This window comes from Nesoenas mayeri, assembly GCF_963082525.1.
Source record: "Nesoenas mayeri genome assembly, chromosome: 1".
Classification (NCBI taxonomy): Eukaryota; Metazoa; Chordata; class Aves; order Columbiformes; family Columbidae; genus Nesoenas; species Nesoenas mayeri.
Genome location: NC_137541.1, coordinates 124,047,663 through 124,191,841, shown reverse-complemented (window position 1 = coordinate 124,191,841; position 144,179 = coordinate 124,047,663). Strand labels below are relative to the sequence as shown.

The following is a 144,179-nucleotide window of genomic DNA, read 5'->3' as shown; positions in this document are numbered from 1 at the left end:
TCACGTAGCTTGCACTACCCTATCAAGCTTCCCAGCTCAGTTTTGAACAGCTGCCCCTCTGAAGTGCAGTGGAAAGAGCCAGTTAAGCTGTCTCCCAAGCATCCCATCTCTAGGCGATGCTATCAAAAAGACAACTTGCACAATCAAAGGGTCTGTTGATTCCCCTCCCGAGAAGCACAGGAAAGATGGAACCTGTGTCACGCTCGTAAGGATCTGGGTGGCTTCAGAAGTGAAGACAGTACGAGTCTAACAAGGGCAAAGAGCCTGTCTACAGCAGAGTAGTTGAAGGGGAGAACAAAATGAGGGGAAAGGACAAGAAACATGGACATGTGCGTGAATAGAAAAACCCACCTTCTACAATTCAGTGACTTGCCCTAAAATTTGGGGCTGGGGTGTTGAGGTAAAACCACACCAGCTGGCAGGGGGAAACCTGCCGTTCTGCTCTCTTCAGGCTCCGATCCCCAAAGCCCTCACATACGTCCTTACCCCGCGGCACTGTCCGCTGCCCATGGCCCTTCCCATGCCCAACATATGCCAACTCACTGCTTCTGTCAGCAAACTGAGCCACCATCGAGCTGCCGCCAGGTCTCAGCAACACGCCCACTTCTTGCATAAAAGCAATTAAGAGCTAAAACACTTCTGTTTCATTCATTCCAAGTGCACTATTCCTACAGGCCAATCCTCCACGATACATACATATACATTTCCTGAATCATCATTTCCTACCTCAAATATCGAATCTCCGTTTTAATGCTGTTTTGCCATTCACCTGCCAGGGATAGCCTTTTTCTTTCACCACAGTACTTGCTTCTGTGGTCTTGCCCAAGACCTGTCTTTTACCTCATCCCATTTTTTTCCTCATATCACGCCTCCAACACATTCTTGACAACTCATAGTTTAGTCACCATTGGCAAGTCTAAACCCCGGCTGCATAGCATTTGCCAGCAAGACGGCCCTATCTCCGTGAGAACATCAGCCCGGCTTTCTAAATACACAGCTCTCAGCAGGTCTGACATTGCAGCCCAGAGACAGCCCACGAAGCAGGCAGTGCTCTCGAGAAACATGCCCTTTATTTACATGTATTAGTGCAATAGTGGCACTTACAGATGCTTTTGACTCATCTTGCAGCAGCTCTGCTAGAGGAGCACTAACTGGAACATAAACTGAGAGGAAAGGAAGTATTAAGACAAATGGGACCTGCAAAGACGCTTTGTCTGTGCTGATCACCTCACCAACTAAATATTAACAGTAATACTAAAACTGAATGGAAGGAGATGTCACTCAGGGTATACTTTCACTATTAGTTCAAACCAAGACCATAAAAGGGACAGCATGACCCAGGGCTGCACATTAGGGGTGGACATGCTGGAAAGCAGCACTGCAGAGAAGGACTTGGAAGTTCTGGTTGACAACAGGTTGACTGTGAGTCAACAATGTGCCCTTGTGGCCAAGAAGGCCAATGGTATCCTGGGGTGCATTAAGAAGAGTGTGACCAGCAGGTTGAAGGAGGTTCTCCTTCCCCTCTACTCTGCCCTAGGGAGGCTGCATCTGGAGAACTGTGTCCAGTCCTGGGCTCCCCAGTTTAAGAAGGACAGGGAATTACTGGAAGGAGTCCAGCAGCAGCTACGGAGATGATTTGAGGCCTGGAGCATCTTTCTTAGGAGGAGAGACTGAGAGAGCTGGGTCTGTTCAGCCTGGAGAAGAGAAGGCTGAGAGGGGATCTCATCAATGTTTACAAATATCTCAAGGGTGGATGTCAAGAGGATGGGACCAGACTCCTTTCAGTGGTGCTTAATGATAGGATGAGGGGCAACAGGCACAGACTGAAGCACAGGAGGTTCCATCTAAACATGAGGAGAAATTTCTTTACTTTGAGGGTGCCAGAGCACTGGAACAGGCTGCCCAGAGAGGTTGTGGAGTCTCCTTCTCTGGAGACATTCAAAACCCGCCTGGACACGTTCCTGTGTGATTTGCTGTGGGTGAACCTGCTTTAGCAGGTGGGTTGGACTAGATGATCTCCAGAGGTCCCTTCCAACCCCAACCATTCTGTGATTCCCACTGACTACTTTATGCCATCCAAGCATGGCTGCCATCTGAGCATGTCAGTCAAATCAAGCTACCCAAAAATACACCTGATGAAACCAGGTAATTTTTCAGCCACGTGGCCTGTCTGGGAGTGCTGGTACTGACACAAGCAAGGCAACAGGAACACAGGGCCCAGCAAAGGAAGACGTGGAATAACACTGTGCTCTTCATGAGCAACTCAGTCTTGGAGCACTAAAAGTAAATAAAAAAAAACCACTCATATGCTCAATAAATTATTTTTTTCCTAAAATGTAAGCTCAGAGACACATGGAGCAAGCTGTAGTCAGCCTGAGCCATGGTCCCTCAAAACCACCAATGCTTCTCCAAACAGTCCCGTGTTCTTCCCAAGGATCTTCTAAGGCAGATTGGATTGCTAGTTTGGCTTCAGCACTTGTGAGGAACATCCAAATCTTGTCCTATGAGCGCAGCATCTCATCCCACAACAAGCCATTTCCATTAACCAAGCCCGAGTTCCACTAACAACATTGCCCTACTGAAACTTTAGTTTAAGTTAAAAAGAAAAAAAAAAGGAAAAATAAAAGCTACAAGGTGCCTAGGAATAATCCCAGCCTGTTCTGCTGAGCTGCATCTTCTCTCCACCCTTGCAGCATCACGAACTCTTTTAACCGCGCTGTCTGCTCTGCCCCATGAGCCGAACCCCGAGGTGCACGTTTCAGAGCCCCTCACCCCTGACCCACTGCTTCCAGCACCCGTTCCTCATCCTCTTCCTCTCTCTCTCTTTTCTGGCTCATTTCCACCAGCCCACAAACCCAGTCTTTGTCTTCTCCTCCGAGCAGCACTGATCCCCATGCCCTCTCCCACCCCTACTCCCCCTGGTCACCCAGGGCTATTAACTGCACCGTGGTATTCAAACACTCTAAAGCTTAGGAACATAAAAAAGCCCCAGAAGGGAAGCAAAAAATAGCCATTGCGTGTGTGCCAAGCGCTTTTATTTAAAACACAGCTTATACCTGAATCCAGACACCGGCGACTGCAGACGCAGCCCTCCTCCCCTCGCCTGGCTGCCGGCCACACGCCACGGCTGTGTCTGCTTTCCTTCTGCCCTCCCCCTGCATCTCCCCAAGGTGACTGTTCTTCACCTTCTCCTTTACCCACGGCCCAGCTCGTCCCTGGTGGCCTCTGTCTCACAGCTCACACCAGCCATGGCCCTTCCCGGCCTCATTCCTCCAGCAGCCACGTGCCTGCACGGCCCCGACTCCGAGAGGGCCTCTGGGCAGCACCCCAGCACAGGCGTTGGGCAATGAGACAGCGACAGCAGCAGCCACAAACCCTTTCATCAGATTCCTGCCTTGTTACCACATCGAAATGGCAGCTCCGGTGTTACCACAGGCACGCCAGACCCAGGACATATTTCCAGCACAGGAGTAATGTGGTGCTGGAGGGTCTCACCTAGGGGCACAGCAGACCCTCATCAAACAGGGCCACGGCAAAAGGAGATGAACAACTGAAGAAACATGCTGCGACTTGAACTGAAGCACTGCAGGCCTGGAGGAGAAGGTATGTGGTGCATCATGATTGCTGACATGCAGAAGACCAGACTGGATCAGGGTCTTTGGCTTTGGTTTCTGTTCTGCAAGCGATTCTCCGGTGCAACAGCAGCCCTTGCAGAAATGCCTCTGGGCTGAACAAGCTTGTCTATGCTCTCAGCAACATGAATTTGCTTTCACAGGTAACTCCAGCAGATCCTCTCTCAAAGGAGATTCCCAAGGATTCCTGGACAGAGAGCTGCAGGTGCACACGATCGTCACCAAGTGCAGATGACAACCACCAGTGATCTGTCCTCATGGTCCTATGAATCTACATATCACATAGATCAAAGAGGGCAACTTCTGCAGCAAATGCTGTTTCCATTTCTAGCTTTGCCTTCAAATCAGCGTCTCTGATAGTACTGCTTCTTTTTCATTACTGCTCCTTTGGTCTCCTGGTTCTGTCCATGGCCCTGGCATTCTACTGCGCTCTTGGCTACATTGCCAATATTATTTTCTCTGTGCCCACCCAGCCCTTCTCTTCCTTCAAACTCACTTTTTGCATCCGTTTCTCCAAAGACACCTTCTTTCAGTTCATGTTATTGCTTTCTCTACCACAGAGATGCAAGATCTGAGTTTGCACAAGACTAAGCACGTCACTTTCAGACCCATGCGGCAAAAATATCCTCTCAGAACACTCGCAACAGCAAACGACAGCAATATGCATGATGCTCCTGCATCAGACTACTGTTTACGCATACATACACAAAAAAATGCTTGTTAATGCTTTTTGAAAGGGAGGTGGGACCAGAGAGCTCTTCTAACCTAAACAATTCTACAATTCTGTCATCTTTTGCAAACAAAATAATGAAGACTAGAACTGGAAACAGCACTGCTCACTTGACAGCATACAGCAGAGCTGTAGTGCCACAGTGTGACCTTTGCTAAGACATTTCGCGTCTCAAAAAATCACCTTTCATTCCCATTAAAGCAGATATGACATCAATGGTCTTCTTTTGCAACGCACCTAGTAATCTACCAATGAGAACTGTGATGTAAATAAGTAGATAACTGTGACTGTGCTTTGGACTGACAAACAACTATAGTACAATGTATAATTATTGTGTCACCAGAAAAAAACTTGTAAATATAAAACAACAGCAAAAGTCCTCAACACTCAGAAAATATTTCATACTTTTCCCTTTCCTCAGTCCTCTTTGATAGGGTAAGTAGGACTGACTTACATAAACATGCTATTTACATGAGGTATTTCTGACAGTCATTAGGTCTCCTGAAGAGACCGGAGCTGCCATGGCCAGGGGTGCACAAACCTGTAGAAAGCAAATTTTACCATGGTAGGGAATGGCAGGCTCTGTCCTGTTTCAGGTACCTGTGCCTTCCACCGGCATTTTCCAAGGGGATAATTTTGCCCCTAGAGAGTGAGGAGTTAGTCAGTTAGCACCAGTAAGAGATGTTTAGTTTGATAATGCGACTGTCAGTGGGATTTTGAAATGTCACTCCCACACCTAGCAGATGCGGTTGGCTCATTCCTCGTTTTAGAAAAATGTACTGAAGTTCCTTTTGTAATTGATGCAAAACGTTTCACAAGGCTGGAGCTTTATTTTGGGAAAAAAAAAAAAGAAGCCCTCATTCCCTTTCAATTGAAAGGCATTTTAATTAATTATCTTGAACATACTTAAATTGTTCTATCCTTTTTAAAGATGCTTTTGCAAGGACAAGCTATCTCCTTAAGTAAAACCCATATGGCACTGAGCTGAACTAAAAATGCCCAAAACCAACATAGAAGAGCAAGCTGATGGTTTGAGAAGGTGGATCCTCCACCTATCATCATTCTTGGCCCTGACTTTGCCAAAGCTTACATCTGTGAATAACTCTGGAAGGATGACCAAGAAAAATGTTTGTATACTGAGAGCCTGAAAATGTAACTTGTTTTCAAACAAGCATGTAAGACAAATCACAACTGGGATAACAGTAATAAAACAATGAGAAGAGACACCAAAAACCTGTGGGAGAAATACGACATGAGTTCCAATTAGTTTTACTGCCGCTCACCTAATAATTTGAGTACCAAAACTAATCTATTAGATGAGCTTTTCTATAGTATCAATTTTCAATCCATATGAAAATTGTCCCAAAAAGCCTTAAACACCACAAACCCACCCACACACTTCACATCCTCTTTACCACTTCAAACGTCTCCTCTTTGGACCAATGCAACTGGGAAGAGGAGGAAAGCCCTAGAAAACAGCCCCAAATTTACAATATCTTGAACCCATGTGGATATGAAAAGCTGAAAGTGAAAATGTGGATATGGAAAGCGAATTTATTCCTGAATTAACATTGCACTTGGAAATAAATGTTTGATTTTTATCTTGTGGCGACTAAATCTCCTTTCCCTGCAAGTCCCAACATTGAACTTCATGGAAATTGGACCACGTTGCTAGGAAAACTGCAGTGACATTTTCTAAGGGCCCAGATCTATATACCCAAATGCTGATCTTTAACTTTATAATCTAAACATATTGGATTATTTTCTTAAGGCTGGAAAAACACTGTTTACCCTCTGTTCCATCATGCAAAGTTTAAAAGTGAACTCAATTGGTTTTGTTATTTGTCCTAAAGCTAAGGCAACAACCACTTTATCATCAGCAATAAATTCAGCTTGTTCTTAAAACTCATCACAGTTCTCCAAATAGCTCTTCTGTTTTCACAGGAGGGTTGGTTGAATTTTCTTCTTTGAGGAAACTGTCTATATACAAATATATCTGCCCATGAAAGGGTTGCCAACATTTGGTAGAGAAAGAAAGACAAGCATACTCTGGTACCAGCTTCTGTGCAGTTGCAAATGCTCCATCACATAGACACTTGGCAGGCTTCCATTATAAAATTTATACAGTAAAATTAGCTCTCACAATTGCAATCAATTGCAACAATCAAGTGTAAGTAATTTTTTTTTAAAAAAAAAAAAAAAAAAAGGTGAGCATGGAAAATAATGTTACAGCACTACAGTGGTTCCTCTGTTTCTTTATAATTATGTCCAATACAGTCTTTCTATCCATAATTTCTAAGTCTGCAAGCACACAACCCATAGGCAGCGTAATTTCTCATCAAGAAGCTTCCTTTTGCAGTGCCCCAGCATGTTTCCTTGTCATTTCATTTTTGAAATGTCATTTCCCATCTTGGGGAAGGAGGCTGGGAGGGGACAGAGAAGGGACCCTACAAACTCTCCAGTGCAGAAGATGCCCACCCTCCATCTCCTCACAGCCCAGCTTTAATCCAGCACCTCTTGGGCTGCTCCACGTAATGCGTGCATGCACCCCCTGTTCCTGCAGAGCGGTGACCGTGGCACCACTACCCTCTCTGCCCTTCTCGCCCAGGACCCGGCCGTGTGGTGCTCAGGGAGGGGACAGTGCAGCTCTGCATGACCTGAGGGACCACCAAGAGGGGTCTATAGATTCTTTCCAGGGCTGAATCCCATCCCCAGCACTGGCTATGGAGCAGCAGAACACAGGGGCTTTTTCCAGGAGGGGTGCTGGGGCCAGGTCCCCAAGGCAGCACCGAAGCTGCCTCTCACCATAACAACTTGCAGAGCAGGGACATGCACATCACCACTTTGAAAACAAGAGCCTCATTTTCTCCCTACAGTATGGAGAGGTGTTAAGGGTTAAAAGCCATCTTACTGACCAACAACAAAGCATCAGGAACACTCCTCAAAAAGATTTTCAGGATTGTAAATGACTTTAAGACAAGTACACAGCAACTTGGTTGATATGCCTTTTTGTTTTAAATCATCCTCTTTGATGCAGATGGTATACGCTGCGTATGGTATGGTGCCAGAGCAGAACTCAAAGTTACAGGCAGCTTTGTACAGATTTTTTCCCCCTTGAAACAACAACTCATGAAACTAGTAATAAATGTTACATTGTTTGGAATGAAAAGCAGATAATGTATATAAACGTCTGGAAATGAAACACATATGGCAAGAATACACTAGGGAATATAGAATACTCTAGAGCATACAAATAATTAAACCCTCTCTGTGTAATTCAGTGTAAATATTACATCTGATTATTGTCTTTTCCTCTCCCACATACATACAAGCAAATCAATGCCTGGCACCCCACTTTAATCTGAGCAGTCCTCCATCTTCTCAACTAACAATCTACATAACTTCTGGCCCCCAGGAACCTACATCTTGCATGTAAACACACATTCAAAATGGATTACCTGCCACTGTTTTAATTGACTTTTGGGGTTGGGTTTTTGTTGTTTTTTGTTTTGCTTTGTATTTTTAAACAGGTTAAAGCTGTATTTTAAAGGAATACAGATCGATTAATAAGCATATGGTATGAAAGGAACATTTTAGTTTTGCAGAGAGGAGTAAGAAAAGATTGCACGGTACAGCTTGATCAAATCAGAAGCAAAGCTCTCATGTACTACGCATTTGTCTCCCTCAATTCCTAACAGCAGATGCTCTTCTGACCCAGACCTATCGCACTGAATAAAAAAATGAGCATAAACTCATCATTCTTTCTATCTTCTAAAAGCTATTTAACAGTGGTAACCGTGAAACAAATTAAGCTCTTTTGGACACAACAGAGACCCACCAACGTAACTTCAAGAATTTTCCATGGATGTCCCTTGGCTTTGGTCCAAGCCCATAATGTCACTTCTCACTGTCATCCTTTTGCACCATGAAATTCACATTCATAATTCATATCAGATAAAGCCGAAGAGGCCTCTCAGCAAAACGTCCAGAGAACCAGCTGACTCTTCAGTGAAGTCTACCATAAAAAAAAAACCAACAAAGCATATGGGCATGATAAAAAATGGATTTGGTATAATACTCATTCATATGACACTAAAAAGAAGCCAGTATTTAGCACATCTTGCCTTTATTTTGTTTTTTTCATTGAACACACCTGTTCTTCTCATTCAAGATGAGGGGTAAGCTGTTTAAAACAGCCATGTTACTTTGTCAGCTATTTACCTTAGCACACAAGCAAGCCCAGGCAAGAGAAACCACTGCTCCAAAACACGGCTGCCCCTCGGAGACAGGGCAGGGGGACATCTGTGGAGTAAATAAGCTCTGTGACTGCAGAACAAGCCTCACACTCCAGCATTTCAGCACAGTGTATTCCATGATTGCTTTTCCTCCCTGCTCTCTGAAATGCACGTTGCAATTGGTTGCACCATTATACTCATCAATTCAGCTTTTTTGCTCACAGACAGAGCCACATGGACTGAACCTGGAGGTTCAAGTTGCTGCGCCCCTCCAGGCAAAGCAGCGGGTGACTGTCAAAAAATGTACCAGAAAACAAGAGGTAGATTTTTTTTTTTATTTTAATATATGAAAAGTCTTTCAATTGAGGGATAGATGTTTCTTTTCAAAGGAGAAGAGAAATCCCAGAAGACCCATCCATCCCATGGCTATTCAACTGGGATGAGACATGTCTTGGGAAGAGCAGGAACCTGAACCTGGGTTCCCACTTTCCAGCCAAGTCCTCTGATTACTGCCAACGCTCCTTATTCGAGTCCATAGTAGCTCCTTTAGTCCTTCTCTAATTCAGATCCAGTTTTAAACCCAAGCATAGCGAGAACACTTCTGATTTCTTCAAGTTTTATAAGAGAGCATTTACATTTTCAATGCAACTTCAATTAAAGTTATGCATAAAACGCAGGGGTGACGTCAAGTTATTTAAAATTCCGCATTTTGAGTTCGCATTAAGAGGAAAAACATCTAGGGAAAGATTTTTCTAAAAAATATATGAGCTGTAAGGGATAGCTTTAAATATAGCAAAAAGGAGATGGCTAGAGGAAAGGATTTGGAGGATAACTGAAGCAGATAATCAGAAAAGGGGAACATAACAACATGCCAGACTGCAGAATGCCCTCCAAAAGCAATGAAAAGATAACCACTGCAAAAAGCACTGCCACAGCAGAAGATGATGGGCAGCTGAACACATCTCTCTAAATTCTCATGCTCCTGCAGTGCTACAGAAATGCAATGGTAACCCAAATACTGGAAATTTCTTAGAATGGAGAGACAGGGAAATGAAAATGGCCACACTCTGAAAAAAAATTCCTTAAAAAATTTCCTGCATCAACTACCACAAAAAACCAAATAGCAGCAGAGCCCTATATACCCATGTTCCCAGCAGGGAAAGATCTCGTTAACCAGCCATCCCACTCTTCAGCCTAGGAGGCTGCTGCCAAGCTGCTCCAGGTACCAGGGGCCAAAGGCCCAAGAGCAGCCACTTAAGTTGATAGCTTCAAACCTGGTATGGCCAACCCAGGCACTGCACGTCTTTCAAGATCAGGTGCTCACTGAGCAGATGACTGTTCAGATAACAAGCTGTAAACAAAATCATACACATGGATACACAGAAGAAATACCTTGGCTTCAAAGGCATTTTTCTTCAGCACGTAAACATTGCAGGAATTTCTCTCATGTCTCAAATAGCATTTACTCGGTGCACAGAGTCAAGTCCACTCACCGCACAGTTTATTTTTGTCCGACCATTAGAAACAAAACAACAGCCTTTAATCTCTCTAAGAGACTGCAGTACAACATCCTGAGGTTCAGAGATACTCTACGACAATGGAATAAGCTATTTTTGGAAATTTATCTGGTTGCTAGGGCAAATTCTTGTAACGATATGCACCATCCACTAAGCAGAATCTGGCTTGCAAGTCAGAAGAGGAGAAAAAATTAAGATGAGAGATGACTAACCAGGGTAACGTGCGAAGCCAAGTGAAATGCCATGCTATACAGAAACATGGTTAGGACTTCTATCAAGACTCAGCTGAACTCCTACATGAAACACGTCTGGTTGTTTTGAGCCAGCGGAGCCTAGATCACAGGCTTGAAAGAAATTTCAAAAGGTTGTAGAAGGCACCTTGCTGCCCCCAAGGCAGAATTAACGATATCTAAACAGTACCTTACGCAGGTCACACCACTGCTGAATCACAAGCGTTTGTTCATACAACTCTCTTGTATCAATATTATTTGTCTTTTACACAAGGGAGTAAATTAGGCAGACAGAAATGAGGCAGTTAGCCCTCAATTGCACACTAAGTCTACTGCAAAATTAGGAAATCATTCCAGATGCTCAAAACCCCACAAAAAACTGATGGATCAGTTTTCTAGGAGCTGCACACATGGATATCTTCTCATTTTCAAAATTACTGGAGCCTCGGTTCACATCAACCTGTTACACATCTGGATAGTCTCACGTATATTATAAAAGACGACAACAGTTTTGTATCGAAATTCTAAGCTTTCAGCTCAATAAATGTCTTTTGAAAGTTAACAGGGCAAAGATGGTAAAGAAAGGACAAAGGGAGGGGGGAAGAAGTTTATAAACTATTTTCCATTCTCTCCACGAACAGTGAAGAACGGAAACTTGCGTGCTAATTCTCAAAAACACCAGCTCTGGATGACGCAAACTGGAAAAGACTGTATAATTTATACCTTACTGCCGTATCTTCTGGTCGGCTTTGCACTGAAACTGAGATCTTAAGAAAGCGTGCAGATCAAGTTTAGAAAACTGCCATACTCTTCTTAGTGGCTGAGTGCTTTGCATGTCAGAAGAAGGCTTCCGTAATTAAAAGAGTATCTCCCTTAGAATAGAGAACATTTAATTAGGTTTCAAACTGCTGAGGAGAGGCTTGTATAATAATCTCACTTAGGCCTCATAGGCAAATGAAAAGTGCCTTTCAGGACTTAGTCGAATTTAAGCATCCCTCGCTGGTAACCGAGAGTACTCCCAACACAGCCAGGCACTGAAAGTGAATTAGCATGCTCTTTTCCTCCATTTTGATTTCTGAAATAAAAAGGTTCAAATCTATGAGAGATCTAAACAGCACAGAGAACACGAATTAAGTGAAATTCACAGAGCCACCAGGCTTAAAGATTACTGCTGTAACCTGTAGGAGTGACACCAAGAGCCAAATGACCACCGAGCCTGAAGAAGAAACTTCTGCCACAGGCCACTGACGGACATCCAGCTGGACAGACGCTTCCACCACAGTTCTGGGCACATTTCACAGGCCTCTGGTCAGCAGGGCTTGCAACTCTCTTTGGTGGAGCAACCACGAACCAGGCAACACGCGAGACACCAGTTTGTTCTTCTGTGCCAATACAGTGCCCAGCTCCCTGCCTTTGTGAAAGAACAGTTTTCAGATGAAGGCCCAGGTCCATCTGACTCATTTACCGCTGGGCTGCAGATTCCTCACGTACGTGTGTGTGACACAGGGACCCCCTGCACAGATCACCCCTGCCCATAGGGTGGCATGGCCCTGGCAGAAGATGTAGACATGGGGCTCCAAGGGACAGGCCAGCATACCAAACCAGGCAGCAAGCTCTTCACATCTCTGCTGAACACACAGAGCTTCAGTGCTGTTCAGAGCTGAAACCCCAGCTCTCCTGTTGCTCCTGTGCTCTGGAAACAAAACAACTCTTACTCGATGAAGCATTTGGGCAAGCAAAAATAAGGACCTAGCTGAACTATTCAGAGCTCCAACTGCAGCTGCCTTAAAAATCTTAACCACAGCACCAAACACAGGGTTTTGTGCTCTGCCAGCTGCCTCCCAAAGACCTCTTCAAGGGGACTGTCTCAGAAGCGGGATTTCCCTGGCCAGTCACAAAAACCTGGCAGTCCTCCATATCCACAGCGTGTTCTGCTGTGTGAGCTCTAGCCGAGTCACCTGCACTACTTGGAGGCAAAGCACAAAGGTGCTCCCAAGCTTCTGCAGCGATACAGAGATGCTCCTTGGGCCCTGTAAGGATGGTACTGTGCACATGGTTATACACATGCAGCAATTTATGAAACAGTCTTGTTCACTTTAGGTAATGTTAAAGAGGCTAATGCTTCTAAATAACTCAATTTTGAAAAATGGAGCTTAAATGCCATTGAAACCTAAGATCATGAAGAGAAAAACACATGTGCACATGCTTCTAAGAAACCAAACAGCTTTTCAAAACAGTATTTCTCTGACATGCTCCTAAAGCAAGGTTTTTTTACTTAAACCATCATCAACTGAAGGGCAGAAAAAAGACTTCAAGAAATTTGTCAGTAAATATTCCATTCTACACAAGTAAAAACATTTGAACAAAGCAATCTAGCAACTTCCTAAGCTGATAAGATGCCATTATACAAAATATAAATTATAATATATATGTATGTGTGATATTCGCATATGAACAGATACATGTATTATAATGCATACCTCCTTAAAAACAACTTCAGGAGAGAGCTTGGCCATAAGATGACCTGCTTCAGGGAAGCAGTACAGAGAAGGCTAAAGGGGAAGTGAAATCCTTAGCAGTCAAGAGACCCATCCTATTGACAAAGATGAGATAGGGAATGAGATGACTCAGCTTTTATTTCCCATAGCATTGCTTCCTTCTGGGAAGCCCTGCTATGTCTTTCCAAGCCCCTGCTGCTCCTGATCTGTGGAAAGGGCTGATGCGTGTGTGTGAGAGCATTCACCTGCACTAAGGTGCCCAGCTCCCTCCAAAGGGCCCTGCAGACAGATAAGCTGGCTTCCCTGCTTCCCGCTGAAGGCAATATAGTTTAGTATCTATTGGGATGGAGGCTGGCTGTAGCTTTACTAGACTGCAGAAATGGTTAAAATTTTCCTAGAGCAGCAGGGAGCTTGTGGGGGGACACAAAATGCACAGCTGCACAAACGTAAAGTTATGGAAGGAAGATGGAAGGTACCAGGAGGTCTGAAATATTTTCAGTGAGATACATACATAGGCCCACCCAGCCTCCAGAAAAGTACTCCAATTTTAAAAGGCGCTTTAATCTGCCATAGATCTGTATAAACAAAGATCATAGAAACAATTGTATATAGCAGCCTGGGAAAGAGGAATACTGGTATCATCTTTCACTTCGTAGCTTTATGCTGGAGAGGAGGGAGGAGAAGAGGGAAGTAAAGTAACCACACTCACCATCACAGCTTGACATGAACAGGCCCGTTTCTTTTGTTACTTTGGGTCATCAGGATAATTAAATTATTTATAATAGCTACCGATCCGCGTCAGACAGCGCGTGTAACTGCGAGCCAACTTCTGTAAGTTGCACAAAAGACCAGCTACCTATTGCAGAAGAGCCTCTGCACCTTGCACAGCACTTTCAGGACAGATTCTAGCACCGCTCCTTCAGCAACGCCGTGCCATGCTGACCGGCCAGACTGAGACAGCCTCAGCCCACCCTGGGGAGGGGCAGTGCCATTTGGGAAGCAAGGTGGTATCTCAGTGCCCGAGGTACAGCCTACCCTGTGCCACCTGGGGATCCCAGGCTTTGACCGTGGCTCGGACGCCACACGTGTTTTTGGAAGCGCGGTGGAGTTGATGGAAAGGTCAGTCTGAGTCGCTGCACTTCTGTTTCCACCCCTCCTCCCACAACTGCAGAGTTTCTAAATTAATCTGGGTCTTTAAGCTTGTGGGCTTTTATTGCTGCTTCTTATAGAAAAGCCCAGCTTTCACGCTACAAACTACAGGGCTGAAATCCCCAGACAAGTTTAGTAAGTGCTTTTTGCAATTTGCCTTTGCCCTTATTCATCCAAGTGTACTCCCTTAAGTGTCTCCTAAAAATCTAAGATAGGAAAAGCGCTTAGTTTCTTCCTTATTTTCCCCTCCCTGTAACGTTTTAATCAAAACGCGCCAGCCAGCTACATCCAGCAGACGATGCAGGGCGGGTGGGGAACAGCACTGCTTTGTACAGATTGCGCTTGACAAGTCACATCAGCGGGATGCCGCCTGAAACAATAACCCCCCCTCCCTCCCCAGATCCTGACCTCTGCTACTCAGAGGTCTCTGACTTTGGGATGCCAGAGGGCAAGAAATCCCACTTCTGTGCAACAACACATTGTTAAAGGGAAAATTCCTCTTCTTTTTTTTTTTTTTTTCGTAAATCCTTGACAAGGAGATCTGTGTGTGTATGGCCTTCAGCAAAAATAATCCTATGCCTACCAAAATCAAACAGGAATTTACTGACCAGCTCTCACGTGCTGCAGAGACCAAGCCAAAACCTAGAAAGTTGCACTGGCTGTCCTGTGACAACATAGCACCTTTTCTATTTTAGTTTTGCTTAAGTATAGAAGGGGGGAAAAAAATAGTAAAAACATGTTTAACTAGTAACTGGAAACTTTCTGTTAAACTAATTAGAGTGGTATATTGGGGTAGGGGTGCACTACAGCTTCCCAGGACATGGTAACCAAACATTACCCACCACTGGCTCCTGGCAGGATCCGCTGCAACAGCACACATCTGTTAGCGCTGGCAATTTACAACTGGAAAGTATTAGGGAGGGCTGATTAATTGCTACAATATGAAATTTCCATGCCTTCATTTTACATTAGTGGCTTCATGGTTAGCAAAAACCTGAGGGAAAAGGAGAAAAAAACAGGGCGGTGGTGGGGAGAAGGAAGCAGCCCCTCTCAGACATGTCCATGGCCAGGAGCATCCTCAGAGGATGCTCCATCTTCAGCAAGGCTTCAGCTTTCATAAGAAGCAAACGAGGCCTCCACGCTTTCAGGCTGTGCAGAAAGCGCCATGGGTGGGAGCTGACACAGCGATGTTGTCCAGAGCCCCCAGACAGCCCCACTGCCCCTCTGCGCTGTGTGGGGAGGCTGGCAGGGCTGCTGCCCAAGGGCATGCGGCACAGTGGATGGAACACAACAGCCATAGGATGGATGAAGGCAACACCATCGATCCTCATTCCCCACCTCCCTCCTCTTCTTCCCCCAAAAAAGGAGAGGGGAGGGTTACACAGTGACTCGAAGGCTGCAAACCCCCTCCCCACCCAGCCCCTGGTGCCACGCATAGGGACCAGTCACCCTAAAGAGCGGGGACCATCAAAAGCCACCTTCACCTTACCAGAGTGCAGTAACGGGCCAAAGCACACGGACCTGAACAGGCATGGGGGCCAGTGACAGCCATGGGAAAACCCCAAATCCTCTCTCAGAGGGCAAGCTCACCACTGGCCCAAAGCACAGAGATGCACAGCACCGAGGCACCAGTGTCGCAGGCTTCCCACCGAGATGCTCATGTCCAGCCCATGAGCATAGGGACAACTTGCACCTACTGCCAAAGTGAGAAGTAAGAAACCCCACCACGTCTTGCTGCCCGGATAGAGCAAAGCAAGATGACGGCTTTGTTGTCACCTTCCCTGCATCCCTTCCTCTTCCCTCCACACGCAGGCAGCGGGCTTATTTCCAATACGAACTCAGACGAACAAAAGAACAAAAACTCTCGCCCCCTCCCTCCGGAGGAGAGAGGAAAATTCAGAACTCGGTCTGCCACCCCGCTGCTAGCTGGCACTGCCGGTGCCACACGGGCCACCAAGCGCCGGGTAATTTCACACACCATATGTGCAGCAATCGGGAAGCATCGAGAGCACAGTGCTGGAGAAGCAGCCACTGCCTGCAAATCAGCGGTGATACAGTGAGGGAGAAGCAGCAAAACAACATCCACAAGTCAGATGTCACATGCAGTTTTTCCAAGGTGACATAAACACCCCTGGACATGGTCTCAGTCCAACGCAAAAGGCGCAGAGACACAGGGAATGCTTCAGCATCACCCACCTGTTTGTGCAGCATTGCTTGACCCAGAACGCAGCATCCACCCCCACCACCACGTGGCCCACAGGCAGGGATTTGGGGGGGCTAGCGTGCCATGCAGTGACAGGAAGGGTCAAGGCAGCAGACTCAAGGCCACTGCACACATGGCTGGTTCCATGTCATGCACCCAGCTGAGCCCTGCAACTCTGCCCTGTCCCAGCAGCCTACAGCCGTACCTCTGCCATCTCTGCCTCCGGCTGGGAAACCCACTGGCACGTTTCTGGCATTGCCACTGACAGGGACACACACCGGGCAGGACAGCAGGGTGCAGGAGAACAGCCCTCAGCAGGGACTCGTGATGCACATACCAAGTGCAAGACATGGGTATCCACTTGCCTGGGAGAAGCCCCCTCCTTGCATGGAGCTTCACCAGTCAAAATACAGCATTGCCAAACTTCAGGCATCAAAACATTGAGGTCTACTTCACACCAAGGGTTTTCCAAGGATTTTTTTGGCGGTGGTGGTGGTTTTTGTTTTTGTTTTTGTTTTTTTTAACTGCTGCTTGGTCCATGTGACAAATTTTAAGCAAGCAAGACTCAAATTGTCATAAATAAAAACACTTGGGAATGGGGAGGGGGATACCACAACATGACAGACACCCACATACTTAGATTGTAAAAACCTAAGAGGTATAACAGCACCAAAGTTCTTGTCTCAGAAGTAGTAAAGCTTTGTTTTTTTCTTTATTGAAAATACCTCAGTCACTGAAGAAAAAAAAGAGGGGGGGAGGGGAATGAAGTTTTAAAAACATTGTCTGACATATCATTTATACTCACCTTAGCAAGATCTCTTGTCTTCCAAAGGTCTAACAGCTTCTAGATGGACGTAGCAGCACTGGAAAGAGCGAGCTTAACAGCACTATCTGCAGAGAGATACCTTTAAAGCAGAGGGTATGAGTTTTTCTCTGTGTAGTCCCATCAACAGATTTTGGTCTTCATGGTTCCTCCAGCTGGCTTCTCCTAAGCAGAAGGGTCTGGAGACAAGTTACACAGTGGCTCTTGGACGAATGCGAGAAGCCTCTCCGGAAAGCTGCGGTCCGGCAATCGAGGTTGCAGGACTGATGCGCCAAACAGCTGTGCCCCGTGTCGAGCCCCGCGGTCAGGTACCAGCACGCTCCCCTGTGCAAAGAGCAAACAGAGAGCTGACAAGTGGAGCCTTCAGCTATGGTGCGGCATTTTGCTTGTGTTTTATGTAACCATTTATGACTGTTATTCAATTATGAAGAAGAGTTTACCATGGAAACTGCAAGGAAGTGTTTTGTTTAAGATACAGAACACACTTTTAAAGTAAGAGCTGTTCATCTCTATGCAAACATCTGAACTGCATTTAAGGTTTCACATTTAGATGTGTTTCTCAGAAGATGGCCAGTCCTACCTGGAGGCTATGCACTGCACAGCACACTTTAAACCAAAGAATTTTTAATTTTTTTCTCCCTAAAGCTAAAAAGCCAGGTGAAACGAAGGAATGGATCCATTCCTTCATGCAGCCACTGCAGGGTGTGGCAGGGAAAGCCATTTTCTGCTGAGGCCCCACAGGACTGTAGCGGCTTAGCAGGCTGCCAGCCTACATGAGCCCCCGAAACTGCTAAGCATCAGGGACCAGACCCAATCCTGTAGGGCCCACAGTCAGCCAGTAAGTGACTTAGTAATCCAATTAGGCAGTAACACAGGCTGCCTGAAGAAATAAAACAAAGGGAAACAGAAGAAAAAAAGTAACAGGAAAGAAATTATGCCTGAAGCAAAGCGTATCCTCATTACACCCCTTAACCTGCAGCTGCAAGCTGGAGCTTAACTGGGTACACCCAGTGCCTGGGAGAAGGGGGCAACAACCTACAGAAAGCCCAGCGTGCACCCCAGCCTGGAAATCCCATCACCAAACACAAGAGCTGCTCACTGGGTCTGTGGAAGACCGAGCAGCAAAGAGTAAAGCTTGGCATATCTCCAACCTGTTTGAGCTATTTCAAGTGCTTTTCACAGAACCATAGAATCATTCTGGTTGGAACAGACTCTTGAGATCATCAAGTCCAACCATAACCTAATCCTAGCACTAAACCATGTCCCTAAAGAACCTCATCCACATGTCTTTTAAACACCTCCAGGGATGGTGACTCCACCACTTCCCTGGGTAGCCTGTTCCAATGCCTGACAACCCTTTACGTGAAAATTCTTTTCCTAATATCTAATCTGAACCTTCCCTGGTGCAACTTGAGGCCATTTTCTCTCATCCTATCACTTGCTACTTGGGAGAAGAGACCAACACCCTCCATGCTACAACCTAATTTTGTCATAACACGTTCAGCCACTGCCAGGTATTCTGAGTGTGTTATCCAGAAAGCCACATAGCTGGAAAGCGACAGGGGAGGGACACCGATAATATTTTTTCTGAACATGGCTAGGAGACAGAGGCTGCTCCCGTGAGCACTCCCTTGGGGCGCCCATCCCCAGTTGCCCAACCTACCAGGTGCCCAACTCCAAAGAGTATCCCCTGCTTTTCAGAGAATGCCCCACGTCTAGCACAAATGCTAACAAGTACACGAGCAACCACCTGTTCAGCTTTAAAGGTCAGAAGCCCTGGGAGAGAAGGGAAACACAATTTTGGGGGGCACTGTGAAAGACAGTCCAACTGCAAAGGGGGAATTGTCTGGTTTAAACAAATGTTTAAATTGCCAGTGGTTTCCACACACCTAAGAAATGAGCACAGCCAAAGTTTTAAATACATTTTTTAAGTAACTTCCTAGTTGAGCTCTAGCTTCTGCTGGGCTGTAAGATAATTACAGACTCAAACACAGAGCAAGAGATCTCAGCCACTGATGGATTTGTTAGGGGATACGAAAACTCAAAAGCACAAAAAATATCACATCAGCTTCCATGCTTGAGGCCCAAGCAAACAGCATTATCTGGGTTTTTGGAAAACAATAAAATTAAACAAAAAAAAAGCCTTATAAATGCCATTGCTCTGGAAAAAAATAGCATTTTTAATAGGAAAATAAACATAAGGCTTGTTTTATGTGATGATAACTATCAGCATGTCTGGGGGTTTTTATGGTTTCTCCATTATCATAACAAAAGCATGCTGAGCATCTTGCTTGAAGTGCAGGAGTTAAAAATGCATAACATCCTGACTTAGACATAATTTTACAAACAAGAAGTGATGAGGATGCACTTCTCCTACCACTGAGTTCTTTTTATGAATAACTTCAACAGCACTTTAAGTCTGCAGAGAGATCCAGTTGTTTTATCAAGATGGACCTGCAATACAAGATGAAAGCTGGAAAGCAAGATAAGTTAAGGAGCTCAGCATTCACCTCTGGCTTTGAAAAATCCTTCTCCTGAGTAGTATCAGAAGAGACTCGCTTTTGCTCTGAGCTCTGTGACACGACACTGCACAGCACCATCAATGAATGACGCGATGCCTCTTGGTAGCCATTCACCATGCTACCAAAACCTTGGCTGAGTGTGGCCAGGCCCCCTTTTAAGACAGAGCGGCTCCTGCACTGCTCCAGCTTCTATGCCAAGGTCTGCTCTGGAGCAGAGGGGCAGCCAAATTGCCCTCCCTGGCCAAGGCCAGACATGGAGCAGCTGAAACCTGGCCTGTCCAGCCACTGACAGGTTTTTCCACCCTGAGGGTGCCCTTGGGGCCTCCTCCGTGCAGCACAGGGGGTTGCCCAGCAGCAGCAAAGGCAGCCCCAGCCTCCCACACATCAGGAAGCACGGGCTCCATCACACGTACACAGAATCACAGAATGGTTGGGGTTGGAAGGGATGTCTGGAGATCAGCTAGTCCAACGCACCTCCTAAAGCAGGTTCACCCAGAGCAGATCACACAGGAATGTGTCCAGGCGGGTTTTGAATGTCTCCAGAGAAGGAGACTCCACAACCTCTCTGGGCAGCCTGTTCCAGTGCTCTGGCACCCTCAAAGTAAAGAAGTTTCTCCTCATGTTTAGATGGAACCTCCTGTGCTTCAGTTTGTGCCCATTGCTCATCATCCTATTGTTGGGCACCACTGAAAGGAGTCTGGTCCCATCCTCTTGACATGCACCCTTGAGATATTTGTAAACACTGATGAGATCCCCTCTCAGCCTTCTCTTCTCCAGGCTGAACAGACCCAGCTCTCTCAGTTTCTCCTCATAACGAAGGTGCTCCAGGCCCCTAATCATCTTCGTAGCCGCTGCTGGACTCCCTCCAGTAATTCCCTGTCCTTCTTAAACTGGGGAGCCCAGAACTGGACACAGTTCTCCAGATGTGGCCTCAGCAGGGCGGAGTAGAGGAAGAGGAGAACCTTCCTCAACCTGCTGGTCATATGGTGACCCCAAAACATGCTCTCACATGTCCCCTGCTGTGGGCAGGGACAGATGAGCAGCTCGGGACCTGACCAAGCAAATCTTGAACAATGCAGGTTCGCTCCGAGCGGCTGGGCGGTGTTCATGCCACTGGCTACACAGGTCTAGGGAGCGACCAGTTTTGCCTTGAAAAAAAATATTTTTCTACCCTCTCCTCAGACAATTAGCAACGCAAGCCTGAAACGTCAAAAAACGATTCTTAATTACCAAAGTCAGCACTTAATGACTCCAATTATATTTCCACTGATTTCTGAAAATTGGATTCTCCACTACACTTGCTGTGTTTAAATTAGTTTCTTACCTCATTCACGGTAATTATACTTTGACAAATCAAATTAAAATAGAGTTGAGATTTCTAAAATCCTCCTTAAAAGTAGTAGGGATTTAAGAACAAAATATGTCTTAAGGCTACCGCCATCCCCATTTTTCATCGCACTCCCTTCAGGGCACAGGAATGCAGGGGGTTAAAAGAGGTGAGAGATGCAAAGGACAGTGGTTTTTTTAAATGGTGTAGAAACAGTGTTTCAGTAGTAGGAAACTATTTTAGTTCTGTGATAGAAACTCACTGTCCATGTATCACACAAATTAGCTTCTCCTTTCATCCTGAAAACCAACAGAAGTTATTCTTCAGGTTCACCACCACCAGTACCACAGAGGACTCCAACAGTGAGGAGATTCAGATGTGCATTATTTGAGAGGGAATACATTTCTCACTTAGAACTAACAGCTCTCTGTATCTACTCTGCATGCTGAGACCCTAATATCTAGACTTATCATCAAAATATGCCTATGGGGTAAGCATGGCTTCTGCAGGATGCAGTTGTACCCATTTGGGGATGCCTACCCTTTATTAGGGAATTATTTTCAAGTTCCTGTTTGTAATGGGTATTAGAAATGGAAAAGGACTGGAGAGTAGACAGCATGTTTCAAGAAACTAAGCAACCAATGGAAAAAAATGCATTAAAACACAGTATTTTAGGGAATGCCTCTACAGGCATTTATTTCATACAATACAGAAAGAACAGTGATTTCTCCACAGAGGATGCCCCCTTCCATAATTTTTTCTCCCAAAAGATGAAGTATTAAACACTACCAGCCCTTAATCTCTTTTCCAGTCTTAAAACCAAATCCTCTGAAGCACATGGGTATGTTTTACATTGCAGCAGCCTGGCAATAGCTACGGGAAGTTGTCAAGTATCCACAGTATCTACAGTGAAGCCAAGGTGCCTGGCAATACAGTCACAGGAGTGTGTCTCAGCACCTGGACAAATTAATCCTAACCCCTGCAGGACCAGAGCTGTTTCAGGAGCCAGATGCCTGGCACTGTACCTCAAAGGACAGGCAGTCAGTACTGTGGCTGGGAGGTTAATACACTGAGCAACCAAGCCAGCACTGAAGTTCACTGATGGTAAATTTAAAAGAGGTTTCAGGTTTCTCAGGGATGACAACTGCCCTAAAGGAGCAATGACAAGTCTGAAACAGTCTGGAGCGACATGGTGTGCCACCCGGCAGCTCCTTACAGCAAAGCACTAAGACACTGCAAAGCCCCCAGCAGCTCACTACAACTAAGAGGAATACAAAGCAAACCATCTGCACATGTTCAATGTGTATATTATTAATTGAAAAGGCAAGAGGATACAGATTTACAGGGTCACATTTTCACTTCAGTATAGGGATATAATATGCTGCTGTCACAGCCACTTCTTGCAGTAATACCTTTTCATTATGTTTTTTTCTGCTTTATTTTTATTCTCGTCTTTCACAGATACTCATTACTCAGCAGTGGTTGTTGGATTTTATGTTCACATATGGTTTAAAGAGGTGGCTGTTTAATGTTCCCTATATGTAAATAACTACATGCTGTTTCAGTCCCTGCTGTGCAAGTGAAAGAATGATTAGATTATAAATCTCAAATACAGAAATATGTCAAGTTGGTTTTCATCTACACATCTATTAGAGCTTACTCTGGGTTACATTTTGTATCTTCCCTTTCGCCCACAAATTCCCACTGCTTTTAATGAGTGCATAAAGCAACCAGCAACGGGCTAAAACAGCCCAAAAATTAGGACTCCTGAGGAGCAGCCCTCTCGTAGGCATCCCTCTGCCTGGAAGCAGGGCTTTCACCATCACTGGTGCAAAGCCCAATCCGAGGTGGCAACACCAAGGATGTCCCCCTGCTGCGGATGCCAGGGGAACCCCCCACAGCACAGTGACCAGGGAAAGGCCACGCGGGACAACATGACAACCCCTGCTGCCACCCATGCTGGTGCGCCAGCGAGCGGGAACCACCACACAGGGAGCTGGTGTCACCACGAGCAAAGCGCAGCCATGGGACAACACATGCAAACAGCAGTGCAGCACAGCATGGCAAGAGCCAGAAGGGGCAAACACCTGCGTTTCAAATGATTCTGCTTTTACTCTGTTTGTGGCATAACCCTAGTGCTGCTACTTGAACACATGTTTTTCAGTGTAATTTATCATCTTTTTAATAAGGCTGACAGCCTTCATTTCAAATCAAAGCTCCTATGTTGAGCACATTAAACCCATTTTTATCTTTCAGAAGTGAATGCCATGAGAGCCAGGAGCAACGTTAACATAACCACTAACATTTCCAGCTTGTTCAGTATCAGAAACCAGCACATAGAATAATCTTTTGAACCTTCCAAGGCAGAGAAGCACTCGTTGAGTAACTAAAGAGATACATAATTTGTTGTTCAGCCAGTCTCCCTTCCTCACCAAGCAATGAGAGACTGCAGGAAATGCTCCTGCTCCCTGCCATCCCCAGCCCTGATGCTCCCAGGCCTGTACAAACAAAACTGGGCCTGTACTGCAGAGGATGCAAAGCCTTCATGAGTATGATGCACCAATGCAAGCAAGCAGGAAGCATGGCAGGCAGCAGCAGCATCCAAATTCTTTCCAATGAAGAGGGAATTTGTTTGGTTAAAACTCCCATCTCATCCTGGGGGGGTGAGCACACAACCAGCTGCTGTGCACGGGTGTGGGGCAGTAAGCAGTGGTCGCTGCCAACTTAATCCAGGAGCAAAATCAAGTGTATCAGTACCACTGTGAACAGGCACAAGCACTCCTCATGGAACCACCTGCCTCAGGTACATGGGTGTAGAAACCAGTCTCTGGTGGCAAACAAAAAAGCAAAACCAGGAAAAGCCTCAGAAGCAGAAATTAAGACACTAATCAAGAAACCAGGAAGGAAGGAAAAATTGTTGGCCTGTGGAAGCAGGCAGTAAATAGCCTGAAACTGGGTATTAATTCAATTTATACAAATGTAGTCCAGACTATCAAGTTTGGGCATAGTCCTTCTGTAGTCAAAAGTCAGAGTGACTGCAAGAGCTACAAGATTCAAAAGATGCTCCAAATCAACACTGCAGTACAAGGACAGGAGGAACACACAGCTGGTCAGGTTTGCCTTCTTCCATCCCCATCCCACCCCCACACTCCTTGAGTATATTAATGAGGAATCCTTGCCCAAATCCAGTTCCAGTAACTGATTTCTGCTGACCTAAAGTTATCCTGCAGCTCTAACAACAGATGATGGATCTCATTTCCTACCCTAGCAGCCTCTTTTCTGTGGCATTGTTCTGCACATTAATGATCCTTAATGAGATCTAAAAGCATCTGCAAAGTCTAAGGTATGGATTTTACCACTTAACTCCCAGCTGACGATGGTAAAGTATGTTTAATGATCAAAACCAAGAAAGGAAAGCATTCATTAAGACATCCTCTTACTCTTCTGGAAAGGGCAATAAGATGCCACCTCAACCAGTGGTGGAAGGTGACTAAGGTGATAAGTAATATCAGTCTGAAAAGAATTTTTTAAAAATAAATATGGGGGGTTTTTTTCAGTTGGCAGGGAATAAGGCTATTCAGTGGAAGCAGGGGGAAAAAAAAAGGTCAAGGGAGTAAAGGAAAAGAGCTGCCCACTTGCCCGTGACACTGTCAGCTTTGGACAATAATGAAAGATTAGGCCTTATGAATACAAACCACCTCCAGTTGGGGTTCCTGGAATTCAGTGCTTCCCCTAACTGCTGAAGAGGTGCTTGTCAGCTGATCCTTATTTCTCAAGTTTCAGATGATGACTAGGGTGGAATAAGGCAGAAAAGAAGGGTTAAACAAACAAAGAAGCAAATAGGCAAGAGCTTTAGAAATTGATTAGACAATGAAAGTAAATGACTTGGCAAAACAACCTTGATTTCACTGCCAGAGTTATAAAACATTTAAGAGATGGAATGCTGTTTTAATGATTGATACTCTCACTGTACATTCCTGCAGAAATGATAAGTACTTATTGGGGACAATGAAATCACAACCAAGCCACCTCCTCTTCTACTCTCTGAAAGGAGAAAAAACTGCCAAGGATCTCTTCATCTAGAAACCAAAGCACCATCAAGGACTCAGGAAAATGATCATGTTGTCAAAATCAAGCTCAGAAAAATAAACTCATCAAGCTTGTGTGGCATTTGTTGTTTCCTTCCTTGGAGGAACAATGCATCAACACTCAGGTAAGTGACCAAAACCAGAAACCCACCTTCCCTCTGCATTCCTGCTCTATAGCTAGACTCTGCATTTTCCACTCTCACATGTAGATCTGTTTCTGTTTGTTTGGGAAGTCATATAGGCTGGGGAAGGTCCACAGCCTTGGGAAAAAAATATGCATAAAACATAGACCATGCCTACGTTACTCATGCAATGGTTATTTAATGCTTTTTTGTAATATACTGGTAAAGAAAAGATACTTCAGACCAATTTCATAACACCGAAGTCTTGAATCATCATGTTCATGAGGTCAGAACTATAACTAGTATAAATTTACTTACCACGACCATAAATCTCAGCATCGTAATGCTGAAATATTCCAGCCGTCAGAGCAGCGATGTTGCAGACTGACCCGCATTTTTAACCTCGACTGTACATAATTGTTAATCACTGACCCATTCTCCGGCAGCCCTTGGCTGGAGCAGGTTGCTAAGCGACCCATTTTTGCTCCAGATATTTTTTAAACCTAGTTTCAAAAGGGCCAAAAGTCAAAGTGAGGACTATTGCAGACAGATCCAAGGTGGAGGTGCAGGCATAAGAAGCGAGACCAACCCACACCTCTATCAAAAGCTTAATAATATTCAGTGCCACTTTGCTACATATGAAAACCCTTTACAGAAGCCTTGCTGCAGCTCTGACACAGCTCACACGCCTCCTGACCTGCAATATGAGTTGCCTCCTGCTTCTGAATAAGTTCTCGTGCAATCGCCAGCACTAGAAGACAGAAATGAGGAGCCAGATCTCCATGTTCCCACGTCTGGGAGGCAGAAGGGCTGCAGCCCAGCAGGGCTGAGAGCAGACACTTGGCTGTGCCCATCTGCCAGCCCCGCAGGGGTGGGAAGCCCAAATGCTCATAGAGCCCAGGGGTGACAGGCAACATCCTCCAGACCAGCACTTGCAGGCACCCAAAGGACTGCGCCGAGTAAGAACAGCCTTCAGAAACACACACAGGGTTTTATTAAAAAATCACACTGCTCTTTGAAAGCTAATGGGAATATAATTACTCACCCAGCAAGGAGTGCAGGGACTTTCTACAGAGTGATGATTAGAAATAATCAGGTAAAATTAATCAAGCAGAGGGTAGAAATTGTCCAGCCTGTGTTTCTGTGCCTGCATTGCCCCACAGCTGTCCCTTCCCACCTCCCATATCAGCAGGGACACGAAGACACAGGCCCTCCTGGCACCCAGACACAGGACCAATGACCAGCACATCAGGCAACCAAATTATTTCTGCATCTCCCTTCAACGCACAGGAGCCTGGGGCTCTTGCACCCATGGGGCTGCCACACTCCTCAGGACTTGCAGGGAGGGACCTCATCACTCCAGGACTTCTATCCTTCTGCCAAACTAGCTTGGGTGGGACATGGATGGCCAGGGAGGGCTGTGAACACTGCCCTACCTCTCAGTCATGCAAGACTCAGGTCTATTTTTTCTCCTTTTTTCTTCTTCTCCCTTTTTTTCTTCACGAAAAAGCATGCTGAAGAAGAGGAGAAACACCACGTTATGTTGTCTCAGAGAAACATCCTTCTCATTCTGGTATTTTACTCATGTATCACCATCTCATTAACAAACACTATGGTACGTCATTAGTTGTAGAAACGTAATTTCTGTTCTGTAGAAACCAGTGGTAGAAATGCTACAGATTTAAACAGAACCAAAACTGAGCAACCACACTACTTGTCAAGAAGGAAGTAGAAAAGTTACAGGATTCAGGAGGAACATGCAGACAGGAAAGCTCTGAAGTTCTGCTTTTTTCTGCTTACTCTCCCCCCTCCCCTTTTTTAAAATATAACCTACTAGTGTAGGTTACAGTAGGAACTATAGTTACTAGTACAACTAGTGTAAATTAGACCTTTATGATCAAGTTTACAAAGCAGCTGAGCAATTCAATTCAGTAAGACAAGCTGTGGCTATACACCAGAGTGGATACTCAAGTAGCTGAACATGTCTTGTTTTCTTATTTTCAGAAGAGTTTGTGTATCAGTACAATACACTTATGTAAACATGCCTTTTTTTTTTCATTTAAAACTTCAAGTAAACTTAAACAGCCTAGCCCAACAAGTACTGGGGTAAATACACACAAAACCAGTAGAGGCTTCCAGCTTGTGTATCTCTTACCATCAGGAATCTTCTTTTCACCAAAAGTAGCCTAGGCTACAATACCAAGGTTTTAGGAGTATCACAGTATGTTTGGGACTGGAAGGGACCTCAAAAGATCATCTAGTCCAATCCCCCTGCTGGAGCAGGAACGCCTACGTGAGGTCGCACGGGAACATGTCCAGGTGGGTTTTGAATGTCTCCAGAGAAGGAGACTCCACAACCCCCCTGGGCAGCCTGTTCCAGTGTCTGTCACCCTCACTGAGAAGTTTTTTCTCAAATTTAAGTGGAACCTCTTGTGTTCCAGCTTGATCCCATTACCCCTTGTCCTATCATTGTTTGCCACCAAGAAGAGCCTGGCTCCATCCTCATGGCACTCACCCTTTATATATTTATAAACATTAATAAGGTCACTCCTCAGTCTCCTCTTCTCCAAACTAAAGAGACCCAGCTCCCTCAGCCTTTCCTCATAAGGGAGATGCTCCACTCCCTTAATCATCTTTGTTGCCCTACACTGGACCCTCTCCAGCAGTTCCCTGTCCTTCTGGAACTGAGAGGCCCAGAACTGGACACAATATTCCAGATGGGGTCTCACCAGGGCGGAGTAGAGGGGAAGGAGAACCTCTCTCGATCTACTAACCACCCCCCTTCTAATACACCCCAGGATGCCATTGGCCTTCCTGGCCACAAGGGCACAGTGCTGGCTCATGGTCATCCTGTTGTCCACCAGGACCCCCAGGTCCCTTTCCCCTACACTGCTCTCTAATATGTAATTTCCCAACCTATACTGGAACCTGGGGTTGTTCCTGCCCAGATGCAGGACTCTACACTTTCCCTTGTTAGATTTCATCAGATTTTCCCCCACCCAACTCTCCAGCCTGTCCAGGTCCCGCTGGATGGCAGCACAGCCTTCTGGCATGTCAGTCACTCCTCCCAGCTTAGTGTCATCAGCAAACTTGCTGATAGTACACTCTATTCCCTTGTCTAAATCGTTAATGAATATATTGAATAATATTGGCCCCAGCACTGACCCCTGAGGCACTCCACTAGATACTGGCCTCCAACTAGACTCTGCACCATTGACTACCACTCTCTGGCTTCTCTCCTTATGCCAGTTTGCAACCCACCTCACTACTCTGTTGTCCAGACCACACCTCCTCAACTTAGCAACTAGGATGCTGTGGGAGACTGTGTCAAAGGCTTTACTGAAGTCAAGGTAGACCACATCCACCACTCTGCCATCATCCATCCACCTTGTTACATTCTCATAAAAGGCTATGAGGTTGGTCAAGCATGACTTACCCTTGGTAAAGCCATGCTGACTGCCCCTAATAACCCTCTTATCCTTGATATGCCTTGAGATGGCACCAAGGACAAGCTGTTCCATTACTTTCCCAGGGACGGAGGTGAGGCTGACCGGTCTATAATTACCCGGGTCCTCCTTCTTGCCCTTTTTGAAGACTGGAGTGACATTTGCTTTCCTCCAGTCCTCGGGCACCTCTCCCGTTTCCCAAGACTTGGCAAAGATGATGGAGATGATGGAGAGCGGTCTAGCAATGACTTCAGCCAGCTCCCTCAGCACCTGAGTAATAGAGATGGGTTAAAAAACAATGTAAGCTGTATTTTGTAAAGAGGCAGAGAAGGATTTAGGCAACCAGATGATAGCTAGGGACAACATGTACAAAAAAGGCAGAGAGCTAAGAGGATGGAGAGGTCAAAGTAAAACAGAGAGGGGCCCTGAGCAGAGCACCCACCCAATGGAGCCAACGGGCATTGCCCAGTGTGGCCCTGGCCAAAGGGACTCCCCATCCCTGAGTCCTCCCCTTGACCAGCATCTCCCCTCCTGCTGGGTGGGCCAGGGTAATGGGGAGACCAATGGCAAAGTCCTATGACTAGGCTCCATCTTCACCATAGGTGAATTTTCAGCCTCCTGAGCAGCAGCTGAGGCCTACAGGCAGGGACGTACAGAACATCAACCTACGCCACCACGTTTACCTACGTGCTCTGCAAACACTTGGCGTTTGTATCGCTTAGTCTCTGTTTTACAACCTTGTGAAAGAAATGCCATGGAATTATTAGCTTGGAAAAGAAATGATTAAGCATGAAGAAATCATACGAATCCAGGGGGCCCCATGAGTAATTTGACTGCATCTGTTTAGACTATTTTTTTGATAGTTTGTTATAAAGGACTTAAAATCTTAACCCAGCTTGCCTTCACTGCTACTCTCAAGGTCTGAGCGAGCTGTTTATCACACTCAGTGATACTAAAATGAGTTATGCAGCATAAAGCTTTGTCACTGCCTTGTCAGTCAGTCCAAGCAACAGGATACCATCACCTCCAGCTGACCCCTGGAAGTTAAGTATTGTTTCATGAAAAAAAATACTGAAGCTTGTTGATGGCAATCTGCCCTCCAGACAGACAGACCTTGCGCAACACCCAACCTGCATCCCAAGCCAAGGCATCGCCCAGCAGGACTGCTAACGGGAGATGAATAACCACGGCACATGGGAAGGTGACGAGACTGAAACACAAAACCAGTGACTTCGGGAAGGCTGTTGGGATTAAACAATGACTTTCCACTGCTTCTGAAGAGGAAGAGCAAGAGATGACCCAGAGTAGGAAACTTGGCCAAATAAAACTGCTAGGAGCTGGATTGCTCACTGTTCCCTTTTGCAAGCAAAGCTTCTAGGAAAAGAAAATAAACCCTTTTCAGTCCTAGAAGCGCCTGGAGTACAAAACCTGGACTCAGCTTTGTACACTGCCTGTCCCTGAGAACAAAAAAGACCAGGAAGAGAGAGAGAAGAAAGGTGCAATATGTGTGTGCACACAGGTATCAAAGAGGCACTGCTACTCGGAAGCCAGGACACAGACGGCAGAAGTAATTCAGGCCCACTCGTCTCTGCAGAACACTAACAAAAGAATAGAGGAACTGTAAAGAGCTCCAAACAACAAAACTCTTCCTGGAGAAAGAGAACTATTCAAGTAGCACCTGATAAATATTGCAAGTGTTAAATGATTGATGCCCACAGGAATCAAGCAACCAGTCTCCTACCAAAGGCACAGGTGACTGCTGAGATCACTGAAAGTTTTGCCTGTACAGAGACCTGAGGACCAAGCCTAAAAGTCTCAGTGAACATCCTGATCCCTAAAGAAAGGAAGCAAATAAATAAATAAATAAATAAATAAAAATATTAAGGGAAAAAAAAGGAGAGAAGAAAAAAAGCACAAGAAGAGACAACCAGAGCTAATCTTCACAGTGGTCTGCTCCCTTGGACAGGAAGCAAATCTGACCATGCATAAAACATGACAACATGGATTTGGAACCAAATTCCTACTTCATCAGGCCTACTAAAACCAGCCATCAAAGGGAGCCTCAACCTGCTTGACACAAGCAAGCACCAGGTGATTGTGTCTGCCTGGGGGCTTGGGGCAGCAGAGAAGGCAGGCAGGAGCACACACGAGAGAACAGAAAACAAAGAGGAGTGCACGAGGCCACTTCCACAGCACGTTGGAGACGGAGATGCATGTTACTCCAGGTGTCTCAGGCAGTCAAAACCCACGCTGTTGCCAGAGATGACAACTCCATCTTCCATCTGTACCCTGCGTGCCTGACCTTGCCTTCTGCAGTCCTGGATGCTCCTGCGCCCACACAATGCAAGGTGTGCAGGTAGAAGTGAACCCTTGGTGAAAATCTACCCTACCAAAAGCGGTTTCAAGTGGACTGGCTCCCTGAACACCTCACCACATGGTCACTAGCATTTTCCTTGTCCTTTCCCTTGTGCCAGCCTCCCCAGGATGCCAGGGGACGGAAATCCACCTCCTCCCACCTGACGGTGCATGGAAGCACATGGGGCAGAACGGGGCAGAGCTGGCACAGCCGCTCCTGTGCTGAATCCTTTCTAGTAAAGCAGCCTCACGTTTCCAGAGAGCCATTAATCTACCACCTTTCAGCTCTAAAATTCATATAAATTATTTTATTCATAATTAATTAAGGTCTCTAAATGTGGAAATTAAATTACCATTTACAGTGTAAAAGGAGATAGCACAGAAAAACCTAGATAGCACCAACAGTTCTCTCCTCTGCATGAATCAGGACATGCGGGGGTGGGGGCTATCAGGTAGTAGCTTTATATTATAATACAGATCTCAGCATCTTTGAAAAGCTGCTCAGGCCCAGTCACAAGAGACCTCTATGTCTACGGTGTCAAATTAATCCCAAAACTCAGATGCCCCTCAACTCTGCTCCCAGTAATCCCCTGAACTCTTGCATTAGAAGCACATTTGCAGGACAGCTAAAAAAGCAGTGTTTCTTCTATCACTTGGCTCCTCTGCTGGAAAACAAACTGAAGCACAAAAGAGCTGCTCCTCATCACATGTATTTAGACTCACCTTTCCATTCAAATCAGGCTGCAGCAAAAGAGAGAACATACAGGGAAACAGATGGCCCTGCACTGAACACAAGGCGTAATTCACTTGAGGGGCTGAGAGACAGGGAGGGAGATGGGATGAACAAGCTGCAGATCAACGCCACCATTGAATTCAGCCTTGTATTTATAGCAGAGCCTAGCTGTAAATACTGTTACACATACTACAGCCATTAACATTTTCTCATTAACTCAGAAGGGAAAGATTCTGGAAAGCTTTTTTGCTGCTTGTTTCAAAGGCAAAGCAGCATCTGAATCAGTGATGGGGATGATGATGACTGTTTCAAAGGCAACTTCCTCCCATCCCTCATAGCCCACCAATGTAGTTTGACCCTTTTACTCTCATAATGGATTCTGATACTTTATCCACTATATTCAGCTACTGGTTTTCCCAATTGCAAAGGGATGTTTAGGCTGAGAGGACAATAGGAAGATAGGAATCTGATGAGGAGCACCTGAGGGAACTGGGGCTGTTTAGCCTGGAGAAAAGGAGGCTGAGGGGAGACCTTATCACTGTCTACAACTGCCTGAAAGGAGGTTGTAGCATGAAGGGCGTTGGTCTCTTCTTCCAAGTAGCAAGTGACAGGACAAGACGGAATGGCCTCAAGTTGTGCCAGGACAGTTGTGTCTGTGTTCAGACTGGGTATTAGAAAAAAATTCTTCATGGAAAGGGTTGTGAAGCACTGGAACAGGCTGCCCAGGGAAGTGGTGGAGTCACCATCCCTGGAGGTGTTTAAAAGGCATTTAGAGGAGGTTCTTAGGGACATGGTTTAGTGCTAGAGTGAGGTTACGGTTGGACTTGTTGGTCCTGAGAGTCTCTTCCAACTGAAATTACTCTAAGATGGCCTGTATACAGTTACCCAAAGAGACCAGGAAACACGTATCCTGAGACATTAGCATACTCAGCCAGGCAGCCAGATTGCAGAAGGGTAATAGCCATGTTGAAATTAAGCAAAGAAGAAAAGGTTAATATATGTGACCTTTCCAGTTCTGTGCAGCCAAAAATAACGATGCACAAACTACAGAAAAGTTTTAAGGCTAGATTTCCTCCCCTCAAGCACCCTCATGTCTCACCAAAGTCAGCGGGGGATGAGTTGATGCCTGCGCAAACAGCATACACAACTTTTCCTTACAGAGGGAACAGGGGAAAGCTCCTTGCAGTACCCCACAGGAGCCTTTCAGGATCAGTTCTTCACTTGGCAAGACAAAAACCACCAAGCCAAGTAACAGCACAGTCATGTTTGTTGCTGAAAAAGCAGGCTCTGAAAAGATTGAGAATGTGGATAGCAGGAACAAGAAGAACCGCTCCGTCTGGTCTCTCTTCCTCATGCGCCCATCTCTGTGAACCCGCTGTCTTTGTGAATCCAACCAACTGGTAAGTCCCCTTCTGCTGCTGACACACAAAGGATGCGAAACCTCAATTAAGGATCCATGTCTCGCAGGCTGTCGTAATTCATGCCTTTAGCTCTGTAGGACCCCAGGTCACTTCCTGATGGGTAGCTGCTCCACAAACACAGTTCAGAGGCTAGTACTTCCAAAATGCCTACAGATACACATGCAGAGGTCTATAATTGAGCGCCAAAGGAAATGCAACTGTTGTTCAATAGCCAGTTTTTAAAACCCATAATTGGTTCCTTGTAACATATCCATTAGATAAAAGAACACATAGTTACTTTTTCCATTTCAGTTCAGGCTATTCTACATTGCATTTGATGGCTTAAGTCTTGCAGAGTCCAAGGCATGTGCTTGGCTTTATACCTCTATGCCCGGTCTATATTTACACAGCACGAGAGTAGAGTTAAGCAGATACTCAGATCTCAGCATGAGTGCAGTTGGTATTTTAGTGCCATACCTGAAGGAGCTCTGTATCTCTGTATTTTCAATGTGACGTGGCTCCAGCTTAATGAAGCTCTTGGTTTTCAGTTGAACTATGTAATTTTACACGAGAGGCGGCTCAAATTGATGCTAGCATCAAGATGCTATCAAATAAGGAGACAGATGTGAAAAGTGAACAACTGAGGTGTACCTCAAAAGGTGTACCACATAGAAACACCACTGCAACAGTGAGGAAAGCAAAAAGCCCCTCCAAAAGGCAGCTCTATTATTACCTGTAGACATAACTCCTCTTGAAGACCCCAACAGTTGCAGCCACGTCCCAGGTGCCCATATTGCACAAACACAGAACCCAGCCCCTGTCTCCAGAAAGCTACATCAGGGCCAAGGCAAGCCTCCCAAGCAGTCTCTTGCAAAGACTGCTTTAGCTCCTTCTTCAGCCTCTTCCTCAGGCAGAGACACCAAATCCACCTGTTTGCTGGGGTATCTGCACACTCCCAGGAGGCAGCAGGGAAGAAAGGAGATGTTTCCACACTCCCTTGCCAACGCAGCTCTTTCTGCAAAATGCTGTTTTGTGAAGCCTGGTTTAAATCAGACCCCACGTCTGCAAAACACATCCTCACCTCCCATTCCCAGTGCACAAACCTCACAACCTAATGGGACTGCTTACAAACACAGCCACACATGGATGTGCCATACCATCTTCAGACCTCGCACGGCACAGCATAAGCCTTTGGGATGTGCAAGTAGTAAGCGACACACAGAAGACCCAGATTTTGTTTGCACAGTTGTCGTTTCATCTAACGCCAGATAACCCCAGCCACGTGGGCTCCCATTTGCTCAGAGACCCACTGAGCTCCTTGTTTGGTCTGAACACAGGAACAGCGCTGCCACCCTCATTTCTGACCCCCAGGGTCAGGTCCTCCAGAAGGAAGGGGGTTGCTGCAGAGCCACGTGCCTTCCAACTTGGAAAGCCAACACCCGAGACAGTCCACCCACTTCCAAGCAGCTTGTACACAAACAGCTCAAGCGTGGTTGACAGGAAAAAAAAAAGGCAATTTCCTCATCAGTACCACTTTTGTTAGCGACACGACCCAAAGCAGCAAAAACACCTTCTGCTAAACCACCCTCACCAAACCAAGAGCACATAACACATCGTAAATACCACTCTTCAGCTGGGGATGAAGTGCTTTTCTTCTTAATGAGCCTTTCCCAACCAGAGCAGACGATGACCACAAAACAATTACAAAGAATAATATTGGAAATTGCCAATTAGGTACAGTATATAAAAAAGCTTCAAAGAAGAAAAAGAGTTTCAAAGGCACTACTTACTTTTACTCAGCTACAGACAGTACTTATTTAAGAGAAAACATTTTGCTGGAAAACATGTTTGTTTTAATTATATAACTCTGACTTCACACACAAACAAATCCAAGCTATGGAAAACACCATGCCTAGGCTTTTAAAACAGCAAGAGTCAAGCCAAATGGAAGAATATGGTACAATAATCAATATTTCTTTGCAATCTAAAAGGTATTTACCATTTGGTTTTGCCCCTGGGAAATAAACGCTGTTGCAAAGTGATATAAAACACTGTTCCAGAGCAAAATCTGCCTTTGACGCGTCCTTGTTATTCACCGGGAAAAAAAGAATAAATAAAATTGTGCGTGCATGTGCACAGAAAGAACTGGGTAACCCCACACAGGCAGAGACACTGCTCCTTCTCCCATTCCCAGGCTGAGCACCACATGTCTCCAGGAGCACCTACAGGGGCCACGCTGGGAGCTCCTTGTGGGAGTGCTGCTGCCTCACTTTGTGCTGGGGCACCCAGTGGGGTGGCTGGGGACAACAGCAGTGCTGCTGGCCAGCCTGTGCTGCCTATCACAGAGGTACCCAGGGCTGCTCTGGATGGCTTTGGGACACCTGGTGTGAGTCCACAGCCCATTCCCACAGGGACCAGCAGCAACACCAACACGGCTGCTCGTGATGTGGCAGCATGCAACCAAAAGTCACACCAACGCACCAGGAAAGACTGGAAATCACTGTTACCTCCAGCGCAGAAAACTGTCTTGAGTATAAAATCTTTTTATTTCGGCTCCATTTCTATATAGTAGAAGCATCCCAAACTGCCCCAGGTTATCAGCACAAACATCAAACGTACAGAGCCATATTAAATGCGTCAGCAGCTGGCCCCACCAGATCTCTAAAAGCAATGCCTGTGCTGGCAGAGTAAGTTACTAACCCAACTACAAGCATCAGGGTCCAAGGGAACTGGATGCAAAGAAGAAAAAAGAAAAATTAGATAGATATATGGATAGTTAAGAAGAAAGCTCACTGCACAATTAAAAAGAAAAGAAGAATATAAAACTTCTTCACATCAGAAGAGAAATCATCATCCAGGCTATTTCATGCCATTAATTTTTTAGCAGTACTACCCATTCAAGTCAAATATCAGATAGAGAATTTATACTTTTAGTCTTTTGAAGCAAACCTTGTTCCATAAAAAGGAAAACTGACCTGATAGCAGTTCATTGGCAGTGGGGGAAAAAAAAAAGGCAATTCCCTCTCAGGCACAGCAAATTCAGCGGCAAAACTCCATAAATATTGCAAAGCAGTTTCAGCAATATATCCAATTTGAAAGGAGCTCAGAAGCCAAGGCTTAAAACAAGCCATTAAAGTAAAACACTTTCCCAGTGAAGTGTTTAGAGGTACGGTTTGGAGGCTTTTACTTTTTTTTTTCTCTCCCCAGTTTGTGACACTGTTGTATTAAAAGCTTGATCTAAACCCCAAAGGGTAAAATACCTGGAAGAGGTCTGTTTAAGCCACAGAAGGAGTCTTTTGGTCCCCTCCATCACGCGGCAGTCCCAGCCACAGAGCCAGGCTGCTTCCCAGTGAAGAAGCCAAAAGCTTCTTTTCTCAGCAAGACGCTCAAACAAGCCCCTCTTGCTTTACGACTTAGGGGTTAGCACTGATCTCCCTGCTCATAGCATTTAACAGTTAAAAGGACAACTTCCTCTCTAGCCCAACCAAGAAGATTTGACAGTTAGGACAGGACCAGCAATTGCTAGGAAGATGAAGCACCGCCTGGGTTCCCCGAGCATCTGCATCATTTCTCCAGGGAATTCCCACGGCCAAGGAAAGGAGAGAAACAGCAACTCCGTAAAGCCACAAGAGAGATCCAAAACAGAGCAACAACCACCACCCGCCGAAGATATGTCCTGCTATTTTTCCACAAACTACTTTTACAAAGAAAAAGGAAAAAAAGGAAACTGCTGCTTAAAATATTCTTTGGAGGTTACATAGGGTGTGCTTAAAAAAATAATCTATTAATTCTTTGCTAAAAGGAAACATCCTGAACGAAGATCCTATGAAGAAAACAAATAAACTCATTACACAATTGCATATCATTTACTTAAGACTGCTGTGAAGAATGCACACAAGCAGTTTTCAGGCAGGGTTTCCCTTGAACTTCCGAGTGTTCAACTCTTCTGCTCTCAACACTGAATAAAACAAATAAATAAAATTTAATACTGCATGCATGAGTAGCTCCTGACTTAAAATATTTATGAAAGACTATTATCATTACCCCCCCGACGCGGGTCATCTGCAGTGCAAAGACATTCAAATCCACAGCACAAGCAGCAAGGACAAGTAAGAATGAGCAACAGAAATGTTCTTTGCTACCTGAGCCATAACTGCTGGCAGGTCCCAAAGCTACCGGCCATGAAAGAAGGGTTCAAATAGTCACAATGGTTTGGTTTGACTGTGGTTTTCAGAGAGAAGTCTGCCCCTAAATGTAACCCTGCATTAAAGTATGCACACAATCAAAGCATCAGCACAATTAAAACGAGCTGGAACAAACCTATTACAGCTAGGCTGGCTAGTTTCTCACACAGACAAGCTTAAATTCATATTTAATTAACTATTTTAAGGAAGCTCAGTAGTCTTTTCCCAAGACCAGCTCTCCAGAACTGAATGGATCACCAGCTGCATTTTAAAAATACAGTGAGGAAAAAAGAACAAAAACCATTTCCTTCTGTAGAAGAAACAGGGAGTCTTGTCTGCAGCAAACCCCCTCAACAGCCATGGGGCATCATGCAAGCCCACACCAAATGCAGGTGAGTCAAGAGGCTGCCTCTGGTCTCCTGCACCCTGGCTGGGGCTGGCTGCAACACCTCCAGCAACAGCCGCATTCCAGGCACCACTAGAAGTTTCACTCACCCTGGCAGATAACAGAAGTACCCAGTGTAAGCAGCTGACTCCCTTATCCTCATTATACAGTACAACAGTGATCTTGCAGCCCTGTCAGAGTCCTCGCCCAGTACCACACGCAGTAAAACTGAACCATGGGGCAGCAGCATGTTGTGATCCTCACAACCTCGTGGTTATGCTTTGATTTATTTTATTTATTGGCGTTTTCTTTATAAGACAGGCTATTTTATGTGAAATGCTGAAGCACACTGTGCCTTTGGGTCATTAGCCTGACACCACTTTAACACAAATAAATACTGAGAGTATGCCAGGTTATATTCACCTCCAAAAAAACAACTGAAGAGAATACTTGAGCAAAAGCAGCAGCAGGTTTACTTTAGGCATCTGGAGTGGAAGCAGGTATTACAACCCAAGTACAAAGAGAGCTGTAAGTGGCCGTAAGACTCTGACAATGAGACAGGGAGACTAAAACAGACCCAAACATCAGAACCTTTGAGGAATCTGAATGGAGAAATACAGGGTCTGACAATCACTTTGACATCAATGCAGCTTTAGCTATATAGATGGATGGATAGGTAACAGTGTTTAAATTCCCTGAAGGATTTCTACAAGTTTTATACTGTAAAAAGAAGTTACACAAGACAACTACGTTTTTGAATGTTTTCTCTGCAACAAAGGCTACAGGTACTTCAGTCTCTTCTGGCAATGCCACACACTTTCAGCCCCACAAATTTAGAATGTCTTTAATTTAAATGACAATGGGAAATTTAACATTTTAATCTCAGCTAGGAGAAATAGTATTTCAAATACATAAAACATTGGCTTGGGTTAACAAAAGACAAATTAATTCAATCTCTTCCAAAGCTTAGAAGGGTAGAAATTATCTTCTTCCACCAAGCACTACAGAAGCAATTTTAAAGGAAAGCATCCACTGATGAGTGGAGTTTTGTTGGCAAGCCTGAGGAACTCCATTGATATCAACTGTCCTACCCTCTTATGTGAAGCCAGGACTTGTTTTATACCATTGCACAATGTGACCTCAGTTTTGAGCTTGTATTACCTAGGAACAGTGTGTCTCACTGAAGCATTAAAGTCTATGGACTCAGCCAAATCTTCCATCTCAATATGCCACTAAGTCAAACCAGCAACAATTATCATCTCGGTCTTGAAATATGCAATAGCGCATGCAAGAAATATGCTCCACTTGATCTGGAAGACAGATCAGATCCCAGCACTTTTTAATTCCTTCAGAAATGCAGTCACCTTTAATGACTCAAAAAAAAGAGGTAATTCCAACAGCATTTAGCTGTTAGTGCTTGGTGAGAGAGAAGAAAAAGTATTAATTTTTTTCAACAACTATCTAATGATAGAGAGGGAAGGGAACACGCACGGTGCTGCACTCATGCTCCTCAGACACCCCTGGGCATCCCCCAGCCTTAACTCATAGGATGGGAGAGTGAGAAGCAAGTGACATTTCTCAACACACATTATCTTCAAATTTCATGTTGGTTAAAATTCCTCAAGGCAAGCATTTAGTGGCCAGATAACTGCCACAGATCAGAGATTCATTCACTTGCCACAGTCAGCTGTGGAAAAGAAGAAAACAACAGTCCCCTCCCATACACAATTGCCTCTCCTTTCCTGTATTTCTGGTGTCTTCCTATTTCGTGTGGCTTGTGACACCACCAAGCAAAGGGAAAGCCTAGCATCCCACAAACAAAAGAAGAAAAGCTGGTCTTTCATGGGGATAGAAGAATTCAGTATAGTACCTGCCCTTGAAGTACAAACAGGTTCAGACAACTTCTCTTAGAAAGATAAAGAGTGTTTCACATACAGTTCCTCCTACCATCCCAAGAAGGCTTTAAAGCACTTGGGGAAGGATGTGCCAAGAGAAGACTGTGCATTTGCATCAGACACTTTGATGGTATAAACACTCCTGCGTACCCACATTTATTAAAGAGATCATTATGGTTGCCATGTATGAGTGAAAACAGTCACCAGGCTTCACCAAACAGAATGTGCAACACGTGTGCGTGTGGTGGAGGAGGACTCAGGACTCCGGAGCTCCTGGGTGAGGGAAGGTCTTCTACAGCTTCACACATGTACCACTCTAACGCCGGCAGGTCCATGACCATGGCAAATCAAGGAGGAAGAAGAAGGAAGCTGGAAATGGAAAGCTGGCACACAGAAATATGGTGAAATATTCCTCTCGGGTATTATTCAGGTTAAGACTACACTTCCGTAAATATCTAGGTAACATGATGAAGTACACAGAGGTACTAGAAATGAAAAAAACTTAAGTTTTTCTTATTTTCTGTCAAACTTGTGACTCAGTGACTTGGCACAATTTGCTCTTTCTGTCCACAATCAGGAGTAATCCAGAGTTGCCAGCCCAAGCTTGGTGAAGACGCTTCTTGTCTCCCCAAGAGCTTATATATATTCGTAATCACTTCAGAAACACTTGTGTTTCTTAACATCTGAGCACCTGACTAACAATATATTTAAAGCTAAGACTAAAGTAAAAGTCACTGAATTATTCCTTTTCATAAAGGCCAAAGCAGGCCTAGAAATAAAACAAGTCGAGCACAGAGTTTCTCCCCACCATAGAAACACGCATACGCTCACATTGAGACCTGCTGATGCTGCCTGATTTCATGCAGTCAGGTCTTACCAACCTTACTCTTCTGTTGTTTTTTGCTTGCCGTAACTGTATGATTAAGGTATCAGTCTTCTCTCGCTATCTCCTACAGATATAGCCAGTCCTCTCTTACTGCAGATTGAGGTCCAAGAGATTTTTGGCACAGCTCTCTGAAGGAAGCAGTTTGAACACTGAGGTACAACTGACAGCAAAGATCAAGAAAACAATTTAGTGACATGAAGAGAGGTGCTTAGCTTAGCAGATCAGCTAATGAGCACACTAGTGCTGGAAAAGCCATATGCAGATTTCAGGCAGGACAGCACTCTGGCATAACTTTCAAAATGTTTGACAACTCTTATTGCTCCCTTGGAAACCCTTGAAAAGTATAAAATATAAAGCAATTTCCAGCTTCTGCTTGAGAAAAGCTATGCACGCTTTTAAAGACAGCCACCAGCCCTAAAGAGACTTCTGTCTGTCACAGATTGAATCCTCATCATTTGCTGAATGCTCAGTTTCCATTTTTTTCTTCCCCTCATATCAACCCAGGGCATGCTCAAAACAGCTACAGTAGATAGCATTCTTGCAGTCAAGAATCATGTCTGTGTACAAATACGGTCAGATAATAACAATGCTTTCAGAGGGTCTCCACTCAGCAACAACACCATGACTCCCCATGTTTGCAGCTGGATGCTGAAATACATCTTCAAATAAGCCTTTCCTGTTCAAGAGAGGAACTGAAACACAGCAGGAGGCTTTCCAGCCCCAAAACCCAAAGATTATCAGTGGCCCAGAGATAAACAGGACCCCCTCTATTGTGTGCATGCAGTGTGTGCTGGAGCAGAGAAGTCATGAGGCAAGAAACCTTCACATTCCTTCTGTCAACAAGGATTTGAGCAGATCTAAGAGAGCAACATTTACTACTATCAGTCACGAGTGAAAACCTCTGAAGATGTTTATGTCAGCAGAGTCCAATAGACAAGTCAGCTCTTGGCCCGCGGGCTGCATCGCTCAGAGACCACGCATCCCTCTGACCTCCCACCCCCCCACCCCAGCTCTGCCTGCACCAGCAGCCCCAGCTTGCTGTCAGCCTCTTTTATCTGCTTGCTTGGCAGGGTTGGGGAACCTTGTCCTAAAGCAGATCTGTGCGCTTCCTCAAGCAGCCTCCTTCCCCCTTGCACATGCTGTTACCCTGCCGGGCGTTACAGGGGTACACCTGCTTCTCGTTGTTGGCTGCAGCTCCCCAGCATCAAACCGAAGCCTCAGGAGCTCCCCCTGGGCTGCTGCTCTTGCTGGCTGTCACAGACCAAGGCTCTTGGGCTGTGCAAGTTACCGAGCAGGATCCCCAGCCCGAGATGCTCATGCTACTGCTACCATCCTGCTAGGGGTCTTCAGCAAAGACAAGACTTGTGGTTCCAGAGGCAAATAAACGGGTTTTGTTTTTAATGTAATACAGAACATGGAGACTTCTCTTACTGATTATAAAGAGTCAGTGGGGAAAATAACCAAAAAGCCTTGCAAGTAATCTCATTATTACTATGAACATTAGTAGTATAGAATTTGTGTTAATTATAGTCTGTTATCCTTAGTAAATATTGTACAATAGATAAGCTTTATATGTCTCCTTCGCTGGAGACATTTAAAACCTGCCTGGACATGTTCCTGTGCAACCTCACCTAGGCATTCCTGCTTCAGCAAGGGGATTGGACTAGATGATCTTTTGAGGTCCCTTCCAATCCCAAACATACTGTGATACTGTGATACTGTGATGATGCTGCTGCTTACTCCTTGCACATGGCAAGAGGCACCCATGATCTCTTCACTCTCCTGTCCATCAAAAGAAGGAATAAATTACCTCACGGTGGACTGAGACTCGGTTATTCACTGAGTCTGGGGACCTCAAGCATATGCAGCAGGCAAATGTCCCGAGGCATTTCGTATGCTGCCATTCCCAATCCTGCCACACGATTATTCCCATTAGGGTGCCCCCAGCTCCTCCACAGACCTCAGTCAGCTGGCATGGATCCTGAGGGCTCTCTCCACCAGCAGCAAAACTATGCTTTCACTGCTGCTGCTGACCCTTACAGCATGCCAACAGGGCACAGCTCAAATCGTCCCAGAAAAACAGCCTTTTCTGTTTCTGGAACAGAGCTCCATCAATATTCTTGGTTTTTTTTTTCCCCCACCCCAAGATGGAGCAACTAACACAGGCAAGACCCACATCCAGGGACAACCTTCCATATTTCCAGCACAAGGTGGGGAACAGAGCAAACTGAAGTATAATTTCTCTTCCTCTCTTCACGTATTTCAAGATGATTTGGGCTGTCCGCAGAACAATTATATGGATTTGCTTCAGCCACACCAAACAGAAAGTTTCGGGTTAGAGCATAGGATTCAGTCATCTTTGCTGCTGCTGCCTCTTCTGCTCACACGGCAGGAGAAAAGGAGGCAACAGGCAAACTGCTGACCAAAAAAAAAAGTCATTAACCTTGTAAGACTACTCCATTTGAATGGAACAAACCTAGGCAAAGAGAGAGTAGATGTTACCCCAGCAAGCCCGTATTTCAAATCTGAGCTCCACAAAAACAGAAGGCCAGATCAAGAAAACAAACTAGAGGGGCCATGGCCAGAAACAGCCACAGGAGCTCAGCAACAATAAACAAGAGCACAAGCTCACCCAGCTGGTCTTTCAGGTGTCTAGCAAGAAGGCAGCATTTGCAGAGGACTTGCTTCTCCTTCCAGCAGTCCTCTGTGCTTGTCCTGACACACCTGCCCTACACAGACCTGTGCAAAGCCGAGGAAGAAAGCAGAAGCCCTCCAGCATTTTGGGATCCCACCTACAGCACCCCCAGCCATATCCATCCACCTGAGAAGGCTTCTTGGGACTTGACCAATTGTTTATTTCTCTCTCAAACTGTCAGTAAAACTAGGAAGCACTGGGGCTCCGATGGGGAATAGGTAAGGGCCTACGTGGGGTAGAGGCTAAGGGAATGAGACCTCTCTTGACCACAAAAATGCAGACAGCTTATCTATCATACCCTGGAGGGTCCCTTCTGAAGGCTGTTTTTCTTCTTCTTTTATGGGAAGGGAAATGATGGGGGAGTGACTTTTGGCACTCTTAGTTTAAAACAAAACAAAACAAAAAGAGAGCTACTCTCTCTTGGTCAAGTTTACAAATGCTTTTTCTGCCCTCTCTCAATCTGTCACATTCTCTAGATGTCTCCTTACAGTCCTCTAGCTTCTTTCACCCCACGGGAGGACATTAGGGCAGCTCTCATCCCACAACGGAGAAAAGGCAAGGGAAGGGGATGACATGTGTGATCCCTCAGTTAAGTCAAGCATTTGGCTTCACGGCACCAAATGGCCACATTTTCTTCTTGGTTTAATTCAATGGCACCCATACTCAGACCTTTTAGTTGTAATAAGGTCTGCTTTGTTAAAAACAGAGTGCTTTCTAATTTAACACAGACAGGAACCAAGGCAGAACAAGTTATGTTTCTGTCATCTCAGAAGACCTTATTTATATAATATACATCCCCAGCTTCCAAGAAACTCACCTACCACATACAGACTGTCCCCAGATGCCACTAACTGCACTTGCTCAGGGCCATTTTTACCAGAGGGCTCCCATGGCAGCTTTCCCATGGTTTTTTTGCTGGATTTTGTGCCCTATCCTTCAATCTCTCCACTTTTCCATAACTGTGCGGGGCCAGGCACATTTGCACGCGAGACAGAATGACTGCCTGCTGCAGATAAATACCGAAAAGATATCAAGTTTCCTCACTAAAACACTTGTCTTTGTCTGAAGTTTTAACACTTCGTAAGCATTTTGCAATTTTTTTTTCATCGCTGGCTTCTTTCTACAAGCTTAGAGCACCCGATGTTTGGAGAATTGTCCCCGCACTTCTCTGTCAGAGGGTGTCTATTTGTAGGGGCCAGGCAGACAGCTGAAGCCCAGCTCGTCTTCTGAGCATTGCTATGGGAGAACTGAGCAACCTCTACAGCCATAAGACCTTAACACAGTGCTGCAGAGCCAGCAGCACATTAATCACAGATGGCCCAAGCAAGCTGAAGTAACCAATGTAATTAGTGAACCACTAAGTACCTCCATGGTTACCTGCTTCAGTGACTGTCTTCAGAAGACTGTCAACAGCCCACTGCAGCTATGCCCAAGCTTTTAACATTGAAATTAATTCGTCCTTGACCCGAGGCACCAAAAAAACCCACCACCACTCACATCATGGATTTGGTCATCAACTAAACTGGTGGCTGCTTGACTGCTGGTCAGTACCATCCAGGCCTTTCAAGCCATTTCAAGCCTCGCACATAACATATACCCAACATGGCTGATGCATACAATGACGATGCTGCCAAATTTCAAGTTCAGATTACTCAGGGAGAAATGCATGCAATCATCCCAAAAACTGGTGCAGACCATCAGAAATTAAGTAAGAGAGGACAATCAGCATTTCAGTATTTCTGAATTGGAGCATGTGGTCTCTGATGTCCTGAAATACGCTCACAAGGATATGAAATCCCTTACACTTGAGTGCCCACAATGAGGTGTATGCCTTGTTGTGGATGCTCCAGCGTAAAGGATTTCATGTCAACGCCGCCACAAGCTGCTATGCAGAAGTCGAACCCAAGCAAGACTTCTCACACAACTAGTTGAAACATTAAAGCCCAAGGTAACACCAAAGTAAACCTTCACTCATTATTAAAACGAGCTTTTTTTTTCCCCATTTTTCAGTTGTAGTTACACTGCAGATGGATAGCAGCAGCCAGGTGGCAACCAGTTGAAGGTCCACCAAGGTGAGTTCCATGGCCATGCCAGTCGGAGCCACCTTTGGGACTTGCACCACCCAAGTCTCACAGTCACTGTCACTCATAAGAAGAGCAAAATAGCACATTGCTTGGTTCCTTCTTGAAAAAGCTGCTAAACAGAGGCTGCTGCCGGCCTGAGAAATCCTCAAATTGCACGGTGCTCAGAGACCACTCCAAAGAAGTGACAGTAGCATCTGCCCTGGGTCTTATACTAATCCCTAGGACAGAAGAGTCTGGCACTATTTAGTAGCCTTCCACAGATGTATTTCATGGAAGAAGGAAAAAAAATTAATACAATGTGAGAATGTGTTCAGAAGGCTCCGTGGGAAAAGAAGGCTGCATGAAGAACAGCCTCATGCATCCAGTTTGAGCCTACCTTCAAGTCATGCCACAGCAGGTACCTCCAGACACAAGTGACCAAAGGAAAACTGTTTCATCATTCTCACAAGCTTCTTAAGCCTTCCTGTGATGCGAAAAGAACATTACCCTGAAATCATATTTTCCAACAAATAATTTTCACATGCAGAAGTAAAATTTCAGACCAGTTCAAAGTTGAAAGCTAAATGGTCTCAATTTGGGAAGCACGGATGAAAATGTGAATTGCCAACAAATAATTCTCCAAAGTAACACAACACACACACCCCCTCGTCAGCAAGCCCCAGACACAACACTTTCAGAGAGGATACATGCCTTATGTCTATGCACATTAGGAGGGTTCTAGTGGAATAATTACAATTAATCCATTACTTAATCCCCTAATCACTTCTGAGCATTCCAGGACATTTGTTAATAACACATTCATTTTCATACCATCCTACTCATGAAAATTTAACCAAGAAAATAAATTGAAAAATGCCTCAGTAACACCAGTTACCAAACTCAAAGCTACAAACCAGAAAGATCTGCAGCCAAGGCTTCATCCACAGCAGCAATTCACCATCGTCACCCGTGTGGGCACAGAGAGCTCCCCGACACAGGGGATCTCATGGGTGACCCCCCCCCCCCCCCACAGCAGCTACCCTCTGCTTCCAGCTGCTCTGACTGGGTTCTAAGTGGCTTGTGGTCCAGGAGCTGCCTCGGTAACTGGATACACAGAGTCCCCCAACAATTCCCCTCTTACTCAATATATTCCACCTAACATGTATATTGCAGGTTTAAACATGCAGTGAACAAGTTTAACCGCCCCACGGGATGCGATAACCAGATGTTATCAGGAAAGTCTGAGAGCAGACAAGAGCAAGAATAGAAATTTAAGCAGTCTTTGCAACACTTCAGTTCTGTGTCTTGCCTGGGAGGTTTAGGAAAGACCTCTAACACTGAGTTGGGTTTTTTTGGTGGGGTTGGTTTTTTTTTTTTGGTTTATTACCAAAGGAAAGAGAATATTCCAGCATGGGAGCCCTGAAGCTAAAATTAAAAACCTATAATTTGGGTTCAGTAGCAGTTGGTATAATTCAGATCCCAGCCACAAGGAGAGGTCTCCAACATCATCAACTGTCAACAATTATTACTGGCTAGGCACACAAAACAGCTTTGTTCTGAACTGGAAGCCACAACTGCAAGCAGCAGTAATTGCTACCAAAGGCAAAACACACAAAAAAAACCCTCACAGCCTTTCCACACAAAATACTCTCCAAAGAGGAATATAGGAATGGACACAAAAGTCTTATTATCTCCACTTACATCTTAAAAAGAAAAAACAGAAAAAAATCCAAGACTATATACCCAGTTAAGGAGGGGGCCAGCAAGGAAAAGGGATCCCAAAAACACACTTGTTAACTATTCTGAGCTGAACACACATTTAATGAAACATCTTGTTCATTAGTTATCGAACTTTCATTAGCAGTTTAAGGGAAAGCTACACATGGAAGAGATGAAATGCAATCAATTTCTCCTGAAATTGCATACATTTCCACACTAATCCTCACCAAGTTCATCCCAACCGATATTAAAAAGCAAATCAATTAATACTAATTGCCCACCTTATTTTCACAGAGGCATCTTCACACTTCAGCAAGCCTCGGAGAAAAAAAAAAAAGAAGAGAAGAAAAAAGGCTATTTGTACAAAAGCAATTTACTTGTCTGGTCTTTTTATATTAATTTAGCTATGCACTTAATTATTTTGGCAGGTAATTCTGTCAGCTCAAGTTTCCTTCTTCACAACTACCCTTCTGCAAACTGACAGCATGAAGCAATCACGTTTTTATAACCCCACAACCTATAGCAACAGAATAAACAATGTCTTCTGAGTCATGGGGCAATATCCCGAATTCAGTGACTTCATTAGCAGATTTGCCACTAGGTTAATATGTATAACTGGTGCAACTTTCCCAGGAGACGATGATCAAGTGAGGAAATGTATTTTGCTAGCAACAAGCAAATGCAGCAGGATTTACGTCCAATTTTTCTTACACACAACACATAAATTTTTAACACATGCCATACAGATAAGCACAGGGTAAATGGAAGCTACATCTGTACTCCTCTGCTGTAGGAGTGCAATAGGTTTTCTCACTATCACATTCTGAGTCTTCAAAGGAGGTTTTTCTCTTCCAGCCCTCCATATAACCACACTGTATTTCAACACCACCCTCCCATTAACATGTCTTGACACATTTTGGTTTGGTTTTTGGTTTTTTTCAAACATAGGTCCATTAATGTCTACAAGCAAAACAAGCCAAATATCTTTAAAAAAAAAAAAAAAAGTCACTTAACGCTGACAGTCTTTCCTCCCACTTAGTGTTAAGGAGGCAGTCCTGCCAAAATGGCTCTCCAAAATGCTAAGTAACTTGGAACTGCATGGCCCCAGTTAAACAGCATGTCCCTAAAGCATCCTGTACCCCTCACTCTGGGTACTAGCGGGTGTTGGTACCTGTCAGGCTCCTGGAGTGGCTTTCCCAGGGACTAAACAACAAGCACAACATCTGCCCAGCCTCGACTTCTCCTGGGGTTTCCTCCTGCCTCCAAAATCATCACAGCTAGCTCACCTGTCCAAGCTCCCACAGACACAGAAGATGCACAATAATATAAGACAGCGCCAGGCTGAAAACCTTTGCTTCATCTGAAAGGAGACAGCTCACAACCAGAGGTAGTAACGGTGGTAGAGATCCTTTTGGGGGTCTTTTTCTTCAGCTGTATCTGAGCAGCCAAGAAGTGACTTAAGCAGATCCAGTAACAAGGTGGGGATACAAAAGCCTCCACTCAAAATGTTTCTTGCATCATCCAGTTTCTGCACTTTCTGCATTGTTTTGCATTTCTCCTCCCTCACTTGGTCTTGGCTAATACTGCAGGGAAGCCAAGTCTCTTTAGGGAAGATGCTGAACCTTTTTTTGCTCCCAAGTTAGCACAAGTTAAGTATCCCTAGCTGTCATGCTGCTTCATCACAACAATGGCTCTCGGTCTCCCAGCACAGCAGATATCAAACCCTCTGGATCAAAACCCACTGTCATCTCTTAAAAGCATGATGATAAATGAACACGATATTAAATGGAAAAATTAACTGGTCACCCCTGTCTGCATTTTTACTGTGGTTTTGTAGATCACCTGTCACAGTCAGTGGAGAATGGTTTTAAAAGTGCCTCTCCAATCATGTCACACAGGCACCTACCCAAACTCTAAGAAAGGTCCATGATGAAGGAACAAGTTGCAAATGGAGACCTCCTACAAGTTATGCAGGTGTGGACAGAAATACAGATAAGGCACGAATTAAGGATTTCACAGAAGTTTTAAACAGCACCAAAACTCTGCAGGAATCTGTTGGGTGGTTAGGAAGCAGTCCTCTTCAGGTTTTAAGACATGCTTTTGATAAGCAAGCTAAGCTGAGGAGCTGATGCAGCTGAACAGAGCCCTACTGGAGTGCTGGCTGGGACATGGAGGGAGATGCCTTTTGCTCAAGGCTTCACTGGTGACCGACGACAGCAAGTCACAGGGAAAGCACCAGCACAGAGGAGAGCAGTGGGGCACAGCACAGATAGCCTGGCCCCTTCACTAGGCCATTCATTGGGAAGGAATGATCTGCAGCAGGACAGTAAATTTTCAAAGCTCAAGGGGTTTCCACAACCCAGGAGATCAAAGCAATGCTGGAGCAAAAGGAGGTGACAAACCAGAGAGAGGACAGGCTTTGAAATCAGGATGGCAAGAGCTCAAGTCAGATGGGAAGCAGTCAGAAAGCCTGCCGGGGGTTAATGAGAAAACCCACATCTCTCCCCAAACCCTGACAAGAGACAAAGGCAAGCATGGCATTTGCTTTAGAAGACGCAAAGGGAACTAACCATGATGGACTAGGGAGAAAAATAATTCGATACAACAAAACCTGCTGGCTGCTACAATAATGGATGGGTCCAACGAACAAGCAATAACTGGATCAAAGCAGGAATTGCCCTGGCTTGCTGAAAGCCTGGTGCCTGCCTGAGCGCTGCTTATCAGGAAGGGTGGAAAGCCAGACGGAGGGCTAATGGCATGACAAATGCAGAGGGTCAGACAAGTTACTGTGCAAAAAAACAGGGGGAGGAAATCAAAATGCAAAGAGAAACTTTCGTAACATCACAAGTTTTCTCCATGTTTTCCTCTGGGAATAAAGACAAGATAGAGGTGATCCAGGTATTCTGTTCTTGCAGAGTAGTGCTGGTACAGCAGCAAATCACAAGCAAAGTATTAGGCCAGAGCTTTCTGGCATGATGTTTTAAATCTCTAGATGTAAGATGTTTTGAGTGAGAGATGAGAGATGTTTTCCAGCTGTGGTTTAACTTTAGCCTAGAGATATGCAGCTGCTCTGTAAAGGTAGTTCCTAAGAGTATTTTTTACAACAAAGGGAAAGGAAACTCCAGTCATCCAAGAGTGCTATTGTCAGCCAGTCTGAGATGAAATGGCACAGCGCTGACTGATAACCATGCAGGATGAGATGGGTCTCACATTAGGAAAAAAGACTCCTTTTCTTAGGTAGTCAGTTTGCAGTTCTCCAGAGGCAGCTATGGAGCACATATGGCTTTACCTGGGGAGAGCAGGAGAGCTGTTCCTCTTTGGAAAGACATTTTGGGGAAAAAAAATAACAGAAAGGACCTTTTTCCAAATAGGGAAGCACTGCTATGGCTCCTCCAGCCTCCCCGGCAATGGGCACATCTGCCCCAACCAGCACAGGGGTTTTGCGTGAGCCCTCAGATGAGCCCAGAGCATCAGGAAAAGCGACAGCAGAGAGGGAACTTGACAGCTCCTTGTTCCTAAACCTCTCTGACAGCTCTCTTCACACGAGCACCGACTGCTGCCACCCCTAAGCAGCTGCTCCTGGCACCACTGAGCCGAGCCCAGACCTTCTGAAGCAGCCCCCACAAGCCCTGCCACCGCTGCTGCAGGGTGGCACCGCACTTGGCCCAAAGGACCCCGGCATCTTCCCATGACACGCCAGGAAAGGGGCACGTTTCAGGTAATACACAATCAAATCCAACCTTGGAGGTTGCCTCAAACCTTCTGCAGTCAACTTGGTCTTCACAAAACACCTTCCAACGGAGCAATGTAGTTACCACACAACACAGACCCACTTTGCATTGACGTCTTTGTCATCATTTTGCACCTTTGCCATCATTCTATGTGTTTGCCCTCCAGTAAGTCATACAATTAAGCAAAGTAAATGAGTTGTCAATAAACCCTTGATTGTTCAATGAGACGTCACTAATGGGAAGGCAAATGTACACTGCCAGAATCCATGACATAACAGCAATAATTTTCAAGTTATGCTTCTTGATGTTTCTGTGATGAAGCTATTTTCAGGTGCTTTGAATCTTCTTCAGAAAAGTCAGTCTTTGAAAAAAAAAAAAAGGTCGTGATTGTTCTGAGCTCAGATGCATGCATTTAATCAGTCCAGGTGTTTAAATTATTTATCCATGAGGAAGAAAACTGTACTAATCTTAGGAACAGACCATATGAAGGGGAAAAACAAGTAGACATAAGGACTTGCTGAATAATGTGAAGCAGTAGAGAATTCTCTCATGCATAAGATAACTGTGACCAAGGGTGTTCCAAGTATTTATGTTATTGTAACCTGGGCTGCAAAACTCAAAATCCAGAGATTTGCTGCTACTATTGAAGAAAAGTTTCCCAAACGTAACGCAAAAATTACTGTTTTCAACAAGCACAAAACCCCAGTCAAAAGCTAGTACTTTATCTAGTTTGAAAGACCAGAACTTTTAAAATGTTTTTCCAAAAATAAAACCAGTATCTGAGGAAAAACAGAATATTTCATGAACTATTCTTCCATAAGTTAGCATGACATCCAATGCTCTGGACCAGAGGGTCTCTCTTCATCAGTTAGGCATAGACAATAACTTCTTGTTTTTCTTCTTTCATATTAACTTTCTCCTCCTCTGTCCCACTTTTCAAAACCACAGGTCTACCCAAGCTGCAAGGGAGACCTCCCAGGTGGAAATAGGGTGGGAACGACTCTCCAGCCCACTGTACCCTTGTTATATTGCTCCCCCCGCAATGGTCACCACAGAAGCAGGTGGTTAGGCATTGCAGCTGCAGGTCTCCAGGTCGATTGAAGGGCTCTGGTGATGCACCAGGATACCTGGTTAAGAACATGAGGCCTTCTCACTACCCTCACATACTGCCTGCTCTTTCAAGGGAAGAAATTCTTAAAACAAGTCCACGTTAATGGATCCAATATCTTGTTCCAATTCTCAAATGCCTTGTTCCTCACAAGACTTGGCCTTATCCACTGAAATTAATGGAGAAGGTCAAGAAAAAGGTGTATTTATACTGCGTGCTGGAGGAAAGTAAAACAAGGTGTCCTGCTGCCAAGAAAGATGCATTTACACAACACTGAGCCACAGCATCGGTACCCTTACCTAGAAAGACTTAGCCAATTAAGTTGACAGCATGACACACACACTGGCACTTTCTGAGCATGCAGGAAAATAAACAGGTGGTTCTTCTTCCAGCAAAGAATGTGGCTCTTCTCCCTGCTTGTTACCAGCTTGCCCTGCCTCACCACCCAACAAGCAACATCGCCTGCCATGGAGGTGGGTTATGGCTACCAAGAAACAGCCTGCTCCTCTGCGAACAAGCTAAAATCCTTTCTTGGTCTGTGCTGTATCACAAAGATTGGGCTGTCTGCAGAGAAAACAAAATCCCTATCTTTGAGCAAAGAGACCCAGTGAGAACTTCAAGGTATTTCAACTCGCTTCAAGCCACTGCCAGCTGCTGTTTCAATCACTTTGTTTCTATAATCTGGGCAGCACACCAAAGATCACAAGGTTTGGGTTTAAATTTCATTTAAAAACCATCTCATAGAAGAAGAATCGTGCCTCCATTTTATTACACAAAAACCATAGGCTGCTGACAATGCTATTATGGGCAGCAACTTCAATGGAACATTATATGTACATAAAATATATAAAAAGAAAAACATTGAGCTGGAAGGTTACTAACAAAAATAGAAAAGAAGACGCCTGAGATATTTTCTTTGTAATTCCTTTATACACAAGCCAACACTTAAAGCCTCCTGGCTGAGATTCCCCAGGTAACCTACAAACATTTTATAGCATCATTGCTCAAACGAATCTGAGTATTCAGTAGGGCAATTTATAAGGGAATGACACGTCTATTATTTACAAAATTCTTCACAGAGCAAGGAGAAAACCTACAATGCAGATACATCAACTTTTTTGAAAGTAATATGGGCCCAAATTGAGTTATAATAGGAAAGTGACCTCTTTTGATGCCAAAGGTCCTTGGCATTACTGCTCAGAGGGAAAGCATCTGTGAAACACTGCAAGAGGGACCCATCTTCACAAGCAGCAGCAGCCAGAGGAGAGGGGAAGAAGGAAAGCAGGGGTAAAAAACAGGGGGAGGGGGAAATCAGAGCAGCCTCCAGCATCACAGCCTGCCCAAACACTCCCAGGTACAAGACATCCTGAGTCCCTTCTTAGGATAGGTTCTCCAGCCATGGGAGTCCTTCATTTGATATTTGCTTTCAGCGAACATCAGCCTTTCTACTGAGTCTTGCCAGATTGCACTTTTGTCATTAGTTCTGGTTAGAGATACAGATGAGATGGCTCTTCCATTTTACTCATTTTTAAATAGCGCTTTATGCGGTAATTCTAAGCATAATTACTTCAGGGGCTGAAATTTCTCGTTCTTGTTCTCTTCACAGAGGTACATATCTGAAGAAGATCTGCTTGGTCATTTAATGTTTTTAAACGTGCTCTCAAATAAGCCCAGCAGCATTTTTAACAGTAGCTGAAATTACAGAATTTAAGAAAGGAAAATTTGATGTGATGTTTCATGTTTTAGTTAATAGTCTTCCAAGATACAAAGCTCCAGTTGCTCTGGAAACTGTAACTTGGACACAACCATGTAGATACCTCAGCTCTCCTGGCTATAAATGAAAACACTTCAGCAACAACGCACATTTGCGTGACAAACATTTTTAAAAACAAGCATTGCGTCCTGATCTTCATATAGGGAGGGCACATCCCACAGCCCTCAGCACAGGGCATAATTCTCTACATTTCCTTTAAGCCTCAAGAGAAATGACTGAGCAGGAGCCAGAAGAGTGTGTCGACCTACCATCGAGACAACAGCCTTCCAGATAACGGAGAGATGGAAAACACAGGTGGGAATTTGAGGGATATGCGAGGGATTCAAAGCAGGGCTGTTTCTCCCTGCATTTGCATGGTGCCTATCACACCGCAGGCACGGCTGGAAGCAAAGGCTGGTACCAAAAGGAGGACTTAGAAGACTTTGACCATGGTGGACGAGCCGGGATCTGGATCTGGTACATAGTGCTCTAACCAGCTGGCCCAGGAGAAGGCAGCGGGAAGGATGGAGCTGGAAATGGAGCAAGATGAAGGCGATCAGGAGGAGGAAAGCCGAGGTGGATGCTCAGCAGAGAAGGAAGAATGGGGACGGGGTGTTTGCAGAGGAGGATTGGACACAGCACAACACCAGAAGCCAGATACTTTTTTTTTTTTTTTTTCAGAAAGGGGGAAATATTACGTATGTAAACGATGGCCTGAGTGCTGGTTGCTGTGGAAACCACAACTTTCAATTCAGTGGCTAAGACCTAGCATTGCTATTTATACCATGCTCCTCACTACAGCACAAGAACTTCATCTGAGAAACAGAGAGCTCTGGTACCAGACAAATGTGCTTTTTCCCCCCATTACAAGCAGTGATCCTTTCAAATGATGCCTCACAAGGTTTTTCCAATGTTCCTGGCCATTGAATGACTACACAGAATAATCACCTCAAAAAAAATAAAAAATAAAAAAACAAACCCACAACAACAACACCAAAACAAAACATCATCACTGTCTTTCCACTTCCAAGCAAGACCAGATGAATCACTGGACATACATCAGGTAGGATTCACCTAATTCTACTTCGATCAAGAGCGACCAGAGCAGCCAAAAAGGCAAATTAAAACAGCAGTATATCTTGTTTCCCTTAAGGCAAGTTACAGTCAGCATAGCATGAGATTATAGAGAGCCAGATCCCAAAGTTAGTTATCATTAAAGATGACGGGCATTTGTTTAAAGGCTCCAGAATATTGCCTTTAATACACTGGAAAACATAACTGGATCATAAATGCAAGAACAACAGAACAAAAAGGTTACAGACTAAACTCCTGCTGGGGAGAATCCCCTTAAAAAAAATGTAATTTTCAAGTTGCTCTGCTGTTTATGAAGGAGACAGCTTCTTCCTCCATGGGAAACATGATTCTGGGGCAGCAAGTGTTCCCACAGCCTAAGGACAGTTCCCACAGGACTAATCTGGCTGTAACCAAAGCAGAGGTGAGCCAAGTCCCCATGGGTATGTCACATTCCTGTTCCACCTCCACCACTCCAGGGCCTGGAAAGGAATAAAAAGTCCCATTCCTCACCCACACCTAAATCATGTTTTTCTTCAAGTATTATGGAGGTGCTAGCACAGCACGTACATTGCCACCACAACACACACACACAGTAACTACCATGGGCTGATGATCAGGTTTTAAGACACTTATCAGGACCTGTGCACACATCAGCCCCCAAATCAAAGAGCCTGTGGTATACAAGGGCAATTAAGGCAAAAGCTGAGAGAGAAAACCACCGTGTTTTCCAAGGTCACTCACACCTTCAAAATCCCACAGGACCGTCCCATCCATGTGGGCTCATCAAGAAGCAGCAAGGACAACCGTTAGTGTAACCCGATAAGCAATACGCTGCCTGAACAAGGCAGCTTTTGCCAGGGGAAGGGCAGCCGGGGATTGCACAGGGTCAGGAGCAAGGATTCAGCAGAGGAGCTCCAACAGCTGCCGAACCAAGAAGGGTAGAAGGATGTTGCTCTCCACGGGATGGGGCCCTTACAGCTAAGGTGCAGGAGGTCTCCTTTGCCCTTGTTCAATAATTTATATCACAGCATTGATGTGCCATTGAAATTGACAGCAGCGTTTCAGTAATAAAGGAAGGGGAAAAGATGCTCTAATCACAGATTAGGCACCCAAGTAATCACTCCATAGATCTCAGCCTCTCCTAATTTATTCCAATACATTTTTAAATCAGAACTTCATACAAAGCAAAATTATTAACAAGTCATGAGTACTAGCTGCTTTCTAGCTCCAGCTCGCTTTCACTAGCCCAGAGTCCTCTGGCTGCCGCAGAGAGGGGAAACTGGGAACGAAAGCCCAGTGAGCCCAAAGTCGATTTCTCCCAGCACTTCCCACCCCAACGAGGTAGTACTGAGCTGTGCGCTGGGATTACGCGCCCATTCCTCCAACTCTGTTTAAAACCACATTTTACCAGGGCTTCCCGTGAAGCAGAGGACGGAGAGCATCACCCAGGAGTCCCCAACTTCAGCAAGGGCAGCGCAGGCCGGCCATGCCCTGCACTCAGTGACCCGCGGCCGAAAACACACGGCCCCGACCCGCTACGGGCACATGAAGTGGCTTCTCCCCAAATGACGCCCCCGGCTACGTTCCCCGCACCGTGGCCGCTACGGCTCCCGCACGGCAGCAGCATCACCCGGCGGGGAAGGGACCCGGCCAGCACCGCGCAGCGCCGGCTGCTGGGGGTCTCCGAAGGGGACCGCAGCCGCCGCACGGACCCCGCGCGGGGGGGCGGCGGTGACATTGTAGGCGCAAGACCGGCGCTCCCGGAGGCCGGCTACCGCAGGGCCGGCTCCCGGAGCAGCGCAGCGGCGGGGAACGGACCCTGGCGAAGCCCCGGGCATCCCGGCGGGGCCGCCCCCGCGCCGCCGCACCGGCGGGGGGAGCGGCACCAGCTGACGGCGGCCCACACCGCGAACAATAAAGCGGGCCACGGTGGGCCGGGAGCCCACCCGCCCGCAGCGAGGCAGCGCGGCCGTGCCCCCCCGCCCCCTTGCCGGGCCGCTCGGTGCGGGCGGCGGCGGAGGGGCTGCGAGCCGGGCCGCGGCCGCGGTGCCGCGCAACGCCCCTGGCACGGGGCGCTCCGCCAGAGCGCATCGGCGTGAGGGAGGATGCTGGGCGCAGGGGACGGGAGCGCGATCCGCCGCCACTCACCTGGCGCGGCGGAGCCGGGCACCGAGGATCGCCACTGCCGCCCGCCCAGGGAGCTGCTCCTCGTCACCGCCGCCGGGCGCCCGCGGCTGCCGCCGCTCAGAGCGCGCCGCCACCAATAGGCGCCGCTGCCATATTGTTACTGCCGGCGCTGCGAGGGGCGGCACTGGCGGCCGCCTTGGAAACCGGCAGCTATTGGCTGCCCCACGAGTCAATCCGGGCCGGGCGAGCCAATGCGTGGCGGCGGCGGCGAACAGCGGGGCGTTCGGAGTTGGAATGTTGTGTGACAATGGCCCACGCGGCTCTCAGGCGGGAGGGGAGGGGCCGCTCCCCGGGGGGCGGCGGGGGCGGGCGACGCCGCGTGCGGACCACCCCTCCACACCCCTCCGCACTGGGGCGGGGGGGGACCCGCAACAAAAGCGGCCAATGGGGCATGCGGACCCCCCGCCGCGCGGGGGAGCCCCGGCCAATCGGGGGCGGAGGGGGGGCGCGCGGGGCGAAGTTGGCGCGTGCGGCGCCGGCGAACGGGATTCGCTGCGAGCGGGGCGAGCTGGACTTCGAAGTCAAGCCGACTTCTGAGGCGGTTACGAGTCGCCCGTCTCCACACGGCTTCTCGGTCCCCCTGCACCCCGTCTCTGCCGCAGCGCCCCGTGTCTCCTGACCGCTGCGAGGGGAGTGTAAGGTGCCCGACCACCTCAGAAGTCCGTTCGACTTGGAGGGGGTCGGGAGCCGTGAGTGCAAAGGTGCCCGACCACCAAAGGCAAGCCCACTCATGGCTCCCGACCCCTTCGAAGTCGTACCCCCCGTGCCAGCCTCCTGCGCTGTTCCTGCAGTTAAACATCTTGAGGGAATTTAAGCCGGCGCTTTAGCACGTCACACATACAGACTCCGTTCAGTGGGACGCAGAGAGCACCTTGTCACAAGCCTGCCAAAACGCTGAGGGTTTTTTTTAAGTCATGACTCAGCTCAAATCCAGGTAAGTACATTTTTAAATGCGTTAATAAATAAACATGAGCTTTGCCTTAACTGAAAGCACTTTACGAACCTACCAAATGATACAAGTTGATTTTTAAGCATGAAAAGGTGAAAGCACCTCCCCATCCACCTTGAAAGTCAAGATGGGGAAATCCACATCAATTGTCATTGTTAAAACTTGGATGTGCATCGAATAAATATTTATTTCCAAATACTGTGTTTTAGTTCTGCCTTCTAAAATCAAATAGAAAATCTCAACTATCTACTCATTAATCACTATGTTACTTGCAAATCAAATCCAAATACAAAACATCAGCTTTCTTAATCAAGCCATTGATTAATTAATGGCAGGTTTTAAACGGTATTACCATGCCAAGCACTTTAGTTAAAGCATTTAAAATCAGCAAGATTAAATGCAGGTCCTTTCCTAACATTGATTTTTAGGTAAAATTCCCCACTCATTCAGCCAAGAGGTCTTATTAAAATTTGATAGTGTGCTACAGCTCTGGATTAGGAAAGTTCAGCTAGTCAAGTGGCCACTCGGAATAATCATACAAACCCAAGTAAGTGATGGCTACCTCAGATGAGCAATTTGTTTTATAGCTCACAGTCAGTGGCATAACTTGCAACCAGATCTTTGAGGTGTCCATCAGCTTATAAACAAATGTATCTCATCAGACTGAGGGCCACACAGGTACAAAGGAGACCAAGAGACCAGGACTAGGAGGACAGCCCTCGCCCTTGGCCACCTCAGCCCTTCAGTCACAACTAGGACCACAAAGGGAAGTCATGCTTGATCAACCTGATAACCTTGTAAAATCATAGAATCAGAGAATCCTTAAGGTTGGAAAAGACCCCTAAGATCATTGAGTTCAACCGTAACAAAATGCCTGGTTTGGTAGATAAAAGGAGACCAATGGGTATTGTCTACTCTGGCCTCATTGTGGCTTTTGACACCATTTCCCATATGATCCTCATAGACAAGATGATGAAGTATGGACTGGATGAGCAGAGAGGTGGAATGAAAACTGGCTGAACAGCCAGGCCCAGAGGGTGGTGATCAGTCGTACAAAGTCTAGTTGGAGGCCAGTAACTAATACTGTTCCCCAGAGGTCAATACTGGGTCCAGTCCTGTTCAACATCTTCATTAATGATCTGGATGATGTGGCAGAGTGTACCCTCAGCAAGTTTGTAGATGACACAAAAATGAGAAGAAGGACACAAAACAGAGCCATGCTGCCATCCAGAGGGACCTACACAGGCTGGAGAAATGGGCTGACAGGAACCTGATGAAGTCCAGCAAGTGGAAGTGCAAAGTCCTGCACCTGGGGAAAAAGAACCCCATGCACCAATATATGCTGGGGGCCACCTAGCTGAAAAGCAGTTTGGCAGAAAAGGACCTTGTGCCCTTGTAGCAAAAGCAGCAAAGGCTATCCTGGGCTGCATTAGGCAAAGCATTGCTAGCAGGCAAATGGAGGTGATCCTTACCCTTTATTCAGCACTCATGAGGCCACACCTGGAGTGTTGTGTCCAGTTCTGGGCTCCCCAGTACAAGAGAGACATGAACACACTGGAGAGAGTCCAGTGACGGGTCATGAAGATTGTGAAGGGACTGAAGTGTGTCTCCTGTGAAATGAAAGTCTGGGAGAGCTGGGACTGTTCAGCCTAGAGAAGGCTCGGGGGGGATCTAATAAATGTGTATAAATACTTGAAGGGGGGTGCAAAGAGGACAGAGCCAGGCTTTTCTCAGTGGTGTCCAGTGACAGGACCAGAGGCACAAACTGAAATACAGGAGGTTCCCTCTGAACATCAGGAAACACTTTTTCTCTGTGAGGGTGACCAAGCACTGGCACAAGTTACCCAGAGAGGCCATGGAGTGCCTCACCTTGGAGAAATTCAAAAGCCACCTGGGCAACCAGCTCTTGGTGGCCCTCCTTGGGCAAGGAGTTGGACCAGATGCCCTCCAAAGCCAAGTGGAAAGAGGCAATGCTGCTGCGTCATCTGGTGACCTGCTGTCCCACCAGGCAGTCATGCCTGGCACAACACTGCTTTATTTCTGCAGGTCCTGCAGCTCAGGATCAACTTTTTCCACATTGCAGGTAGCTCCACACAGCACAGGGAAAATCTGCCCTGCTGGTTAGCACGCTGTGCTTGTCTCCTCAGCCAATGCTTGGGCATACTTAATACATACGTTCCTTTATAACGATGACTTGTGAGTCTTCATAGTCTCACAGCCTGGCTATTAGTTGTATGGTTAATGAGATTGTAACTCTGATCGGATTTGCCATTTTGGAAAACTTGCAGCAAAAGGAAAAGAGATAGTAAAAAAGTGGGGGAAAACATAACTTCAGCTCTCAGCCAAGGCAAAGCTATAAAAGATGGCAGAAGATCCCCCGTGCAGCATGGATGCTCTGCCCACGCAGTGGTTGAGGAAGGTTGTATCACTTCCTGGGTTTGGCCAACACCATCCAACAGGAGAGTGCTTTGACGATGTGCTGTCCTCACAGAGAAAAATCAGGATAAGGAGACAAATGCTCCCCCTTCATGCGATTCCTCAAAGAAAAGCCAGAAGGACTGGATTAAGCCGAGCATGCTGAATTGTCTGTGACCTACAGATGGCACTACCAAGCTGCTACCACCCCACAGGGTAAGCAAAATAATTCAGAGACAGCTTAATTGAAGTGAGTCAGGGGAAGGGAGAGGAGACTTGAGGTATTTTAGGGAGAGCTGAGGAAGTCAATATGGTGCAGAAGATCTTCCTTATTCCATGGAGCACAGGTGGCATCAGTGGGACTGTAAATCACAGGAAAATTAAGTCAGAAGGAACCTCTGGGAGCCTCTGGACCAATTTCCTACTCAAAGCAAGGCAAATTTCAGTCAGGGAAGTTGAGCATGGACTTGCCTCATCAAAGTTTGAGTATTTTCAAGGCTGGAGGTTTCACAGCTCATGGGCAGCCTTTGCTCCTTGCACACCATGAGCTCCAAGCCCTGACTCTATGTCCATCCACACTCCAGCCTTCCAGTGTACCCCTGGTATAGGGGCAAAACTGCTCACGGTGCTCCAGACTTTCATAGGTGTCCAAAGGAGAAACCCCACATCTGTTAGCATGCTTTGAGACAAACACGAGGCAATAAATCAGGTAGTCATCCAGCAGGTCCTGTTGCACCTTGTATCTTCCACTTCATAGCCTATGGCTCCCACAGAACACTGTATAACAGAGCACCATATGGCAGAGCACTGTATAACCACCCAGGCTATCCTCACACCCAGTATCCACTCCCTCCCGTAAGTCCTCTGCAGTATGTGGAGAAGAACCGTAAGGAAGAGCTAAAGGTGAAGAAAGCCCAGGACATTTTCTAGCAGCTTGTAAAGCAAAATGGTAGCAAGACACATTCAGTGGTGCATGAGAGTCCAACGCCAGAGGTCTGAAAGGAGGTTGTAGCATGAATGGTGTTGGTCTCTTCTGCCAAGTAGGAAGTGATAGGACAAGAGAAAATGGCCTAAAGTTGTGCCAGGGAATGTTCAGATTGGATATTAGGAAGCATTTCTTCCCCGAAAGGGTTGTCAGGCACGCGAACAGGCTGCCCAGGGAAGTGGTGGAGTCACCATCCCTGGAGGTGTTTAAAAGGCATTTAGATGAGGTTCTTAGGGACATGGTTTAGTGCCAGAGTTAGGTTATGGTTGGACTTGATGATCTTAAGGGTCTCTTCCAACCAAAATGGTTCTGTGATTCTATGAGTGTTGTCACCTCCTGCCACCACAGTGCACAGCACTGGCATGGTCCTGTTTAAACACTGACGTGCTTTTCAGAAGCCACCCCAGCACGGGGGCAAACCAAAAGGGTCAGGGATATCAACCTGTAGGTGATGTATATCATCAGACCTGATCGGGGAATGTTTTTATTCCTGTGGAAAGCTCCAGGTGTCTGAGGGAGGAGCAGGCTCCCCGCCGCCCAGACCAGCTCCTGCATCCCATCCACCACTACGCTCTACAGATACTCATGTCAGCACAAGGTGGGGAAAAAAAGGGCAAGAGGCTGAAACCCCTGCAGGGATGGTTTTTCTCTGCTTCAGTGCAGGCTTGCGTGCACATCAAACAGCAGCGCAGGAGAAACGTCCCCCCCTTTCTCAGTGCTGCTGCCCTGCTCCCCTGCTGCAGCCCCGCAAACGTCAGACGCAGCTCCCGCAGTCGGACATGTGTGGGCAGGCAGCTGCACCTCAGCAGACCTGACTGCAAAACTGGGGCTTATGCCAGCTAATATAGACATATTTTAAAGTAATCCCACTTCATTAGCCACTTTTTGAGGGCCTTGGCATATAATGAGTGAATTCATTAGTCATCTGACAGTTCCAGTTATTCTGCATATCAAGTCCTATCTCTTCATTTATACATCCAGACTGTTATGGCAAGCTTGTGTGCTAGTTGTACCCTTCCACCTACTCAGTGCTAATTTAAGAGGTGTTATTTTTGGCTCACAGTGTGCATAAAAAGTTCAGTTTCCTCCAAAAAATTTTGAAAGGAAGCAGAATGCGGGACTGAGCAGAAAACTCCCCTCGCTAAACACCATTTGCCCTACATCAGTAAAACTTGTTTTCAGGTAACGTAGCAGAAGTAAAGCATCTTCCTATGGAGATTCTGTCTGACTTTACGAATTATTGAGTTGCAAAAAACATAGTCATTTTTGACAGGATCATGCAGGAGTAGCTCACTTAGAAAAAAAAAACAACTTGGCTATTCACAATGAACACAGTATAACTCATTGCAAGGACAGTCATTCTGTGATTGAAAACATGAAGTAGCATTTGCTTATCAAAAAATATGTATGGATGAGGAAAGGTCAAAAGGAAAGTTCTCTCTCTATTCCAGACATTCCTTGTCTATTTGTAAAATTAATTATCTGTAAATAAAGCATTTTTCTATTTGTAGTGCATGTTTTGACATTTCTCCTCTACACAAAAGTGTGCTCTTATTCCAGAGCAGTGCACTCGTGTACCTGAGATACAGGAATGGCAGAACATATTTCAAGTTGAAAAATTGAAAAAGGGTTTAAAAAAATCAGGGAAATTGTTATTTGAAAAATAGTTGTAGGGTTTTACCAGTACATCCTTTCAAGGATGTGCTGCTGCGTGCATGTAAGCTGACATTTCATGTCCTGCACACAGTTAACAGAAGGATCACTTACCATTGAATTCCTAACCAGGCTGTCGAAATTGGATTGAATTAGGACTTGTTCTGTACCAGTGAACTTCATGCCTTCTAGTTATTTTCCTGTCAGTTTTGCCTGTAGCTTAAAAAAGATGTTCACCACCACCCAGACATTGTTGCCTTCTTTTTAATTTGAAAACAAGAACAACAATGTAATAATTGAGGGTTTTTTTCTGGCTTTTAAGTAAAAGTAACTCAGGCTGGTTCTAAGACCCTGAAGTCCATATCCAGAAAGTAACTATCCCAGATTGGTATCCCTTTTAGTAGGGATGGTTTGCTTCTGTGAGTGTAAAATATCTATTACTCCATCTATTACTCCCTGAAGAAGCACTCCGAGGCCTTTGCCTGCTTCAAAAGTTATAATGCTGCCTTCCCTGTTTTTTTCAGTCAGTATTTGTCTGAATAATTTTCAGGCTGCTGCAAGGCTTACAGTAGGATCGCATCCTTGTGCATCTAGGATTATGTAAAAGAGGAGATGCATTTGATGAATTATTCATAGAATCACAGAATGGTTTGGGTTTGAAGACCTTAAAGATCATCTAGTTCCAACCCCCTGCCATGGGCAGGGACATTTTCCACAAGACCAGGTTTCTCAAATTCCCATCCAGCCTGGTCTTGAACATTTCCAGGGATGGGGCATCCACATCTTCTCTGGGCAACCTGTTCTAGTGCCTCACCACCCTCAGGGTAAATAATTTCTTCTTTATATCTGATCTAAATCCACCCTCTTCCAACTTGAAGCCATTACCACTTGTCCTATCACTACATGCCCTTGTAAAAAGTCCCTCTTCATCTTTCTCATAGGCTCTCTTTAGGTACTGGAAGGCTGCTATAAGGTCTCCCAGGAGCCTTCTCTTCTCCAGGCTGAACAACCTCAACTCTCTCAGCCTGTCTTCAGAGGAAAGTTGCTCCAGCCCTCTGATCATATTCATGGCCTCCTCTGGACTCACTCCAACAAGTCCATGTCCTTCTTAGGTTGGGGGCCCCAGAGCTGAACACAGTACTCCAGGTGGGATCTCATGAGAGCAGAGTAGAAGGGCAGAATCACCTCCCTCAACCTGCTGGTCACGCTTCTTTTGATGCAGCCCAGGATACGATACGGTCGGTGCACATTGCCAGATCATGTGGAGCTTCTCATCAACCAACACCGCCAAGTCCTTTTCCTCTGGGCTGCTCTCAATCCATTCTCCACCCAGCCTGTGTTTGTGCTTGGGATTGCCCCAATCCGTGTGCAGGACCTTGCACTTCACCTTGTGGAACTTCATGCGGTTACACACAGGCCCACCTCTCAAGCCTGTCAGGGTCCCTCAGGATGGCATCCTCTCCCTCCAGTGTGTCAACCGCACCACACAGGTTGATGTTGTTGGCAGACTTGCTGAGAGTGTACTCCGTCCCACTGTCCATGTTGCTGACAAAGATGTCAATGGCCCCAATACCAACCCCTGAGGAATGCCACTTGTCACTGGTCTCCACTTGGACATCGAGTTGCTGACTGCAACTCTTTGAGTGTGACCATTCAGCTGATTCCTTATCCACCAAGTAGTCCATCCACCAAATCCATATCTCTTCAATTTAGAGACTAGAATGTCATGTGGCACAGTGTCAAATGCTGTGCACAAATCCAGGTAGATGACATCAATTGCTCTTCCCTTATCCACCAATGCTGCAACCCTGTTGTAGGTGGCCACCAAGTTTGTTAAGGGACAATTTGCCCTTAGTGAAGTTGCACTGGCTGTCACCAATCACCTCCTTATCTTTCATGTGCCTTAGTGTAGTTTCCAGGAGAATCTGCTCCATGATCTTGCTGTGCACAAGGATGAGACTGACTGGCCTGTAGTTCCCTGGGTCTTTCTTTTATCCCTTTTTAAACATGAGGGCTCTGTTTCCCCTTTTCCAGTCAGTGGGATCTTGAATGAACTGCCACAACTTCTCAAATATGATGGATAGTGGCTTAGCAACATCACTTGCCAGTTCCCTCAGGACCTGTAGATGCATCTCATCAGGTCCCATGGACATGTGAGCCTTCAAGTTCCTTAGATGGTCTCAAACCTGACCTTCTCGTACAGTGGGTGATTCTTCATTCTCCCAGTCCCTTGTTTTGCCTTCTTTGACTTGTGTGGTGTGGCTGCAGCACTTGCCGGTGAAGACTGAGGCAAAAAAAGTCACTGAACACTTCAGCCTTCCCTACACCTCAGGTAACCAGGTCTCCCATTTCCTTCTGGAGAGGACCCTCATTTTCCCTAGTTTTCCTTTTATCACTGACATACCTATAGAAACTTTTATTGTTGCCCTTGATGTCCCTGGCCAGATTTAATTCTATCAGGACTTTAGCTTTTCTAACCTGATACCTGGCTGCTAGGACAATTTCTCTGTATTCCTCCCAGGCTACCTGTCCTTGCTTCCACCCTCTGTAGGTTTCTTTTTCATGTTTGAGTTTGTTCAGGAGTTCCTGGTTTATCCATGCAGGTCTCCTGGCTTTTTTGCCTGGCTTCCTCTTTTTTTGGGATGCATGACTCCTGAGCTTGGAGGAGGTGATCCTTGAATATTAACCGGCTTTATTGGGCCACTCTTCCCTCCAGGGCTTTATCCCATGGTACTCTACCAACCAGATCCCTGAAGAGGCCAAAGTCTGCTCTCCTGAAGTCCAAGGCGGTGAGCTTGCTGTGTGCCCTCCTCACTGCCCTAAGGATCCTGAACTCCACCATTTCATGGTCAATGCAGCCAAGGCTGCCCTTGAGCTTCACATTCCCTACCAGCCCCTCCTTGTTGGTGAGAACTTGGTCCTGCATAGCAGCTCTCCTCTTTGACTGCTGTATCAGTTGGAGAAGTCATCATCAACACATTCCTGAAACCTCCTGCATCTCTTATGCCCTGCTGTGTTTTCCCTCCAACAGATATCGGGGTGGTTGAAGTCCCCCATGAGGACAAGGGCTTGTGAAAGTGAGGCTGCTCCTATCTGTCTACAGAGAGCCTCATCCGTTCAGTTTTCCCGGCTGCATGGCATGTAGGAGACTCCACTATAATGTCAACTGTTCCTGCCCTCCCTTTAATCCTGACCCATAAGCTCTCTGTCAGCTCTTCATCCGTACCCATACAGACCCTCATGCACTCCAGCTGAGCACTGACACAGAGGGCAATACCACCTCCTCATCTTCCCTGCTTGTCCTTCCTAAAGAGCCTGTATCCTTCCATTCCAAAACTCCATTCATAGCAGCCATCCCACCACCTCTCCGTGATGGCAATAAGATCACAGCCATGCAGGTGTGCGCACATCTTTAACTCTTCTTGTTTATTCCCCATGCAACCTGTGTTTTCACAGAGACATCTAAGTTGGGCCCTCAGTGATGCTGACATAGTGGCTGGGGTGGCTGGAATTCCTTTGTGCTGCTCTTCAGGTACTCTCCTGCTGACCCATGATCCTTCTTTGTGATTACTGACCACCTTAGCCTCTCTTTTGAAAAATGCTCTTATCTCTGTTCACTGCCGGTTGCGAGTGAAGTGATATGTAAAATCAGAGTACTTTGGATAATGGCAAAGTCTGAGCTTTCCTGGGGGTATGATTGTTCATGCCAGAAGGACACATATGTGGAAGGCAATAGCTCTTGCTTTCAATCCCCATTTTGTTGTCAGTTTATAGTATTAAAGGGTTTCTTTCAATGTCGTTGCTAATTTATGGATAAAGAATGCATTACTGAAAAGCCCATATGAGGAGTAGAAAAAAAAAAAAGAACCATCATTGAAAATATTTGTCTTTTGCTGGATTAGCTTAACCCACACATGTAAACCTAAGCAAAATCTGTGTTATCTTATTAGCCTTTTACTACTGGAAACCTGGCCTCAGCCCCGATGTAGGTCACAGACAGAAAATTATTTATTGTCCTTAACTAAATCCCAAAGGGAACATTTACCCTTGTGACCACCTCACTAAAACCTCATCAGGCTTTGGTCTGGCTTTTGTCTTTGTGAAAGGAACCACAAGGAACCCACAAAGGTCGGCAGAGGAGAGGACAGGGGTGGCACACTTTGTGGTGGCATTTTCCTCTTACACCCTTCTGTTTGCAAACACATTAACACAGAGGTGTGGGATAAAACAGCAAGAGACTGGTGTGTTGAGTGCATAACAGTTTCATAGGGAACACCAGTGCTCTCTGAAACATCAAGGATGTACTCTAAGAGGATAGAAATAACCACAATTTTGCAAGCTAGATGCGAGGGGAGTGCATACATGAAAAGACCCCCCCCTTATAAATGGCTGAGCAAGACAGACAAGCCTACCAGACAGACAGACAGCTTTGCCATCAGCAGACATAGGCTGAGAACACTGATTTCTGTGGCACCTCTAGGCAGGTTAACCAATCTCACTTCTTTTGGGATGCAGCTTCATATCACATTTAAGCCACACTTGACAGCAAATTACAGTGCAAAGCAGCAGTGTTGGTCCTGCTCCCTCACTGCTTGACTTGTGCAATCTGACCCTGCAACAAGGAAGCTCAGTCACCCAAAAATTAACTCTCCAGCTCCAATACATCGGTTTTCTCTTGGTCTAGCTCCCTGAGCAAGCTGGAAGGATGGAAAGGTGGGTGCTGGTGCCAGAGAAAAGGAAAGCAGGCCCTTCCCTTAGCAGATAGCTATTGTACTGGTTCAGTTATCATGTAAAAAGTACAGCAAGTGGCACCATGAAGGGTGGTGTCAATGCAGAAAAAGGAGACGGTGGAGGTAGGGCTGGGTGGGGAAAGTAGAGAGGAGCCAGAAAACACTCAAGGTGCCATTGCCATTGGGAAAAGCAATGCCTAAGCACGAGATGTTTTAAGAAGAGGCCGTTTGGTTTGGTGTTGGGTGAGTGTTGGGTTTTCTCACTAAATCCATTGATACTGTTGAGAAACAGCAGCTTTCAGGCACACAAATCCTTCTTCCCTTCTGCAATAGAAGCAGCAATTTTCATGTTAAGAATAGATTGAGATGAGTTGTTCTGGGTTTAATTGAATTATGTTAATCAACTGGACAATTTGAGAGCAAGTTTAGTCAGTACTTGTGAAGTGCTCACAAGGGAGAGGTGGTAGGAGAGGTAAGTAGTACTGCTTGTAGTGCTAGTAGGAGAGGAGCACCTATATCTTAAAATGTAGTATCTTCTTTATAGATGAAATGTCTTTTTAGCCAGTAGATTTGTTAATTCCAGATTCACCTTTTGAAGGTGTTTTGTTTCTCCAAGTGTCTGTTTTATGCAAAATGCCCCCCTCCCACATTTTCAGTTTGGGGCATCTTTCTCTGTGGGCTGTTTGTAGGAGTTAATACTGGTGACTAGTAGTTGCCTGGTTCACCCATGTTATTTTTCCAAGGGCACTGGTGCACTGAGTGGTGTGGACAACCTTCTGGTACGTGCATGTGTGTGCTGCTTCCCTGACTGCTTGGGTGGCTGGAGATCCATGATGGCAGGTTTTGCAGCCGGTGCTGTGCAATAAGCCCTTTTACGGCCAGGCCTAGGGAAGAGTTCGGCTGAGTAATTCAGGAGAGGCACTGATGTTCAGCAGAGATTATGTCTAAGAAATACCTGTATGAGTAATAAGAATGGATTTTTAAAAGTCGCTTTATCTCAAAAATGGTATTACTCACCTTGCCAAGTATGTGGGCTCCTACAGAGTTGGCCTTCAGTGCTTCTGATGGCTTGCTCTGCAGCATCATCTGGTGGCAGCAGCAGGGAAAAATGACTCCTCCAGCACCTCTCATTTCTGTGTCCTCTGTTACTGTAGTACCTCATAACCTCCTGGCCTCTTTTTCTTCTCCTCACCACTCCTTTGTCTCCTCTAGGTAAGTTATTCCTCCTACAGTGGTTGGAGTCACAGGAAGACCTCAAGGAGTATGTGGTTCAGGTGGCTCTGAAAGACTGCTGGTCCCACAAGTGGCACCGTGTGCCATTTGCCCCTTGACAGAGGCTCAGCAGGAGCAAACGTTTCATTGAACCCCTTTGGAGAGTCATGTAGGATTTATACAGCCCACAAATTTCACACAGTCCTCAGTGAAGGCCCACACATCACACTATCACTATCTGGAGAGAAGATACAGGGTGTGCAAAATTTAAATGAATGTTGGCTCGATCTACAGAGCTGCATTTCCCTGTACAGCCTGAGCTGAGGTGGATGAGGCGTCTCACCCTCGCTCCCTGGCACAAGGAGAGGGGCAGCTGCTGCCGGCCTGCTGCTCCCACGCCAGCCGAGCACAGTGGGGGGCAAGCAGGCAGCAACCAGCCATGCAGAGTGCCCACCAGCACCTTAGTTGGGCACAAACCCCTGTGCTTTCCCCCAGGGCATGGGGAGATGGGAACTAACATGCGACCCAGGGGCTGTGTTGCCATCAGATGGCTTTCTTGCAGCGGGCGAGCACCACCACGGTTGCATCATCTGGTGAAACTGGATGCTGATAACAGCGGGGACGTGGTGGTCCTGGCTTTGGCATGGGCTGTTACAGGCTTGCTCTGTTACCTGCTCAGGTGGCTCGCAGTGCTGAGGCCTGCGCTGCTGCCTGCCTGGCCTTGCTGCCTTCCCCGGATGGACTCAGGAGAAGCTGGGAAGCCATGGCTGTGCAGAAAGATGATTTTGACCTGCGTGCTCCGCAGCCCATGTGCTGCAACAGCAGACAGCATTCCACACAGCTCTTTGTAACTTGTTTTCCTGATCGCTAAAGCTGAACCTGGGCAGCACGACGATTTGCAGAAACATACTTGCAGAACAACTCTGATGGATATAACTCTGCAGTGCATTGGACTTGCCTGCTGTCCCGTCTCCTGAAAGGGCTGCCTGAGGAAACATGCTTGCAGCTCACAGAATGACAGGGGAAAGGGGCTGGCAGCCCCGTTGCTCGAGGGTGAGCAGGCTGCAGCAAGCCTCACCCAAACCTTTAAGACTTCTGTCCCCAGTAATGTCGAATCAATTTGCTTTTTTGAGGCAAACTCACAACCCAAGCATATTTATGGGGAATTAATAATACTTCACCCTATAATGTGTCAGGACTGTGAGACGTAGAGAAGCACACAGCTGCTTATGAAAGGCACAGGAGAGAGTATCCCTGCCCTTCCTGTCTAAATCATTAGCCTGGAGCTTTTCTTCCTCAAATATTAATGTTTTCCTGATTACCCACTCCTTATGAAAAGGTGATTGTGCCTGCAGACTCTCTGAATAATTCATTTAAAATATTAAAGCCAGAGAGAAGTGAACTTTTACTTAACAGTGGGTTAGTGCATGGCCTGCCCCGGGGAGGAAAGCAATGGGAAGCATTTCCAGCATCCTCGTCCTCTGGAGATGGCGGTACAGAGAGCAAAAACAATGGTCAGAGTTGCTACAGACCATCTTCTCCCACATGCATTTACGTGTGGAGTGGGGAAGGCAGGCAGGAACTGGGAGGGAAGTAGGAGGTAGCTCGAAGAGCTTTCCTTCAATTTGTCTATGTTTTTAAGCCATGCTTAGCATCACTGCTTCTGTAGGTAGTCACTGATGGAGTCACTGCCTTTCCTCAAAATAAGCAAATAAAGCAGACAGTGCAAAGCTGTGTCATTTTTACTCCTTGTGGTGCCACAAGCATCTCGGGTGTAATACCTGTTTGGTGTTTTTTCGTGGCAGTTCCCAAGGTCAACCTAGAATGTGTATTCATCTACTGCAACTTAAGGCACAGCTTAACAAGTGGTTGGGCAGAGAGATACTACAAGCTTTGAGCAGTTGTCTCAGGCATTCACATCTATAGTCCCTTTGGGAGGACATGGTCTTGAAAGGGATGCAAGATACAGTTATGATGTGCTGGAAAGTGAAGCATGTCGGAAGAGACTGTTCCTTGCATACATGTCTCACCTAAATTGTTGACTCTTGGCCACTGTGGGAAAGCACTGGGTTGGATCTCTGTTGCTAACTCAGCTTTTGAACATGTGCTGAGAGGAGGAGAGAAGAGATTATGGTTTACATTGGCTTGGAAGAGGACTGCTGCTCTGACCCTGGGCCAGAGGCTTTGACTGGTGCCATGTCTCAGTGGGAGGAGAGCCCACCACAATCACTGCACGGGTGGTTCCAGCCTAGAAGGGAGGAAGGTCCCAAAGTTTTTGATGTCACGTTGGACAACGTTTGTGCTGCTGGAGGGAAGAAAAGCAAGGAACAAATCCTGGCCTAGCAGCTAAACAGCACATCCCCTGTGCAGGGCTATGGGCTGGCCTGCTCTGCTGGCAGATTTGCCTTGGAAGGGCTGATTGAAATGATCTAAAACATTGACCTAATAACTACTCAGTGCAGATAATCAGGAAACCACTGCTTGAATTCACTCCCTGGCCCTCCTGTACTCAGCAAGTGTAGACATGCCTTCGGTCTTCTTGAGGAGCTAGGGACGAAAGTGCTATGCTGCAGGGATGCTCACAAGCCAGAATATGTGCTGTAAGATTTGGGGGAAAGCAGCAGGTGAAACCAGACTCTGAGTTAGGTTCTCTAGAGATGCATCCTCCAGGATGATGTCAAGGTGGGACGGTTTTAACCCCTTGACTTCTGTGAATTCAGGATTTTTTGAGTTTTCTGCTTGAACTCTAAACCTCTGAGATGGTTTAATGTAGGCAATTTACCAGTGCAGTCATGGGTAGCTCAGGAGTCCAGAACTGGCTGGGCTGAGAGCAGACCCATCCATCTTGCCCTTGCCTGCTGTGATGGATGTTAGATCCCACTTCAGAGGGTACCGGAGGGTGTTAGGTGCTGCTGAACACTTGTGCCTATTGATTTGTGTTTATTAGTTCCATTATTTCTATTTACACACACACTTTTGCTGTCGTCCCATAACTCAACCCTGCCAGACTAATACAGGTAATCAGTCATTCTACTTTCTGATTCCAGCAAATGGCTTCTCCATGATGGACACTTGTTTTCTGCCTACACAGACAAACTACAGCCTGTGTCTGTGCTGGAAACAGAGGGAGCAGAATGGCTCTGTGCCAAGCATAGTGCATATGACCAGCCACAGCACTGCTCCCACAGTGGTCTGGCTGAGCCAAGGCAGAGGGGGAGGCAAAAACCTTGGTGGCTCCGCGTGGAATTCAGCCCCAGCAACATGAAATGTGTGCCAGCCAGCACTGCTCCTGCACCTTTTCATTACTAAATCCTGTTATGGGATCAGCTCGTCCCTGCTTTCATTTTTGAAGCAGGCTTGATTATTTAGTGGTGTGTGTAATGAGGAAATGGTATGTTGGAGGAGCCAGGTGGCGCCTAAATTGGTATTCCCATCTCATGCACACAAGAGGGCTTCTGTTATGTGGCGTTACTATGTTCCCCACTTCCCTCTGTCCTGGTGAGGTTCTATGTGTTGCCAAAGGGCAAGAGGTCGCATCCCGCCATTTTCCTGAAGCTGTTAACAGTACATGATTATCGCAATATTAGAAAACTCACAAAGTACCTCTGTACCATTCAGTTAAAAATCCCCTTTCCACTGACAGACCAGGTGAACATGACAAACTGTGGAACCAGTTCTGCCAAGGATGTTTTTTCCTCATAAGCAAGTCCTCATGCCTCTTGTTTTTATTACAGCCTGATATGAGATGCCATATAAAGATCTCCACTGTGTCCCCAGAGGAATTAGAACAATCATTTGTACGAATGTGAAGGCTTTCTGATCTCTTTTCAGAATAGTTGTTTTCGGCCCTTGTGACGCAGATTCCCTCTTCTAGAAAACTCCCAGAAATTCACCCCAGGCATTGTGGGATAAGGAAGAAGATTTTTTTTTTCCACAGTTTGTATTTTCACACGGCCAAAGATTCATCAAGGTTTCCAAATTACAGACCTCATTTTAAAAGGGCAAATTTATTTTTGTTGAGCTGATAAGCCTACCTCATTTCTTCCCTTTGCTTCCTCAGACCCCTCGCCCACAAATCTTAACATCATCAAGCATATCCAACAAACCATTAGGTCTTAGCCAAGTGCTGCTTTTGGTGGATGGTCTGAAGCTGGAATCTGTATAAAATGGGATTAGACATGAAGCATGTTGGCTGGTTAAAGGGATGTACTGGGAGGAGGGCCATAAGGAGCCTGCCACAACTGTTCTTGTTTAATAGAGCAAGATTGTCTTCTCAAAATGTTCCTTTTAGGTCTCATTTTAACTGAAATGGGAGTGATATATGCACGAACAGAGAATTACGCATTACTTATAAAACCTTGTCTGGCTCAAGTGGGCTTTGGGTTCTCACAGTCCCTAGATCTGACTGCCTAGCAGATAGGTACAGGGGCTCCTCGCAGAGGACTTTCCCTGAAGACCTAAATACTTTCCAGGGCCAGACACCAGCAACTTGCACAGTGCTGCTTCTGCTGAGCAGGACCCACCTGAACCCAACACTGCTAAAAATGAAGTGCCCAAAACTGGGATGAGATGGGCTGCGGAAAGTCAGTGGGCGTTGCAGAAAAGCTGGTGGTTGATCTGCAGGTTTATGAGGTGCAGCTGGAATTTCTTCTCTCACTTGTGCGTATCCTAAAGAAGAATTAAGGTGGTAATATTTACGCAAGAGAGGGCAAGGGCAGTTGTGTGTATGTATAAAATAATCAGTGTGCCTGGTTATCTTGTTTTTCTAGCTACTACAAATTTTCTGGTATTTTAGTAAGTGAAGCATAGAGGAACTGTGGACGGGAGACTCTGTCAAATGAAACCTGGACCGCTAATGCCATCCAGTGGCTGGCACACACTAACACACTTGCCATCACTAATAAACCCTGAATTGACCAAAACAAATATTTACTCTAAATTCTTCCCCCTATGCTGTCTACAGTCATTCATACAGAGGGTTTTTCTTGCGCTTGGTCTTATCAGAGTCCAGGCTTATACTGAAAAAAAGGTAAGGAACAACACATATGTTCTATTCAGCTTGTTTTAAGCACATTTTCCCCTTCCCACCTCTGTTTTCTTTAGAAAGTATCATCTAGAGATTAGTCTCTGTGAAGTAATCCCCATAAATGTTGTACATGCTGCTGAGTTTGTATTTGATCTTTCTCAATGTACCTGAAGCAAAAAGCTGTCCTGCCATTGTACAGTGAGTGCCCTCAGGCAAGAGCCATGAGGGAAACGTATTGACGTGAATTTGGTGCACAGCGCAAAACTGATTTTGTTTTATTTGTTTCTGTGACCGTGTTACACGGTCACACACTGTTGCCTCCATGTAGCCCTTATAAAACAGCCAGGCACAACAGGAACTCTCAGTGTCGGCTGGTAGGAGGAAAGCAGTAGTTGCAATGGCTTGTACTAGAGAGATTAGCCCAGCACCTACTGCTACATCCGCCAAAAACCCAATCGGCCAACCGCCATCGCAGCCAAAGCACGGTCATTGGCATCCTGCCCTGGTGTGCTCCTCTACCATATCTGCTGAGATAGAGAAGGTGGAGCTGCAGGATAACAAAACCTGGCCAGGACATGTTTGTGCAGGGAACTCACAGCGAGTTCCCACTTTGAGGGTGAAGAAAGAAAGCAGGAAGGTGGTTCGTTGCGGGTAATTGTCCTTCTGCTTTCAGACAGAAAACATTTCATATATTTTTCATGCCCTACAGGGGTGAGGAGTCCTGGCCTGGGCAGGCAGGCTGATGCCTGCTCTCATGGGCACAGAGGGCGAGTTTGGTGTGCAGAGGCTGCTGAGGTGAAAGACAGGAGAAAATTCTGTAAAGAAGCAGGATGATGGCTTAAAGGAGAGAGGAGCTGAGGGTCCCACAGTCAAACCAAAGCAGGGCTGGTATCTGGGGAGAAGAAAGGCATGACTCACCAAGGAGCACAGAGATGAGCCTTCTGTGATGGGAGCTCTTGTTAGCTGAGGCTGTGCTCTACACATGGACCTCAAGATGAAGGCTAAAAGGTTCCCCTGCCATCCTCAGGTGTACACCAGGTCCAGCCATCCAGATAACGTCTTCTGTGTTGGCAACAAACCATCTCAGAGGCACCACCCGCAGTTCCTCAGCTCCTCAGTACCAGGCACAACCAAGCTACACGACCCAAAAACCCTGACCGGGTGCTGTCTCTATCAGTTCAGCTGTAACCAGTTTCACAGCAGGGAGGTTGATCTGAAATACAAGTGCATTGTGCACACAGCTGATGTAGCTCAGGTGGCTGTGCATGAATTGCCTGCATTGCGTGTTCCTCCAGTGTAGTGGAGCAAACCCACCATGGTGCCGGTGATCGCTCCTCCCACAGATGGCAGGATGAAACAAGCGTCCCTGCGGTGACCCAGGAATAGCTGCTGCGATTGCTCTTTCTTCAGAATACAGTGACAATGCTCAGGATGGATGTCATGAAAAGCCAATAGCTCTGGGGGAAATTAGGCAGCAGATGGCTTTGCGTGCTTCCTGATGGCAGTCGCTTCAAGCTACTCGCCAGCTCTGAGCTGCTGTGATCCCAGTCAGTGGGTGGGTGCGTGGCACTGCCAGAAAGCAGGGCTGCCAGAGGGCAATGCCCACTCATGACTGAAATGAGAGAGAGGCCCAAAAAGCATGCTGCAGTATTCCATGTCTTGAAGTGAATGGCCTCCTGTTGATCATTACACCTCTGCAGAACAGTGCGTTTCTAAAAGGACCACCTCTGGTGTGTGCCCAGATCCTAGTGCTGTGGCTGGCACTCACTGGTGGCAGCTGGGATTTGCTGTAAAAAAAGCATGAGGATTACTTTGTGGAAACTGGCTGGCTCAGGTGCTCCCCAAAGGGGTGTCAACTGAGGCTGCGGTGAAGACTTGTGGTGGTGAGTTGGGTCAGGAGCAGCATCTGGCACTCCATGGTGGTGACTACATTGCACCCTCCTGTGCCGAGCAGCTTCTTCAGTCTGCCCTGAGCAAAGGTCATCGTTGTCCCTCATACTTCCTGGCACAATTGCATGTGCTCCTTAAGCACATCATGTCAGAGTTATCCCAGCAAGAAAATCCCAGCTATTAAGTGTGCAAATTAGCTTGGATCATGCTGACAGGATGAGATGAGGCAATAACGACACATGAAGTCATGAAGCAGCGCTGCTCTCCAGCAGGGGTGCCAAAACCTCATCTTCCTCCACAGTTGTGGACGGACCGGCATAGCTGAGCTGGCATGTGACGCAGCGGGCTGCCTGCCAGAGACCATCAGGAGGTTTAAATTACTCCAGTTCTGGAAAAGTAAGGGCATTGTCCCGCTGGGCCCGTGTGCCCATGCAGAGTCCCCCGCACCAACAAGCTGAGGAGTGTGCCAACAGGGCTGGATGAGGTTCAGTGCAGATGCAGGTTTCGGTGGATGCTGTAGCCTGTTCCAGAACACTAACAAAGTTTGGCCCTGGGGGAGACCTACAGGCAGGCTCCTAAAATCCCTCAGCACTTACAAGTGAATGTGGAAGGGGACTTTCTATTCTCTCCACCAAATCATAGAATCATTTTGGTTGGAAGACACCCTCAAGATCATCAAGTCCAACTATAACCCTACTCTAGCACTAAACCATGTTCCTAAGAACCTCATCTATACACTTTTTAAACACCTCCAACCAACAATGACGTTGCCCAAGTCCTGACCGGGAGCTTGTGTATCTGACCACATTTTGTGAAGGCATTCCAGATCATACAACCCAGAGGGACGATGGTTCCCGGTGTGCACACTGGGTGCAAAGTCTGCACGCTTGTCTCCTGTGGTGCACTTCGTCCTTTTGGCGAGGCTGGAGAAGTCTGCTCTCCTATGGAAAAAATGTCCTAACAGATGCAAAGTGGTCATATGAATATTAATTACACGGTACTGTGGAAATTGTATTAGAATACCTGACTAATGCCTTTTGCAGCTGCATTCCCAATTATTAATTGCTTGTATTAAAACAACACCCAGAAACCTCATTTCATTGACAGATGTACAAAACCAAGCTGAGTTCTGCTTCTTGCTTGTGAAAGAACGCAGCAACTCCTCAACCAACCAGTGACCCCAGAGAAGAAATAACACGTTTCAAAAATCCAAATTAAAACACTCTTTTTTAAATTCTGGACATCTGCCTACATGTATTCTGTTTTCCCACTGCAGAAATTGAATAGTTTACACTGTTGTACCATTTAGGTATTTTCTAATTGCATATTAATTAACATGTTCACCGTGATTTTGTACTGAATCAAGCAATTGCATCTCTAGGATTACCCAACACAGCTGAGTTAAGGGAAAAGCAAACAAACAAACAACCTCATCCTTTAATGTACTGACACCTGCTGTACTAGTAAAATGTAAATGTGAGAGTGCAGAACAGTTTGTGTCAGCAAGTGCTGAAAAGTATATCCAAATGAAACTTCATGGAAAGTTACCTCTGGCATATTCTTATATGGGTTGCGATTTGCAAAACAACTTATATATCAAGTGACGTTAAGAGTTTAGTTAAAATTATAAGGACTTTTACAAATAAAAACTTAGCTAAAAATCTAAGAATAAGCTTTTCTTTTTCTACACTGTGAATGAAATCCTTAGCAGGTCATCATATATAACATACATATATTGTATGAAAGGGTACTCTTTGGACTTGATTTTTATCCTAGTTAATATTTTAAATATATTTTCCTAATGTATATTTGTACACACACACAAGGCATTGCATCTATTCAGGTGCCTGAATCCTTTCAGTGGACAAAACAACATTCCTGAACGCATAAAGATTTTGACAGTTTCTAATAAAAAAAGAACAAACTTATTTCAGATGAAATTTCTTGGCAATATTCTGTCTTCAACCAGTTTCAAAGGTAATGTTTTCACTTTTTCATGACAAAAACTTTAAACACCAGTAACCTGAAGTGTGCTTTGCGCTGTAGTCCTGTTTCTGCTCCCCTGCAGAAGCAGCCTTGCCAGCCACCACCAAGTACCTTCAAACACACATGTACCCCTTTTCCTCCCGCCGCTGCAAATGCCTGATAAACACTGGCCACCATGCGGGAGCTGGAGCGCCTCCTGCTCTGCTGCTCCTGGGCTTGGCGTGGGGCTGGCCAAGAGCCTGGCCTCACGCCAGGGAGCTCTGCTGGCACAGCCACAAGATCTGCCCGTTTTTGCCAGGAATGGGGTGAAGGGCTCACAGGACTTTGGTCTGCCTTACATTGGCCACACCAGCAGCCCTGTGCTCCCATGATGGCTGAAACCCAAACTCTCCAGGCCTGATTTTTGCTCTGGTGAATCCAGCTGTAGCACACAATCCCGGGCCTTGCCATATCCTTGTGCTCCACTCCATGAGAAGCAACAGGACGTGGGGGCTGCCACAGGAGGGGTACCCAGCGCCTCAGTGGGGTGCACACTGGAGCAGCTGTTTTTTGTGGCTGCACTTCTCTGTCTGTAATCCAAGAGGGCAAATAAACTGCTTGAGGCGGGGACTGCATGCAGTAGAGCAACACTAGTTTAAAACAGGTATATGCAGGAGAATAAGGCCTCAAACTACGGTTTTAATTATCTTAACCAAAATATTCTTTTTAATTTTTTATGAACAATTCAAGCTCATTAAACAAACAACAAAAAAAAAATCTAGTTAATAGTTATAAGCTCTTTTAAACTTCAGCTGTGTTTGTTTCCCCACAATTCCATTTAATTGCAGTTGTCTGTGCTATAGCATGAGTTCCCATAAAGTCCACTGCAAAGTATTTTTTCTGCAAACACCCAGAGAATGCACTGGATTCATGTGTGTATCCATCCTGTCTTGCATGTGACAGTCCTGCCAGTCACTGTTTGCTGCTTCGTGCTCCCAGTTTCAGCCTGTCAGGCTGTTTCGATGGGGAAATTCTCCTGCTGGCTGCCGGGTGCACGGGAGCTCTGGCCCACGAGCTCTGAGCGAGGCGCTGCAGGATCGGCTGTCCTTGGCAGGAGCTCCTCACTTCCTCGGGTTTTCTTTTAGCCAAAGGTCACGCAGCCTTTTGAGCAGAAATAAAGGACTGAGTTTCTCTTATGAGCTACTTCTCCTGTTTCAGGAAGATGGAGGCAAACAATATCACAGCCTTACGAACACCTTTGAAAAATTGTCAGCCTTTCAGTGCAGAGCTGGCGGCTGCCAGGAACCTGTTCTAAAATTCCCCCAGCGGCGGGTACTGTCAGGACCAGCCTCTCCTGCGACTGCTGCAGCCCCACGCAGGCACCTACTGCCCATTTCCTTCAGATATGGGGTGCACGGGCAAGCGGGGATGCTGAGCATCGGGTTTGCGGTGCTGTCACAGACCACCCTCTGTCAGCTTCCACACGTGGTTCAGCAGGGGATCTGTACGATCCACTGAATTCACTAGAAATACACACTGGAATAACATGCACAAGCTCTAGCACTGCATTAAATACTTAAAGTCAGCCCTTGGTGAGTTTTATCAAGAAAAAAAAAAAAAAGAAAGAAAAAATTAAAAAAAAACCCAGTAGACAGACCTTGAATAGCACCAGTGCCCTAGAAGGGTTGTAGTAACTTGGCAGCTGCAAGCCCCATGCTGGGTACAAAGGTCTTCAACAACATTTACGCAACCTCTCCTTTGAGTCTCATGTTTCAAGTTTACTCAGCTTGTCAAGCAATGGAGGACAAGGGACTTTTTAATCTTGTATGTCCCATGTAAAGGTTTTCCAGCAGGCTCTGCGTTAATTACACGAATGCTTCGGTTATCAGCACCACCACCCCTTAATTGGAACGGCAGGCTTTCCACTAGGGAGCCACCATCACAAAAGTTTCTAGTGAAATAACGCTTAATAATTTCCAAAGCACATTTCATCTTCAAAATACTCCGCAAATATAAACTCAGTTAATTACCTCTCCCAGCATCCCTTAGGGGTAGGGAAGTGCCATTACCCACATGTAATCAAATGGGAAGACTTTAATGACACATGATGTCTTATTCAGGACGACAAAAAGACTCAGGGTTTGATTTGTTTCCTCAGTGTATGTACCTAGTGCTCTTTGAGATGCTGTAGAGTGCCTCCAGGAATGTACAGGGGGCTGGCAGGTAGGAAACAGCAGCTCCAGGACCGCTTTTGAAGCAGCTAGAGGCCAGAGGAGACAACCTGGAGTATCTCAGGTGGTGACAGACACTGATGTGTAGACAGCTGGGTCCAGTGACAAAGCATTAGACAGTGAGGTTCCAGCATCTAGACTGTAGGATCCCAAAGGAAAAAACAAACCCCCAAAAACCAAATCAACCCACAAGCCTCTTCCAGACCATTCACAACACAGAATAATAATCTGCATGTGATGCAACACCCTCCTTACTGAGCAAGCCTGAACAAAACAAGCGTATACAGTGTTCTCTGTGCACTAGGCAACTCTCAAATGCAGCAAGTCTTCTAGAGTGCCACAGTGCATGGTCACACCAACATTAGAAATGCAGCTTCCACAGAGAATATCTAGATGACAAGACCATGCACCCTGTCCACTGCAAAGCCGCTGCTCACCACCTTCATGTAACAAGAGTTGCTCAGCCACTGAGCTGGAAAAATGGATTAAAAACAGCCAAAAATTTGCTGCAGGAGCAGGAGGGACTGCTCTGATCCAGCTCCGCTGGGATTCTCAGTTGCTGGAGCACATGGTTGTGGAGAAGAGACAGTTATCTGCTTTCCTCCGTGCTGGGATGAGCACACCCGGACTTATCTTAATGGTGGTGTCTCCTCCAGAGGCATACATCAAAGGATGTAGCAGGCCCTTGCAAAGGACCATTACTCAAAATCCATGCAGTTTCTGTTTACTTTTCTTAATGTAAGAGAATAAACAAAAAAAATTACATTAATGCAGATTTGTGGACAGCAACATCGATGAGCAACCACCTATGCACACAAATTCAGGCAATCTGAAGTGGTATTTACCACTGCAGTTTTATTTTCACCCTGTATTTTTCCAGAAGAGCCATCAGAAGTAGAAAATACTACATATTTGCACAAGGCACCAGAGGTATGGTTGCCACGGGAACCAAAACCTTCAACACTTTCTCCCTCTAACTTTTAAATCCCTAGAAAATTTTGATCAGAAAGCATGATAATGTGCTGCATGGGCTTTATGCTTGATGGGGTTGGGTTGTGGTTGGACTCAATGATCTTGGGGGTCTCTTCAAGCCAAAATGATTCTATATTTTTACAGTACATTTTTTTATTTTGTTACTTTTGCACATTTTGTTTAGAAGTTTATTAGCTTCTGTCTACACAGATTTGACTTCTGTTAACCATTTGCCCTTGAAGTTGGCAAATTAGGAAACAACAAAGACTATCTTGAATCATGTTGGTCTTCAGAGAACCCTGTGCACATACCCTTAGGCAGTGACAGCAACTCATTTGATCAACGTGAAAACCTCTTTCACTCCTCTGCTACAACAGATATGCTTTGCAGGCAGCTGCAGAACAGGGCAAGCAAACTGAGCTGTGCGTCCACCCAGCCCTACGTCTGTCCCTCCTGTGTGCATTTCAACCCTCTGGGCCCCACATCAGTCCAATATATCACCAGTTTGCCTATAAAGGTGCAGCTGGGCCCAAGCTCGATGCTTCTTCTGAGCTGGGATAGCAGAACCAGGGTACAGGACAAAGAGGGATGTCGAATGACATGCCAGAGTTGCAAGAGGTGTCACTCTTACGCCTGCCAGATCCTGCGTCCTAGTGTAGTTCCTGCTATCAAAGTTAGTAATGTACTTTTTCTTCTTTCCTCTCTGCCTCTGCTACTCCAAATAATGAAATAACATGCTGTTCAGCTTATTTGGGGTGGATTTTTCATAAAAAAAAAATGTTCCCTACTGGTGACATTTAAGAAAGCAAATGAGTTAAAAGGAAGTATGCAGGGGGAAACAAAACAAAAACCTCTCCCTAGTTTCTTGTATAACACTTATGTGAAAGAGTACACCTGTTAACTAATACTTGTGTATTTCTATTGTACTTGTAAAAGAAAAGGGTAATAGAAAACACGCTAAAGGGTGAGGCCATGACCTCGATAAGATTCCTGATCTCTTTTTGCATGTGCCATACAAATTTTTGTGTATTAGTCCTCAACATTCATCTCTCTCCTTTAGTCTCCTACTGCCGATCTTTTCACGATGCTGTCTCCTAGCATGTCAGCTTTGTTAGCTGCGTTCTGCCTAAATTCGGCATGGGGCATTTCGGTGTACCTTCACACGTAACATGACATTGATGCCTAATGCAATAAATCTCTGGAATCATTACTTCGGATTATTTCATTTCACATTAAGAAGCCTGACACACCTGGATTTTAGCCATCTGTTTGTCCTACATTCATGTAGAGGCACAAAGAAGGGCAGATCTTGAAAACTTACATCCAGGAAGGAATAAACCTGTCTGATAAAAACATAGGTGTATTTGGAGATAGGCCTAAAAATAAGAGAAAGAACTATAGCACAGCACTCAGGATGCCCCTCTTTATGAAAGGGCACTGACAAATAAAGATAGTGACATGGGAAGCCAAAGATGCCTAAAAATCAAATGAATTAGTACTATCCCTTCGAATTTACAAACCACTTAAAATCAAACAAGATTTGCCTCGAGGGCATTGGAATCTTTCCTCTCGATCTAGCAAGCACTTATAGTGCCGCAGATTGTGCCATGAGCACAGACCTGTTTGCTCAGAAGTCATTTCCAGTCTCTGCTCTCCAGGCACATCAAGAATGAAACTCTAGGGAGTGTAACTCACTAGATGCCAAGATGCTTCCCAGATAAGAAGCTGCCCAGCTCTCCTCTCTCAGCTTCTTTCTACAATTAAACTACAAATCTTTGTCTGTCTCTCAAATAGTCTCCATGGATTTATGTGTTGGGTTTTTTTTCCCAGCTGCCTCAGGCAAACAAACTCCTGTTTGTTTCAGTCATGTCACCTGAGCCATGACTCAGGTGTCATGGTTGAGTCTGATGCGGGAAACAAACCTTGTACATCCTTCACTGACCATATGGCATTTGCAACCAGGTGACATGAAACCATCTGGGCATATACACAGGTTACCTAAATACCCAGGTACTGGAAAATCTGCATTTATGATTTAGCTTCTTCATCAACAACACAGCAGAAAAACAGGCAACATGGGTTTTGCCAAAGGAATTAATTAAATGCATTCCTTCATTCTTAAAAAGCTCAAAGGTTCTATACAGTTGATAAAACTGCAGGGCTGCACGCCCCCCAAGTCTGGTGTTAACCTTCCCTTGGAGTCTAGGGTTTACCAGCATTATCACCATGAAGAGAATCTATTTTGTCATCTCACCCTTACACATCCCTCACACGAGGAGCGGTCCACGGTTGCACCAAGACGCTTTCTATTTTAAGCGGAACTCTTGATCTGCAATACTGCATATCCACCTTGGTACTATGGCCTGCCTATGTGCAAAGGTGCCTCTAAGGAAAGTCAGCAGCTGAGCAACACCAGCTTTGGATTGTAACTTTGATGGTTTCTCTACAAAACATTTGCTGGGCAAGGAGACTATTTTGAAACGCAGCTAACGGGCAACTTCAAAACTGCATATTCATTTCAGATGAGTTCATGATACCACACACCTCAGTCATAACAATAGAGGAAAACAGCCTCCAGGGGAGGGAAAAATATGCGTATACTAGAAGAAAAGTGTTTGCAGAAAAGGAAAAGAAACCTGCTGCTGCTTCTCCCCATGTCACTATTTTAGGACGTGTCTGTAAGAAGATATTTTTCGATGTCTGGATGAAATCACAGCATCAGAAGGTCACAGAACCGAAGCCTGATGGAAGATTTCAAAGTGAGGCCGCCTCAAGCGCCGCGTCTCCTCAGGGCGCAAGCGCCACCACGGATGCGAAACGCAGGAGCGAATCTCCCCTGGCTCTCGAGTGCAAGCGCGGTGCAGGCCAAAGTGCGGAGCCTGGCCACCTGCGGTGCGCGCCCTCGCTGCCCAGCTCGCCCGGGCCCGGGCCCTGCTCGCCCAGCCCCGCTTAACCAGCCCCCAGCAGCGGCGGCCGCCACACAACGCATCCCCCGGCGGGAAGGGCCCGCCCGTTGGCCCGGGGGCGGAGCGCCGCTGATTGGCGCCTACCCGCGCGCTGTCGCAACACGCCCCCCTCCATTGGCCGAACCCCGCGTAATTATTGCGCGGAGAGACCCGCGAGCGCAGCGCGATTGGCCGCGGCGCTGACGGGCCGCCCTATATAAGGGCCGCAGGAGGGGCGGACCCCTAGTCCCTCAGGCGCTGGGTGCTGTGGCGTGTTTTCTGTGCCGCGTTTTCTGTGCCGCGTTCCGGCCGCCGCGGGAACATGGCGACGCTGAAGGCTGTGTGCGTGATGAAGGGGGACGGCCCGGTGCAGGGCGTCATCCACTTCCAGCAGCAGGCAAGGCCGGCGGCAGTGGGCGCGACCCCGTCCCCTTGAGGCTCGCCCGGCCGCGGTGCTGAGTCATGGCGTGGGCCGGGCGGCGCAGCTCTCCCTTCCCCTCCTCCGTGGGGGCTGCGCTGGGCGGGCTGGGCCTGGGCCGCTGCGGGGGGAGGGAGTGGGGCTGCTGCTCTGTCGCCCCTGGGTGTCCCCGGGCGGTTGCGACGCTGGGCCCCCGCTCCCGCGTTTCACATCGGTGGTGGCGCTTGCGCCCTGAGGAGACGCGGCGCTTCAGGCGGCCTCGCTTCAAAAACTTCCATTAGGCTTCTGTTCTGTCATCTTCTGATGTTCCGATTTCTTCCAGCTATAGAAAAAAATCTCTTTACAGACACGTCCTAAAATAGTGACATGGGGAGAAGCACCAGCAGGTTGTTTTTTTTTTTTTTTTTCTTTTCTGCAAACACTTTTCTTCTAGGATCTACATATTTTTCCCTCCCCTGGAGGCTATTTTCCTCCGTTACTGTGGCTGTGCCCTCAGCCCTGCGGCCGGCCTTATGCTGCCGACAGAGCCTGTTTACCGCTGTCGGAGTGCGGCTTAGCAGAGCTTTGGTTGTCCAGTGGCCAGAGACCTTTTGAGCACTCAGTTGTTTATACTTGGTAAGGGAGTTGAGGCTGCGACAGGAAATACTGTGTCTGTGGAGGAGGAATGACCTTAGGGTCACTTGTGCTTCCAGATGGAAGTACATGATCGTTCTCAAAAGCAAGTGATCTAATAAAAGGCATTCCTTTTGCTGTTGATGCATAATAGGAAGAGCATATTTTAGGCTACTAAATAAATGCGAACAATTTGTGCAATAGAGTATTGGCATATAGAATCAGTTAATGTAACGTAATTGTTCACGTCTTAGTAGCTGAACTTGTAGTATAGTCTCTAGTGTATCCTGTTGACTGAGAAGCTTTATTCGACCCAAGGCCATTTAATGTTGTAGTCATTTGGTGATCATAAATTCTCTCCATTAAAGGGCAATGGACCAGTAAAAGTTACTGGAAAAATCAATGGCTTGGCTGATGGAGATCATGGCTTCCATGTCCATGAATTTGGTGACAATACAAATGGTAAGATGTCTGTCTAAGCTTTTTGAGTTATGGCTGTAATGTGATTTCTCACCTTTAAAAAGCTTTGTTTAGTGTTGCAGCAGCAACTAGTACTTGGGTACACTGCACATCTGTGTTAAGAAATTATGACATTTCTGAAGGAATTGATTCCCATTTAATACTTTAAACATGTTTAGGCTTGTGTTCAAGATCTAACATACCAAGCACTGACCTAAATACTCTGTTAACCTAGTATTAAGAAATTAGAAAGCTTTCAACTGAACTCAGAGTGTTACAAAATGAGTAACCTTACTTAATTAAATTTCTAAGTCTGTAGTAGGTTACTTACCTCCAGAGGATTAGTAGAACATCTAACAGGAGACTAGCTATTTCATCATTACTGACTTCACTGCCTCTGGATATAGGAGGACTTGCTTGGTGTGTATTGTATAAGCAACAGATTTAAATTGGCTATTGAAAAAAAAAAAGGAAGTTTTGATGGCTGTGTTCTGTTTCAGGGTGTACCAGTGCAGGTGCTCACTTCAACCCTGAGGGCAAGCAGCATGGTGGACCAAGTGATGCAGAAAGGTGAGTTTAATGTGTGGGGCCTCTTACTGGGTAGCTACTCCATGCAGCAGCTTAGTGCAACTTTGTGCCTGAGAGGCCACTTAATGGATAATATTAGGACAATATCAGAAGAAATCTGGTAATTCCTGCAGCACTTTGAGGGTCACTTGACAAAGACTGTGATAACTGCACAGCAATTTGTTAGGTACTTTGGCTCGAATGGTATGGGTAAAATCTAGTCTTTGGGACATATTCTTGGTTTTGTCATAGCTTGGGGAGAAGAGGAAATAAAGGCACTTACTGAATGAAGTTACCATAGGATGTGCATCTGGGGGATTTGTGTGTTAAAGCCTTCTTTGGTCATTGTTGATTGGTTTCTGTTCTGGGGCCCGCTTTTGACAACAGGGCCCTAAACTGTCAATTGTTGAGCTGCATGCAGCAGGATGGTCTTGTGGCAGATCAGAGTCAGCAGTGGAAGGCACTGAGGCTTCAGGGCAGTCTGCAAGGTGAATACAGAGCTGTGTGTGCCCAGGCATGGTGGCTTTTTATTGGGGCTGCTGGGCTGGTTTTAGCCTGTTAGCTTAGGTGCTGTGCTACCTACAGGATGTACTCCTCAGGTGCTGGGTGTCAGTACACTGTCTGATGCTTATGCTGGATGTCTCTTGGACCTCAGTGGGAGCTGAGACGTAATTCTGTCCCTGGAAGCAGTTTCCATAGTCTGGTTACCTTCGGGGAACCATTGCATGTTTGAGACCTGATGCCTGAGTAACTGGTTTAAGTAGTACGCTGACTGGTTTTGGAGACTTGGGGGGGGCTGCATGAGACCTGAAGGCCAGTGTGGTAGTGAGTGGAGCTAGGAGCAAGTGTAAAAGATGGGCTGGTCATGCAGAGGTAGCATCTGGAGTAGCATTAGGACCAACTTGGCGTTGTCATGAGTCTTTGAACTCTCACATTTGTCTGTAACTGCACCTTCTGTGACTGATTAGTTAGTACCTGAGTGATGAGTTGCAGGCTAGGCCAAGCAAGCTGGCTGTGAGCTAGCTGTCTGGGTCAGGGAGCAGCATGAAATGGTGTGCTTGTGGGCTTCAGGTGCAGCCAACTGTTCCAGTGCTAAAGGTCAAAATTACATGAACATCATGGCTTCTGCTTTTCTGCTTGGTCAGATTCTGCTTCTTGTGTCACCTGCCTGCTCAGGCAGCCATAGCCTGGGGAATTCTTTAGGAGGGTTTAAGAACTAGATTACGCTTTTATCAGTCCAGAGTTGAAACAATTGGACTGAAGCTTAAATCATGCCAATTTCTAAAGAGAAAACTGCCCTTGAGCTGGTTTTATGGGACTTGCTTAAAAGTATGAAGTTGGCACTATGCTGTTTAAGTCAGCATTTGTCTGAGCTGGTCACCCGATGTGCATTGAGAGTTTCAGAAATAAGTTGCTATTCAAGGTTCTGAATCTGGATAGAAGAGTCTTGCAGAACATCATCTTGTTGTTTGATTGAATGTTTGCTTTTGGAGGAGGCAGATGTGAAAGAAACAATCCACTGGAATGTCCAGATGTTAAGTGAAGCTGAACTGCTTGAGGATTAATTCTTAAGGGAAGCCCTAGTGGAGAACTAGCTCTGATAGGGTATAATGCCAAGTGTATGGGGAAAATGCCAAGAAAACTCAAGTAGTCATTCCTGATACTGATTAGAACACAGCTAGTGCTTAATGCACATCCCCTTTGACCTGTCACTTGACAAATGGTTTTTACTAATCCTATTTAAACTGAAAGCCTGTAGCCACTTGTGGAATAGCTGATTCGTGATAGATATTAGAAGCTCTCAAGAGTAGTGGCAGTGCTTACACCAAACCTTTTATGTCATTTCACCTAATCTGAGAGACGTTCTTTCTGAGTAGAGGGAAGTGTAATCGGCATGGAGGAATTCTTAGCTTAAGAGTTGTGTACTGTTAGCTTGGCTTGCTAGGGAATATGGCCTTCCTTTCCCTAAAGGTGATTAACCTTCCAGTTTCCAGTTCTACCTAGGGCTGAATTTTAGTCATCCATTGAACTAAAGGAGTTAAAATAGTGGAATTGTTCAAAATTGACTGGTGGTTATAAATGAGGACATATGTGCTTGTTTAAGCTAAGATGGTGGAATACTTGAGTCTTGTAACTATGGGTATTGTGTTGTTCAGGCCATCACTTAGAAGGGCTTTAAATTTAACCAAGCATTCTCTGAGTTTCTCTGCATCTTTGTGTAGGCATGTGGGAGACCTTGGCAATGTAACTGCTAAAGGAGGTGTGGCAGAAGTGGACATAGAAGATTCCATCATTTCTCTTAGTGGACCACATTGCATCATTGGGCGTACCATGGTGGTAAGTGTCTTGGTGTTACTGGGATGCTTTGAGGAACACCAGAGCAGTCTTTTCAGCAAGTGGTGGCTTCTTGATGCTGGAGATGGGCCCCTGGTGTTTATAGAACTGATAGTGCAAGTTGGTCCAACATGGGGAGTTCTTTGGAGCCCTGTCTTAAAGTCCTGTGTGTCTTCATATGGCACTTCATTGCTGTGAGAGCTTGATTTTCTGCCTGCCTTCTGAAGGTGTTCCTCTCCATTTAACTTCGCTTCTTCCAGCTGTGTGTGACTAAAGCAAACTGATGGAGGGAGCTGGCAGCCTGGCACAAATACTGTCACTGAAAGGCATGGCAATGGGCACTGCAGGATGCTGGCCACTAGCACCAGTCTGGTAGCTGCTCGTGTCACTGGTGCCTTGGTACCCCTGGGAAGGAGGGTGGAAGAGGCTGAGTGGACTTGGCCACAGATGAGCATTGTCAGTCTTGTTTCCCCTGGGACTCCAGTGTATGCTGAGATCAAGGTGCTTCTGCATGAAAGAGGCTTGGACTGATGGCCAAGGAGCTGGGAGATGAGTTGTGCAGCACGTTGGGTGGTGAGGCCAAGGTGCTGCACTTGCCATGTGGCAGTCACCCTCGTGTTGCAAGGGTGAACTTGAATGTCAGCGCCAAGCTAGCTCATGAACTGGTGGTAGCTCTTTGAAATGTGGGCTTTTGGTGACTTCCAGTTCAAATTAATTCTGCTGAAGGCAACTCATCTCTTCATCCAAGTCTAGTCTTAAGTTTTAGCATGAGTATCAATTTAGCATTCAGCATTACCTAATTACAGTAGGTTCTCTGTTGTGTAACAGACCCTGCTGGTAGCTGGCAATACTCCTCATCACTGCTGCTACTACTGACTAGTGAAAAATGTTTAGTTATGCAGTAATATAAATTAAGGTATCTATCTTCAATTCTCTTTTAGGTCCATGAAAGACGTGATGACCTGGGTAGAGGGGGAGATAATGAGAGCAAATTAACTGGAAATGCGGGACCTCGTTTAGCTTGTGGTGTAATTGGAATAGCGAAGAGCTAAGTGTTGTACCTGTAATGCTTAAGATGACAGTGGTAAATGGGCTGTGTTTCATTGCAAGTGCTGTACTTGCCCTTCCTTGTGTAAGCAAAAGATTTATCACTTAATCTCATTACTATTCTGCATTCTGACTATCATTTAAACTGGTGAAGACTGACTTAATTTTGTATGATGTATATTGGAATTAAAAGTGACCCTGATGGAATGTCTCTGTAGTCTTCTGCTAAAGCATCTGCTGTAACCATTAAGTATAACTTCACTAACTGGAACTCCTGTGTAATGAAGATGTGTAACAATGAGCTCTAGCAAGACTACTCACCAAAGAGCAGTAGGCACTGTATGTATCAGGGCTTCCTCCTGGCAAAGTTGCAGCATTTGTAGGTTTCACGTTTGTGTAATAAACTTGCTGGGCAAATATACCTTGGTCTTGCTGTTTGAAAGAAACTCCAAACCCCTACCTGCTGACTTGCTAACATGGAACAGTGAGCCTGGACTTCCTCCTCTCAGTTGTTAATTATCTAGACATCCAACAAGTTGCTTCCAGCTAGTAACCCTGGAAGGACTGAGACCAGAGCTCTGTCAGTGTTTATTTGCTTTTTTGTGTGTTTTTGTGTGACAGAATCCCATGTTCTGTGGAAATAACCTGACCCCTTCTGTGTGTTAGAGGCAGGGATTTGATGTACCCAAGGATAATTACTGCTTTGCAGAAATACCTTCTTGCTGTGAAGTGTAGTGGTGCGTGGCATGTGTGATGCTTGCATGTGGATGCAAGGGATGTGTGTGTGGTGGGGAAGCCTTGAGCATATAAATGATCTGGTTCTAACATGTGTCCTTGTGCCTTGCCTGGAGCTCTGGCTGTGTGGGCTGGGTTGTTTGGCAGGTGCAGGCAGCTCCCAGCAGTGAGAGGTGAGGCCTGGGGGGCAGTGAAAGTCTGGGTGCATTGAAGAGAACTTCTGTCTTCAAGCTGTGTGGAATAGGTCTTTAAGAAGGATATACATAGCTGGAAGTTCTGTATTTAATTTCATAGAGCTTTTTCAGATGTGTAATCACTATATACTAGTGCCAACTTTCATTATTTTCTTGTATGTACCTCTTAAACACAGATTTCCAAGTTTTTTAATTGAGAAAATTATTACTTTTAATGAAGACTTGTATCAACATTCCTTTATCTGGTACATAAGAGATATTCATGGTAGTAATTGGTTGTAGCATGTTACAGATGGAATGGCTTCTGGTAGTATAGTGAGAATATTGCAAAAGCACTTCTGAAATTCATTGCAGGTGGCAAGCAATTGTGTGTACACTTTATACCCACCTGTACCTCTTCCAGGGGATTAGTCTATGTTCTCATTCAGCTGCTGCAGCAGAATTAAGGTAGTAACTGCTCAAGCATCAGGGGATGCAGAAGACCCACAAATACCACCATCATTCTTTGTGTTCCTGCACTTCATGGGACTGTTATGTTATCTCCCCTTTCCCAGAGTGGGGGAAACAAGCAAGTCCTTGACAACTGTAGGAGCTGTTGTGGAATGCAAGTGCCAGCAGCTGTGTTGCCTCCTTTCCAGCCTTTCTCTGTGCTGGGCTTTGTGGCTTTGAAAGCCCAATATGTCTAGATCATTATTTCCAAGCCTGTTTTCTCTTGCTGGGTTACATACCTCATAATACACTAGCCTAGGAGTCAATGCTGTACTGAAGGACGTGCACTTAATGCTCAGTTTATGTATGAACAAATTATTGTAACTGGCAGAGGCTCAGTAACCCAGGTAGTAATTACTAATGCTGTAATACATTATGAGTAATGGATGCTTGCACTAGGCTAGTTAATCTTCCAGTACAAATTGCTGGCTTATCTTTTAAAGCTGGAAGTTTGGTAGTTGTACAAGGGGAGGATGCAGTTACACTGGTGATGCTGTGAAGATGCATCCCCAGCAGGTTCACTATACAATTACTGCTTCAGAAGGCGTTATGAAACTTCTACAAAGCATGTCCAAGGTTTTGATTTCCATTTCCTAGAAAGGGAAACAGTGAGAATGTGAGGTGGCATTTGTGTGAACAGAAAAGTCTTCTGTCTCTTTCAGTCTTGTCTTCAAACCTTTTACTGAAAGTGTATTAATTTTTAAAAAATCCTCTTTCTTTACAGAATTATGGCGGTTTTTACTAAGACAAGTTTTAAACATAAGACATAAATGTCTGACTTTGTATGAGAAGTTAGTTCTGCTAGCCCAGCATGAAACAAACATTAAGGACACAAGTTTTAACACATGGAAGCTGAGTTCACTACAGTATGTAAACAATTTTTTTTTCTCTCTTTATTCTGCTATTGCAAGAACATAAAAATATATGTCCTCTCCCCAGTTCATAACTCCATGTTTGCTTTCCCACCCCTCTCCCTCCCCCAGAAAAAAAAAATCCCTCTGCTGCAGAGCAGCTATGAAAAAGCACTGATGTATGAAATCAGCCGCCCTTCAAGGGGAAGAAAACCAACTTTAAAAGTAGAACACATCTATATCAAGGAAAAAGAAATTAAATATGCACAGGATTCATACAATTTTTCCACTAGGCTTCTCAAGTTTAACATGCTGAAGTGTGGCTGATGGAGGAGCCTGTTTCAGGGCAGAACTGTGAGGGTTTAGGCTCTGCTCACCACGGCACAGCTGCCTTTTAACATTGTTTGTGCCTGAAGGGCCGATTAGTATTTGTCCTCTTAAAATCTGAAGAAATTACTTAAGTGATATGGAGAGGAGATGGTAAAACTTACATAAATACAAGCAAATTCATTCTTTGTCCATCAGTCCCATAGGTACAACAGTAAAAACGTGACACCTACCTCTTGCAGGATTACAGGAGGTAAGACATCAACACAGACAACCGCAGCAGCCTGGGCTTGTGTGGCTGAAGAGGCAGCATTTAAAAATCCTTGCGCATCCTCCCACCTCCCTTTTCACAGCCCCATTAAAAAACAGGTCAGCATTTTACATTGTCTTTTGGTATCTTTGATTTCTCTTTCTCCCCGCTTTCCAAAAAGCATCAAGGAATAACAGGTACAAGAGATGCTGAACTGGTGTGCTCCTGAGCCACCGCACACGGTACTGTTATAACATCACAAGCAGAGCAGACCAATTATGGCTGAAGGTGTCCATTTTTTAAAAAGGCAGTTAGGGCAACGTTGACCGTAGAACCAGTTGGAGAGGGGGAAAAGGAAAAAAACCATAAAGAAAAAAAAGTGGATTGCATTGCAAACACTAAACAGTTAACTCTTCAATTAACATTTTAAACCCACTAACTTTTACCTAGTATGGTCAAGTAGATCATTAAAATGCAGCAATCTAAAAACCAAGATGAGTTACAAATAAAAAATTGCTTCTGTGAATAGCTACACAAACAGATGTTTTTCTCTTTAACAAATATAAACAAAACAGTCTAATTTAGACTCCAGTACAGCATTAACAGTTCCAACTTTAAGATGTTGAACACTCCTTTTCCACTTCAGTGCAGTGTAGGAAGAATAGCACACGTTAAAGTTTGTTACGAAAATAGAGTTTATTAAAAACACATCCCTATTGTTTTGAGGAGCTTTCACCGTTACCTTTTCTTAAATTAAAAAAAAAATAGAAAGCACTTCTACTTCTGATTTGTAAACTTTTTAAAGTCAAAACTTTAAAAAAGTTACAGCAAAAATGAGTAATATTTTAATCATATCTTCAGTATCTCATGTTATGTTGTGGCTATTTTAAATAGAAGGGAAGCAATCAAATTGCTTACAATTCCCCACCAACTACCGCGGGGCTGTGATATAAGCAGAAGCAAATATGATACAGCAGACTGTACAACTCTAAAGCTCTACACTCCAACAAATGTCACTGTCGCCTTTCGACGACGTCCAGTCCCTAGCGAGGAGCCTCCGCCACTGAGCCCAGATCCTTCTCCGCGTGTTCCACAGATGAGGTAGCCTCGGATGGTAACTCTTCCACGGGTTTTGCACCTGTAGGTTCAGATTCTCCCGCAGCAAGTTCAGAAACAATGTCTGCGTCTTCCACTTTGCCGCTATGAGATTCATGGTTTTTGTCGCCATCTGCCCTGTCTGTCACCTCCGATTTCTCCTTTCCTCGGTTTTCTTCCTTGTCTCTACGAGATTCCCTGTCCCGCGAATCTCTCTCTCTGTCTCGGTGGCCACTGGACCGCCTGTTCCTGTCCTCCAAGTCTCTGTGTCTGTCGCGCTCGGGGCTTCTTCGTCCCCAGTCTCGCCTGTCGCGATTACCACCTCGCTCGTGATCTCTTTCCTCGTTGCGGTTACCGTAGCGCTCACGATCGTTTTCTACCCGATTTCCAAAAGATCTCCTTCCAAACCTTTCCTGGTCTCTGTTAGACGTGAACGTCTGCCTGTCGTTCCTAAACTGCCTCCCATCTCTGTTTTCCTCTGGTCCACCTTGCCCCCCGCTTCCCGGCATCCCCCCAGGTCTCACAAAGTGACCCGGCGGTGGGAAGGGGGTTTTCATTCCGTGGGGGGGTGGCATCCCAAAGCCCCCTGGCCCTGGCGGGGGCCCTCTGTGCATCATGTGGGGAGGCATGTGTCGCGGGGGCATCAAGGGGAAGCGCTGCAGAGGAGGGGGCGGCATTCCGGGCGGTCGCTGGAGTGGTATCAAACCAGGCCGGGCACCCAAGAGGCCGGTGGATGGGGTCTGCAACCCAACAACAGGGGCTGGCGGGGGTGGCGCAACCCCTTGAGTGCCTGAAACAGAGAAACACACGCAAAGTAAAATCAGAGGCTGGCGGTAAGGAGAACAAAAAAGCACTTTCATCATTGCAAAAATTCTGAAATTATCTCGTGAAAAGAGTAACACCACAGTTGGGGGGGGGGGGTGCGGGGGAGGGGAGAGCAACCTGCAAAGCCTCCTGTGCTGGTTTACATACTGTAAAGAGAACGTTGTCTTCAAACAGAAGTTTGTGTTGTGATAGAAATAATTAATATTGCGATGGTAGTAACTAATCACTTAACCTATAAGCTTCCTTTTGTGAAGAAGCCATTGCTATTTGGCAGGTCAGCCCTTCCGGATCCCCAGCTCAGTGCTTTGCTTCATCAACTGCTGATGAAACACCTTCCCAATAGGTTATGCTTCCCAGGCTTCTAATTAAAGACAGCTCACCTCCTAGTTACCTTTAAAACATTCTTCCTCCATTAGAAACATCAGCAAAATTATATCTGGCTAAAATGCCTGAGATTTGAACTGGGTCATCAATAAGATTTTTCATGTGCGGAAGAGACTGCAGATACGGTCAGTGATGGAGGGAAAGGGACGGGGCTGGGGCAGGAGATAGCAGAGAATTCAGTTTACCCTTCCAGAGAAAAGGGACATTTCAATGTTTAATTTTAGTTAAACAGACCTCGCAATGTAAACTAAAAGGAAATGCAAGAGGTAACTTCTGGATTTTTTAAAATACGGTTTTCCATCCTTCATAGCACATACCAAATACCAACTATTTCGCATTTCTATTCCTGGACTCTTGTTTTAGTATGGTCTCCGTAAAAGATTAAAAAACCCTTACTCTCCAAACACATTCTGAGAAAGCTCGGCCCAAAGCTTGTTGACATCAACACGAGCCAAAACGAAGGAGAATTCCCGAGCTCCAGAGGACACCACAGCAGTAAGTGTGTGCCAGCTTATTTCGTGTGCCTCCTTTTGTTTGAGCTACTAATGCCACTATCTCATGGGCTCTGCAGCCTTTATACTGGATCTGCTCTGTTGTTTACCTGAAAATAAGCTCCATATCTGAGAAAGAACGTGTTGTTTTTCAAACACCGAAGCTGAATTTTAAAGGCATCAACAGCTGCCAGCAGAACAAGCACCAATCCCTCCTAATCCATCTTGCGTTCCTTTATAGATTTGTTGGGACTATAAATAATATTTTATTTCCACAGATATTAATAAAAATGGAAGAATGCAGGTTATGTAAAATTTTGTAACTCCTCCCACGGGTAAAACTAGAATGTGAAATAGCCAAGGAAATTCACACTGGCATTAAACACTTGGCCAGTGTCATCAGTGAAAACTGCACTTTGATTTCAGCTTAATGAGCATGGTGGAGCAGACAGCCCAGATAACCTTCAGCCATCGTAGCTTCCCTCTTCCTCCACCCGATTTATTTAGCATTTCTATCCCAAATATGCCTGAGCCTTCTGAAGAACATGTTGCCCTTTCACCAAACCACTTCTTATGCTTAGAACATCTCTAATGAAACCTTTTTATCTGAGTGCTCTTTATATTCATCTTAGAAGGAAATTATCCTTTGCTGGTCAGAAGTCGGGTAACAAAGATGTGAATGTTCTTCCAGTCCATGGCATCATCTTACCTTCCCCTCCCAGCAGTCACTTCTAAGACATGCCTTGACAGGTCACACTCTTTGAAACAAATGTTCCAGCAGCAACAGCGTTTTGTTTCCCGTTTTAATTTTAAAACACACAGCCCTCTCCATCCTCTTGTTCACAACCAAGGCTGTAAGCACCCAGTTTAAACTCCTCCCATGACTTGGTACTACAGATCTGATGAAAGAGACATATGGCTAATGATGCCTTCCAAGAACATTATTTTGCTGAACTCTGAGGTTTGGGGATATTTTTGTTGATAAGTAAATTCTTCCACAGGAGATAAAAAATAAGGAGAAAAGAGTAACTGAGGTCTAATGAGCTGAAGAGGACAAACATATGCTTCTGCTCTATAGCAGCGGCATAGATGTGGGTTACAACAGCATGAACATGAAGCAAGTGTGAAGAGGGTTTTTTTAATTTAACGAGTACGAGTAATTTAGTTTCTCAACCTTACTTCTACAGAAAATGCAGCACAGAAGTAGCATAATGGTATCTGAAACTCCTTCTCTTTCAATCTGGACTGCATTAGCAGGGTAACTGAACACTTGTTTTAAATCAGCCCAAACTCTGAGGCTGAAGTACACTGTAGAAAGAACTATTAAGAGTTCCCCTGCTGTGCTGCCAAATCAGGCACCAATTAAAAATTTACTCTCAAAGAGCTGTCCAGGAACACATCCAAGCGTATCAAAAATGCTCAGTAAAATTAGTGGTACAGATTGCACGTGCCATGTCTAAGAAAATTTAAAGCCCTTTGTTGCCTTACATAGAGAAATACAGTATATAAAATTTAAATATTTTGTCAAACTTGAAGTACTACAGCTCCTAGAGAAACAATAAAGTGATTTAATAACCATCTCATACCTGTGCAGACGAGTGATGGAATTTATTGGCCCCAGCCTGTATTTTATTCATCTGTTCATAACTGTAAGCTGTTTTGTAGCAGCTACCCTTGTCTTCTTGCTTATAGGTATGAAATACAACCACCCCTTTCATCAGCTGCTTATTCTGCATAACATGGCCAAGACGTGGCTTTTATTACTAGACATTGCTTTTAACACTGGAGATGCAACCCTCAGATCTTACACCTATTCTGTTCAAATGTGTAGAAATATAGATTGCTTTCACAACTTATTTTTATGTGTGGCTTTTACCAGTGATGCATATTGAAAGGTCCTCGGAACTTGCAAAGAGTGTTTACTATGATGAATGCAGACTCAAGTGCACTAGGAAGACACATATCGCCAGCCATCAGTGTTGTTTCAGAGGTGCAAGAACAACCACACAGTGTCAAAAGTTTCATAATTTCACTTTACTCGTAAGACATAGCCCAAAATACTAGAGCTGTCCTGAAGTGCCTTATATTCAGAGATGTCACAGGAGTCGTCCCTACTGTTTTGATAAATTAGGGAAAAAGCCAGATTTCTGTACCGCTGTAATTCCATTTCTGATTATCTTCTCTTCTAGCTGGACAAATCCCATGTTCCCTCGTGGTAATTATCAGTGTTATAAATGCTGACATAACTGAGAAGCGTGGCATCTGATTTTATTTCCTCTTTTTTAACTGAACTCTGCTCAATAGGTGGTTACAATGTCTCTTACGATCCATTGAATTACCTCTCAGCTGTCCCAATACAGGAAAGCCAGGAATGGTGATTTTTCTGACACAGCAATCCTGCTTCTGATGTACCTCCTTTGCAAATCGTACAGAAATATGTATGAGAATAAGAAGCCAGAAGCTTAATATTCAGCAGAACAGGCTCAAGGTTTACTCTTTGAGTTTGATGCTGATGTTCTGCAACATTTAGCATGTCACATTAATTCTCCAGTGGGGAATGTTGCATCTTAAAACTAGAACATTAAATGCTAGCAGGAAATTCTTGAAAGATGGACAATGTTGTAAATCTTGTGTCTTTTTCTGGAGTTGGATACAGAATCCTTTAGACCAGGCCAAGACTGTAAAGAAAGAAGCCTAAACTTAAGAGCCTAAATATTGATTCACAGCTTAAATAACTTGTGATAAATACCAACATTTTTCAGGGTAGTCAGCGTCCATCGCTGAAGCCAGCAGGAGCTCGCTCTTATTCATGTAAGATGCTTAAACAGGATTAGAGTCAAACTACATTATGTGTACAGTACTGGTTATTGGTATTAAGACTTCTGAAATTCCTGCTTGGTAACACAAACACTAAACTGATCTAAGTCAAGGGAATCATCAAGGCAAAACTGAGTTCCAGGAATGCTGCTTGAGAGTACATGTTCCCTTACCTCCAAATTCTCCTTCCGTAGTATTATGAAAGCAACAGTCATATATATATAATTAGCAAACATGCAGTGTTTGTTGTGCTTTTAAAATGGGCTATCACAAGAAATCTGGAAATGTATTAGGCTTATCATTGTTCATATCCTGTATTAATTGAAAAGCTCATCCTTCCTCTGAAGGCAGTATCACTTTATAATACAGTCAGACTCTGATGAGCTCAGAGAATATCTTAGTCTGTCTTTGTAATGTGCATTAAATTATAAAAAAGACCACATAGCTACTTAAGAACAAACCATCAAGGGAGAAAAGAATAACTCAGCATGCATTAACAGGAAATGAATTTGAAGTTTGATAAGAACTACAGGATAATTAATCTTTGATAATATATAATTATCATTGTAAGAGTTTTGGTAAAAAGAGCACTAGACCAGAACCTACAAACTGCAATATGGTGTATTTAATCAAGATAATAGATCACAGAATCTGAATAATCAAAACACAGCATCTGCAACAGCAGTTTATTACTGGTCCAAATTACAGCATTTGCTCAACACTAAGAACAAGTTGGCAAATCAAAAATGATTTAAAAGTCTGTCACTTTCTGCAATATGCACAGGTAAAAGGAGTCTAAAAATATCTGCTTTGCAGACCATTTAAAAATGACATGAGCACACACTCTCAAAACCAGTTACAGTCTGGACAGTCTTGTTCATATTAAGAACAAGAACCTTTTAACAGCAGCAAATATGATCAAGGAAACAACTAAATCAAAACAATCTGAGGGTGGTTTTTAGAAATAGGTACAAAAAAATTCAGACACAATGTCCACAAGGGATCACGCCTCTGAAGCACAAACAATGTTTTTCTTGGAAGTGGTGAAAGAATTGCATTGGAGGAACAAATGAAATTAGTGGAGATGAAACAGAATGTAACTTACATTACTAAGAAAGCATATGAAATCTTACAACAATCCATTTAGAATTACTTTGTAACAGATCTTCCATATAAAAACTGAACAGATAAACTTCATTTTGAAGTTACAAAAATCAGAAAAGCGCTCCTGGTGCTTGTACAGATTACATAAGGTGTTCTCAAGCAAGGTTAGGTTTAGATTTCTATGACAGTCTCTCCAGAGCAATCTTCATTCCTTGAATTCAGCCTGCTGAAGTAAGTTCTTCTATCCTGCCCAAATATCCGAAGAACATTTCTTCATTCTTCATGTTACGCTAATCAACCCCCTTCATCCCTATTTCCCCAAGCAGAGTCCTCATGACATACTTCATGATGCTGTCAAACAAATCTTTCTTCCAACTTCTTATCTCAGCTTGGAGAGCCACACGATGGGAATGTTTAATGAGCAGTTTGAGGACTTTGTGAGAAACCAGTCACACAATCAGACATTTATTCAAATGGCTAAGCCATGAGGTCCTTTAATCTGAAGCATTTGGTTTCCCTCATCTGCACTTGCCCATGGCTAACTGAGGGTCGATGCTGTACCCACTCATTTACTTTGTCCAGTTCATTTGCCTCCAACCAGTACAAGACTAGGTCAGAAACTAAGGCTACGTTTAAACTGTAAGCCTGCAAGTAGTTGTGGGCTGTGGGACCAGGATGCATACGTAGATTGCACCTCATGTTCGCACACGTGGTGAAACCCTGGCACACTCCATCTCCCAGGCTTTCATTTCCCTAGGAGCAAAACCTGACACACAGAATGAAAAGGAAGGAATGATGATGCAGCCCGTCCAGCTCTTCAGCTTGGAGGCTGGGGAGGCCAAGACTTCAAGGGACACTTCTTTGCCATCTACATCAGCATGAGTGCTGGAAAACATCACCCCTTTCGTGTTTTCCTTCCAGCCTAAGGAGAGACCAGATTTGGACTCCCACACACTGAGCTAAGCTCAATTGCTAAGTGAATCAAAGTGATCTTAAGAAGAGAGTTTATGTTTACTTAGTGAAAAGTTTTCAAAGCAAAGACAATTTATATTAATCTTTTATCTTTAATCGTGTAAAATATTATAACATTTCTTCTAGTTTTCTTGTATCAGATTGTGAACAGTCCCCCTTAACTCCAAAATGTCAGGATGGAAGGACTTCACATAACTACTTGATTATAAATAACTTCTTCTTGAAGTAAGACACTCATCAACATAAGATGTTATTACTTAGGTAAACACATAGATCTCTAAGCTATTACTTCAGGTCTAACTCTGTAAGCTCACATATGCTATCTAACAAAAAGAAAAAACTCTGCTATCCTCTTGTAGATGAGACAGAACATTGGAGGAGTCACTCTGACCACATGGACAACTTTACCTGCCTCAACGAGTCAGTAAACAAGTTAATAAAAAAACAAAGACAAGTTTTTGATCTTCAGATAAGCTACTGTCCTAATGTGGGTGTATCATTTACTTCACTCCGATCTTTATTTTGTAAAATGTTTGTCTCGTGTGTATAGCAATACAGCAACCTGCAGAGAGTAACTCAATACATCCCAAAGGCTTGGAATAAAAAGTTCAAGTTATGCCATAAAACACACAGTACCATGAAACTTCAAAACTCTAGTAATACTGTGTTGAAATTACAAAAAGTGTAACTTCATCATTAAGATGTGAATGTCTTAAATGTATAGTCTGATAATCCTTATCATTACAAAATTGTCAGAATCTATTGTGTCAGTGCAAATTTTTTTTAAGCTTTTCTCTGTTTGCCAAGTGTCCAAGTTACTCTAAAACAATTAACTGCTGGTTTTGCATATCTGCTTTCACAGCTTTTACAAAGCAGAGTGAAACTCAGAGAGAAGCAACTTTAAAGTTTTTGAAAAATACCTTTTAAAAGGGTCTTATTTTGAATTCCCAACATGAAGGATCCAAAAATCACTAGTCACAGCTGGAAAATTTAGCCATCAAATCCAACAGAGCAGTGAGCTCTTAGGGAGACAAACAGTTGTGCTTTTTTCAGTGTACACTGTAAAGTTCTGGGTAGAAACATCCTAAACCACAATTATATTTTTCATTCACTTGTTAGGCTCTCAGAGGTCTGAAATCCCATAAATGTAATAATCTCATTAAAATTTGTAGGAATCAAGTCTCTTGAGTATATTTTTGATGGTGACCCATAAACAGCCACTGTAAAATAAATATCTAGTAGACCTCTGTAACATTAAACAGTATACACCACTCTCTTTAAAAACCTGACCAAGTTCGTATCATATAGTGAAATTATGTGAGATACTGAAAGTTAGCTTGGTTCTGCTATAGTCAAAATACCATTTTGTAATATTTAAATAAGGTTAACACATTGTTTAAAAAGTTTCAAAACTTGTAATACTGCAGGGCTGAATAAAAGCTTTAAAAAAATGATTAAAATACTTTATTCCATACATAAAAATCAGACCACATTTTCACAGATTTAAAAAATGCTAAAAAAATTACTGTTTCTAAGTTGATTTTGTACATGTAATAGTTGAGTCTAAAACATTGTTCATGTCATATAGATGTTGTAAGTTCATTTTCTATATGGTATAAACGTCAATTTGTTAAAAGTAGACAGCATTTCATTCTGTCCTGAATTTGTAACATAAATGTTACAGCTTTTTTGTTTCTTCAGAAAACAGACGTTCGATAATAAATATTACTGCTCCTTCTGTGCAAAATCAAGCCACTAAAAATTATTTAAAAGCCAACACAAGGGCATAAATTTCAAAAAGTTAGGAAAATCTGCTTTACTTTCTCATGAACTGTGAGTCAGCAGTAAAGTCAAAATCGTATTTTTACATTCAGGGAACAATAAACCGAAGAATTTATACAAAAATGAACTTACCAAGAAGTGGAACACCTTGGGTGACAGGAGCAGGTACATTAGTAGGTGCTACGGGAGGTGGAACAGTCGCATATATTTTGGAATTATTGGTAGTTTCAGCATTCCCCCTGGATCCAGAAACCACTGTTGGGATGGGATTTCCTACGGATGAATCTTTTGTAGTGTCTTCACTTACACCAGTTGCTGTAGCTAAGAAACAATGCATTGACATATTACAAAAAAGTCAGCTTTTCTGCTTGCACGATACCTTCCTTCCATTGCCGCCTGCCCAAGATTTAAACACTTACAATTTGGGATGTTTACTGCTGGAGTGTGAGGAACTGATACTGGAGGAGTTATAGGTGGTGGTGGTCCAGGAGGAAGAAATCCTATGAAAAGGTAGACATCAACACTGAGCATCACTTTACCAAAACATACTTGTGCAGTTTATACGGCAGATGCTTTTATTTGCTATATAGTTTAAAAAAAAAGGACTTAGTATTCCTAAAATTATATACATATACCTGGGGGTAAATGCATCGGGTTGAAACCAGGTCGTAAAAATGGAGGTGGCGGCGGTGGTGGCACTCCAGGAGCAAACCCAGGAGGTGGGATTCCTAAAGGTGCTGTGAAAGCAGGTGGCTGGAGCGCACCAACCACAGGAGGACCTGATGGATGTGGTGGAACCTAAGAAAAAAGGAAGGGGAAAAATGTGTTATCTCAAGACTGAATGTTGAGCTATTTCTTGTTCAGCTGTGGACTGCTGTCTTCTTTGTCCACCAAAACAAGAAGATTTAAGCTAGCTTAAATTACTCTGCAACAAGGTGATTTACATAACTGATCTAATTAGCAGCCAAAAAAGTCCTACAGCTTAAAACATCGACATTGATCTTGTCTTTGTTCTTAAAGGAAAAAAAAATCTCTGTGGTAAATCAATATTAATACATGCTGGTAGCTGGTATATCTAAAAATACCTTTTACACAGCAGCTGGAATTAATTTTACCATTCAGCATGATACACTATAATGTACACAACTTCGGAGCAATTTAAAAACCTTTTATTTTTTCATTTTTGCTGCCTGAATTTGTACATTATATTAGAGTGACTATTGTTTCCTTATTAATTTATTTTTTATTATTATATCAAGTTCCCTAGACTCATATTTATGAGCTTACTATAAAAACTACATTAAATGTGTGGGAATCAAAAGGAAAAAAGTCTAATCAAGATATGTTCTGCATTTAAAATTGATTTATTAAAGCAAGGAAGAGCTGTGTACTCAAGTGACCGCAACTGACACCTCCATGACCATCAAAGCTTCAGAACTACTACGCTATGACCCTTCATAACTCCTCTTTTATTTCTAGAGTAAAGAAGGAAAAGCCTTTACTCTTTTATTCTCAACACTGAAAGAAGTGGCACTAAACCAAACTAAGAAAAATACTCTCCTTAAACCTGGAGAAGATACTAAAGCTGCCAAGCACCTGATACGACTTCAAACTTCTGTTCCAAGTTCTTTACCAATGGCCAGGTTAGTGAGCTGAGTCACATTAAAACTTGTACTATTAGAATTTTAAGAAGAATTGATTACAATAGGCTTTAATTCATTACGTATTAGCATAGACCACCCCTGTTTATTGTTAAGTTTTAAATTGCTTATTTATTGCTTTATAACAACCTGCTGATCAGGTCCTGGCCTGAAGTTCAGCTAACTGAGCAGGATGTGAGAAACCACTGGATGTGACATGAGAAATTGCCAGACAGGACAGGTAACAATGTGTGAAGCTGACAGATGTTATAGATGGCACTGTGAGGGATGGCTGGATTCTGCAGGTGGTTAAGGGGGTGTTATGTGAACAACAGCCAAACTTCAGTGAGAAGCAGAAAGGAGGCACTGGGGACCTCCTGGGGACTAGGACCTTGCAAGGCCAACAGTGCACAGGTAAAGCATATATATCTAAGAGCACCATATAAGGCCAAGACTACCTAGATAAACATTAACCTGGAGTAACACTAGATGTGCTGCCATTAATCACAGTTTAAGCTTTAGAAAAAGTACTCCAAAACCACAGCAATCTAATTTGTTAGGTATTTTTGTTTGGTTTGCAGGGCATTCCTTCAAATCACAATGACAAAATTAGCTAGACAAAGTGACAGACCTGCTGACTGCAGTCATCTTCTGTGAAGCAAGTGTTAATGTACAGTGTGTATGTAGCAGAAGGAATTGAGGAGGGATATCGAGAAGGCTAAAAGGTTTATAAAAGAGGGAAAACTTGCTGAATGCTGTCAGTCCTTAAGAAGTTAAAAGCTGTGAAAACCGCAGATGAAGCATGTGTACACAATGGCTTGAGAAGGTATAATGAATAGTAAAATCTTTTGATGGAAGTAGAAGGAACATCAAAGGAAGATGGTTTAGGTATGTATTAGAGGATATTCATACCTAATTATCCAAGCTTAACTGCTGTACTTAATTTTTTTCTAAAAAGTTAACCTAATGCATAGTTGTAAGTAACACATTAAAGCCTTCCCTTTAAGCAGAAAGAAAAAAGGAAAGCCGTAAAAATCTGTGCATAAATGTCAAAACATCTAATTTAAAATACAATTTAAAGTGTTAAGTTTCTCTGTATGTTAAAGAGATGGAACCAATGGCTAATAAACATTGAGAGATACCAAACACAGAGGACTGGTGAACAGTTTCAAAATAATGGTTAATGACTTGGATGAAACAAAATAACAAAAAATGCTACTGGGAAGACCTTTTTATTAATGGGGAGACCAATATTAGGGAAACCTCATATTTTACTAGCAACATTGGAAAATGGAATAACTAACTTTTCAATAGCTGTAATGCAGACTACCAGGTGCATTTCAATGAACATTTCTTGGGGTCTGGCCTGTGTCCAGGTACAAATATTTCTTAGTGCACAACTATCAGATTGACACTTGAAGGAGAATCATTTGCCCTGTGAACTAAAGGAGCACAGTGTACCTACAGTGCTCCAAGACAAGTAAATATATATTTAAGTGCACCAGCAGGAAGACTGTCATTTTCAATAGGAAGGGTATGGGACAGATATTGGACCAATGCACAACTCCCATATCTAGTTAGAGGGAGAAGGAGCATGTAGGATTGAGAAATACATCAGCAAATTTAGGAGGTACACACTCAACTTGGACTATGGCTTCTGGCTGAAATTCCATTAAATGAAGAAAAGGGACTTTGGGTTGCAGTGGGAAATACAGAGAAACAGTGGTCACAGCAACGCTCCTGGACTTCAATGTATAGCCTTGGCAAAGCCGGAGCCATGGTTCATGGTAAAAGAATGGCAGTTTTGGTAGGGTAACACCAAAATTTGCCAGGAGAATGGATCACCAATTGCCCCAAACTTCCTCAACGAATGAGCAACACAAGCAGTATCACTACACAAGTGCTATTAACCGAAACTGACTCTCAATAACCAGGAAACAGACTTAAGTTGGTCTTGGACACTGCAATATGACTTAAAAATTAACAGACCTACCCTCAGAGCAGACCACTGAGGTGCATTACTCAGACCTGCAGGAGTGGGACCAGATTCAGCAAGACCTCAGAGATCTCAATCTATAGGCGAGAAAAGGGCTTACTCCAGTAGCACAACACAATACAACACAAATATTCCATCTATCTTGCCAACAACTCCGGTCCCTGTGCCCGAGAAGATGCTGTGTGCACTACTGAGGCCAAAGAACCAGACTTAGCTACGCAGGCTATTACTCTTAAAAGGACATTATAGATCTGAAGTGCCTTTCTACATAAAGGTTGCATTCAAAGGGTCCAGGTGATACTGGCAGTAATGGGAGGTCAGTTTGCAGTTAGTTACACTGCACACAGGTCATGTCTGGTAGAGCAGGGCTCCATCCCTACATGTCCAGCCCATGCAGAGGGGGCAGCACAGAAGGCCCATTCAGATTTTACCAGAGAAAGCAGTGACGCAGCTTCTTCCCATCCTACCTTTAACCATGGGATTGTTAGGATTGTGGGCAGATCACAAAGCTGCTGACGAGGCCCTGACCTAAGTTAAGCTTCAAGACAAAGTGCGTTATGGCCATGAGAAGCTACTGGACACAGCATGAGAAACTGCTAGACATGACAGGTAACAATGTGAGAAGCTGACAAGTTACAGACAGTGGCATGAGCGATGGCTGGATTTTGTGGGTGGTTTACAGGGTGCTTTGTGAACAACAGCCAAACTTCATGGATAACCAGAAAGGAGCACGGGGGATCTTATGGGGAAAAGGATCTCCCTTGTGAGGCAAACAGTGCATAAGGAACCACCATCCAGGAATACCAGACAAGAACAATATTACTTAGGTAATCTGATCATAAACAGCAAATCTAGGTAGCGATGCAGCAAAACTAGCACCAACACGGAAGAGAAAGCCCAACAAAACAGAAGGTCAAGAAATGAGAAAAGAGAGAGTATGTTATGGGAATCACACAATCAAAGCTGTATTTATAAAGCCTGCTCTGCCATGCTACACACATTCAAGCTGTTTCTCCAGTCAGAGGGAAAAGGCTGGACAGGGGCCTTCCATGGCTAACACAGGAGCAGTCAGCCAGCCAGAGCATCCTGGTACCACCGTACTGATGCCCATTGCAGGCTGGACAGCATGAGCAGCTACCCAGCTACTCCCCACCTCTTACAGTCCCAAACACTAAAGACAAATACAAATGAAAGCAATTCTGCTTGTATCACAGGACAAAAAAGCATCAGCTAATTAAAAAGCAGTGGTACTCTACAAAGAAAGTGGAATATAATGAGTTTTTTCCTTTAGGTATTCAGTCACATTTGCATATTACAAAACATGTTACTTTTACTACTACCATCACTAACATCAACACACCTGAACTTAATTTGTAAATTTTAAGAACTATTTACAAACTATATTAAACTATTGTAATTTTATGGCCAGGGAAGACAACTGTATTGGTCAAGTGTAAGCATAAAAAAAGTTCATAGCAAAACCAAAGATAATGACCTAATACAGTTCTCTGATCCTGGCCTGAATTTGTGAAGATAAAAGCTTCTTTGCTATAGTAAAAAACTGAAGCTGATGAGGCAGAGACAAGCAATCAGCACACTCAACATATTCTGAAACTGGTTGGTTTTTTCTTTACACTTTCTTTTTCGGCAAAGATTTAAGGAAAATAAACAAAATCACTACTATTTAATACAGTTAACGGTTACTAAAACTCTCTGAAATTAGAAATTTGACTTACATGTTCATTTACTAATAACACCTTACAGCATTTCAGGAATTCTGTGTCAAAACAACACAAAATTAAACATGCTATATTCTCAAATCACATAATGGCTAAACGACATATGTCTTCAAACAATCTGAGTTCTTGATCTTTTCTGAGTGTCTGCCATATTGTAGTTAATAAATCACATTTTCTCAAGACGCAAAATAGTTTTATTTGCACTTCCTCCTATTTGGAAGAAGATATACTACTATTTTAACAGTGACAAGGAAGAAACTATTACTGTAAAAGTAGTACCACATCTGTCAATATGTAAAGCTAAAAGAAAACACATTATAAAACACTGGAGGGAATAATTATTATAACATGCTACTTAAACTAATGGTAAAATTTCAGAGTGTTCTTTTAATGAGTGAACACGCAACATCAGCTTTGACTAAAGAACCATTATAACAACAAAAGAAGAGTATGAAAAGTGTTATATTAAATTCCCAAAGGCTGTTCAAAGAGAGTATACACAATATGGACAAACATGAAAGCAATATGCATATTTTAGAAGGTCTATAGCTTATTAAAGCCAACAGTGAGGAAAATTAATAAGGAAAGCAGAAAATGAAAGAAAAGGCAATCATAAAACTAAGAGGATGCAATTCAGCCCATTAATAAAAAGAATCTACTGCAGTAATTCATCTGGGCCTAGGAGAACAGGTATTAGCAGTACAGTTCTACAAATACTTCAAATAAAGATCTGGCAGACACACATACACTCTGCCTACATTAGCATTAGAGCAGCAACGAAGTTTTGGAGTAAATCTGCCATCATTCCCACTAACCACATGCTGAGTCAGTTCCCTGGGCTGTTCTGGTACATGCAAACTACATCCCTTTTCAGGGAAATCAAACCAGACACTCTGCTCTTCCTGGGCACAAAACATGCTCCAAACCATAATGGGTGGTTTGTTTGTTTTTTTTCAGAGTCTTCCATTGCCACTGTGGCTTAGCAGGAAAAAGACTATGAGACTGTATTGCTCTTTTCCATGAAGAAGCTCAAATAATGGACTTCAGGTGCATACTTGATCTATGGCACAGCAAAGTTATCTTCATAAATCAACAGTATAGCCAGTCTGCTAACAAGAGCATTTTTAACCCAGAACAACATGACAGACACACATACACAAAATCAACTAGTTACCGTTCATCATATTTCCTCCTCCTCTTTAACTTACCTATTGCCAAACTCAATTATTATTTAAAGTAAGTTTTTGTTTAAATATCCAGAGCAAATGAGAAGCAACTCTCACCTGTGGAGGAGGTACTGTTATTGGTGCAGGCATGGGAACAGGAATTGGAACAGGTAAAGCTTTAGGTATAGGTGACACTGGTTCATTATGTGTAGCTTCTGCACCTCCATTTTGAGCTACTTCGTTTTCAGACTTCTTGGGAATCCCCTTCCACTCTAAACAAAAAAAACCCAAACATATATGTATCAGCTCAGCAGAAGTGGACAAGTAGTCAAGGAGTGCCATGTAAAATGATCATGCTTTCTGATGTTTACAAAAATGATGTAACTGAAAATATTCAGATGAGAAGTACAGAGCTAAGACGCATTTAAATGTATTTCTGACAATAAAATTTTAAAATTACTTTAAACACAGTACAGCAAATCACTAATATATAGCAGTAAATTTATTCCTTTCATTAGTCATTCAACAGGTTTTTTTTTGCACTGATGGCATTTATCCATGCCTAGGACTCTGAAATACATTATCTGTAACAAAAACAGTGAGGTTGTTTTGGGACAAGCTTTCAACAGATTAATTCTATTGCTCTCAAGCAAGAATGCATCAGATTTTTCACTACTTTGAGAAGTCATTTGTGAAAAACCAACAGTTTCAAGTCTTGAACAAGGAAAAGGAGAATATAACAATGAAGAATAGAAGCAAATTAAGGGAAACATCAAACATAGCTTCAAACTCTATTTACAGAAGAAATATGGCTCCTATTGTTTGTCAGAAATTTCTGGGAAAAGAGAGCTAAGGAGAAAAAAGGGATCAGTTAAGAAGCATCGTGGGAAGGAGAAAAGCACTGAGAAGACTGGAACACACTTAGGTTATGTTTATCATTTGTTAGACTTTTTGTTTCAAATGCACGCTCTATTTATTTTTGTGTTTTTATCAGGAAGAGATACTACTATTTAAAATAGCCACCACCTACTTAAGGCAAATTGGAAAGACAAAATCCTGAAATAATGTCTCAATAACTACTAATAGACAGTACATCACACAATGATTAAAACCAACAGCTTAGAGTACTGGTTCAAAGAACCTAAGGCTATTTCAATTGTTAAGTACTGCATTCCTTTAATATTACTTTTAAAATCATAATGGCCAGCACATTAGCAACTTTCTACTGATTTGAAGCTGCTGATTATAATAGGTATCATTTTCTTAATATAACCATAGTAACCTGATATTTTCGCTGTTTGCATACAAAATAACAAGGATCCTATTAGGTCCTTATAAATGCAAGACTTGCTAAGGGAACTGAAAATGTCATAAGTGAGAAAACTATAGGCACTCTTTCTAGAAATTACAAAGTTGCTATCTGCTCTGCTGCTACACAAGTACTCCTCAGTCAGGCTCCTTTGCTAGTAGTGCCTCACACAAACAAGCGGTGGAGGACCAGGCTGGCTCTGGGACACAACACACTGCATCATGTGTTGTCATCAAGGGCAACCACCAGTGCAGCTGACAGGTCACCTGGTAACCACGTGCATTTTTAGCCCAGCCTCTCATAACACAGCTGCACAATTCCTGATGAGGGACTATCTTTAATGGCTTCCAAACTCCCTCCAGTCTACAGGTTGTACATGATACACTTCTCAGCCATTTCAAGGATTTTATGTGCACCTCAGAGTCATGAAAGTCAGCCACACCAACTTCAGCACACCAGCACAAAGGAGAATTTTTTTAAAAGCATCTAAAGATGTAGCAATACTTTACCTGGACAAAGAGTTTCGTTGTCCAACATTCCTCCCTCACAGAAACTTTCAAGATCTTCAGGTTTTACTTTGTCCCATGGTATGTAAGTAACACCTAATTCTACATCCCAATACTGCTTATAATCTGGCTTTATTCCTTTATTCAAAGCCCATGCAATCTTGGGGGAAACAAAAATACATGTAGTCAGTAAAATGTTTCCACTTTAATGGATTCAATATTTACTTCTCAAAAACAACATTACCACTTGAGGCTAAAAGGCAAAAAGAATACTGTAATAGTGGGAAAAATAGGTTAGTTACAAAACTATGAAGTAAGAGGGGTTTTTAAAGCAGACTTAGTTCTTATTTCTTGGTTTGACTCTTGCACAAAATAAAAATGTATAAATGTAAAAATATAAATAAATTATGTATAAATCTAAATAATAAATAAATGAAAATATATAAAGGCGTTTTCTTCAAATGTTCTCCCATCACTAAAATTAATTCTGTTTCCCTCCAGAAGACTGTCACAGTCCTTCAAAAGGAAGAACTTCACTAATGAATGTGTTCTACTTTACTTATTAGTACTTTTTGTAAGATTAGAATATATAATATTCTAATAAAAGACAAATAGCCAGCAACAAGAAAAACATAGTTACAGTCCACTGTAGTGACTAAAAGGACACCATTTTAGGTGGTTAAATAGACAATTATCGGCAATCTTTCAAGGAAACAGATACAAGTCCCACTAGTCACATTACAAAACAGGAAGAATACTTTACATCAAGTAAATAGTGGTCCATTCGCATAAATTAACAGAATACCATATCCAGAATACATAAAAGTCTAAAATACCCCAAAGCCTAGAATAGATGAAAAGGGATTACGGTGATTACAGTAACTTTAGAACAGCTTGACATTTTCCAAGAAATACCTTTATAGATTTCTGATTGACTTTGAAGTTTCCTCGGCTCAGTTTTTGCAGGGCACGGTAAGCATCTTGTCTGTGAACCATTACAATATAGGCACATCCTCTAGGCGGTATCATCTGTTTGTATTTAAAAAAAAGAAAAAATAAAAAGGTTTTGTTGGCACATTAACAAAGTAATGAACAACACACAAGTCTTCAATTACCGTACACTGGAACATCAGCAAGTGTTTCAAAAAGGACTATGGTAGTATTAAACGGAACGTTAGTTAAGAGGCATATTTAGCCAGTATCTTCTGGAAATACAAATTTCTAGCGAATTAAAAGCAACTTCTTATGTGGAAAGTTTTAAACTTTGTTCTGTGTGACAATACGGACAACTGTTGTATATTTAATCTTTTAAAACCGTTAAACAGTAGTATTCATGTAAATGTTGTGGTCTGGCAATTAGTTACTTTGTTAGAAGAAACAAGAGACTCTAATATCCCACTTCATTCCATATACAATAAGCAGCCAGCTGCACCTCCACGTTCTGTTTTATTTGCAGTTTTGTAATAATTTTGATTCTTCGTAATGCATTTGAGAAAAAACTTTATCTTGTTTTACAAAATTTGGGAATAGGAAGAAAATTACAGTCACTTATTTTTGTTTGCTTGTTTAAATTAAATTTTATAGCTACTGGAAGAGCTGTCATTTGTATAGAAAAATATCCTTAAATACAACAGCGTAATAATAGTTATCCATGATTATGACCAAAATGACAGAAGAGAAACAAGCAAAAGCAACAAGAACATGTGCTGAGAGTCCACATAAAATGGAGCAGAGAAGGAAGTCAGTAGTATAGCGTGAAATTCTGTACCCATCTCAACAGCCCTTTCTTGTTCAATTCTTTCCAAACCACGACTTTTATGAAAATGGGATAATCTTCTGTATTACCCCAAGAGCATTTTTAAACTGCAAGAAACTAAAGCAACTACCTTCTTGTTTTTCTACAAAGCAGCCAAATGAATTGAGTTTACAAGCTAGAAAACACAATCATGTAGGAAATCAGAGCTCTTGACTCTTCTGAATGTATCAACAATAAAGCTGTCTTAAAACAGTTTGAAAAGTCTTTTTGTAACCAGGACATATCAAAGTAGCTTACACAGCATCATTTATACTTACATTTATTGATTCAATTGGGCCAAACTCCTCCAAAAGACTTCCAACGTCCTGTTGAGTTGTCCTTTTGTCAAGTTGTCCTACCCAAAGCGTAGTACTACAAACTACAAAGATTTAATGCAGATTGTAAGAGCACTTGGAAATACACGTTTCACAGGCCAGAATGTCAAAATAGTTATTTTAAAAGTCAGTCATTCAAATGAAAAAAACAGCCAATGCTAAAATTAATATTTTACTAATTAGAAGTTTTTGACAGAAATCTCTTTTTCTTGCCCACCTGGAGTTGCATTAACATTTAACCATGGCAATTACATCAGAATTGTTGTTAGAATGCCTCCACTAAGAAGCTCTCTATTTAACTTAATATTGAAGTGACCTGCAACTTCTGATGATCGTGTTTATGGTGATACACCCACCACTGGCAAGATTTCCCTCCAGAATGTGGGAACAATTCAACTACAATGACCAATCAAACTTTTAACATCTTTAGTAACCTACCCAATGACTTTTTTTCTACAGTTAAGTGAAAAATTGACACAAGCTTTTTCTTTCAGGAATGAGTAACCAACGTGCTTATCTTGCTTCATGCTTCAAGGTAATAAAACACACTCATCTATGTTTTCCCCACTAAGTGATATAAAACTGCAAACCTAAAAAGCATTGTGTGACAGGATCTGGGAGAGATGTTGGGAAAAGTGTATCTTGCACCACTGCCAATAAGCTTTTAATGAACAGCTACTATGTCTTTGCAGGCCTTTTAAATGAATGGTATTGTAATTCACAAGGTTTTAGCGAGATAAAACTCTCCAGTTTTTATTCCTCTTACATAAAAAAGAACTTTCTCATTTTACTTGATGACTCCAGAAAGGATTCCACACTCCCCAGGAACACTCAGAAGACAACTACTACATTTTGTCTTTAAACAGAAGCAAAGCCAGGATTATTTCAGAAATCTGAACATCAGCCTGTGTATTTTCCAGGTCAAAGCTCCCCTCCAGGTTTGAGAGACACACAACATTGAATCATTAAAAAAATTGTAATAATGTGCTCAACTTCTTGGTGCTCAATCTGCTTTACCTTATATGTCTTGAAGGAAGGAAAAGAAAAACACGGTGTTTCAGCTTTTTCTTCCCTCATTTTACAGCCAAAATATTTCTGACTTGGAGATATTCCAAAAATATCAAATTGTCTACTATGAGTAAAGAAGTACAAGGATGTGTGGTGAATTTAATTCTTACCAGCTTTACAACAGTTCAGAAAATAAATCACAGTATAGTTTTATTCTGTTTGGATGAGTCTTGGAACCCACATCAAATAGCATTAAACACAAGAAAAAGGAACCAAAAAACCCAACAACAACAAAAAACCCCACCACACATCAGGTTAAGAACTGTCTTCTGGGATATTCTAAGCAGATACCATACACTGACGGTAAGTAGACATGTCAAAATTAAATTTAAGAAAAAGTCTAATAGATACAAGAAGTGTATTTCTTTGACATTTACATTTTTCCTAAAATAACTGTCTTCTTAGTATTCCATTTTTCATAGGTACGGTATCTACCATAATATCTTCAACTACACAGGACTCTTAAAATTCATTAAAGAAAATACTGGACAAAGACAAAAAAATTCCATGTATGAACCAGGAAGATGCTGAGCATCCGAAAAATGGTATTATGGGCATTTGCAGAGCTACACAACAGTAAAGAGAAAGCATAAACTTACCACTAACAGTTTCTGACTTTATCTGAGGAAGGCCTTTTGACCTGCGTTCTCTCTCCCTCTCTCGTTCACGTCTTTCTTGTGACCGAGACTTAGGAGAGTGTCGGCGTCTATCCCTGGACCTAGATCGAGATCGACGATGACGTGACCTTCGAGATCGGGAGCCAGATCTTGATCGTCTCCTTTTAGGTGACCTAGTTTAAACAAACAACCATTTATGTTCAATCTTTCTGACCCAGACATTGACAGGTAACTATTTCAGATATCTATTTAAATAATCAGGGAAGAGTTCAGTAAATAAAAAAATAAATAAATCCAAGTTCGTTCACATGCACTTAGGACTAGAATAAGTTATTACAGTAGCTTATTAATGCACTACAAGTTCATTGTTTTTCAATATCTTCTATTACTTTTGTATTGAAGTTTACTATCTAAACTATATTCACCTTAACACAAAAAAAATTGCATCTGCTTAAATGAGGAAAATGTTCATTACTTTTACAAAAGAATGGCTAAAAAGAGAGATTAAAAATAAATTCTGCAAGTAAAAGTGTATTTTACATCATGTTCAAGTTTTAAACCACTCAAGGTCTGGAAGACAGAGTAAACCTTCAAGGAAGTCATACGAAACTTGGCAAAGGATAAGACTCTTAACTAAGTAAGACAGCTTTGCTTTAATACTGGAGCCAAATTTGTTCGATCAGCTCAGACGTGTATACTGCCTCTGTGATCGGCAAAGTCCCATAGTACACTGGATCACAGATTTTCTTCTTAAGAAAGATGTCTTTAGAGCACAGAAAAAATTACACTACCATAGAATCACAGAATCATCTTGGTTGGAAAAGACTCTCAAGATCATCGAGTCCAACCATAACCTAACTCTAACACTAAACCATGTCTCTAAGAACCTCATCTAAATGCCTTTTAAACACCTCCAGGGATGGTGACTCCACACTTCCCTGGGCAGCCTGTTCCCGTGCTTCACAGCCCTTTCCGTGAAGAAATTTTTTCTAATATCTAATCTAAACCTCTCCTGGTGCAATGTGAGGCCATTTCCTCTCATCCTATCAGTCACTACCTGGGAGACCAATACCCTCCATGCTACAACCTCCTTTCAAGTACTTGCAAAGAGTGATAAGGTCTCCCCTCAGCCTCCTTTTCTCCAGGCAGCCCCAGTTCCCTCAGATGCTCCTCATCAGACTTGTGCTGCAGGCCCCTCACCAGCTTCATTGCCCTTCTCTGAACTCTCTCCAGCACCTCACCTTTCTTGCAGTGAGGGTCTTCCCTAAATGTACTCACTATAGACAGGCATAGAAGTTATCTCTACCAATAAGAGAGAGCTGTATAGATACCTGGTTTTCCTTAGAAGGTATATGGCTTTCAGGGGTTCACAAGTCTTACAGGTCACTAATCTGTTTCCCATTACCACTGCACTGAAGTACATATAACATTTAGCTGTGTTTAAACACAATTCCTCTCAGAGATAAGATGTTGAAAGGGTCTCTTTTTTTTTTTTCTCTCTCTTCCAGAAGGGGAATTCAAATCAAGCCCTTGACAGTTTTAACTGTACTAAGAAATTTCACTAGTGTTGTCCACACAGAGATTAAGACACAGACAGTAACTTCTTGTAATTAATCCCTAGATTAAATTGACTCTTTTACTAAATGTGGCCTTTGTCACAGAATCCAACTTGTACAGCACAACTGGGCACTTGAAAGAAACTACCTCAAAGGAAGCACACTGAGCAGGGCACCCAGGAAGTCAACTCAAAATGGAGCTAACAGGACTATGTCCTAAGGCATTGAAAATGAGCTCCATCAACAGTTCAAGCTGCCTCACCTCTCAGTTATTTACTGTCACGTCAGTTCGAAATTACCACTCCCACAGTGGATTTGGCAGCACAGCAACAGATTCTCTGAGCTCCGGATAATCAGCATAACTCTCCTCAGTACTTGTACAGAATTAGTAATGCATTTTCAAGTCTCTGGATGTGACACACTTAGCTCCTCATGTTAAAATCCAATACTTCATACAATATATACCCTCACTGAAAGAACTTTCACTAATTTACCTGGATGCAGATCTAGATCTTGACTTTCTGCTGTCAGAAACATGCCGTTTTCCCTCTTGAACAGGTGGCTGCTCCACTTCCATATCCTAAAATATTAAGTTGACCGGTGTTACGGGCAAGTAGCACAAGCATTTTATTTCATTTTATGCCTAGACTAAGTTACATAACAGCATGAAAATTATACTGAATATTCACATATGTGAAATAATAATAAATAATAAATAATAAATAATAAAACTCTCTTCAAAAGCTTCATCACCACTTTGTGGTCACTAATAAGGAGACAGTCCAGTAATAAATGAACATAATACTACTACTGCAAAAATATAATAAAAGTAATTTACACAGAATTCTCATTTTCAATTTGCAAATTATTGCTTTCCCATTTTAGTCAATTTCAGCAACGCATACATCTCCACAGAATATGATGATATTCCTTAAAGTCAGTAAGTGGATCTTGTTCTGTCATCAAAATCACAGAAAAGTAAGGCTTACTAAAAAACTTTTCTGCAAGATGTTATACAAAAGTAGTTTAAGCCATACATATAAGCAAATTACAATACTATAAATTTGAAGAATGAAGCACTAAGTCATCAAAACAACAAATAACACAAAACAACCTGCTTTAAAAACCCCAGTAAGTTCCACAGTTCTTCCTTCCTACCCCAAATCCTCTACAGCTTCCCACTCTCGAACACACTGTGTTGTGCCTAAACTTTAGTTTTCACAATGCAACCCTGACACGGAACATCCAAACAAACAATCTCTCAGAATGTACTGATTTAACAGAATTCAAGACTAAAAAATTGATTACCAACATCTTCCAAAACCTTAGGAACAAGAAATAGGTGTTTACCTACACTTGGATTTTTTACAAACTTTCACAGACTTCAGAGTTTATTTCCACTATATTAGCAATCTACTAGGCCCTTAAAAAGTACAGTTTCCAGATGGTTTATCTCCAGAGAGAGATTGGGCTGTTAGAATTCCATGGAACAAAATATTCCTGAAGCATGATGGGGACAGGAAAGGGAGGATGAGGAAAAGTGAGAGGTGGAAGGACAAAATGCAATCAAAAGTCTTTCACAAAAGAAGAGTTAACGCCTATGTATGCTGGGTTTGCCACGCTTCTGAAATATCAGACTTGTCATATAGCACTGCAGCTATCCAACTTCTTCTTGGATGAGTTACCCTCACAGTCATCCCTGTCCATGGTTATCATGAAGTTTCCTCTCCTGAACAAACTACACAGGTTTGAGAAAGACATGTATTAGAGCATTTAAGTTAGTTTGTTTACTGCGAGGAGTCCTCACCTGCTGATGTGGTTTCTGCATGTGTGATTCACTCTGTAATGGAAAAGGAGACTGAAAAGTTTGCTGCACAGGTGCTGTTGGTGGAATCACAGGCTGAGCCATGGGTGGAAACTGCGGGGTAGGTAGGAGGCCAAAACCTGGCATTTGCCCGTTAGGAGGAAGCGGAACCTTGCGAGAAGAAAAAACACAAAACCTTCCAGTTACAAAAAAAATGCATTAGTGTTTCCAGCGTTTCTAGTAAAATTGTATCCCTGCTCCAAAGTCACAATACAAGAGCAGAAGCCCAAGACAGATGAAGTATGTCAAGTGTTTAGGCATATAAAATAAAAATCTCGTTCTTCAAAACTTGACCAGAACAGAGAAAAAAATGTTTCCTGGGAGAGCCAGAGGGCTAAGCCATATTCCCTCTTCATTAATAGGAACACCACTTCCTTATTTCTGCACCAAAGAAAGCAAAACATAGAAAACATAACACAACAGAGGGACAAGGGAAAACCCTGAAGTTACCTGGTGACGCATTGGATCCTGCTGCATTCCCATCATCCGCTGCTGAAAAGGATCCATATTTGGGATTTGAGGAAATACTGTCTGTTGTACACCTTCTGCTGGAAACCCACTAAAACCAGGAATATTTTAGTGAGACAAGTCAGTAGATACACAGGTTTTTTTGGCTTTTATTTTATATATTTCTGTGTACATTTAAACATTCTTGCTTCAAATCTAGACAGAAAAATCTTTATTATGATTCCATTTCCTCTCTAAAAAGTGAAAACAAAAAAAGGAGACAGAGTGGCTTCCTTATCTTTTCTCCACTGGAAGAGCACTCCTTCAAAGAAATGCTACATAAAGGTTTAAGCCTCTCTTCTCTCTGTACTTATATGATCTTGCTAAAGATATCAGTCTATGGAAATTTTTTATGAAGGTTGTGTGCCTTAGGCTAACTTTATTCCTCTCCAGTTCCTCTTTTGGGAATAAAATAAGCAAGCTTTTTCCTCAATGAAAATAAATTGGTCATACTTCTGCTAGAAAAAAACCCTTTAGTTTGGGAGGAATTTAGGGCAGAGGAGAAAGGATTACAGTAATGTAATTCACTTCTTGATTCAACACACAGAATGGACAGTGCTCAGGGAAATAATGAGGTCTGTGCATTTAACAGCGCCTGTTTACAGGATGCAGCTTGTGCAAGAAACTGAACAGGATTTCAGGAAGATAAAGGAATTTCATGGTGATGTGAAACAGAACTTCGTAGTATTTTAAGACACAGGTGCCATACAATTCTTAGATGATTCTGGGCAGATCAGTTTTCTATATAGAATATTACTGGTTTTGTGTGCCCAAAAGGAGACTACTGGAATTCAGTCTTCAGAGGCATCTTACATAATATAAAGGAATAAGGACAGAGGCTTTGAAGTGCTACAAACAGAACGTTAACATGCTGAAAAGCCTAGTCCAATGATCTCTAGTTGTGCATACACAAGCAGCACATATGTTCAACCTACCTCATCTTTCTGTACACCATGAGTTCCATCCGTATTACAGGGAAAACACTACTGATTTACTTAAAAGGCATTTTAATTAAGTAATACTCGCAGAACATTAAAGTGCTCAAGGTGATAAACACAGTAAGAGAGCTAATGACAAAGTTAGTGATCCTGTTTTTGAGAGTGGGGTTTGGATGGCATATACAGAGAGTAAGACATGGGGCCACATACTGAAGCAGGGAAAAAAGAAATATTGACTAACCCAGGTATTGAGCACCATCCAGCCTGGGCACTGAATGAGAGAGGGGTCCTGTGGAAAAAACTAGTATGTGATCATGTAATTTAAGACTTTATCATAATGCATATCAAAAGGGAAAGAGGAGTCTGAGTTAGTTTGCATGGATATTTAATGCTTGAGAATTTAAAGCTGCAAAGCCAATTTAAATGTTTTAAATAACTAAAACTATCACAATGTTTGGAAAAGCATCTTGTCCTCAGCCAGCAAAGCAATCTAGCTGATTACTAACAATGCCCTGATGCTTGTGCAACAAAAACACGGGACTCATCTTGAAAACAAAACTGAGCTTTTCTCTACAGAGCACATCCTCGATCCATGTAACGTGCCAAACCTACACCAGATCACCAAAACCAAACCAAATCAAACCAAACCACCACACCAGAAGTTGTTAAAGTTGTTAGTAGTGTTTTAACTTCGGACTATAACAGTTAAGCACTGAAATAACTTGGAATTTTAATCTAACCTAAGTATTTTTAGAATAAAAATTTGTGAATTTTATTATGACACAAAACTTACAAAGCTGGCTGAGAAACTGAAGGAGAAGGAGCTGAATCTTCTTTCTTTGAATCTTCCACTGCTTCTGGTTCATCATCATAGTCAAACCGATCCAGCAATTTCTGAAAGAAATTACACCATTTTTTCTGTATCTTACATAACTGGCAGCCAAAACATCCTTATTATCAAAGTCTTACTATATACCTAAGAGTTCTGGAATTAAAGACAAGGTTAGAATCAGAAAAGAAAAATCTATCTTCTAATGCAGAATCAGAAATTACCCAAAAGTAGTTTTATTCAGCTTCATAAGCTGCAAAGGCTATAAAAATAGGAAGCCAACCTCCAGAGGGAAAGAGAAGTAACAAAAGTTGTATCGTTTTACTCCTATCAAGTGGAAGACATTGAGGCATCCATCCATCAGTCTTCTGCTGAATTGAAGAAGTCAAAGACAAAGAGCAAATGAAGACTTACTTTGTCAAATGATGTTTTTTGCTCAGGTGGTGGGAAAGCAGCTTTCTGTTCTGGTGGTTGTGCTGCTGTAGTTTTCAACTGAGCAGTAATAGCTTGAACCTGAGCCATCACAGTGTTATCTATGACTGGTGACTGGGGCTTTTGAGGCTGTTGAAAAGTCTGAAGAATTTGCTGAAGCTACAAAAACATATATAGTATTAAGTATTCACTCTTCTATAAACACATAGTATTGCAAGAGTTGTAGGATAAAAATTTTACGTCAAGCCAGAATATGCCACAGGATGAACATGACCAACCACCTGACTGAACTATGAAGAACTTTCAGCAAGATCAAATGTCATTTTTAAATACTTCAGTGGCTATATTCAGCAGATCCCAAGATTTCAGTATTCAGGCCTTTCAACACTGTAAATGTTTAAGTGGACCAAACAATAAAACTCAACATTTTATTTGATATATTCTGCCTGTTCTTGAAACTTGGTACCTGCATTGATTCAGAACTAATTATTTAGGAATATTTAATGGAATTTTCCTCAAATACCATAATTACAGCACAGAAGGGTCACCAATCATTCAAATACTGACTTTAACTCTGACAAATTTTCCACTAAACACTTTACAGAGGCTTTTCGTTTTGCTTCAAATAAAGGCTGTTGCTTCCATCACTTTTCCCCCTTCATTTAACATAAAAATTGAAGTTAGAAGGGAACCAAATACAAACAGCTTACCTGCTGTCCTTGTGTTGTTTGAAACAACTGAGCTACAGCTGCAAAGGCATCAGAACTGGGCAACTGTGGCACAGTAGGTACTGAGTTAGCAGTAACTTGAGGGGGCTCTGAAGGAACCTTCGCTGGAGGGGGCGGTGAACCTGAGAGTTTCATAGGAATTGAGAAAGTGCGACATTACTCCAAAACATTCATGTTCCTCTCCAGTCCATACATTTACCTCCTCAAAACAACTACCTACAATACTCTATTTAAGCCAAAAAATCCTACCTAAACTACCCCAATTACATATTCTATTCATTTTGCCTTTAACTGCTCCATTCACTGTTCACATCTGCAAATTATACTCACTTAAGAAGGGAAAAAAAAGAAAAATGGCCTATCTGAAAGCTAGTCCAGCATGCTATTTTAGATCACAACTCAATGTTTACAACTGTGGAATTTACAAAAGCTAAGAGAAAAACTACTATTCAAACAGCATAAAGCAATGTGTATCAATACACTTAAAATGCCAGTTCTGGTTACAAAGTTCTGACTCATTCTTTTGGATGAATATTTCAAATCAATCATCTACTGTAGGAGTAGTTACATTTACACAGTGCTAAAATTACATTTGGCCCTCTGACGGCAACCGCGAAGTTGATGTGGCCCCCAGTGAAAATGAGTTTGACACCTCTGATCTACTGGTTCATTTTAAGAGCAACTGAGTTTCTCTTAATATTTTCTGTTTTCTAGCAGTAACTGAACTTTTGCTGAAATGGCTGGTAATAATTAAAGGTTTTAAAAAATTATTTCATAAGCAACCTTTTCTTTGACAAGGTCTATTCACATGCCACTTTTGCACAGGCACAAGCCAAACCTGTATTTGATAATAAAATCCTACCATAAAAATAATCTTACTAATTTGTCCAGGAAAAGACTCCCATCTCCACTGAGCTTTAATGAAACTCAGATCACATTTTAAGACATGCTATCGGCTTTGTTTACAAATGTAGCCTTCCTATTCTCTTTGCTTTAGATGACAATGCCTTTTTTTAATAAACATTTTGCCAGTACAAAGCAAACTAGCAGTAATACCATCTACTCCTACATGCTGTGAGGAAGCAACTATTCATCAGCAAATATATTTTAATGGACTACTATAAAACTGTACAAGGAGAGACAGTCAAAAAAATCCCCACAGATCTAAGTAATTTTCAGTTTCAGACACTAAGCAAGTAAGTTTGCCTCACAACACCCACTTGTTTAAAGCCATTCATCTGTTTGCAGTTTAAATAACTGCTGTGTTGACATACAGCAAGCAGAGACAAGCATGTGGAATAATATTCTCCCAGAAGTCAGATATTACACAAAAACACTGCAAAAAGATATGTGATTGTTTTTAAATATAAATTAACTCCCAAATTATTTCCTGTATATATTCAGAAGGATATTTGCTTGCTCAAGGGAGAAAATTTGCATCTCTCTCTCTCCCTCTCTTGTTTCGGCTAAACAGAATTTGTAGCATTATGAGCTAAACAGATTTTATTTCACATAATGCATTAATGTATTTATTATTATTCATTAGCATATTTATTTCAGGGCCAAATTATCCCCTTTGGTGCATCTGAATAATCTCACTGAAATCAGTAATTCTATACATGAAAATCTATGCATAACGCATCCAATCTGTTAGCTATTACGTGATGAGACAAAGATGGGAAAATCGTGCCACTCATCCGTCATATCAGAATGAATCCGTATAGCCAGCAGTCTGCACCCAAGCTCAGATGCTAAGACATTCCGTCCCCTGCCATGTTTATAAAACATGTCAATAGGATATGCCTTCCAAAACACTGCTGGAGACAATTTCACTTATTCTATTGCACATCGTTATTTTGTTGTCTGTAATCACACCTCACTCCATCACATTTTTTGTCAGTCCTACTCCAACATACACAAGTACAATAAATAACGAGGTTAGTCAAGTTAAATCTGAAATATAGAGTGCAAATTCAAAAAGAAGGCCCTCCAGAGAAAGGGAGAATTGTGGTATGCATATTCTCATTCACAATTCAGTAATCACACTACCAGCTTTTTATGTGGCATAAAATAGGGCAGTGAAAATACTATGGGCAAGTCGTCATTATTTTACTCTTTCAGTCACCGGTTTTCAACCAGTACTGCCAGGCACAAATCTACTGTTCAAGAATTTGGATTTGAAACACCAGTCAAAACGCTGCGGGGTTGCATACTGAAAGAGACTGACAGCTGTTGCTTTTGGATACTAAGTTTACTCCAAGAAAGATGAAGCTCTCCAGATATAAGACTATGCTTCACTTATCCAGATTCCAACATCAAAAAAATGTCATCAGAATTCTAAAATTGAGAAACAATAGAAAAATATTTTAGACCAAAAGCAAAAAAAAAAAAAAAATAAGAGGGGACATTGAAGTAACCTGTAAGTAAAGTGTACACATATGTATACACATGATATAAATTTCAGACATTTTCCAAATAAGCATTCACATTCTGATCAGTTCTGAAGTACAGTATCAGCATTTATTTAGATTGAGCTTAGCTGCTCCAGATAGTCGTGAAAACGAAGCTGAGTTTATTAACATGCAACTGTTGAAACTAACAGCAGGAGCTTTCATGTGAAAGTTAGCAAACTATTACCATTCAGCCTTTTAAAAGAAGTTACAATGTCATTCATACCTTCATTATTAGCAGCATTTTCTGTCACTGGTGCAGTGGCACTAGTTCCTGCTGCCATATCCAGAAGTGGTTGAATTATTTCAATTTTAAATACTCCATTTTTCTGCCAAAGGTTCAGTACACGGACTATTTTACTCTGTTGAAACAAAAGTGAGTATCAATGCTAAATACATCTTTCTTAATTCAAAAATTGCAAATTTATCTTCCATATGTCGAGAAGAAAGGATTGAACAGTACAGGAGTTCAACATAATCAGGCATACTTATTTAACAACGTCTATTCGGTCACATAAGCCAGCAAGACCTTTTACACAGCAAAGATAAAAACTGCCAACTTATTTTACTATCTGCTTTAATAAAAAGCAACTTGTGCAATTTTTCTAAAACTCTTCTGGCCAGTCAAAAAATCCAGGTTTGATATACAGTGGAGAGAGTCACATCAGCCCCATCATGTCTTCACAGATGGTCATAAAGGGGTGAAACAAAAAACAAATGCAACAAGAAAGATAGAAAATGAAGATAAGTGGGAAAACCCTAATGAAGAGAGGGGCAGTTACACCATAAAACACTAGAACAAAGCTTTAAAGTTAGAAGATTATTTGCTTGAATTTTTTTCTATTAACCCAACCAATTCTGTGTTGACACCAGAAAAGCAAACTCCATCATTAATCAAAAGATCAGGAAATAAAGTGGAAAACATTCTAACTGATCACTGCAGAAAGATTAAATTAGAACCTCTGATTGTCAGCTGTTATTTTAAGCTTGCTTCTTTTTTTAACATTAAGAACAAGGAAGCTTTCAGGAACAAGCTGGAAATCAGTCTTTCCTTCTTTAGCCCAGTATTTAATAATAATACCTAACTAGACGCACTGCTTCAGTTCAAACATGCAAGCAGGTGAAATTCAGAATACATATTATATTGCCACACCTGTCCTTTTTGTGTAGTCATCTGACTTGGACACATACACGTTTTAAGTGGTTTTTACTTCTACTGTGAGCGCTAAGAATGAGTTGATTCTATTCCTTCTTGTTTCAACAATAAAATGCCTTACTGTGACTCAGTTATATAGACCCATGCAAATTCACCTATACTTTCATAAGATAAGCAATTAAAGACTTTTACAAAATGTTTTCTACAGTATGATCAATTAGCGAGAAACCTTAAAATGGTTATTTTAAAATAAGATTTTGTCTGAAAAACAGTTAACTCTAAAACAGCACATTTTTTGCCTTTGAGTACTATATCTCTCCGAAGACTTAAAAATAGTATGAAGGCCAAAAAATTAATAATTTTAATACTCTTGTTCTCAATCACATACTAATCTTACAGAAAGGTTGTTGAAAAAGAAAAGAAAGTAGCACATTTCTCTTTGGATATCAACCATAGTTGTTGTCTATTTGCAGACCAGTTTTTTTTGTTTAGGTACTGGAAATTCATTACAGCAAGCACATTTAAACAGTATCATTCCCCTAGTGGAAAGCATCTTAATTATTTTAGCAGTGAGGCATCAGGTAGTTCCATAAAGGAGAGGAATAGTATAATTGATTTAGATGAACAAAATAGTAACCACAGAGACAGAAAGAAGAAGGGAACTGCTCTGTTTCACCTGGGTATGAACCCAGAAGCTCTAGAATATCAGATTCAAGGCCTAAAGGTCTAAAAGTTCCACACACTAGAAAACTAACAGAGCATCAAGGCCTTTCAAGAGCTTAGTCAGAAAGTTAGGGAAAAAGTCAGTTAGAAGAAGAGTATTTTGCTCTTACATTACTACCATTAAGAAAAAGAACAAGTAGGCAATTTTCTCAAAACCAACTGGCAACTTCTAAAACACACTTATCTTGGGAGTCTTTTGAAATTGTTCTGACAGAGGGCACAGAAGCCATCTTCTGTTGGTAGCAACCTGGACCATCATGGTTTCAGGATACTTTCTGAGACTGTTCTGTCAGCAAGTACAGCAAAACTAAGACAAACAAGGCCTTAAACCAGTCCTGACAATGGAGAGCAGCAACAAAAGTCTCCAAGTATGGGATTTGTAAAGACTGAAGAAATCAGCATGATGATTTTCTTAGAAAATATTTGGGAGTAGAACCTTCATTGCCTAAAACACCAAAGATTTTCCTATAACACTTTCTTTTTGTAGGTGACACCACCTTCCACAGAAAATATTCCTAAAGGAGTCTGAAGAAGAAAAGTTTTGGCACAGACATACTGTGCTAAAGTGTCTGCATAAGCAAAACAAAACTGGTGAAGTTACACAAAATAAATATTTCAACTAGAACTTGCATTTAACTACCACTTTTTATAATCTTTCTCAGCATGTTTTACCATTTCATATAGTAACATTCACTAGCAGGGACATAATTACCAAATTAGCTTTCACATAAGTGGAAACACCAAGGTAGCACTGTTATCAATTCTCAACAACACTTCAGAAATTATAGTTGTACCTTGTCTTCAGATGGACAGAGATACAAATACTGGAATGTGGCAGTAATATTCTTAGAGAATCTTGGCCCAAAAACATCTTTGTCTGTTCCAAACTGGTGACGAGACTGACGAACAATAGAGTCAATAACGTACAATCCAGGGACCTTATATTCCGGTTTGCACTGAAAGCATAAAAATAATTTTTTATTATGCAGTGATACTGACAGGGTAACATGCATTGATCTTAGATCCTTACAGGAAATCTATGCTTAGTATATTTGGGTAGGAAAAAAAAAAAAGTTAATTTGTTTTATGTAGAATTCTCTTAGTGCTCTATTTTCACTTTGTTTGTAGAAACAGATAAGAAAGGAGAAAAAAATGCCTTCACACTTGTGACAGAATAAATATACCTGGATATCTTGAAGCAGCCTTCATCTTCTCAATCACTGCTTTTAAAGTACCTTTAGCTTGACAACATGTGACAACAGGTCTACAACATTAGAGTATAGACTACCACAACTCTGCTATCAAGCTCCCTCACACTCACTGCACTGAAACTACCTCCACCAACTCTATTCTCCAGAATTTAATACAAAGTCCTTCTCTTTGGAGGTCTCTGAAGGACTTTGGAAAAGAGTATTTTTCTTGTTCACTCAGAGGAACTTACTTTAGGCAACATGACAGTTCTGCTTTAGTAATACATTCTAGCCTGTTGTTCTATACACCTAGGCAAGCATGAAAACTGTGTTTCCTGAAAATATGTATTATCTTAGCCAGTGAAAATTAATTTGAAGTTCAGTACCTCTAGTTTCCTCCCCAGCTGCTGGGTAGAGGAGAAAGGAGGAATTACACTTTTTTTTTTCCTCCCCTTATTAATGTACTACGGAAAACTAAAATGAGGAGATGATTTAGACAAAGAGATACAAAAATGCGTAAAATCCCAACAAAACAGAATTCCTCCCACAATCCCTAAATAGCAGAAGACATCTTTGTTATTTACTAGCATTATTGATAATACGCAGTAACAGATGCAGACAGTATCTTTATCAGTAGATTATTTTTTATCATTTACCTTTTTGATAAACTTCTCTACAATCTGGACAACATGCTTGTAGAGCTGGAAAAGAAACACATAAATTATTTTATCATCTACTCAACAGGGGTACATCATTTCAGAAGTACTTTAACTCTTTGTGCTTAATACCACTTTGGGAAGACTACAAAATATTGTAGTCACATTCTAAAAGTAAGTATGTTATCAAGCTGAGTTAATCAATCCAAGAGAAAAAAAACAAGCCAAACACAATTTCATGGGGGAACAGACAGAAACAAACCATCCTTCCTGTCAGAAATGTGTCTATGTGCACAAAAGATATGATGCTTCTAGACTACTAGTGAGAGCTTTCTGGATTTCCCTTCTAGGTGAATCTACTATGTTTTAATCTGCCAAAATGCAGTTGCATCCTGCAACATTTAAGATTTTATTATACAGAAATCACAACACCCTAGTGGGTGTAGCATTAAAAAGCAATGATTAAAAAAAAAAAAAAAAAAAAAAAATCAAGCTGGCATTATGCAGCTAGTCTAAAACCAAGAGATGATATTCACCACCCACTCATTTCTAGATAACATTCTATATGCCAACTAGAATAAACATCCATGAAGCTAAAAGTGGGAAATCCAAAGATGCACTTGCTTAAAAGTAAAATAATAAAAAATCACTATTGTTACAGTTTCATGTTAGTCTCATTGTACTTTACCTTAATAGCTTTAATGGCAGCTTTTGTGATAAGAATCATTTTCGCTCGTGAAATAGGAGGTTTCATCTCCATCAATGAAAAGAGCTAAACAGAGAAAACAAATATTAAAAATGTAATCTGAAGTTTAAGCAGTTAGCCAAAAAGACAACATTTCAGACTAGTTGATTATTGATGTTGTACAATATATATCACCACAATGCTGGCTGGCCCCTGAAACAAATTCTGAGACTAACAAACAGATCTTTCAGGCAATGTTCAAAGTTATTTTCCTTGTGAACTAACCTATATTCACCCATTTACCAAATTTTGATAAGATTGCTGTCAAAGTTCTATTTGTGTCTGAAAACTACTATCTGCTAATTTATGGTACAAGCAATGCTAACTTATGGTATGGGAACTTGCTATTTTACAATAACAATATAAACCAGAAATAACCACAGCTTCATTCAAATTAGCCTGAGTATGAGCTTACCGAATAGAAAAATTAGGATGGCCCTACAGATAGCTAGACTGATATAATCCTATAACCTTAAAATTATATCCAAAAAAGTATGACAACTTGCATCCATCAAGGCGATCAAATGAATACTAACTTTTCAAATTAACCTGCTATATATAGGCATTGCAAATGTCTTTAATGGAGATGTCTACCACTTTGTTTGCTATGACCATAACATACTATTATTAAAATTAACTGCACCAAATGTTTTGTAGAATCCTCTGCATTATTCTTCATACTAATATTACCCAGTGGAAAAGTTAATTTCTCAAGTACCAAGTTTTCAGAGGTTACTAGTCTTTGCAGACGACAGTTTGAGGCATTCTGTGAATTTACAGAATAATTCTGATCTTGTTTCTATAAAAACAGCCCAGGCACACTATTTCAAATAGTTTTAATCATATCAGAAGCTAAGAAGAGTGCTGGTTTTTTACACCATCAAGCACAAAAAGGGATTCTGCAGTGGTTGATTTAGACACTATTGTAAAGGAAAAAAAAAAAAAAAAAGTCTGAATTCACAGAAAACACATTCTATATTCAAAATATGTAGGATACAGGTAGAATGTTCAGCGCTTCAAATCTGAAAGAGTGACTCTAAGCAAAAAAAAATCCCCAAACTTCATTTTCACAAATAGTATCACCATGACTTACATCTCACATGTAAGGAAAATTTATTACAAAGCACTTTCAAAGTCTTGAACCTAGACATCGCTCTGTCTTCCAGTATTGACCATAACTCTGAATACATGTTATTAGCTTCACATTTCAGAAACTGAGATAAACTAAAGCTTGCACACAGAACTGTCAGAGCTGATGAAACATCTGTGAAGGTCTGAACGCAGAAAGCCAAGGAAAGAGTGACATATTTTCCTTAGGACCCCAGCACGACCTGGACAGCATGACTTTGCTTCCTGTAGAGCATTTTAAGAGCACAGGGAAATAAGGGATTTGGAGAGGTTTGGTTTTAAATAACACTCCTACAGCCTGGCACCCATAAGCAAGCATGCACACACACCAGAATCCAATGCACATTTCACCAATTTCCAGACTACCCTGCCTACTCGAGAATTAGAATGAATATTCCATAAGATGTTGTTGTAATTTCAAAACGTAAAATAACCAGTTGCATAAAACTACACTATATGCTACACTGTGTTTTTATGGCATACTGTGCACACTTCTGATATAACAGTCATTAGACCTGGATGCATAATCAACACTGGCTTGTTAGGACCATCCTCTCTTCTCCAATCTTTCTTCCCATCTTTCAAGCAAAAAGAGAAGCCAAGACATCCCAGTACTACTTCTTAATCCCCCTTCTACATCACAGCTCATGGTAAGGTGCTCTGCTTCATTAAATATTATTTTCTGTTCTTCCTTGACCTCTTATTTAAGCTGTGGCTTACTAAAGGTAGAATCTTTATATCATCATGATTTGTGTATTGCAAAAAAACATGGAGATCTTCAACATTTCCTACATACACACATGATAATTTTTATCTTGAAATATTCACCACAAATCATAGAAAAAATGACTTTGCATGACACTGATTTTGCCCTTCACAATAAAGAAAAAACAAATGTCAAAAAGGTAATCAGTTATTTGCCACAAAGCAAAATCAAGAGAATAATGGTATTTTCTCGTAACAGTGTAACGGAAAGCAAGGTATCCTCTAAAACGTATCTCTTTCCATTCATTTAGAGTTCCAAAATACTTCTAAAACGACCGACTTACACAAGTTTATCCATCATCTCAGTTAAGGTAAAAAGCAATGCAGAAGATAAAAAAACTTGGACAAATATTTAAAAGCAACTGATACCAAGACTTTCAGTAATACAGAATGAAAGCCTTACACCAGACATGTCCAAATAATGTTCACCAGGGGCCACAGGAGCCTTGTGCTTGCCTTCAAAAGGCTAAATGTAATTTTAGGACTGTATGAGTGTAGTAGTTACCCCTGCCTTACACCAATAAAATACAAAAAAAACAGTCAAGCAGGTACTTACTTCCTTAATTCAATTCCTGTTCCAGGAGATATGAAGGAAGAAAAATTGTCCTTCAAAACAGTGGTAGCCAGATACCTTCTCCAACACCAACATCAAGTCAAGACCTTGACTTTTCACTACTTATCTCCACAAAAGGCATATTCTAGAGCCAGAACGTTTGAATTTTAAAGCTATTCAAGCTGTAAGAAATACTTCAGCTAACATCCCTACTTGCTGAGAATTCACAGTATGGAGAAATAAAAACTGTCAGATAAAAGACAAAAGGAAAGAGGTATCTGTGAGTTGACTTGTTTCTTTTAAAAAAAGGCTTCATTTCAATTTCTAACTATATTGCTTTAGAATAAGTGCAAAGACTCTTGATGAATAAAGTCATTGCTATTATTAAAACTCAGGAAAATCTGTCTTAAGAGGTAACGAAAGATTAAAAAAAAAAAAAAAGTAAAGTAAAAACACCCACAAACAAACCACCAGAAGGCTCAAAAAAATTAGGTGGAGGGAGAAAAAAGGAGCCAACGTTAAGAAGGCACTCCTTTCCTTCATACACCAAGAAGCAACTGGTCCTCCAGAAAAAGGAGCCAGTCCCTATAACAAGAGCAAAGAAGCCAGTGTGAAAGCAGTACTTCAGCATTCACATTTCAGGAACACCATCACAGAGAACCATGAAACTAGGAGAGCTCATAGCAGGACAGGAGATGACAATAAGCAAGTGGCAGTAAAAAAATGTGTCTTAAAAGGTATCCCAAGAATGACATTGCAACCAGAGGGACAACAAACAAACAGCAGAAAGAAACTGCCAGAAGGCAGGAAAATGGGAAATCAACTTGATGCACTGAAGTAGCCAGGGAAGATGCAATAAAGAATATGGTAGCTTGGAGAGGTCATTAATTAAAGAGAGACTGAAACTTAGGCTAATAAGGCAGGAATAAACAAGAGCTTTGGAAGAACAGGACTGAGCAGATCACTGTAAATTGTTCCTTTGCTATTACAGACAGTACTCTGCGCAACAAAAACACAGTAAAGGCAGTGAGGTCAGTACACACAGATATTTCCAGTTCAGAGTGAACAACAGCTGAAATATGCATCAAATTGAGATGCAAATGTTTTCCTATATAGATATATATGCACACATATATGTATACACATATATATGTATATGCATACATGTGCGTGTGCACATATATATGTATTCTGACCCCTCTTCACACACAACCCTATCACTCTCAGAATAACACATCAAAACTTTGTTGCCCTTTAAATTTTCATAAGGTTTTAGAATACCAAATGACTATTTTAAAGCTGATTTTTATTTAATTTTCAGTATCACAGTTACATGTGTCAAAACCATGTTTTAAAGATGGGTAAATCTAAAATTCAACAAGCTTACTAGTTCCTCATGGATTTTTACTGTTAGAAGGGGAAACTTCAGTAAGGCGCATGTACTTTACATGTTCAATTAGACTTGGATCTTCTCTCTCACACATTTCCCAAACCGATATATGAAAAAACGTCCTATTTTCAGAGGATCGCCCTTCCTATAATAAATCTAATTGCTCAAAGGGTACCACGATGATTTCACAAAACAGCCTAGATACAACAAACTTACACTTTATTTAAAAAATAAAATAAATTAGATGGATGTAACAAAAGAAACGATAATTTGCAGCTTGAGAGTGTTTCCAATGTGCTGCCTCACAATAGAAGCCTGTCCCTGGAATGCTCTGCCCTGCAGGGCTTGACCTGCTAGAAATGACTTGCTGCTTTTACCAACCATAACTGGATGTTTGGAGAAAACAGGTCCTAGCTGTTCCCTACCTTCCTTCCCCATATAGTGACAACACTGGCTGAAGAAAAAAGCATGAGTTTAGCTGTGCCTCTATTTCTACTGCCCACTGCAATTTCATTTGGTGATAAAAACCACCCATGGTATCCCATTCACTAGGAGAGACAGCAGGGGAAAATATATGAAACTTTATTTTTATGTAATAACTAACTAATCAAAGGACTATTGAAGACTTGTGTCTTTATTCCGTTTTGATAATTTCAATAGTTTAAGAAGAATTGTCTCCTGCTGTCTGCATGGATTCTTTTGTACACAAGGAAAAACTAATACAGGAAAATGAGTAGAAAAGCTTGATCAGAAAATGTTATCAAAATCATTCAGTCAAAGGTCATAAGAAATCTTTTCCTATTTCAGTTATAACAGTTTCACCTGTTGAAAGTAGTATGAAAAAACACACACCTTGTTTTACACAAGCTCTAGCTTAGGATACAATTTCAATTTAAGATTTTCCAAACATTTCTGGAACCTCCCTCCCTATATTTGAAAGTCTGTGCACTGTAGCTACATCTGTTTTTAAAGGCAATAATTTATTTGTTGCTCCACATCAACTCACGTACTACAAAAGTGGAGCTATTAAAAAGCCTACTAAACTCAAGCCACAATACAAAATATTGATCCAAGAGTACTTCTGTGTATTTTTCACAACAGTACAGAAGCACAGAATAAAACAGGTATAAAACCAAGAACCCCAAAGGCAGAAAAATCATCTGCTCATTTGCAGGCTAATAAATGCAATTAAACAACGTTGATGAGCCACTCATTAAACCACAGCAGATAGCAAAAGGGAGACTAACCATACTGCCTGCTATTTAAAACAAGCTAGTAATCATCCCCAAATTATAATGCAATGTACAGTACAGAAATACTATAGAAACAAAGTGGCAGCAGTGAACTTAAAAGGCCTTTCAACTCAAACTGTAGAACTTGCTCCACTTCATAAGCCCTGAGAGAGGTGTACTAAGAGAGGTTGGGTACTGGGAAAAGGAATAGGATGATAGCTTTAGTTTTCCAAGCAGCAAATTCTTAATTTCTGCTATTCTACAAGTAATGCCCTTTGAGGGTCTATTTTACACAGAAACCTGAGAATTACAGGTTTTTGAAGCAAAGGGGAGAATCACTATTTTCAAATTTACCCACAGCCTTACCTTAGAATCCTAAAACGATAGCATGTCTGGGCACAACATGTCTTCAAAACAAGACCAAGTTGAAATATAGGAATACTATTAGCTTCACTTTTTTACTGATTTCATTAAAAGAAAAGCAGAACCAGACAGTGATATGTGAATTCCAGAAGAGAAGGAACAGGGATGCCAAGGGAAAAACATAAGACACGTGGTCAGAGAAAAAAGGCAGCTCATACACTTTCCAAACCTGAAATTACTAGGAAAGAAGTGAGACAGTGTCACCCAGTACACTTATCCCGTTGGCACAGAAGGAAAAAGCTCAGGCTTATATCCTTCGGGGTGTTTTGAGCTTGATGTATGATTTTAAGTCTATTATCTGTTTTCAGCTTGAGATAACACAGTAGGAAGGTAAAAATACCTTTTAAGAGTTGAACTGACTTCCCTGACTTTGTTCTCCTGCTAAAGTTTCTCTGACACAAAAAGCTTGCTTTATTTGCAAATGAAGAGGTACAGCTCCATTTTACACACTTACTAAATAAAACCCACAGAAAAGAAGCAGCACAGATAGAAGCACGATCTACTGACAGAAACACAGTGTTAAGTTATTAGTCAATATAAAGCACTCAGGTCATTGTTACAATACTCTTGTTAAATCTTCCCTTCTCCAAGTTTCACAGAGCAGTCCAACATGTCCTCAACAATTTCATCAACTCTTATGTGTCTAAGAACACCTCTCTAAGCAGGCTCCATACACGCACGACACAGTCAGTACTCTGTACATTCATTCATTTTGTTTTGAATGTGTTTTATTTATTCATTTAGAAACCACCCAATATAGCCAAACTACAAGTCATTTATAGACATATAATTGTAGTTATTTGTTCATGTGCCTACAGGAAAAAAAAAAAAAAAAAAAAAGGACGATGGAAGACGTGACTGCCAAGCACAGGTACCATATTATTCTGTTAACAAAACATCATTACTACTAATACACAATCAGATCTTTAAAAAGTCAGACGTTTTAAACAATACACATGGGTCAAAGAAAATCTGTTAGCCACATACATTTTTCTTCCCCTATAAAACTCATTGCTTTTTTTTTTCTTCAGGTCTCCATTCTTCCTTGAGCTACTAAGGAAAGGAGAAAGATAATTATGTCTGCTAAACATCTGTCACTAAGCTATGTCTCAGAGGGCCAATGTAAGTTTTAAATTCTTGACCATCAGCTGTGAAGCATACTAAGTACTAGGTACTGCAGAAGATAAGAGATCATCAAAAAATTCATGGCCGTCAGGCTACATTCTTCAGAAAATAAAGTGAGATTTAAATTTGACCTAATGTGAACCCCAGGCAATGAAGTTAAATAGAACTCCATCTACTAAGCTATTTCTATGGCCTAGAAAGGCCATTCACAAACTCCAATTCACTGGAGAGAAACATCTTTACAAAAGACACTGATACGAAAATGACATCATAAAAGTACACAGAATATCATTTTGTTTTCTGCACAAATGTTTTTGAAACTTATCTGACTCTTAGGATCAGTGCTATGCTCCTAAGTCCAGCATGTCTCCTGAAAAGCTGTTCGTCTTGTTTCTTCTCTTACAAAGAATCTCCAATAGAATGCCACAGTTTTCAACATTGCTGGAAACAGTTCAGTCCAGAAGCAACAGGCAGAGCTCTTTCGGGATCACAGTGACGATGACCCGTCAATTACTGTAATACAGTCATAAAAGGAACAAAGCAACTCCCATCCCAAAAAGCTGCACACTGCTTCTGCAATAATTTCAGTTCGGGTCTCACAGTTTCAAAACAGGACTAAATTCACTCTAGAACTTTAGCAGCACTCTCCTATATTCCCCTCCCTCTACCTCATCCAAACAGTATCTGAACTGCTGCTTAAGCACTCTACCAGGACACATGAGTGGCAGCACTGACAAAAATGCAGCCTATTGTACCTACTGGAATATGGTAATCATTTTAGGCAGCTACATCAGGTAGCAGCTTTCACTGTTTTCTTAAAGAGACAAAAGGTGCCAAAATGCACAAAAGACTATCTTAACCTTTCCTCCAACCACATATGCTGGTAGTTGTGTCCTTGCTGCTCCGCCATACAACAGAGGGAACCTAACTGGGGTTCATGAGTTCCAGTAACTGCTGAAGAACCACTGTGAAGGATATCCTGCTAACCTCTATTTATAGGACCTGGGGAGGATAGGGGAGGGGAAGAACAGTGAGCAATGGATTGTAATAGAACATTCAAAATGAATTCTTAACATTAGCATAAGATAGCTATACTAGATCAAAAATAAAACTGCCCAGTTCACTGAATATGGATAAACAGTAAGAATAAAGCTTCAGCTCTAACTTTAAAGAAGCAGCCCACAACATACCTATCCTGTTTGTGATCTAGGCACACTTAAGTGGGATAACAATCATTTCAGTGGTACCGATTAACTATTACCAACCTGAGACACACGATTAAGTGAATATATTGCATTACTCAATACAAACATAAGATTACAAAATAGGAAATTTGACTTTATTCTACTTCCAGCAGCAAGACTGAGAGTAAATCTCCATTTCTAACTTTTATAACCAGTAAACTACCCTTCAAGTTTTCCAGGCTGAAGAAAAGGAAACATATATCCCCTAAACTAAAACATTACAAGAATTAAAATCTTTATAAACCACGACGGATGTGTGGGGTTTTTTGTAACAAAGTTTTGCAGCATTATCAAATTACCTTTTGTGATTTACTTACGTTGTACTATTAATTTAACACAACATATACACTTAACAGTACATGAATTCTAACTCATACTTCCAGGATAGAGTTTGAAATAATTTCCTCAGGGAAAATATACTATACGACATAACTGTCAAATCCCACCCATTCAGTTGTTAATATCTGCTGGATAAAAATAAAGCAGCAAATGTGGTGGGTCAATTAAAAAAAAATGTGCTTGCTTCTGTAGAAAGAGGAGAACTTTTAAGAGGCACATTAAGTGGTAAACTTGCATTCAGAATACAGGTACAAAGAACAGGACTAAGGGAATGGGCAACACAATCAAACATGATCAAATTACGCAACCCCTCTAAGTTACCACCCATTGCCAGAACCAAACTAATTGATTCTAGGCGTTCTTTACTATCTCACCACAATTGCTAAGTGCAACGTGCTAATTCAGATCTCTGTATTTAAGTTTTACCTCACGATTCAGATGGGCAGTTAAGATCAGGTACTTATCACAACTGGCTGACAGGCAGAAACTTGTTACTTCACTGCAACATAATCATACATACCGTCAGGAACCTATAACCCAAAGGGCAGAAACTGAACTTCCAAGTAGATTTGGAACCTAAGGCAGCCAAAACTAATGGTTTCTACTGGACTGGGTGAACAGCTTCAGCCAAAACAAAATGGTTCAAATTGTATAAACAGAAGTGTTGCTGGCGCTTTTCTCTCCCCACCCAAGCTCTTTTGTCTGAGAAGCGGGTATCAGCCTAAAAGCTTAGAGGATGCCTAATTTACAGCCAAGATCTGAACTTGGACCTTCCACCATTCAAGAAATCGCTGTAATCATTAAACCCACCCCAAAAAAGCCCAACTGATCATATCACCTGAAGCAATAAACAGCATCTCCTCCTTCATGTAGACTGGCAAAGAGCTGACAGCTGCCACCTCCACAGAAGAAAAGACAGTAAAGCCAGAATGGCATCACCTCTAGCACACATGGCAAGTCCAGCAGAAAAGTCATGGCTGCTGCAGCTAAAGTTGCTACTATAAAACTCCAGTTCTCTGTCTACAATGGCATTGTGCAGCCAGCAAGTTCAGGAATTCTTGACCTACAGGGTATTCTGTAGATAACCCAGTCTTCACTGTTGAAGCTATTCCACTCTCAATAAAATAATTAACTATTCAGTGAACAGAGACTGGTATCTCTGTAGTCCTCACAATGTCTATGCATTATAAGAGTCTTACAGACAAAATAAGTTCTCACACAGTCCCTAGCCTGTGCTATTCCCACCATTCTGTGAATAATGTTGAGACCCTTTGTAAAACAGCTCTTTCAGTTTCTCTGCTTTCACTGAGAAAGCCCAGAAATGGAACAATATCTGACCGTAAATCTTACCCTCCCAAAAAGTTGGAGATTTTTCACACTTTTATGTTAGTATACACTGTTTTGCATGCACAGCTTTAGGCAACACACATGGAAGGAGAAGAGTTTAAGAGCGGAATTTCATGTTCTTAGCTAATATCATAAATATGCCTTCTGAGAAAAGGACAGTAATTACACAAACCCTGAATTTATTAATATGCTGGCTTCATGCTTAAATAGTCCTATGGAACTAGTCATACGCTTAAACGACTGCAGAACAGGGATTTTAGCAAGTATAGTTTTCTTCCCCATAACTGATGTTCAAATGAAATCCGGTGTTTTATTACTCTTCAGCAGCCAGCCACCAGAATTTCAGTCAATACTTCTGACTATATCAAACAAAAGCTTCACACTTTTACTACATCTGAGAGGAAGAAGTATGAAATAAAACATGTCCATTTCTAAAAAGGAGTCACAGAATGCCAAGAAACACTGCTTTCACACTCAAGTCACACAGACTTTCATCACCAGATCAGCAAAGAAGTGTTTTTTGTTGTCTGAGAAACACTAAGCACTGGCTGTACAACTAAGTTTTATCAGGTAGCAACATGTTGAAATGAATGAAGTGAAAGCAATCATTTGCTAGAACTCCTATTTATATTTAGGCAGGTAAGAATTTTTCTGTCTCATGAAAATCAAAAACACTGCACATGTGCCGTTCTATTTTAATATATTTGGGAAGGCTGCTTTGTACCCTCCCATACTACTGGTTCAAAACAGCACAACAGACCTCTAACATGGGCAAATAAATAAAAATAAAACTGTTAAGGAGGCGTATGTGATCTGCTTTTCACTTTGAACTTCTATAATTTCGTTAAGGATGAGTAGATTTTCAGTTGTGTGTGTGTGTTTGACCAGCAGTTGCAGAGAGTGAACTTTACACAGCATGACTTCATCACATGAGAGTAGTCTGCCATTTTTCCTGATCCTGTTCAGCAAACATGCACAGCAACCTAACCTTCAAAACATATTAAATATTCTGGAATACGTTCTGGCTTAGCTTTAATTGATGATATGCAACAAGAATATGCATGTTCTATAGTCCATAAAGCATTTGCAAAAGTAAAATCACCAAACTGAGGCGGGAGCATCATTTAATCCAGGAATCATTTTAAGTAATGCGTCAAAAACTTTATAGAGGCTAGTGTTTTGTTACATATTATGCAAAAAAACAATCACAGACCATTTTGTTTCCAATTCTGACTGGCTAAGGAATAAAAAGAAAAAAAAAAAGGCATAATGGAAGACAGGGTCCTTCTGTGTACCATAAAAGAAGACTGAATGCCGTAAGGTTTCCAACCTACCTCCCATGTACCTACTGTTGGGGTCGATCCCTTAGTCTCAACCCCAGCAGTCGATTCTATACAGAGATAAGCCCCCTCGCGGTTTTCCCTCTCTCTTTTCAACCTCCAGCCTATCCTATTTGCCGCCTGTTCACATGGCAGGTCCCTTGCCAAACCACTGCGAGGAAATAAAAAAGTGCCTCGCGCCCTGAAACGCGGCTTCCCCCTCCTTAACAACACGCACGCAGTGGGAACGCCTTGTCACAGGGATCTCAGCTCGGACGCGCTCCAGTGGGGCGAGGAGGAAACTGAGCGGGGGTGGGCAGAGAGGGGAGAGTGAAGATCCCCTCAGCGTCGTCGCCCTCCCCCCCCCCCCCCCCCACCCCCCCCGCGGGAACCTGGGCTGCAGCGTCGCCCCGGGAACGCTGCCGCCCGTCCGTTGCAACTGCCGCGGCGGACCTGACCCCGCTCGCCTCCATTTTACCCAGGACACCCGATCTCCGCCCCACACCGCCCCTCGGGCCGGCGGGAGGCCCCCGGGCCGAGCCAGGCCGAGCGTTGCCCAGGCCCTCCCCAGGCAGGCCTCTAGCAGCGCCGCACCGGGCCCGCGCGGCCCAGAGCCGGAAGCCGAGCGCGGGTTGGAAAGGGAGCGACGGCGGCCACCGTGACCTCCCCTGCCCCACCGCGGCCCCCCCGGCCCGCGCTTCCCTCCCTCGCTCCCTCTCGCTCCCCGGCTCCCACCTCCTGGTTGAAGGCGTTCACGGCCTCCATGTTGGCGGCGTCGGCTGCTGCGGGCGGGCGCCCGCGCGGGGGAGGGGACGGGGAGGAGGGGCGGCTCGGTCCCGCTCAGGGGCCGCGCGCGGACATGGCCGTTGGGGCGGCGGGGGGCTCGCGCTCTTCCCCTCTCCCTCCGCGCGCTCGTCCGGTGCGGGCGTCTCGCTGGCAGGGCCGCGGCACAGACCGTCTCTCCCAGCGGGATGGCGGAGCCCACGCCGCGCACAGCACCCTGGGATCGAGCAGGCCTCCCGGCCTCGCACCACCCACAGGAGACAGAAAGGGGGGGGGGAGGAGAAGGGATGGGGGTGGGGGGAAGAGGAGGAGGAAGCGCGCGCGCGGCGCGGGCACCACGTGACCAGGACCGGGTTACTCCCCGGGCCCCGCCATGTCAGCGCCGGCCCCGCCCCGGGGAGGGGAAATGGCGGGGATAAAGCTGCCGCTGCCGCCAGTGCTCGCTTGCAGTCGGCCTCGGTGGTGGGTGGGGCTTGGGCGTGTGCTCTCTCAGCCGCTGGGTGGGCAGATAGCGAGCGCGAGGAGCTTCCACAGCTTCGTCCCCTGAGGGGAGGCCGCGGCTGCTTCGGCCATGTTGGGGTGGCTGGGGCCTCGCTGGGTGTGTGAGGCACGGGGCGCGTCTGGGCCGGGGAGCCGTGGGGACTGGGGAGCCGTGGGGACTGGGGCGCCGTGGGGACTGGGGCGAATGCCGTGCCCGCTTCTGGCTTCATATTAAAAAAAAAAAATGTTGTAGTTGTTTGGTTGTAGTCATGTTTTGCAGGTACCAGACATAACATGCTAAACCCCACTCTGACAAAAGCAGTGCACCAGCACTGGGATGTGTTTGATAGCATGAATCACAGAATGTTAGGGACTGGAAAAGACCTCAAAAGATCATTAGTCTAATCCCCTGCCAGAGCAGGAACACCCAGATGAGGTTACACAGGAATGTGTTCAGGTGGGTTTTGAATGTCTCCAGAGAAGGAGACTCCACAACCCCCTGGGCAGCCTGTTCCAGTGTCTGTCACCCTCACTGTGAAGAAGTTTCTTCTCATATTTAAGTGGAACCTCCTGTGTTCCAGATACTGTCACGGTGGGAGAAAACAGCACTGCTTGCTTAAACATAAAACAGAGCAAAACTGAAAGGCTGTTCTCAAACATAACACTAAAGAAGATGGTTGACAAATTACTGCATCCATGTTAACAATGGGGGTTGAAGTTCATGAGAAAACTGCATATATGCTGCAAAGTGTAGTTTTCAAGAACATTATCTGTCTATTGGCATCTGTTTAAGAGCACGTTTGTCAAGTGCATTGAAGTGCTCTAGTAAAGTGTTGGCATCAGTGTCACATCATAGTGGTTTCAAGTTTGCAGAGTACTGCCTGTTACAGTCTGTTCAAAATGTTACTGTTTAACTTGGAATTTCATTGTTTAGTACATCAACAAGAGAGTAAATCCGAAAGAGGAGACTCAGAATGTTACAGAAATCTCACAGAAAGTGCATTTGTCTTTATTTTGTGTTCTGCTATTAAACTCTGAGTTGTTAATCAGGTGCACATTGCTACTGGGGGTCTCTTCTCCCGGTCATCAACATAATGGCTCTGCAGCAATTAGTCCTCTTACAAAGAAAATGTCTTGAAATTCGAAGTTAGTTAACAGAGTAAGAAGAACTTTTGTTCTACTCAGATTATGAGTACATTAAGGAGTTGGTGTACAGTTATATGTCTGGTAGTTGGAGGAGTTTTAAAAATAAATAGGTTCTAGTGACAAATAGAAAGCTCTAACAGATGTCATGAGTATCTGTAGGTTGATCTTTTACTGGAAAAATAAATAGCTTTTGTAGTTCTTGTTTAAAGAAAGTTGCCAAGCTAGAAAAGAGCGGGGGGAAAAGATAATATTGCCCATCTAGTGTGATTGTCCTTGCTTTTTGTAATTTTTGCCAGTTTAAACATGGTAAATTATATGTAGCTTTTACTACTGTTCTTTTTCATGTCACTGTCCGAAAACTCACAAAAGGTAGTTTGTTCTGCCACCTGAAAAATAAGTACAGCAAAGGTAGAACTGAAGTATGTGGTGAGAGATTGAAAAAAATGCAGATCATCTCTGTCCAGTTCTTGCATCAGCTAAAAAGCTTTCTGAGAAGTAAGAATGATTTCTTTGAGGGCTCCTGCCTTAGGGAGTGAGAATGGACATCCTGCACTGGTAATTAATTTTCAGGTTTCAAACCTAGGTGTTAAATGGTGACAGCTGTTTCTATAGCGCTGAGTACCTGACATTATGTTCCTTCTAATGTGTACTTTATAATGTATATGCAGTGCTCTCAAAACGCTATTAGTAACTATTAGTAACTTGTGCAGGAAAACTAATCCTTCACAGGACAGGGGAGGCTCCCGGTGGTTTTGGAATTTCACATTAAATTTGGGATTTTTTTTACTTATTAAAACTTCTCAGGTTTTTTATATTATATACTTGCCTTTCACAGGGTGTCACTACACGTTCTAGAGGTGACTTCTCTAAAAACTGAGTGTTAAATACGTCTCAGTTTTCCTCATTGCTATTTATGTGTTAGGTATTGTTTTATTATTAATCTTATTTTTTCAAACATCTGCCTTATAATCAGAATTTGTGCATAATTAGATTTTATGTAGCCTACAGAGGGGAAAAAATAATGTAGGTGTACCCCAGTATGTTTCAGAATAGTCTGGTTCAGGTGCTGTAGCCACAGTGCCGTGGTGCTCGATGGGCTCACTGCGTTAGTGCTTGCCATGCAGTGCTGAACTCCGTTGCCCATTCCCTTAGCAAGCCAAAATCCGGTGTGCTTGTGTGTCCACACTGCTGGTTCTGCCTGCAGCATAAACAAATCCTTAAGAGTTAGTAGAATTATCCCGGGCAACTTTGGTTCATTGAGAATTATGTTCCGATTCCTCAGGGGCTGAACGTTAGGATTTCGGGGTTGGATAGGGTGAACTAGGTTAATTACTGCAGTCTTAGACTTAAGTCTGGGTTTTACTAGGCTATGGCTCTGCTGTTCAAAGCAAATCTGCTTCATCAAGATAATATGCTTGGTAATTTTGAAGTAAAATTTGCCGTTGCTTACTTTGTATTATAACTACCTTTAGACAATAACATAATTTCTTAATGAAAAGCATATTATTTTCATTATGCTTTTGTCAATTTTAAATTTGAAGGTACTTGAGCTTGCAGCAAGTTTATTATTTAAAGCTGCTTTTATAGCAACCTTAGCCATTGTACAAATAAATGATGTACGATGCTCAGCATTTTGTTATATATTCGTGCAATATAAAGGATGGTCCTTGCCTCAAAGACCATGTAATCCGGTATGACTCATAGAACATTTAATACCATTCTTATTGTTCATATATATTTAAAAATATTGTTCCATGTTATTACAAATGTATTGTTTAACAGTTTTGACTTGTGTTGGTGTGTGGGTTTAGTTTCTTCAGCTTGTTTACTTTTGTTTGTAACAGATGGGCAATAAATGGGCTCACCAACGTATGGAAATTACTGTTAAGAACAAATTACAGTTACGTGATGTAACGATTCTTTTTGTCTTTGTACCAGCTGATGAAATACATGTGCAAGTCTTATTCAAGCTTGCTGAAATCTGAATTATTTTTGCATTCAGTATGGTCCTTGTCATTTTGCACATAATGTCACAATCACAAGTTCAAGTGATTTTCAGTTAGCTTAAAGGCTTTTACATAATGATATGTCTGTAATTTTTTTTTTTCTTGCAGTAGCGTTAAGTCTTGATCTTTGGAGATGTTAAGAATCCTAAACCTTGCACAGTGTCCTATATTATTATTAGCATTGTGCATCATCATTGACAAAGAAGATGATTGACAATGATCTTCCATAAAAATGTCATACTCATTGTTCTTTGATTATCTGTGTCTGCTTATCAGTGTTTCTCTGACTCATTTGATAAAGATCAGTTATCACTGGTGCATTATCACTCTCTATTGTTGTAATTTACCTTATGGGACAACTTTGGATTTTGACTAGAATTTCCTGGAATCCTATGTTCTGTAGAAAGACAAAACTCTTTTTCCTGCCGTGTTCAACATATTGCTGTGACTTTATATTCTGTAACTTTATATTATATCCTGTATGTGTTTACCATGATTTATAAGTATTTGCTACGTGATTGGTGCTCTGGCTAGATCTACCTCACACCACGGAGCGGGATTTACTGATTGTTCTCTAAATGTTGGCATTGAGTACATGCCATGCTAAAATCGGATGCCTGAAACAGGATGAAGCAGCTTATCGATGCTGATCTGTTATTTTACTTTTTACTGTTTGTAAACTTGGGTATTACAGACAGGCAGGCTGTCCTGGAACCATGCTCTGAAAGGCTTTAGGAAACTTCATAGGAGGGGTAGCTTTTTGCCTGCCTGCCTTGTGGAATGTGCAGAAGCTCTGGACACAGCCAGCTTTCAATTGAATTTTAAGATCTACCGTGAGTATGCAGGTATAGTTTAAGGTCCTGGGTTCTAACCTAGAAAACTTTGTAAACTTTTAACAGTTGGTGACCGGAGAGGTTGACTCTCGTCCTTTGCACTGTTGGAGTGATATAAGTGACCCCAGCTAGTAATCAAAAACACAATAGTCCCTTGCTCACTGCCCCCTGCCCCACCAAGTAGGGGAGAGAATCAAAAGGGAAGGGGGAAAGTCGTGGATTGAAATAAAAACAGTTCAATAAAATAACAAAATAATACTGATATACTGCTACTAATATATATAAAATGAAGATATAAAATAAGTGATACTCAGTGCAATTCCTCACAAACTCTGGTGACACTGAGCAGCCAGCCCCAGGCAGCAGCACCTGATCCCGAACAGCCAAGCCTGAGGAGAGGGAGAAAAAGGCAGAAAGGCCCAGAGACCTCTGCAAATGGCAGGACGGTAAAGGTCAAACTAAAGGAACTCCTAAATGGAACTCAATCGGAATGGAACAGAACTGGAAGGGGTCTCCTGAGCCCCAAAACCTGACTCTTGTTAAATATGAAGCAATGATGCTAATGGTATAGAGTATTTTTATTGGTCAGCCTGGGTGTCAGTCAAGGTGTACCCCATCTATGCCCCATTTCTTAGCTGTCAGCATATGCAGAGAGAGAGCCCAGAAAGACCTTTGTGTCCCACACGACAGCTAAGGTAACAGTAG

General features: G+C 43.2%; 2 protein-coding genes across 2 annotated transcripts; one reads left to right on the top strand and one right to left on the bottom strand.

Moving 5' to 3' along the window:
• Positions 1–83,820: 83,820 nt before the first annotated feature.
• SOD1 (superoxide dismutase 1) lies at positions 83,821–89,521 on the top strand. Its single transcript, XM_080363416.1, has 5 exons — positions 83,821–84,060; positions 85,062–85,155; positions 85,653–85,722; positions 87,942–88,056; positions 88,995–89,521. Exons 1-5 carry the CDS (start codon positions 83,986–83,988, stop codon positions 89,103–89,105), a joined length of 465 nt encoding a protein of 154 aa, XP_080219542.1. The 5' UTR covers positions 83,821–83,985; the 3' UTR covers positions 89,106–89,521.
• A 3,468-nt stretch (positions 89,522–92,989) lies between these two features.
• On the bottom strand, positions 92,990–139,210 carry SCAF4 (SR-related CTD associated factor 4; the record flags this gene model as incomplete). The annotated part of the gene is made up of 20 exons (XM_080363127.1): positions 138,962–139,210; positions 127,305–127,388; positions 126,617–126,661; positions 125,565–125,726; positions 123,118–123,253; positions 120,424–120,563; positions 119,696–119,872; positions 119,246–119,346; positions 117,458–117,566; positions 116,951–117,118; positions 115,638–115,723; positions 113,570–113,760; positions 111,846–111,946; positions 110,688–110,801; positions 109,776–109,932; positions 108,075–108,229; positions 102,052–102,214; positions 101,836–101,916; positions 101,549–101,737; positions 92,990–93,831 (listed from the first exon to the last, which is right to left on the bottom strand). The coding sequence occupies exons 1-20, from the start codon at positions 138,989–138,991 to the stop codon at positions 92,990–92,992; spliced, it is 3,231 nt and encodes a 1,076-aa protein (XP_080219253.1). The 5' UTR covers positions 138,992–139,210.
• Between the last annotated feature and the right edge of the window lie 4,969 nt (positions 139,211–144,179).

Coding starts and splice junctions, on each gene's coding strand:
- SOD1 (XM_080363416.1), top strand. CDS start 83,986: ATGGCGACGCTGAAGGCTGTGTGCGTGATGAAGGGGGACGGCCCGGTG. Junction 85,156..85,652: donor ATTTGGTGACAATACAAATG/GTAAGATGTCTG, acceptor GTTCTGTTTCAG/GGTGTACCAGTGCAGGTGCT. Junction 85,723..87,941: donor GGACCAAGTGATGCAGAAAG/GTGAGTTTAATG, acceptor ATCTTTGTGTAG/GCATGTGGGAGACCTTGGCA.